At 47.1% G+C, this 144,179-nt stretch overlaps 1 pseudogene; it reads right to left on the reverse strand.

The window, feature by feature from the left end:
* The window catches only part of LOC141271489 (SKI family transcriptional corepressor 1 homolog-B-like), a 15,650-nt pseudogene extending 8,150 nt beyond the window's left edge, over positions 1–7,500 (reverse strand).
* Positions 7,501–144,179: the final 136,679 nt, after the last annotated feature.

The raw sequence follows: 144,179 nt of genomic DNA on the forward strand, positions 1-144,179 counted from the left end.
CACTTCACACAAGCAGAAACGGCTCCAGTGGGCCAAACATTACATGAAGACTGATTTTCAAACTGTTTTGTTCACGGATGAGTGCCGTGCAGCGCTCGATGGTCCAGATGAATGGAGTGGAGGATGGCTGGTTGATGGACACCCCACGCAAACACGGCTACAGCGCCAACAAGGAGGAGGTGGAGTAATGTTTTGGGCTGGAATCATGGGGAGAGAGATTGTCGGCCCCTTTAGGATCCCTGAAGGCGCTAAAGATGAACTCCATAATGTATGTGGATTTTCTCAAACAGCACTTCCTGCCATGGTTCAAGAAGAAGAACCGTGTATTTCACAGCAAGATCATTTTTCTGCATGATAATGCACCATCTCATGCTGCACATAAAACATCTGCATCTCTGGCTGATATGGGCATAAAAGGGGACAAACTTATGGTGTGACCCCCATGCTCCCCTGACCTCTACCCCATTCAGAACCTTTGGAGCATCATTAAAAGGAGTGTCTATGATGGCGGGAGGCAGTTCACATCTAAGCAACAGCTCTGGGAGGGTATTCTGTCCTCATGCAAAACAATTGAAGCAGAAACCATCCAAAACCTGACAAATTCAATGGACGAGAGAGTTCAGAAGCTCCTTTCGAACAAGGGGTCCTATGTGAAAATGTAACATCACCTAGAATAAAGTTTTGAGTTGAAAACTGTTTGATTTCAGTTTCTAACAACCTGCTAATGCTTATAATTTCAAAAATGACCATTTTTTTGGTCTTTATTAAAATGAAAAGGTTGATCGAAAAGTTTGGGGGATCTAAGAGTGTGGCAACCCAGTAGTCATGATTACTTCGAATTCTGACAATATGAGGGTCATGCTGCAGGTAGTGCAGCAAGAAGGCACTTATGTGTCTTGCGCATCTCGGAGCCCCAAAATTATTTTCCGGGCTAGATGCAGCTAAAAATTATTTTTAATTTTAAATCTGGTGAAGCTTATTATAGATGGCCTAATAGGATCAGTGCTGCACACTGCTACAAAGCCCAAATTATTTTCCAGTCAAGATACAGATAAACATGATTAGTAATTTGAAAGCTTAAAACGGTTGGTAGGGTGATTTTAACCAATCATCAAGCTTTTACTCTCCCCAGGATGACACAGGGGTAGAAAAGTCGTTTCGGATCCATGATTTGTTCATCTTTATGAACGTGAGTCTGTCTACATTATCAGTGGAGAGCCGCGTGCGCTTATCTGTCAGCACACCACCAGCAGCGCTGAACACACGTTCAGACAGAACGCTGGCTGCGGGGCATGACAAGATCTCCAAGGCGTAAGTGGCTAGCTCCGGCCATTTATCCAGATTGGAAGCCCAAAAAGAGCAAGGGTCCAGTGACACAGTCGTGGCTTCAATGTTTACTTGGAGATACTCCTGTACCATCGTCTCTAGGCGTTGACTATGTGTCAGACTTCTTGTCTCCTGTGGCCTTGCAAAGGATGGGCTAAAAAAGTGGTGAAATGATTCCGCAAAATTGATGTTACCAGCAGATACTGTGGTTCTGTTACGGTTTGAGTGCTGAACACTTGACGGTCCCACGGTTGGCAAGTTGGAACTGTGAGATTCACTACGTGCACCACTGGTATTTTGTGGAAAAGCACATGTAAGATTCTGCAACAGTCTCTGCTGATACTCCTGCATGCGTGCATCCCTTTCTATGGCAGGAATAATTTCTGCAAATTTACTTTTGTACCGGGGATCTAACAGTGTGGCAACCCAGTAGTCAGGATTATTTCTAATTCTCACAATTCGAGGGTCATGTTGCAGGTAGTGCAGCAAGAAGGCACTCATGTGTGTTGCGCATCCAGGAGCACCAAGTCCCTGTTGTGTTGGTGGCGAGGTAACAATCATGCTTCCTTCCTCTGTCCTCTCCCCCCAACCTCGCACAACAGAAATGTGATCAAGGTCTCCCTCATCTGATGAGTCTTCCATCAGTTCGTCCTCCACTTCTTCCTGGGCTCCTGCACCTTCCTCACTAGTTTGGCTGCTACCATGCGCCCTGGTAAAACCATCTCCCCCACCCTCACATGCCTGCCGCCTTGGTGCTGCCGACCGTCTGGACCTTGCAGATGTTAGCCCTTCCGCATACAACTCCTCCTCCTCTACTTCCTCCACCTCCTCTTGTGCCACCACCTGACTCTGAATTCTGTTTAACATGTGCTCCAGCATGTAAATCACCGGAATAGTCATGCTGATAATGGCATCGTCAGCACTAAACATCTTCGTCGCCATTTCAAAACTGTGCAGAAGGGTGCATAGGTCCCTGATCTGAGACCACTCCTCCAGCGTGATTTGCCCCACCTCTGAATCTCGTTGGCCCAGGCTATACGTCAGAACGTATTGCACCAGGGCTTGTCGGTGCTGCCACAGTCGCTGCAACATGTGCAGAGTTGAATTCCACCGGGTAGGCACATCGCATTTTAGCCGGTGAAGTGGCAGGCCCAACGACTTCTGTAGAGATGTAAGTCGCTGAGCTGCGGGATGCGAACGGCGGAAGTGAGCACACAGCGACCGTGCCCTCTGCAGAAGGCCATCTAGTCTGGGATAGTGGGCTAAAAATTGCTGGACAACCAGGTTCAACACGTGAGCCATACAAGGCACGTGTGTGACATTGCCCCGGCGAAGGGCCGCACCCAGGTTTGCAGCATTGTCGCACACGGCCTTCCCTGGTTTCAGGTCCAGTGGAGACAACCATTCATGAAATTGGTTCTCCAGAGCTGACCACAACTCCTCAGCTGTGTGACTCACATTTCCCAGACATTTCAATGTAAAAACCGCCTGATGACGTTGAGCCCTACTGCCAGCATAGTAAGGAGGTGTGCAGGATCCCTTCTGCGCAGTTAGAAAGCTTGTGGCATGACCAGACAGGCTTTGGGTGCAGGTGGAAGACCGAGAGGAGGTTGAGGAGGCAGAAGCAGTGGAGGAACTTTGACATAAAGAGGATTGACGCACAACTCGTGGGGACGGCAAGACTTGGACAGCAGCCCCTTGTCCTGCTGTCACCATAGTTACCCAGTGCCCAGTCAGCGACATGTAACGCCCCTGTCCATGCCTACTCGTCCAAGTGTCTGTGGTGAAATGCACCCTGTCACACACAGAGTTTCTCAAAGAAGCGGTGATGTTGTGTGCGACATGCTGGTGGAGCGCAGGCACACCTTTCTTTGAGAAGTAGTGCCGACTGGGCATCTGGTACTGGGGCACTGCGACGGACATAAGGTCTCGAAAATCCTCTGTGTCCACCAGGCGGAAAGGCAGCATTTCTGTAGCCAAGAGCTTGCAGATGGTGAAATTCAACCTCTTAGCTTTCTCATGGCTAGGAGGAAATGGTCTTTTACTTGTCCACATCTGAGGGACCGAGGGCTGGCTATTGTGCTTAGACGGGGTTGATAAGGGTGTCCCCGGCAAACTGCCGGTCTGTGAGGAAGATGCAGGCGGACATGTTAGGTTGCCTTGATCCAAAGGTGGTGCTATCGATGTCGGACAGCGCTCAACACCAGCTGGTGTTACCACCTCCAAAGAAAATGATGACCTGCCAATCACGCTGGCTGTTGCGGGTAAAGAGGTGGCAGGTCTGCGCCCCAAAACAGGTGTGACTGCTGTCCCCCCAGTCACAGAGGATGAAGAGGCCGCGGATGCACAAGATATGGCAGACGGTGATTGGCCCGGCCGGCTAGGCCGCATTGTAGCACACTGAGCTTCCCACTGCAACTTATGCTTCATGTCCATGTGCCGGTTCATGCATGAAGTACTCAAACTATGTATTTTTTGGCCTCTACTTAGCTTTTGCTGACAAATGTTACAGATAACACGAGTTGGGTCATCTTTATCGATCTGAAAAAATGCCCAGGCTATGCAAGGCTTAGCACCCATGCGACCTGAAGAGCCACCACGACTTGTGGTGAGAGGCAGAGTTGTGTTTGAGGATGCAGTTGTTGACGTGCTTCCAGTACTACGTCTCTGTCCAGGAAGGCGCAACCTGACCTCGTCGTCACTAGCATCTTCCTCCACCTCCTCTGCTGACCTCATCTCTTGGCTGACTGTGGGTTGACAGTAAGTGGGATCTCCGACCTCATCATCATCACCCTGTGCGTTATCACACCCGTCGTCCTCAGAGCCAACCTGTTCCTGCCCTGACAAAAAACTAAAGTTGTCGCTCCAATCAGGTATTTGAGTCTTATCATCGTCTTCCTCATTGTCTCCACCAACAGGAGTTACAGTTTGGGAATGAGGGTCTACATTATGGTCAGAACCTTCTGCGTCTGGTCCTGGATCCGACTCATAAAGATTCTGGGCATCAGTGCAGATCATTTCCTCGTCTGGATTCACAGAAGCGCTGGAGTCGACCTCTGATTCCCAGGCTATAGTATGAGTAAACAGCTCTGCAGACTCAACCATCTGTTCTACCTCATACTCAGACGGGCAGCTGGAGATTTGGGAGCTGTGAGGAAGCAAGTGCGATTTGGGTGACACCTTTGAGGACTGGAGTATTTGTGATGTTGAAGTTGATGTGGAGGAGAGCCCACTTAAAGGAGCACTTGATATCCGTTGAAGCACCTGCTGTTTTTGTGCCTCATCTGGAATTTGTAGCGATTGGCGTGGCCGTAAGAAAGGGATCTTATCACATTGTCCGCTAAAAGAAGTAGACATTTTAGTTTGGCTGGAAGATGGTCTTTCTTCTGCAGATGTTACTGTTGCTTTAACACCTACCCCACGGACACAACCTTTTTTCCCCTTCCCAACACGCCTATTCCCCTTTCCACCAGCAGCAGGCCTTTTTCCACTCATTTTGGTGGTTAACTAATTCACAACTCTGGAGTTGTTTGCACAAAAAAACAATGGATGGTAACCGAGCAGAGCTGAGTGGCCAAACTGTGGTATTAGGCCAAAACTATTGGCTGGGTTAGATGCAGAAAAAAATTATTTTGAATTTGCAACCTGATGGAGGTCAGTATAGATGGACTAATACAAATAGTCCCACACACAGCTAGAAGCCCAAATATTTTTTCAGAGGTACTGTAGATGCAGATAAAAATTAGTTTTAATTTGCAACCTGATGGAGGTCAGTATAGATGGACTAATAGAGAAAGTCCGACACACTGCTAGAAGGCCAAATATTTTTTCAGAAGTAGATGCAGAAAAAAATATATTCAGTTTGCAACCTGATGGAGGTCAGTATAGATGGACTAATACAAATAGTCCCACACACAGCTAGAAGCCCAAATATTTTTTCAGAGGTACTGTAGATGCAGATAAAAATTATTTTTAATTTGCAACCTGATGGAGGTCAGTATAGATGGACTAATAGACCAAGTCCCACACACTGCTAGAAGCCCAAATATTTTTTCAGAGCTAGATGCAGAAAAAAATTATTTTTAATTTGCAACCTGATGGAGGTCAGTATAGATGGACTAATAGACCAAGTCCCACACACTGCTAGAAGCCCAAATATTTTTTCAGAGCTAGATGCAGAAAAAAATTATTTTTAATTTGCAACCTGATGGAGGTCAGTATAGATGGACTAATAGACCAAGTCCCACACACTGCTAGAAGCCCAAATATTTTTTCAGAGCTAGATGCAGAAAAAAATTATTTTTAATTTGCAACCTGATGGAGGTCAGTATAGATGGACTAATAGACCAAGTCCCACACACTGCTAGAAGCCCAAATATTTTTTCAGAGCTAGATGCAGAAAAAAATTATTTTTAATTTGCAACCTGATGGAGGTCAGTATAGATGGACTAATAGACCAAGTCCCACACACCGCTAGAAGCCCAAATATTTTTTCAGAGCTAGATGCAGAAAAAAATTATTTTTAATTTGCAACCTGATGGAGGTCAGTATAGATGGACTAATAGACCAAGTCCCACACACTGCTAGAAGCCCAAATATTTTTTCAGAGCTAGATGCAGAAAAAAATTATTTTTAATTTGCAACCTGATGGAGGTCAGTATAGATGGACTAATAGACCAAGTCCCACACACCGCTAGAAGCCCAACTATTTTTTCAGAGCTAGATGCAGAAAAAAATTATATTCAATTTGCAACCTGCTGGAGGTCAGTATAGAAGGACTAATAGAACAAGTCCCACACACTGCTAGAAGCCCAAATATTTTTTCAGAGCTAAATGAAGAAAAAAATTATTTTTAATTTGCAACCTGATGGAGGTCAGTATAGATGGACTAATAGACCAAGTCCCACACACTGCTAGAAGCCCAAATATTTTTTCAGAGCTAGATGCAGAAAAAAATTATATTCAGTTTGCAACCTGATGGAGGTCAGTATAGATGGACTAATAGAATGATGCTATGCCCAAAAGATTTTACTTCACTAGGTGCAGTAAAAAAATTGGTATTCTATACACAGGTGTTATATCTTGCAACACAGATAGGCTACTCCACTGACTAACACACTCTGCAATAGGCCAAAAAGGATTAGCTTTGCTAGAGTCAGCCAAATGCTGTGAAAAAAACTTGCACAGCACTGGCACAGACCTGCCTGGCAAAAACTGATAGGAACTCATGTAACCTAGTCCTGAAAAGGACTCCAATTACAATTAGTCTTTACTCCCACAACCTATCTATTTAAGAGCACAGACCTCCCTGATAAAAGTCGTAGGAAAAGCTGTAACCTAGTCCTTAAAAGGACTGCAATCACAACTATTCCCTACTCCCAAGCTATCTGTATATTTGTGCGAAAATTGGCTTGAAATTAACAAGGTATAGCGCACACAGCAACAGCGGTGCCGTCTAACACGCAGCTGCAGCAGTGAGAAAATGGTGGCGACGGGGAAAATGGCTTGGTCTTATAGGGCAAGGACATGTGACATACACTGCCAATGACACATGCCCTTGCTTGTGTGAAAAAAAGCACTTCGCTCCGTGTGTGCGCTGCTGATAGGCTGACAGATTGCACCTCCCCACTGCAAATGCGGGAAAGAGAAAAAAAAATGGAGATCTTCATTGTTCCTGCAGAGATCCATCCCCTGCCCCTGCCCCCACCCCGCTGTACACTCAAACTGCGTATTAACATTAATTTTCATCATTACTGAGAAAAAATCCAGTTATGATTTTGGTGCACGAACAGTTATCGAACATAACCTCGAACAGCCGAATTTTTCTCAAATTGTTCGTGTTCGCCGTCCGGCTCGAACACCGCCCAAAACAGCTCGAATTTGAGATTGGCGAACAGTTCGAGTAGAACAACGCTCATCTCTAAAGTCAAGTGCAAGGGGCTGCTGTGTTCCCACAACCTAGCACCCTAAAATTATACAGTGTCCCAGTCTCTTAGTGTCATGCTGTGCACAATGCAATGTACTCACATTCAGGCCGCAGCCATCCACTGTCTCCATGATCCCGGATCCAGGAACAGCCACAAATAAATCAGGGGACACTTGATTCATAACAAACAATTCAACTTTACTTAGCAGTCCATGTTCAATCCATGATACAGCATAGTACGTTTCCATGTTCTCTGTATGTTCAGCCTGAGATATCCCTTGTCTTAATGGCTCCCTTCACCCCCAAGATACTCAATCTGGCTCCGCAGCTCTTATGAGTTATGTCCTGTCTCCCTGAAGCGTCTCCTCGTCCAGCTTCCATTTGTGAGAAGGGAATGAGGCACACTTTCCAGTGCTTAATTTTGACTGTAGGCCCGAACATTGCAGGATGTTCGCACAAAACAGTAGCTGATGTTCTCATGCTGCCAAAACAGTCCGCACTATTCGTGCCCTCTGGCCTAACACTCTTTCATTTACAATCTAATCTTCAACCATCTCTATCTGACAACTATCAGGAAGTGCTCCCCCCTAACTCTGGCCCTCCCATGTTGGGGCTGATCCTGAACATTTAACTGTATCCTGTAACTTAATCCCTCAGTCCTACGCTATGCTTATGTTCTATACTCAACCCAAGCCTTTCCCTATATGTTACACATAAATAACATTATACATTCATCACATTACAATACATTTACTGCACACATTAGTGCCTATAAGATTCAATGGAGTTTCACATTTTACATTACTCCTACAATACAATAAAACCATGTTCTAACATACAGTATATACACATACGTTGTCTTTAGGGGGAGAGGAATATGACAGCGAGAGAATAGGATCAGACATGACACTCGGCTCACATTGTGACAGAGTTTGATCTGAGTAACATTAGCATAATCGGCCCCATTCTCTTGCATGAGAGAATCGATGGTCGTGCGACCCCAACCTAAGGACTCTACTGAATCACATAGCCGAATTTGTGAGCTAAGCAGGCCCAGATGCCTTAGCCGGTCATGTGTGGCACCCCAGGGGTCTGGTTTCCACAGTAACAACAATGTTATGTCTGAGAGCAGGTGGGAGGTCTCTTGGTCAGGAATCCTATGCATGCCACACCTCCTGCCCAGTCCTGGGAGGGGAAGAACTTCCCCTGTATAAACCTGGGGCTGAGGCAGGGTTAGAGAGTTGAGAGGGAGAGTTCAGCCAGGAGGGCTGACAGGGAGCTGTGGCTCCGGCTGGGCCCAGCTCCTGGGCCATGCCAGAAGTAGAGAAGAGAAGCAGCATAGGAAGAAACAACAGGAGCTCTGTGGGAGCAGTGTTACAAAGAGTCAGGGGCTGGCAGCTGCAGAGCTCGCCCTGACTGAGAAGATTTCTTACCGGACCCGGAGTCCGAGGCTGTGGGGACTAACTCCTACCCAGCAGCAGAATCCGTCAGGCAGGGGATTTCAGGTCCTCTGGCCAAGAAACCCGAAGGCACGGTCACACGCATGGGACCAGCACCGCCGTCGTGGAGCGGAAGCTACTAGAAGGCTCCGAGTCACCGGCCATACGGGTGAGCACCACACGGTACACTCAGGGACGTGGGCTACTTATACTCGCTTCTAGCAAGGTAGCCAGAAGAGTATCGTTAGTTTGGGAGGCCTACAACTCCGCCTGGCCAGGGGAGATCCCATCTGCTCAAGGACTGACCAGGCCCCAACCGCTAGCCAGTACTCCGGGAGGGTCTATCTTTGTCACCAGTAAAGACCCTGAACTACACCGCATCGTCTCTGAGTGGTTCCTGCTACCCCCATCATCCACGTCGGCTGCCCTGAGGCCATACCCCTCCCGTTGGGGGTTATACTATCACGCTGCACAATCCTACCACCGGCCTCAGCGGTCTGCCCTGCAGCAGCAGCTCCTTAGCTGTACTCAACGGGTGGCGTAGTCGTCCAACATCTACCGCTAATACAGCGCCACTTAGTCTGACTCCCTGGGCACGGACCGGATCACCGCCACGAGACTACAACCCTCAAGAGATCCGGCTCCGGGTAAGCTCCCGCATGCGCAACGCAGCGCGACACAGGCCCAGGGGCGCGTCAACTTTTGGCGTAGCCGGCAGGATTTCGTGCCCGCAACCACCGGGTACTGCGTGCCTGAAAAAGACTGTTCAAACTTACCAGTGGTGAAGATTCCCGCCATCCGGCGCCATCTTCAGCCTTCTTCCCGCCATCGGTGAAGATTCCCGCCATCCGGCGCCATTTTCAGCCTTCTTCCCGCCTTCCGTGGAGTTTTCCCGCCGTTGGACACCATCTTGAAGACGCCGCGCGGGAAGAAGAGGGGCGTGGACTCCGAAAGCGCGCGAGAACTGAAGCCCCGCCTCACGTCCGGACGTTGCGTAAGGTCCTGGAAGGAGCCCAGCAGACGCCGACGTCACAGGAGCGCGACGGAAGGTCCTCAACCCTGACGATCCACTGCGGAGCCGCGGCCTACGGAAGAGGATCATCGCAAGGTAGGCCACGGTCCACTAGCGGGGAGAAGGATGCCGGATACGGAGGAGAGCTTCACCGCTTCAACCCCCGCCAGCGCCACCGCTGTTGCGGTCATGCCTTTCACCATGCCCTATATCCCGGGGGCAGCCTGGCTACCCCAGTACTCAGGGGAGTCACATACCCTGCATGACTTTAGAGAAAAGCTGGATAGCCTCTTCCAGGTGTACCCCCTCACAGAGGAGCAAAAAGTGAGCATCCTGGTGGCCCAATTAACCGGAGCAGCCCAAAGGGAGGTAAAGTCCTGGCCACCTGGGAGGAGGACTGTCGCAGAGATACTAACCCAGCTAACCGAGGAGGAGCTGCAGTACTACCAATACGAGGAAAGCCAAGAGGACCCGGACGGGTCTGAGGACTACCCTCAGGAGGGAGCACAAAGAGGACATAGCTACTGAAGGGAAGTAGCGTGAATAAAGAGCTGTAAATAGTTACCCGTAAGGGTACAAGGACTGCTGCTAATTAAAATATGGTCCCCGTTGGGATTAGTGAATTGTTCCCCGTGTGTCCCTATCCCTTACCAGGCTGAGGACTGTGAGCAGCCATCCCCTATCCCTTACCAGGCTGAGGACTGTGAGCAGCCAATCCTTATCCCCACTGGCCGAGGACTGAGAGCGGCCATATCCTGTAAATAATTATGTGTTTCTAGTAATTTATAGGAGTCCTTGGTGAATTTACCGGGAATCCTTTGTACAGTTAGTGGAGCGTAACCCAGGATGGACTAAAAGACTGTTAAGGACTCGGGGCAGGACAGACCCCTACCTGGTTACGTCTCCCTGTTTTGGTGAAATGGACACCTTTGTTTCCTTCAAAGACTGCACCCGGTTGCGGACATGCCGTAACCATCTTTATGTGTTTTTCTTATTGTATTATTATTGTTTATACCTTGATATGTTTTTCTAAAAATATGTTTAGTCCCGGAGTACTAAATTTCACTAGGGGGGAATGTGGCACCCCAGGGGTCTGGTTTCCACAGTAACAACAATGTTATGTCTGAGAGCAGGTGGGAGGTCTCTTGGTCAGGAATCCTATGCATGCCACACCTCCTGCCCAGTCCTGGGAGGGGAAGAACTTCCCCTGTATAAACCTGGGGCTGAGGCAGGGTTAGAGAGTTGAGAGGGAGAGTTCAGCCAGGAGGGCTGACAGGGAGCTGTGGCTCCGGCTGGGCCCAGCTCCTGGGCCATGCCAGAAGTAGAGAAGAGAAGCAGCATAGGAAGAAACAACAGGAGCTCTGTGGGAGCAGTGTTACAAAGAGTCAGGGGCTGGCAGCTGCAGAGCTCGCCCTGACTGAGAAGATTTCTTACCGGACCCGGAGTCCGAGGCTGTGGGGACTAACTCCTACCCAGCAGCAGAATCCGTCAGGCAGGGGATTTCAGGTCCTCTGGCCAAGAAACCCGAAGGCACGGTCACACGCATGGGACCAGCACCGCCGTCGTGGAGCGGAAGCTACTAGAAGGCCCCGAGTCACCGGCCATACGGGTGAGCACCACACGGTACACTCAGGGACGTGGGCTACTTATACTCGCTTCTAGCAAGGTAGCCAGAAGAGTATCGTTAGTTTGGGAGGCCTACAACTCCGCCTGGCCAGGGGAGATCCCATCTGCTCAAGGACTGACCAGGCCCCAACCGCTAGCCAGTACTCCGGGAGGGTCTATCTTTGTCACCAGTAAAGACCCTGAACTACACCGCATCGTCTCTGAGTGGTTCCTGCTACCCCCATCATCCACGTCGGCTGCCCTGAGGCCATACCCCTCCCGTTGGGGGTTATACTATCACGCTGCACAATCCTACCACCGGCCTCAGCGGTCTGCCCTGCAGCAGCAGCTCCTTAGCTGTACTCAACGGGTGGCGTAGTCGTCCAACATCTACCGCTAATACAGCGCCACTTAGTCTGACTCCCTGGGCACGGACCGGATCACCGCCACGAGACTACAACCCTCAAGAGATCCGGCTCCGGGTAAGCTCCCGCATGCGCAACGCAGCGCGACACAGGCCCAGGGGCGCGTCACATGCATGAGGCCTAGTGAATATTCACACATCAGATATACAGAAAACCAGCTTCATTCAACTGAAGGGTTGTTTCAGCCTAAGCACAAGGACTTCTGTAAGCCCCATTCATGAGTGATTCAGTTGTAGAACTTTCTGCATCAAAATTGCAGCATGGGAATATACCCTTAGGGTACGTTCAGACAAGCATATTTTCAGTCCTTGCGCAGTCCGTGTAAAAAACAGAGCGCACGTGATTGGTTCCCTGTGCCTGTCCGCATAGCCGACACGTGTAAGAGCTGTCAGTTATTCACATTCACTAGTCTAGGTCTGGGTCCAATGCACTTGGGCTACTTTTAGACCTCAAGTCAGTGTGAAAAAAAGTCACAGCCTGCTCTAGTCTGATCCAATTTGTGGACTAGACTAGTGTATGTGAATAACTGACAGCTTTTGCACCTGTCGGCTATGCAATCGCCCAAGTTTTACAAGCGGTCTCTGAACTTGGCCTTAGTATATTATTCCATGTACCAAATCCAAATGAAATTAGCAACCTCAAAAAAATATATTTAAGGGCAAAATCTCCACTGGATAACTAATTGTGCTGTAGGTTTCAAATTTGTAGCTCCCTTCAGCTCTGCAGATATTCTCTGCGGTGCACGCATGGGGTTTTATAAAATTCCATTCATAATTCTGCTACTGTAATATGCAGCAAATTTTTGGCTCACAATTCCGGTGTGGAAAATCTAGTATCTACGTTACTCATGGGAATATCCCCACGTTAACCAATTCCTGACATAGAACGCACTCATACACCTTATATACTAGTACGTCTGCACGTCCTACAGTATGTCAGGTTCAGGAGCTGAGCATGTTCCATACTGGGTAGGTACTTGCTGTGTTATACTGCTAGCATCTGCCGCTAACAGCAGCGAGCAATGTTAGCTCAGCTCGCTGTTGTTTAACCATTTAAATGCTGCTGTCAATTTTTGGCAGCGGGAATTTAAATAGTACTTACTAGTATTTTGGATTTTTTTTTCCTGCTATTCAGTACATTATACGGTAAGAAAATCGTGTCATTCAAAACTACAACTTGTCTCGCAAAAAATTACAAGTTTATGTGGGCGCAAAAAATAAAAAAGAGTTATGACTCCTGGAAGAAGGAAAAGAAAAAACGTAATCAAAAATAAAAAACAAAAATGTCTGTTCACAATGGGTTAATAATAATAATCACCGTTGCACCTAGGCTTTAGAGCTTCTCAATGTACTGCAGCTCCTATCACTATACCATTTATATCTGCAGGGAAAAAGTCTTTCTCCACATGACTCATCAAATGTGAAATATTAGCTGACAAAAGCTGAGTCACTAACTAGACGTGTGGCACCCCAGGGGTCTGGTTTCCACAGTAACGGCAATGTTATGTCTGAGAGCAGGTGGGAGGTCTCTTGGTCAGGGATCCTGTGCATGCCACACCTCCTGCCCAGTCCTGGGAGGGGAAGAACTTCCCCTATATAAACCTAGGGCTGAGGCAGGGTTAGTGAGTAGAGAAGAAGTAGAGACAGAGAAGAGAAGCAGATATAGGAAAGAACATCAGGAGCTCTGTGGGAGCAGTGCTACAAGGAGTCAGGGGCTGGCAGCTGCAGAGCTCGCCCTGACTGAGAAGTTATCACCGGACCCGGAGTCCGAGGCTGTGGGGACTAACTCCTATCCAGCAGCAGAAACCGACCGGCAGGGGATTGCAGGTCCTCTGGCCCAGAAACCCGAAGGCACGGTCACACGCGTGGGACCAGCACCGCCGTCGTGGAGCGGAAGCTACTAGAAGGCCCCGAGTCACCGGCCATACGGGTGAGCACCACACGGTACACTCAGGGACGTGGGCTACTTATACCCGCTTCTAGCAAGGTAGACAGAAGAGTATCGTTAGTTTGGGAGGCCTACAACTCCGCCTGGCCAGGGGAGATCCCATCTGCTCAAGGACTGACCAGGCCCCAATCGCTAGCCAGTACTCCGGGAGGGTCTATCGTTGTCACCAGTAAAGACCCTGAACTACACCGTACCGTCTCTGAGTGGTTCCTGCTACCCCCATCATCCACGTCGGCTGCCCTGAGGCCATACCCCTCCCGTTGGGGGTTATACTATCACGCTGCACAATCCTACCACCGGCCTCAGCGGTCTGCCCTGCAGCAGCAGCTCCTTAGCTGTACTCAACGGGTGGCGTAGTCGTCCAACATCTACCGCTAATACAGCGCCACTTAGTCTGACTCCCTGGGCACGGACCGGATCACCGCCATGAGACTACAACCCTCAAGAGATCCGGCTCCGGGTAAGCTCCCGCATGCGCAACGCAGCGCGACACAGGCCCAGGGGCGCGTCATCTTTTGGCGTAGTCGGCAGGATTTCGTGCCTGCAACCACCGGGTACTGCGTGCCTGAAAAAGACTGTTCAAACTTACCTGTGGTGAAGATTCCCGCCATCCGGCGCCATCTTCCGCTTCCTTCCCGCCATCGGTGGAGTTTTCCCGCCATCCGGCGCCATCTTCGGCCTTCTTCCCGCCATACGTGGAGTTTTCCCGCCATTGGACGCCATCTTGAGGACGCCGCGCGGGAAGAAGAGGGGCGTGGACTCCGAAAGCGCGCGAGAACTGAAGCCCCGCCTCACGTCCGGACGTTGCGTAAGGTCCTGGAAGGAGCCCAGCAGACGCCGACGTCACAGGAGCGCGACGGAAGGTCCTCAACCCTGACGATCCACTGCGGAGCCGCGGCCTACGGAAGAGGATCATCGCAAGGTAGGCCACGGTCCACTAGGGGGGAGAAGGATGTCGGATACGGAGGAGAGCTTCACCGCTTCAATCCCCGCCAGCGCCACCGCTGTTGCGGTCATGCCTTTCACCATGCCCTATATCCCGGGGGCAGCCTGGCTACCCCAGTACTCAGGGGAGTCACATACCCTGCATGACTTTAGAGAAAAGCTGGATAGCCTCTTCCAGGTGTACCCCCTCACAGAGGAGCAAAAAGTGAGCATCCTGGTGGCCCAATTAACCGGAGCAGCCCAAAGGGAGGTAAAGTCCTGGCCACCTGGGGGGAGGACTGTCGCAGGGATACTAACCCGGCTGAGGGACACCTTTGATACCCGCACCTCAGCCGAGATCAAGCTTAGATTCTACGGGTGCAAACAGCGGGCACATGAGAGTATAAGGGACTATGCCCTGAACCTACAAGAGGCCCTGAGAGCCATTAAGCAGACCGACCCTGACGGCGTGGGAGATGAGGACAGGCTGTTGACTGAACAATTTATAGAGGGTTTATATTGCAATGCCCACCGAACCCAGTTGCGGGCAATGGCCTTACAGGACCCTCATCTGGGATTTGCACAGTTCAAGGACAGAGCCATCCGGGTGCTTCGAGAACCGGCACCAGGTGGCGTTGTGACCCCCAGACGCCCCACTACCACTTACCACCAGGAGGCGGAGCCCTTGTCGGCAGGGCCTGTGGGAGCTGATGCGCAGGCTTTGAACAATGACCCGGCTCCAGACCTGCACCATCAGGTCCAAGAGCTAGCTAAAAGCGTTGCTGCGCTAACCCGAACTGTGCAGTCTTTACAGGTTTCCACTCCAGGGAAGATCCAGCTGGCATCCGGACCGGAGGACATCCCGTGGCGTCGACCAAGGAGGACCCCACCGGCCAGAGGAAGACCCAGCGACCGATACAACGAGGACGGACGACCCATCTGCCGCCGCTGCAATCAACCCGGACATATGGCAAGGTACTGTCCTTTAAACTGGCACAACCTGGGGTAGAGGGCCAACCCCCAGGAAAAAGATCACCAGGCCCATCGAACTGGCGCGACAAATATGTGGGAGGACGTCCAGTCTTACCCGTGGTACTGGATGGCATTCCTATGAGTGCCCTACTGGACACCGGGTCACAGGTCACCACCATCCCGTACGTGCTCTTCAAGCAGTACTGGAATGACTCGGATATCACCCGCTACCCTGACGGCGACTTGAGTATCATCGCCAGCAATGGTCAGCCCGTGCTACAGATTGGATTTAAAGAGGTGACCATTAAAATCGGTAGAGTCGAACTGGCAGCACAGGGACTGATCATTGTAGACATTGACAAACACGAGAGTCACCCAAAGATAACTCTAGGAACTAATGTAATTGAAAATTGTCTTGCAGAGGTGATTTTCCTTTTACAGCAGGTTGCCAAGAACGCCAGCTCCGGCCAGCAGCGAGTGCTCCAGAAAGAGATCCGGGCACTGATGCGACGGCAACAGCTAGAACTCTCCGGTGGTGAGATTGGTAGCGTGCGAATGTGTGACCCTTTCCCTATTGCCATGCCCCCGAAAAGTGAAATGATGATTTGGTGCCGGGCAGCTATTGGTCTGAGAGGTAGAGATTACCAGGCAATGGTAGAACCAGTTTACTCAGACAGTAGGCCCACCATTTTGACAGCACGGGGGGTGGTCAATGTACGCCATGGGAGGGTGCCCGTTCGCATAATAAATTTCGGGAAGAGGGAAGTGTACCTGCCCCGGTATGCCACGCTAGCCAAATTGTATACCATCAATCAAGATTCCATACAGTCCGTAGAACCCTTGCCTCCATCTTCCCCGGAGGAAGGTAACGGCTCTCAGAAAACAATGGAGGACTGGTGTCAGCAACTACATTTGGGTACTGACTCCACTCCCTCACACCAGAAACAGGGAGTCTATCGGGTGGTGCAAGAGTACGAGAGAGTGTTTAGTAAACACCCGTTAGACTTCGGGCGAGTCAAGGGGGTAGAACACCACATCCCCACGGAAGACCATCCTCCCATAAAAGAGAGGTATCGACCCGTACCCCCTGCACACTACCAACACGCCAAGGGGATGCTTAGAGACATGAAGGAGGCTGGGGTGATCAGGGATAGCTGTAGCCCCTGGGCAGCTCCACTAGTCTTAGTCAAAAAGAAAGACAACACCATGAGGATGTGTGTAGATTACCGGAAAATCAACCGTATCACACACAAGGATGCGTACCCCTTACCAAGGATAGAAGAGTCTTTGGCTGCTTTAAGATCTGCTAACTTCTTCTCTACCTTGGATCTCACTAGTGGGTACTGGCAGGTTCCTGTAGCAGAGGCGGACCGGGAGAAGACCGCATTCACCACCCCGATGGGACTTAGCGAGTTTACCTGCATGCCGTTCGGACTCTGCAATGCACCAGGAACCTTCCAACGATTAATGGAGTGTTGTCTGGGCCACAGAAACTTTGAGACGGTCCTGTTGTACCTGGACGATGTCATCGTATATTCCAAGACGTATGAGGACCACCTGAAACACCTGGCGGAAGTGTTCGAAGCTCTGGCAAGCTACGGCCTAAAGGTGAAACCCTCCAAGTGTCACCTCCTGAAACCAAAGGTGCAGTACCTGGGACACGTGGTGAGCGCTGATGGAGTGGCTCCCGACCCTGATAAGATCACCGCAATTAAGGAATGGCCAAGTCCCTCCAGTGTAAAGGAAGTACGGCAGTTCCTCGGGTTGGTAGGCTATTACCGCAGATTCATCCCCGGTTTCACCAAAAAGGCAGCTCCTATGCAGGACCTCCTGATAGGCCAGTCCCGGAAGGCCAAGAACCAGAAGCCACCCTTCAGATGGGAGAAGTTAGAAGAAGAGTCCTTCCGCCAGCTGAAGATGGCCCTCACGGGGGATGAAATCCTGGCGCACCCTGATTACAGCCAGCCCTTTATCCTCTACACCGACGCAAGTAACATCGGGCTAGGAGCCGTGCTGTCCCAGATCCAGCAGGGGAAAGAACGAGTAATCGCTTACGCCAGCCGAAAACTGCGACCCACCGAAAGAAACCCTGAGAATTATAGCTCATTTAAGCTAGAGTTCCTGGCAGTGGTGTGGGCAGTCACCGAACGCTTTAAGCACTACCTCGCTTCTTCCCGGTTCACCGTGTACACGGATAACAACCCGTTGACACACCTGGACACTGCAAGACTCGGTGCCCTAGAGCAGAGATGGATGGCCCGTCTGTCCAACTACGAGTTCACAATCAAATACCGGGCAGGACGCTCCAATACCAACGCGGACGCCCTGTCCAGGATGCCAAACCTACCGGACGTAGGAGAAGATCCAGAGGGACTGGAAGAAGTCGAACTCCCCGCGTTCCACCGTCATGGGACTATCCAGTATTCCCATCGGGTAAGGAGTAAGCAAGCTGCTACGTTTAACCCCTTGCCTCACTACAACTGGGAGGAAACGCAAGACAGTGACCCTGCCGTCCGGCTGGTGAAGGAGATGCTGACTCGGCCAGAGGCTCGCCTTGACCCAGACGCTCCAGAGGAAGCCAAGCAACTGTGGGCTGAGAAGAGTCGACTGTTCCTTTACAAGGGGAAGTTGTGCCGCAGAATGGTTAACTCCCGGACGCATGAACTAATCTGGCAAGTAGTGGTGCCACGGAGAGACGCAGCCATGGTGATGGAAGCATACCACGACGGGGCTGGACACTTCGGATGGAAGAAGCTGGAGTTCCTGCTGCGTGGGCGGTTCCACTGGGTAGGCATGAGGGGAACCATCGAGAGGTGGTGCAGAGACTGTGGCCCGTGCAACCTAAGAAGGAAGGACCGTGCCAGCCAGAAGACTCCCCTGCAGTCCATCGTCACCCGGCAGCCGTTGGAACTGGTAGCCTTGGATCATGTAAAACTGACCCCAAGCAGAAGTGGCTACGTCTACGCGTTAACCATTGTGGATCATTACTCCCGGTTCTTGGTTGTCGTCCCCGTTAAGGACTTAACGGCTCAAACAGCAGCTAGAGCCTTCCAGCAGCACTTCTGCCGTCCACACGGGTACCCGGACCAAGTGCTGACGGACCAGGGACCTGCCTTTGAAGCGGAGGTCTTCCGGGAATTCTGCAATCTGTATGGCTGCCGGAAGATAAGGACGACACCCTATCATCCGCAAACTAATGGACTTTGTGAGAAAATGAACCAGGTGGTAATGGATCTCCTGAAAACGTTGCCCCTGGAAGAACGCAGTCTGTGGCCTGAGAAGCTGCCCGATCTAGTAGACCTATACAACCACATCCTGGTAGGTTCCACCAACTGTACCCCGGCTTACCTAATGAGGGCGAGACCTGGTAAGTTACCTGTTGACCTGGAAATGGGAGTCCTGACACCCGAGGACACTTCACCAGAAGCAGACTGGGACACAGAGAGGCAGCAGCAGTACCGGAAAGTACAGGAGAGCGTGGAGCGAAGTCTCTGTCAGGCTAGGGAAAGACAAGAGAAAACTTACAACCAGTATGCTCCCGCTGTTCCCCTGGTACCCGGAGAGCAGGTCTTGAAGAGGAAAAGACGGCTCCACAAGTTGGACGACCAGTGGGAGAAGGACCCGTACACCGTACTGCCCTCAAGCCACGAGAACCCGAAAGTCTGTACCATCAGTAAAGACGGAGGGGAGACCATAGCCATTGTATCCCGGGATCACCTGAAGAAGTGTCCTGAACAGCTACGGAACCCTGAAGAGGAACAAGAAGACCATCGACCCGTAGAGGAAAGGGAAGATATGGTTAGTACTGTGCTCGGAGACTTCCCTCGGTCCTGGACTCAAGTCAATGGTGCAGTTGTGGTACCCGTCCTCACGTTCCTCCAACCAGCATCCCAAGTGCCTACGGAGCAACAGGTAGAGCTGGAAGAGCAGCCGGTCCAGGAGGCAGAAGACTCCACACAAGCAGAACAGGAGGATCAACCCTCTGCTTATAGTGAGCCTGCCGTACCCCTAGTGAGTCAAAGAGCCGGTAGACAGCTGCCCAGTTTACCCTTGACAGCTCCTACACCCTGTAGTTCAGGGCTAGACAGTCAGCTCCGTAGGTCCACTAGGGCCACTAGAGGCCAGTTACCCGCATGTTGGAGGATTTGAAGTGTATAAATTGTTTTATTTGTGTATAATTATGTGTTTCTAGTTATTTATAGGAGTCCTTGGTGGATTTACCGGGAATCCTTTGTGTATAGTTGGAGCGTAACCCAGGACGGACTAAAGACTGTTAAGGACTCGGGGCAGGACAGACCCCTACCTGGTTACATCTCCCTGTTTTGGTGAAATGGACACCTTGCTTTTCTTCAAAGACTGCACCCGGTTGCGAACTCGCCGTAACCATCTTTATGTGTTTTTCTTATTGTATTATTATTGTTTATACCTTGTTATGTTTTTCTAAAAATATGTTTAGTCCCGGAGTACTAAATTTCACTAGGGGGGAATGTGGCACCCCAGGGGTCTGGTTTCCACAGTAACGGCAATGTTATGTCTGAGAGCAGGTGGGAGGTCTCTTGGTCAGGGATCCTGTGCATGCCACACCTCCTGCCCAGTCCTGGGAGGGGAAGAACTTCCCCTATATAAACCTAGGGCTGAGGCAGGGTTAGTGAGTAGAGAAGAAGTAGAGACAGAGAAGAGAAGCAGATATAGGAAAGAACATCAGGAGCTCTGTGGGAGCAGTGCTACAAGGAGTCAGGGGCTGGCAGCTGCAGAGCTCGCCCTGACTGAGAAGTTATCACCGGACCCGGAGTCCGAGGCTGTGGGGACTAACTCCTATCCAGCAGCAGAAACCGACCGGCAGGGGATTGCAGGTCCTCTGGCCCAGAAACCCGAAGGCACGGTCACACGCATGGGACCAGCACCGCCGTCGTGGAGCGGAAGCTACTAGAAGGCCCCGAGTCACCGGCCATACGGGTGAGCACCACACGGTACACTCAGGGACGTGGGCTACTTATACCCGCTTCTAGCAAGGTAGCCAGAAGAGTATCGTTAGTTTGGGAGGCCTACAACTCCGCCTGGCCAGGGGAGATCCCATCTGCTCAAGGACTGACCAGGCCCCAATCGCTAGCCAGTACTCCGGGAGGGTCTATCGTTGTCACCAGTAAAGACCCTGAACTACACCGTACCGTCTCTGAGTGGTTCCTGCTACCCCCATCATCCACGTCGGCTGCCCTGAGGCCATACCCCTCCCGTTGGGGGTTATACTATCACGCTGCACAATCCTACCACCGGCCTCAGCGGTCTGCCCTGCAGCAGCAGCTCCTTAGCTGTACTCAACGGGTGGCGTAGTCGTCCAACATCTACCGCTAATACAGCGCCACTTAGTCTGACTCCCTGGGCACGGACCGGATCACCGCCACGAGACTACAACCCTCAAGAGATCCGGCTCCGGGTAAGCTCCCGCATGCGCAACGCAGCGCGACACAGGCCCAGGGGCGCGTCAGACGCACATAAAAAATACCTAAAAATAAGTCATATATTGAAGAGATTGTTCTTATGGCAGCAAGCATCTTTGCCAACAAGTCTGTGAAAATATCAACAAGGTTTACATACCTTCTACTATGGATTATTCACCCTTCTAACATTTGTTGAGTGCTTTATACTGTGCAAATCCCTTTCATATACTCTTGTCATGTATGGTGTGATCCCAGTTTAACAATCAGGTTATGTGCCCATCATGCAGAAATGCCCCAGATTTTTCCTGAACGTTTTGGCTTCTCCCTGGCAGAAAAAACGCATGCAGCAGGTGAGGAGTGAGGTGAGTATTTGATTTTCTTTTTTTTTAATTCATGGAGGCATGGGGCATTATAAGGGAGGGGGGTGACATCCATCATGGGGCATTATAAGGGAGGGGTGTGTGTGACATCCTGCATGGGGCATTATATGGGGGGGAGTGACATACTTCATGGGGCATTATAAGGGAGGGGTGTGTGTGACATCCTGCATGGGGCATTATATGGGGGGGGGAGTGACATACTTCATGGGGCATTATAAGGGGGGGAGTGACATCCTGCATGGGGCATTATAAGGGATGGGGGATGTGACATCCTGCATGGGGCGTTATAAGGGAGGGGAAGTGACATCCTGCATGGGGCATTATAAGGGGGGGTTACATCCTGCATGGGGCATTATAAGGGGGGGAAGTGACATCCTGCATCGGGCATTATAAGGGGGGGAGTGACATCCTGCATGGGGCATTATAAGGGTGGGAGGAGTGACATCTTGCACTGGGCATTATAAGGGGGGGAGTGACATCCTGCATGGGGCCTTATAAGGGGGGGAGTGCCATCCTGCATGGGGCGTTATAAGGGAGGGGAAGTGACATCCTGCATGGGGCATTATAAGGGGGGGTGACATCCTGCATGGGGCATTATAAGGGGTGTGAGATCATGCATGGGGCATTATAAGGGGGGAACAGCCTGCATGGGGCATTATAAGGGGGGAACAGCCTGCGTGGGGCATTATGTGGGGGGAACAGCCTGCATGAGGCATTGTGTGGGGGGAACAGCCTGCATGGAGTGTTATATGGAGGCCAGTATTCTGTATGGAGCATTATATGGGGGCCAGTATCCTGTATGAAGCATTATATGGGGGCCAGTATTCTGTATGGGGCGTTATATGGGGGCCAGTATGCTGTATGGAGCATTTTATGGGAGCCAGTATGCTGTATGGAGCATTTTATGGGGGCCAGTATCCTGTATGGAGCGTTTTAAGGGGGCCAGTATTCTGTATGGAACAATTAGCTGGTTTCTGAGCTATTGTAGAATTTACAATAGATATCGGTCATGTAATGTAAGAAGTGAAATCTTTGGCATTGTACTATATATATACTGTACATATATATATCTGCGGCATCAGTGCATCATGAATCGTGGTATGTTAAAGGGGCCCATTGAGACGCTTTCCCCAGGGCCCACAAAAACCTGGAGCCGGCGCTGGGGTAGGTAGATAGAATATATAATTAGTGCCGTGCGTGTGTATTTTACTGTACATGTATTTAGCAAATAATTAAATGAAAAAAATGATGTGGGGTCCCACTTATTTTTCAGAACCAGCCAAGGTAAAGCAGACAGTGGCGGGCTCATATTATCAGGTTGGGAAAGTCACTGGTTATTGGGCCCTTCACAGCCTAAGAATACCATTAGATACGCCACTTCTGGCGCTTTGCCCGGCTCTTCCTGATTGCCCTGGTGTGGTGGCACTCAGGGTAATGGTAGTTTGGGTTGATAACAGCTGTGATTTGTCAAAAATCGCAACTGTCATCAACCCCTCGGGTTAGTAATGGAGAGGTGTCCTTCAGACTTTTAGGATTGCTACTTCCTGTAGGTGGCACTAGAGTTCTGGTCTTCCTCTCTGAAGAGACAATTTGCATATTTCCCAGAGGAGCATTGCAGCTTTAAAAGTCTCCTCACCGTGACATGCTTAACCTGTCACTCTCCACAAGGAAAAATGTTACCCCTTAGATACCTGTCTGACGCCTCTCACCCAGCTAAACCAGAACTCACACTTTGCACTGAGGAGGGGCAGTACCCTGAAACATAGTGTTTGCAAATTGAGTTTCTGGTTCTGACTTATATCCTAAGGCATGTGATAAGGATCGTTAAAGGGTCCCTATTGACTTTTAGGATTGCTACTTCCTGTAGGTGGCACAAGAGTTCTGGTCCTCTTCCTCTCTGAAGAGACAATTTGCATATTTCCCAGAGGAGCATTGCTGCTTTAAAAGTCTCCTCACCGTGACATGCTTAACATGTCACTCTTGTCGAGGAGAAATGTTACCCCTTAGACACCTGTCTGACACCTCTCACCCAGCCAAACCAGAACTCACACTTTGCACTGATGAGGGGCAGTACCCAGAAACACAGTGTCTGCAAATTGAGTTTCTGGTTCTGGTTTATATCCTAAGTCATGTGATAAGGCTCGTTAAAGGATCACTATTAACTTTTAGGATTTCTACTTCCTCTAGGTGGCACTAGAGTTCTGGTCCTCTTCCTCTCTGAAGAGACAATTTGCATACTGTCTATGACGCGCCCCCTGGGCCATATTCTTTAGGGGAATACCCGGAGCCGGATCAGATGGGGGTTGTAGTCTCCGAGTGGCTGTGACCCGGTCCGTGCCCAGGGTGTCAAACTCAGTTGTATGTGGCAGTCCTACAGATGTTATTAAGTTCTTAATGTCGACTACGCCACCCGTTGTATTGCGGTCACTATGGCCGCCGCTGCAGCAGGGTCCGCTGAGGCTGATGGTGTTGGTGCAGCTTTTGGTGGTATAACCCCCAACGGGTGGGGTATAGCCTCAGGGGGTCAGGTGCAGAGGATGGGGGTTGTGGTGGTGCAGCATAGATGGTAATGAAGACAGAGTCGAGTTGTGCAGTTTAGGGTATTTACTCACTGCTGATGTTCCGGTCACTCCAGCTTCAAGTGACCACCCGAGCCGTGCTGCGTCCACCAGGTCCTGGATTCAGCAAACCCCCAAACAAGTCCGGAGCGTGGCCCTGAGCTCTCCTTCTGTCCTTTCCTCTGGCCGTCCCCACTAGTGATCCACCTAGGTCCAGCTCCCTCGGGCCTTCTGTTGGGAGACCCTTGGCCTTGGGTTCCCTGACCTTCCACGTGGTCTGCCTTCGGGGTGGATGTGGTGGGTGGCCGTGGCAGACGCTGCCCACGGCCTCCGGTCTCTGGCTAGGGTGTGCTTTTGCCCCCACCAGTTTGGGCTCCGGTACCCTATTGCCGACTCTTCACCCGGGGATCGAATTTGGGTTCTTAGAGTCCTTTCTTTTTACCCCCTCTGGGTCTCTCTTTCTTCTCCTCTCTCACTCTGGCTCAGGCCGCTCTGCTCCTCTGCTCTCTTTCACTCCTCTGCAAAGGCTGACTGACTGACTCTGACAGACTGACTGACCCTGATCTTTGATGGTGCCCACCTTAAATACTCCCTCTATGTGTGAGCTCAGGTGACCAGCACCCAATGAGCTCCTAACTTTACCCAGGCTGCTCCCCCTATCTGCCCCTACACTACTTGGGATGTACCACCCCCCTCCCACTCCAGCCAGGAACAGACTCGGTCGTACCTGCACATTTCTAAGTGGGAGTACCGTCAGTCTGCTCCTCGGAAATGGGATGTGTGTAGTGCATGCAGCCTACCGAGCTCAGTTCCACTCTCCATCCTTATCCGGGAGTGGAATATCACACCTCTGGGTTGAGGTGCAATACCCCTGTAGCAGCCGAATCCTCAGGGTGCTACATTCCCCCCTGGTAAATCACAGCACGTCCTCGGGCTGTAAGAACAAAACACCACAAAACATACAAATTTTTGCATAAACATATAAAACATCATACAAAACATTATATATATATATATCAATAAAACTTTTCATATAAAACATTCTTGTAGACTTTTCCTCGCTTCTTGCTCCTCCTCCGGTCACTGTGCAACGCGTGACCGGGTAAAGTGCGACAGTCTTTTCTTGAAAAATGGTTTTCCTATAAAACCGGTAGGGGGCGCTTTAGGACGCGCAACTATATACAGGGACTATGGCCGCTCTCAGTCCTCGGCCAGGTATTAGGGAGGAATGACCGCTCTCAGTCCTCGGTCAGTGGGATTTAAGGGTTAAACGGGTAAACAGTTCAATTCGCTGGTCCCAACGGGGACTATAATAGCAGCAACAGTTCACTGTGCCCCGACGGGCAACTATATACAGCTTCTGCTCCGCTGTACTTAACGACGACGTCCTCCTGCTCTTTCTTTGTGGTTTCCTCTAACTCTAGTTTCAGACCCGTCCGGGTCCTCTTGTTCTTCCTCCTCACACCGCAGCTCTTCCTCCGTCAGGCGATGCACATGGAGGGCGTAGGGTCCTTTGGCACACTTGTGCCGGGTGAAGGTGACCTCGTCCCCGATGTAAAGGTCACGACCTCTGTGTCCCTCCGGTAGGTGGGACTCTACGTCTCTCCTGGTCACGAAGACGTCACCTAGGGTGCGGTGGTCTCGGATGAAGCCCCACCCATGCTGCATGTTAAACTTAATCACAGTCCCGGTGGTGCGGGGACTATGCGCTGCACGGGGGTCTCTCCTGGCCCAGCTCTTCTGCTCCGCGCTCCTTACTTGAGCTTGCTGTTCCCGGACCCGCCTCTCTCTCCGCTCCCTCTCGAAGACCTCGAGCTGTTGGCGGCAGCACTCAGCACGCTCCGCTGCAGCTGCCCGAGTCTCTTGAGTGAACCCCATGAGATCTTCTCCGGTGGGGTCCCACTCAAACTGCGCTTCTGCTAGCGGGGGCGAGATCCTCTTGACGGGCCTTGGAGCCGGGATCAGGGGTTCATCCAGGGGTCTCTCTCTCCGGAGTCGGGGATGGTGAAACTCCGGTGGCCATATAAATGGCTGCCCATCCGGGCACGTATGCTGGGCGTACAGGTCCTCTCCCAGATGCGGCACTCTTGGTCTTATGGGCGCGGTGGTGTTAGCGCCCGGGTTGTCCGGGCCTTGCGGCCAGGCCTGGGGTATCTGGAAGGTGAAGGGCACCGTAAGGACGGTGGCGCCCTGGGCTACTTGGCCCTGCGACCAGGCCGGGGGCTCCGCGGAGGTAGGGGGCGCTGTTGGTATTGCGGCGCCCGGGGGTACTAGGCCTTGCGACCAGGCTGGTGGTACTTCCTGCTTGGTCACGCTCGGGGTCGGGGCGTGTGACGTCACAGGGGTCGCGGCTCCCGTTTGAGGCCTAGTCTGCGGCGGTGACGTTGCAGCGACGGGCACGGCAGGATAGACTTCGGGCTCTGCGACGGGGAGCTGGGGCAGGTACGCGGTTTCCCGGTTTGGGGTATAGACGTCCCCTTTACCTGCCTCCACTCGTTCGGCTCCCTTCTCGGCGCCGTCTCAGGCCTTCAGTCCTCCCGCGCCATCCTCAGAGGCGGTCTGTCTCCTCGTCTCGGGTGGCGTGCTCCGCTGACAGGTCTCGGTCTGCTGGGCCATCTCACGGCTCCACTCCGCCAACGTCTCTCGCTGCACCCGGGCCATCCTCCTTGCGAGGCCCTCCAGAGCGGTCTGTGCACACTCCCGGTCTCGGGGGAGCTGTGCTAGGACCTCCACTAGGCCTAGTGGGGTCGTTGTTTCCAGCAGGCTCCTGACCAACGGGTCGGTGCTGCTCTGCTCTCCCTCCGTTATCTCCAGCAGGCTCCTGGCCAGCGGGCCGGTGCTGCTCTGCTCTCCCTCCTTCGTTTCTAGCAGGCTCCTGGCCAACGGGCCGGTGCTGCTCTGCTTTCTCGCCATCTCCGGGTAAGCTCCTCCGATATTCTTCTCCAGGCTTCTTGTCTCCGGGTGCGCTCTCTCCAGACTGCTCCAGGCGACACCCATCTTTTCTCTCTTCTTTCGTCTCCTCCCCCCCCGAGGGCGGTCCCGGGGCCACTTGGTGATTGTCAGCTCCAGGGGCTGTTCTTTCACGCTGACAGACACCTCTAGCATCACAGTCTCTGTTGGTGGGGGCGGTTTCCACTTTTGGCGCCATTTTCGGTCCTGCCCACGATGGGAGGCGGCCTCTTGCCATCTTCTGGCACGCCCATAATGGCGTCCGCTCTTCCAAGGCGGGAAACCTTTGGAAATGGCGGGAACCGCTTCCCAGTGGCGGGAAACTCTGCAGATGGCGGGAAAAAGCTGTTAATGGCGGACAACCGGCGGGAATCGACCTGTGATGGAGTCCGATGGCGGGGACCCTCCGGAACCGGCAGGAGACTTCTTTTTGAGGTAAACTCGTTCTTTTCTTCAGGCACGCAGTACCCGGGTGTTGCGGGCACGGTATCCTGCCGACTACGCCAAAGTTGACGCGCCCCCTGGGCCATATTCTTTAGGGGAATACCCGGAGCCGGATCAGATGGGGGTTGTAGTCTCCGAGTGGCTGTGACCCGGTCCGTGCCCAGGGTGTCAAACTCAGTTGTATGTGGCAGTCCTACAGATGTTATTAAGTTCTTAATGTCGACTACGCCACCCGTTGTATTGCGGTCACTATGGCCGCCGCTGCAGCAGGGTCCGCTGAGGCTGATGGTGTTGGTGCAGCTTTTGGTGGTATAACCCCCAACGGGTGGGGTATAGCCTCAGGGGGTCAGGTGCAGAGGATGGGGGTTGTGGTGGTGCAGCATAGATGGTAATGAAGACAGAGTCGGGTTGTGCAGTTTAGGGTATTTACTCACTGCTGATGTTCCGGTCACTCCAGCTTCAAGTGACCACCCGAGCCGTGCTGCGTCCACCAGGTCCTGGATTCAGCAAACCCCCAAACAAGTCCGGAGCGTGGCCCTGAGCTCTCCTTCTGTCCTTTCCTCTGGCCGTCCCCACTAGTGATCCACCTAGGTCCAGCTCCCTCGGGCCTTCTGTTGGGAGACCCTTGGCCTTGGGTTCCCTGACCCTCCACGTGGTCTGCCTTCGGGGTGGATGTGGTGGGTGGCCGTGGCAGACGCTGCCCACGGCCTCCGGTCTCTGGCTAGGGTGTGCTTTTGCCCCCACCAGTTTGGGCTCCGGTACCCTATTGCCGACTCTTCACCCGGGGATCGAATTTGGGTTCTTAGAGTCCTTTCTTTTTACCCCCTCTGGGTCTCTCTTTCTTCTCCTCTCTCACTCTGGCTCAGGCCGCTCTGCTCCTCTGCTCTCTTTCACTCCTCTGCAAAGGCTGACTGACTGACTCTGACAGACTGACTGACCCTGATCTTTGATGGTGCCCACCTTAAATACTCCCTCTATGTGTGAGCTCAGGTGACCAGCACCCAATGAGCTCCTAACTTTACCCAGGCTGCTCCCCCTATCTGCCCCTACACTACTTGGGATGTACCACCCCCCTCCCACTCCAGCCAGGAACAGACTCGGTCGTACCTGCACATTTCTAAGTGGGAGTACCGTCGGTCTGCTCCTCGGAAATGGGATGTGTGTAGTGCATGCAGCCTACCGAGCTCAGTTCCACTCTCCATCCTTATCCGGGAGTGGAATATCACACCTCTGGGTTGAGGTGCAATACCCCTGTAGCAGCCGAATCCTCAGGGTGCTACATCTACTCACACATTCTTTCCTGCCCTTACTGTCTCCTCACACATTCCCCCTTGGCTATACTGTCTCCTCACACATTCCCCCCTGTCCATACTGTCTCCTCACACATCCATCCTGTCCATGCAGCTTCTGCACACATCCCCCCTGCCAAACTGTGTAAAAGCTAGGGAGCAAAAAAAACATAATAGGGTCTTACCCAGGATACATCAAAATAAAATAAAGGTTGTGCTAACCTGAAGGAGTTGGGATTTATTAAATTGTTTATGTAGTAATGTGGTTTATTCTATAAGATACACAAAATATCAAATATACATATTTTTTTGTAAAAATTGTTTATCACACCAAACTTAGAAATAATTATAGAACACAGACAACAATCATTGAACTTTGACTTGTCATGTGTCTTCTTAGCGCCTTTATTTGAACTCAACCCCTTTAAATCTGTTTGACCAGCGCATGTATGTCTATGTGGTTATGTCCTGAGGAAAAAGTGTGTGTACCTTGAAACGCATAGATTAAAAATTACTATTATACAAACTCCTGGCTTTGGATCTTTAATCTACTCATCAGCAATTATCCACCTTTGCTCTCCCAAGTCCAAACTTTCTCCTAACACATTCTCCCCTGCCCATATTGTCTCTTCATAGATTCCTCCCTCTCCATATTGTCTCCTCACACATGTCCCCTACCCATACTGTCTCCCCACACATTCCCCCCGCTCATACTGTCTCCTCCCACATGCCCCCCTCCTTGCAGATACTGTCATACTTACTTTGTTACCTATCATGTCCTTTGTGGTGTAGGACTAATATCAACACCATGATGAGCTAACCTGATCAAGCTGCTGACATTTCACTTACCAGCAGTCAGGGTTTCAATTTTAGTCACACGTGAACAATTGAATGCCGGGAGCCAGTGTTTTACATGTTACCACCGGCTCAGATAATGATCAAATCCCACTGCAGGAGGTGGCAAAAAGCAGCCGCTTGGTAGAAAGATTAGACCACTTCAAAAGCCAACCCCATAGTGCCCCCCTGTTGGCTGTGCCTAGGGTAAATACCCCACCTGCCCCCTCCTATATATGCCACTGTAAGAAATTTCATTTAATTGGCAATGAGAATTGTGAAATGTTGTCCTGAAAAAGCTTAAAGGGAATCTGTCACCAGGTTTTGGCTATCACATTTGAGAACAGCGTAATATAGGGACAGAGACCCTGATTCCAGTGATGCATCACTTACTTGGCTGATTGCTGTAGTTTTTATAAAATACTTGTTTTATCTGCTGCAGATCTACCAGTGCTCTATATAATTCCGCACACACCACTGATTGGCAGCTGTTTGCCCATGTACAGTGTACACAGAAAGCTGCCAATCCGTGGTGGGGACAGGGTTACACAGAGCTCATGAATATGAGGAACTACTTTATGACAAGTTTACCAAACAGTGATTTTATGAAAACTACAACAAGAAGCACAGTAAGTGACACATCACTGGAATCAAGGTCGCTATCTCTACATCATGATGCTCTCAGATTAGGTGTCAAAAATCTGGTGACAGATTCCCTTTAAATAGCAAAGCAGAGATACCTAAAAGTAAGTATAAGTATTTCAATTCAATCACCTTCTGAATGAGATCAGAGAGATGGTCTCCAATTTCTTTCTTAAAGGAACAGATAAAAGAGTTTTCTACCTTCAGATATTTTAATGTTTGATCATTCCGATCAAAAGCCACAACATTATCTAGAATGATCAAAAGCTTCTAAATTATGAAAGCAGATTTGTCAATTGTCATTTCCTTACAGTAAGAAAACAGAGCTGTGTCATCCCTAATGTTGAACATAAAAGCACAAATAATAAGGCGATCCATCCACCTGGTACTTTGGTACTTAGGTGTAGGAGCCACGGTTACTGTTTCTTAGTATATCTATTATTACATTCACACTGACTTATCCATGAGCAGAGAAGCATGGGGATAGAACATTAGTCATGAGTAGGGATGAGCAGACCCGAGGAAGATCTGGTTCTGGTAACCTGCCCAAACTTTTTTCCAAAGTTTGGTTCGGGTACCTGAACTGTACCCAAACTTGAACCAGAACCCGAACCCCATTGAACCTATGAGGACCCGATCCTTGGAACCAGAAAAATTTTCTCTCTCTCTCCCCCTCTCCCTTTCCACCTCCCTCTGCTATGGACTTCCCTCAGAACTTCGAACATTGCAATGGACTTCCGGGAGAAGTCCATGCTTGGCGTTTAGCACCAGACACTAACTGTCCGGTATGAACCCCAAACTTTTAAAATTCGGGTTCGTTCATCTCTAGTCATGAGCCCATTCACAACAGCATGTTTGTAAAGCACGAAAAAAGGCACATGATGAGAATAAAAGATCAGTCAACAGAAGTTTATTGACAGTTTTCATATATTTCATGTTTCCATGCTATAGCGCTACAGAGTGCTATTTTATTTGTTAGTTATATATGGAGATGGCTAATCCTAGTAAGCACCTGTACACACCTGAATTCTGTTTGGAAGTGATATTTTTATACATAGGCTTTCTGACTGAGCACTCCACTCCTCAGCCTCTGGCGGTTTTAATTATAGCAGAATCCTACCTTCCTATATAAATGTAGGCTTCAGCCAAAGAGAGGATTCACATTAGATAGGTTCCCAGCAGAGAGAATCGCCTTATCGTGGCTCATGGGTACACATGAATTGGCCAATTTATGCTCTAAGTATTCTCAATTTTTCGGAATTTTTTAAAGCAGTAATACAATTCAAATTTCATATATTTCATGTTTGCATGCTATAGCGTTACAGAGTGCAACTTTATTTGTTAGTTATATAGGGAGATGGCTACTCTTAGTTTGCACCTGTACACACCTGTTTTTTGTTTGGAAGTAACAGTGAGTCTTTTGATGTTTATTTATGCTTTTGTGAATGTCCATTAGGGTGCCACCAAAGCCTCATAAAAATGGCTTTCTGGGAGGTTTTGGGAGGCTTTAGAGATATTCTGAAAGCTTTGCCATCTGAAATAGGAATCTTGGAAGAGTTCCCTTTTCAGGGAGCCTCGCGGATATTCTGGTAGAGTTGGAAGTATTATATAGTGATTAGTGATGAGCAAACGTGCTCGCCACTGCTCGATACTCACTGTGCTCGACAAGCTCGGCGCTCAGTGAGTATTTCTGGGTTGCTCGGGTGGGAACTCGGGTCCCCTCCCTGCATATTTGGCTCTCTTTAGAGAGCCAATGAACATGCAGGGATTGCCTGCCATGCACTGTAATGCCGTAGCCATGTTGGTTGTGAGCATTACAGTGATTGGCTGGCCGCACAGCATCATCAGGTCTATATAAGACCTGGCGCCGCTATGCTCGTCACAGTTACTCCAGAATCAGGCAGAGTAGGGAGAGGTGCTGCTGTGTCAGGGAGAGATTTGCTTGTTTATAGTTAGTATAGGTATTATACAACATATATATATATATATATATCCAACTGAATTAACAGTCCTTCTGAGGACTAATCCAGCTGCATATATTCAGTGGTGATAGCAGGAGTTAGGCAGGCAGGGTATGTGGCAAACTGCAGTGCATGATATAGCACAAGAGGGTCTATTGAATGTCCGGTTAGTATAGGTATTCCACAACATATATATAGTATATATATCCATCTGAACTAACAGTCCTTCTGATGACTAATCCAGCTGCATATAATCAGTGCTAGGCAGGCAGTATATGTGGCAGACTGCAGTGTATGATACAGCACAAGAGGGTCCATTGAACGTCCTGTCTGCTGCTGCTGTAATAATTACAGATATTTGTAGACATAGCCCCAGATATAAGGGGCCAGGGCCAATTTTTTTTTTATCTCAATCCTGGTTATTTGCTTAAAAAGCAATCCAGAGTACACCATTTTTCTGCCCCATTTGCTTGTTCTCACTGCAGAATAAAGCCCGATCTGTTCAATATTTCAGCGATAAATATCCAGAAATTTGAACTGAACGTGAAAAATATTGACCTCCTTTTCCATTCTGTTGCAGTGTGTCTGTCAAGCTATTCACACTAGGTGTCTGTGAAGAATAGTATTAGTAAATTATAGGTCTGCTATTTAAAATCGTGGTTCTCTGTCAGACGTATCACATATAACTAAAAAAAACACAAAATTTGAGCTTGGTTTAAAATGGTATACATGCAGCACGTAAATGCATGTTTCACAATGGCCATGAATCAGAAAAACCTACAAGAAGCAAAATGAAAATAAACCCTGCTGTAAATCACCTTGTCACTGGTGGGATAGCTTTCATACTATTTTTGATCAAAAACAGTGTTACTAAGAACCCTATTTTATTTAAATGCACTTGCTTTTTACTTATTTACAGCAGGGTTTATTTTCATTTTGCTTCTTGTAGATTTTTCTGTATCACATATAACTGCGTTCCAAAATCAGCCATTTCTCGTGAACGTGGAAAATATTGTCCTCCATTAAAAATGGGCAAGGTGCCTGGCAAGGGACGGGAAAGTGGACGTGATGGTGATGGTGCATGCAGAGGCCGAGGATGTGGCCATGGACAAGCTGAAATTGTGCCACAATAAACACCCACATCTTGTCGCTCGACCTTTCTGGAACAATTACTAGGGGACTGCAGTACACCACTATTGAACGCAGAGCAGTGTCAAAAGGTTGTTGGTTGGATAGCAGATAATGCTTCCAGTCACTTTGCCACCGCCACCACCACCACCACCCTGTCTTCCACACGGTCAAGTCTCAGTAGCCGTGAGTCTGGACCGCATATTCCTCACCCTGATCCTCCTTCCTCCCACCATGCAGAGTGCCCGGAGACAACTGATCCCACACTTGGATACTCAGAAGAGCTATTCACTTTTCCATTTGCATGTAGCGATACCCAAATATTGGAGCAGCCACGGTCACATGAAGGCGACGGTGGAAAAGTGCAATTACTGTCGCAAGAGGTGGATGATGATGATGATGAGACACAATTGCCAGAAAGTCAGGATGAGGACCAGGTGCGGAAGTGGAAGACGAGGTGGTGGATGATATAGTAACTGACCGAACCTGGCAGGGGGACATACAGAGCGAGGACAGCAGCACACAGGGGGAGGGAGGCGTAGCACCACAACAGGCAGGAAGAAGCAGTGTGGTGGTCACAGACACAAGGCGGGAAAGTGTTCCTCGTAACGCCAACACAACGGAAGTTGCCAGTACAACTGTTAGGTCTTCCCAAGTCTGGTTATTTTTTAAAGACTCTGCAGATAACCCCTAAAAGGCCACTTGCACCACCAGCCAGGCCAGCATCAGCAGCGGTAGCAAAACTAGCAGTCTAACCACCACCTCCATGATCAGGCACATGGCAGCAAAGCACCCAACTAAGTGGGCCGCACCCCAGGGTCCAGCAACAGTGTCTGCGGGTGACACCACTGCTTGTTCCGCTGTTGTGCGTGCATGCCAATGCCCTGTCCATGGCGCATGCCAAGATGCCTCCCGCCCTGCACCTGTCATTGAACACTCTCAACTAGCACCATCAGCAAGCACGTCCACGTCCTTGTTCCAGCGCAGCGTTCAGTTGTCCCTACCCCAGTCCTTGTAACACAAGTGCAATACAAAGTCAGCGCCCCACAGACCACACTACTAAATTCACACATTTCATGAATGCTTGCACTCGAAATGTTGCCTTTTAGGCTCGGGGAGACGGAAGCTTTCCACTACTTGATAGTCGCGGCTGTCCCTCGGTACTCGGTCCCCAGCCGCCACTATTTCTCCTGGTGTGCTGTTCCCACATTACACGAGCACGTGTCCCACAACATTAGCCATGCCCTCAACAGCGCAGTTACTTGAAAGTCCACCTAACCACAGACACGTGGACAATTGATTGTGGGCAGGGACGGTACATCTCGCTGACGGCACACTGGGTTAATATAGTGGAAGCCGGGACCCAGTCGGACCTTGGAATGGAACATGTCCTCCCAACACCGAGTATTGCGGGCCCTGGGTCAATCAGGGTTGCCCCCACATTCTACAGCTCCTGCACCTCCTTCTCCTCGTCCTAATCTTCAGACTCCATCTCCGAAATGACCACATCAGTCGCAAGTAGGAAGCACGGCACCACTGCTTCGGCCAAGCGGCAACAGGCTGTGCTGAAGCTAATATGCTTAGGTGACAAACCGCACAACGCTAAAGAGTTGTGGACAGCTCTGAAAGAGCAGGCAGATGTGTGGCTGACACCGCTGACCTTACAGCAAGGCATGGTCGTGTGTGACAATGGCCGGAACCTGGTGGTGGCTCTGAGGCGAGGCAAGCTCACACATGTACCATGCTTGGCCCATGTTCTTAACCTCATAGTTCAGCGGTTTCTCAAAACCTACCCGGATCTGCCAGATCTGCTTGTCAAAGTACGCAGCCTGTGTGCCCATTTTAGAAAGTCAGCTACAGCTTCCGCCGCCCTTGCCATGCTTCAGCAGAATTGCAGCTTCCAGCTCACTGACTGATCTGCAATGTCACCATGCATTGGAACATTGCAGATGTTGGGAAGGATTTATGAGCAGAAGAGGGCAGTTGTTGACTACCAGCATCAACAAGGCCATCGTTATTTAGTTCAGACTCCACACATAAGACCTCAGGAGTGGACATGGATGTCAGACATATGTACCATCCTCCAAAACTTTGAAGAGTCCACCAAGATCATGAGCGGTAATAACACCATAATTAGCATCACCATCCCGCTTCTCTGTCTTCTGAAATGCTCTCTGCTCACAATTAAAGAGTATGCATTGCAGGTGGAGCACAATGAGATGGAGCAAGGAACCATACAGGGTGATTCCACACAGCCCAGCCTCATCTCATCCCATCGTGGATTGGGTGACAATGAGGAAGAGGAGGAGGAGGAAGAACAGGAGCTAGTTTCCTGCACTATAGATGGTACTACCTGCACAACTGTCATATCGTCTGTTCAGCATGGATGGCCTGAGGGCAGGGAGGAGGAGGAAGAGAAGGAGGAGGATGAGGAGGAGAGCATGGTCAGTCGTCCTCTTGGTGGGGACACAGAAGTCTTGCCTCTTTGTAGTCTGCCACACATGGCTGAGTTTTTTGTTACGCTGCCTTTCCCGTGACCCTCGCGTTGTCCAAATTTTGGGTGACAGTCATTACTGGTTGGTGACACTTCTTCACCCACGCTACAAGGAAAACTTTCGGTCTCTTATTCCCACGCTGGACAGGCCTAATAAAACGTGGCAGTACCAGAATGCCCTTGTTGACCTTGCTGAGGAATTATTAAAAAAATTCCCATCTGAAAAACGCTGGCGGCAGAGGTCACAGATCATTGGACAACCAAGGAGTACAGGCGAGAGAGACACAAATGCAATCCAGCAGAGGCAGGGGAACACTGTCAAAGTTCTGGGACAGTTTTCTCAGATCCTCCCATTGCACAGGCCCTGAGGCGCGGGGTACTCTTTCAAGCTGGACATGTCGCATGAACTGGCTCTCTACGCCTTGAAGGTCCTGGCCTGGCCTGCCGCTAGCGTTTTGTCAGAGCGGGTTTTTAGTGTCGCTGTTGGAATTATAACCGAAAGGCATATCTGCCTGTCAACTGGAAATGCTGACAGACTGACTCTTATAAAAATGAACAAGGGCTGGATTGGGCCAGACTTCTCAAAACCACCGAACGATAGCAGCATAATATAAACTCAAATACAGTGTCTTTTTTTTGCGAGGTCTAATTCTATTCCCATGCACCTCTGTCTTCACATCCAGACATGGGTATATGCTTCCTTATTTTGTCTATTTGTTCTTGTCCTCCTCTTTCTCCGCATCCTCATCCTTCACCACTATATCACAACCATATTTACCATATCAACATATCTACGTCTCTTGCAAGGAATATTGGAGTTCCTCCAAATTTTTGGCAGCCGTTGCTTCACTGCATAGGCAAGCAGTATGGGAGACCCACTTCCTAATAATGGGAACATTGTTTTCAGGAGGCCCTCTGACCTCTACGTCTCTTGCAAGGGGCATTGGAGTTCCTCCAAATTTTTGGCACCCGTCTCTTCACTGCATATGCAAACAGTATGGGAGACACACTTCCTAATAATGGGAACATTGTTTTCAGGAGGCTCTCCGACCTCTACGTCTCTTGCAAGGGGCATTGGAGTTCCTCCAAACTTTTGGCAGCCGTTGCTTCACTGCATAGGAAAACAGTATGTGAGGCCCTCTTCCTAATAAAGGGAACATTGTTTTCAGGAGGTCCTCTGACATCTACGTCTCTTGCAAGGGGCATTAGAGTGCCTCCAAATTTTTGACAGCCATTGCAGTCACTGCATAGGCAAACAGTATGGGATACCCTGTCCTTTCTAATGGGAATAAGTCATTACTGAGGCCTACCTCTATGTGTCTTTAAATTGTTAGTGGGGTTTTTCCTAAATTTTGGCAGCTGTTGGACTCACTGCATACACTATAACTGAATAGCAGACCCTCTCCTTTCTAATGGGAACATGTCATTACTGTGGCCCAGCTCTATGTGTCTTTAAATTGTTAGTAGGGTTTTTCCTAAATTTTGGCAGCCGTTGCACTCACTGCATACCCTATAACTGAATAGCAGGCCCTCTACTTTCTAATGGGAACATGTCATTACTGTGGCCCAGCTCTATGTGTCTTTAAATTGTTAGTAGGGTTTTTCCAAAATTTTGGCAGCCCTTGCATTACCAATCTTTTATAATGGGAACATTTTTTTTACTGAGACCCTCCTCTATGTCTCTTCAAAGGGGTATTGGGTTGCGTTCAAATTTTTGGCAGCCCTGGCAGTCACTGCATACGCAATAACAGTATAGGAGACCCACTCAATAATGGAAACAACAAAGCATAGCCGACTGATGGCTTTCTAACAATAGGGAGGGCCGACTTCTGGCCCTTTAAGAATAGTAAGGGCCTCCTGATGGCCCTATAAAAATAGGCTTTGTGACTTTCAGAGTCCCTCCATCATAAATGAAACAGGATGTGTCTGATGATGTGTCACACACCACATGGCCAGATAAGGTTGTAAAATGTTAAAATAAAATTTCCCGTTGAATGCATTTGTCTTGGTTGAAAGCAATGCAAAATGCTATGTGTGAACATAGACCAAGGTGTGGAGGAGCATTTTTGTTTTTGTATATTTATTTTGCCTTAAATACAAGTCACCCTGGAAAGGATGTTCCTTAAAATATTTCCCAGGAAAATCCATTTTGATTATGATTTTGTATGTTTTATTGTGAGTCCGTAAAAGTAGCATAGTATCTCTGACAACATTGTTGACAGCATTGACCTGGGAGTCAGAAATGCTTCCAGGGGTCTTTCCATGCTGTTCCCATGTCATTTGAGCACTGTTCCCATCGATTTGGGCAATTATTAGACCCTCTGCAGACCACCTGGGGGAGCTGCCTGAAAAATGCTCGAGTTTCCCATAGACTTAAATTGGGCTCATTACTCGGACCGAGCACTCGAGCATTCATTCCAATTTGCTCCACTCGAACAACGAGCACCTGAGCATTTTAGTGCTCGCTCATCACTAATAGTGATCTGAAAAGCAACATTTCAAAAAAGAGTAATGCACTCAAAGAGCCATGCCTAACTGGACCAGTCAGCAGAACATAAGCTACTGTAAGAAGCAGCATATGCTCAAGTTACAGAATGTTTGTAGTACATTGTGAGAATTTAAGCAGTCATCAAGAGAAAGCCAAGCAGGCATATTTTTCCACTAACATTGCTTTATGAAAATACTCCAATACTTAGTGGCAAGAAAATGAAGAAAAATCTAAATCTGGTCCTTCAGCCGTGGAGTTTTATTTCGAATAGATACTTTTGCATCATGGAGAGAATGCTGTACACGCATAGTCATCGAAGGCTAATAATGTGCTGCAGACGCACCCTCTGCATTTAAAATGCAGCTCTTGCATGCTCTGTTTCCTTGGTATTGCTGGACTCGTCTGTGCCGAGCACAACAGGAAAGAAAGTTGGTCGTGTTCACAGCATGGGTTTCTGCGCTCCTGTTATGTCTCACCGTCCGCTGTGATTTTATAGGGGGACAGTCACAAAGCAATAGAACCGTACTGCTGGAGGAGATTAGACTCAGTCAATAATCAGTCTCCAGTGAGCACCGCACACTTATACAATGCAGATGTTTGGCAAAACAAAATTGGATTGCAGGGAAAAAAACAGCAGAACTCGATGAGCAAAGAAAGAAAAATCAGCAGAGTGACTCAGGGAACACAAATGTGTATTGTAAAACATGAAGCTAAGAACAGCCAGCTGAGAATGTGAATCATACTAATGGAAGGAAACCATTGATTGGATACTAGGAATGCTCACATCTATTTTAATACAGTATACTATATGGAAGGGAAAAAAGTCAGAAACCAGAAATCCACTTTGTCTGCAAAATACACAGGTCTAATAGTGGAACGATCGGGGTCTGGTGGCTGAATTATTCCCACAAATGTACATAATACATGTCTGTTTTTCATGTACAGTACAGACCAAAAGTTTGGACACACCTTCTCATTTAAATTTTTTTCTTTATTTTCATGACTATGAAAATTGTACATTCACACTGAAAGCATCAAAACTATGAATTAACACATGTGGAATTATATACTTAACAAAAGAGTATGAAACAACTGAAAATATGTCTTATATTTTAGGTTCTTCAAAGTAGCCACCTTTTGCTTTGATGAATGCTTTGCACACTCTTGGCATTCTCTTGATGAGCTTCAAGAGGTAGTCACCGGAAATGGTCTTCCAACAATCTTGAAGGAGTTCCCAGAGATGCTTAGCACTTGTTGGTCCTTTTGCCTTCACTCTGCGGTCCAGCTCACCCCAAACCATCTCGATTGGGTTCAGGTCTGGTGACTGTGCAGGCCAGGTCATCTGGCGTAGCACCCCATCACTCTCCTTCTTAGTCAAATAGCCGTTACAAAGCCTGGAGGTGTGTTTGGGGTCATTGTCCTGTTGAAAAATAAATGATGGTCCAACTAAAGGCAAGCCGTATGGAATAGCATGCCGCTGCAAGATGCTGTGGTAGCCATGCTGGTTCAGTATGCCTTCAATTTTGAATAAATCCCTAACAGTGTCACCAGCAAAGCACCCCCACACTATCACACCTCCTCCTCCATGCTTCACAGTGGGAACCAGGCATGTAGAGTCCATCCGTTCACCTTTTCTGCGTCGCACAAAGACACGGTGGTTGGAACCAAAGATCTTAAATTTGGACTCATCAGACCAAAGCACAGATTTCCACTGGTCTAATGTCCATTCCTTGTGTTCTTTAGCCCAAACAAGTCTCTCCTGCTTGTTGCCTGTCCTTAGCAGTGGTTTCCTAGCAGCTATTTTACCATGAAGGCCTGCTGCGCAAAGTCTCCGCTTAACAGTTGTTGAAGAGATGTGTCTGCTGCTAGAACTCTGTGTGGCATTGACCTGGTCTCTAATCTGAGCTGCTGTTAACCTGCGATATCTGAGGCTGGTGACTCGGATAAACTTATCCTCAGAAGCAGAGGTGACTCTTGGTCTTCCTTTCCTGGGACGGTCCTCTTGTGAGCCAGTTTCTTTGTAGCGCTTGATGGTTTATGCAACTGTACTTGGGGACAGATTCAAAGTTTTCCCAATTTTTCGGACTGACTGACCTTCATTTCTTAAAGTAATGATGGCCACTTGTTTTTCTTTACTTAGCTGCTTTTTTCTTGCCATAATACAAATTCTAACAGTCTATTCAGTAGGACTATCAGCTGTGTATCCACCAGACTTCTGTACAACACAACTGATGGTGCCAACCCCATTTATAAGGCAAGAAATCCAACTTATTAAATCTGACAGGGCACACCTGTGAAGTGAAAACCATTTCCGGTGACTACCTCTTGAAGCTCATCAAGAGAATGCCAAGAGTGTGCAAAGCAGTCATCAAAGCAAAAGGTGGCTACTTTGAAGAACCTAGAATATAATACATATTTTCAGTTGTTTCACACTTTTTTGTTAAGTATATAATTCCACATGTGTTAATTCATAGTTTTGATGCCTTCAGTGTGAATGTACAATTTTTATAGTCATGAAAGTAAAGAAAAATGTTTAAATGAGAAGGTGTGTCCAAACTTTTGGTCTGTACTGTACATGTTCAAACTGTGTTTCGTTTGGAAAGAACATGAATCCATTATAGTCTGTGGGGCTGTTCATATGTCGCTGCTTTTTGCCAACCAAGAGGACATAAAATGAAAATGGAGACATGTCCGTTTTTGATCTGAGTCATGGATCAATCTCGTCCATTAAAATCAATGGGTATATGAAAAAAATACAGACTGCTCATGAATGACACATGTATGTCATCGTACGCTGTCCATTTTTTACTGTCTGATTGGTAGAAGAAAGTAGGAATTTTTTTTTTTGCATAAAAGAAAATCGGATCACACAATGAAAAATGGATAAACGGGCAAAAAATAGATGGAAAATCGAATCCAGTACAGTCTGTTTTTTCCTTTTCTGTATGAGGCCTTCGAATCATCTGTCTTCCTATTTCAGACACATAGCTCTGCACTCCTGTTTGCAAAATGGGAGATGTAACACGCAAGTTACAAGAAAGTGCTGATTTGAGTCCCTAACACGATGATTGACAGTATTAGTCACTACTTGTATTCACCATAATATAACAATTCTGGTGAACTTTTTCTTATGACTATGTGCTCCTCTGTTATTCCTGCTGTAAATAAACAGGAACAACTGGGTGTTACTATTTGGGGTCTGTCCCTCATGCTGTCACACTGCCCAATCAGAGCTGCCAGTGTCAGACTGTGTGAGGATGCATCATTTGACAGGGAGAATGGTAGCACCTAGTTGTCAATATATTAAAGGGGTTATCCACTACTAGGACAACCCCTTCTCAATCTGAATGTTTGCCCCCGTTAAAATAATAAAAAAAAATATCAACCACATACAGATGGATCTCACCCATGAAGGAGAATCCCTGTTAATCAGACTACAGATATAACGGCACAAGAAACCGCATCCCCCTGATGAATCGCAAAGAGGAAGCGCGTCGGGAGGTTCAGATGTTATGATACTCACCCTAAGCGGAGACCGATTAACAGAAATTCTCCTACATGGGTGAGATCCATCCGTTTTTTTCTGTTTTAAAACCTCCATTTGCTACTTTGGTTGGCTTGACAGCATGGGGACAGTGTTAAATGCTTTGACCAATCCCCCATTCATACAGTATATGCATTAATTGATTTATTTTGGGACTCTCCTTTGAAGAGCTTGCTTATTTGATTGGTCTGAGCACTATTTTTCAGCTGCATTACTGTGTCTACCATTTTGTTTCTCTCCTCATATGCAATGGACACCATTTTGTGATCAGTTAAATCTATTTAGATGTCTATTGTTAGAATCTAGTAGGCATATAAGTGTAGATGGTTGATATTTGTGGATGTACTGCACATATAGGTATATCTGTGCATACGCCTACTTGTGAGTGGATGTTTCATATGCTTCTTATATTCCATCCATGTATATGGAGAGGAACAATAGAGAGTGAATACGTCACTCTGACCTAATTGTTTGTTTTTATTCTATCTTCATTTATACTAGCACATGCACTTTGGTGTCTTTTACATGAGTTAAATAAAAGTTATATTTTAATTGATACATTGCTATTACCTAACAAGGAGATTGAACAGATTTCTATAGGTGAACAACTGGCTACATCAATGGTGCAGTCAGCAATGTTTTGGAGTGAATTACCTGTATGATGGACTCCATGCTAGACATGGGTTGCATCTTACGAAAACAGGAAAACACATATTTGGTAGACGCCCTGCTACACTCATCAGGAGAGCTTTAAACTAGAGCAGTATGGGATGAGAAATTTTCTGGCAGGAAAAAGTATACAGCTAATGAACCCTGCTGTTTAGAAGTAAAAAAGAAAATAGAAGAGCAAGAGAAACCGACTACCAAATAAAATGTGTGTTACGGAACCGGGTGGTGGAAACTCTGTGCTGCGGTGCAAGGAGGGACCAGAGGGGCGTAACTAGGTATCAACACGGACCGACCAAGGTCGTACGGCGGCTCAATCGACTCCGTGACCAGGGAAGGACCGAGCAGAGGGACCAGGTGCTACTCTGGGGACCGACCTTGTATGAGAGCAGGTGACTCCCATGGGTCAGAAGGCAGGGACTGACCGGTACAGCAGATGAGCACGGCAGGCAGGCTGACGGGTGATCCGGGCAGACGGACTGGCAGGCACGGCAGGTAACAAGTAGGAGCCTCCATGTAGGCTGGCTGGTAGGCACGGCAGGTAACAGGCAGGTGCTTCTAGGTAAGCGGGCTGGCAGGCACGGCAGGTAACAGGCAGGAGCCTCCAGGTAGGCTGGCTGGTAGGCACGGCAGGTAACAGGCAGGTGCTTCTAGGTAAGTGGGCGGACAGAGCCCATAGACAGACTGGCGGACTGGACTGTAGACAGACTGTCGGGCTGGAGGGTTGACAAGCAGGCGGACTGGACTTGTAGTCAAGCTGGTGGACTGGACTTGTAGTCAGGCTGGCGGACTGGACTTGTAGTCAGGCTGGTGGGCTGGACTTGTAGTCAGGCTGGCGGGCTGGACTTGTAGTCTGGCTGGCGGGCTGGACTGCTAGTCAGGCTAGTAGCGGGACCTGAGGGCTGAAGCAGAGTATAACACACAAAGCTACAACCTTGCACAGGCACCTCCATATTGGAGGAGGTGCCTTTTATAGGGGAAGTCCTCCAGCCATTGGCCGGGGCCTTTTTAGGACGGCGTGCGCGGCCCCTTTAAGAGGGAGGGAGCACGCGCGCGCACCCTAAGCACAGAGCCGGGGAATCTGCGTGCACCAGCAGCAGCTGCCGGCAGGCCAGAAGACACCGGAGCAGGACCGCGGCGGTAAGGGGGACGGCGTCTCTGCCGGGCAGGAGGCAGAGATGCCGATGCTACAGTACCCCCCCCTTTACGCCCCCTCTTTTTCAGGCCAGCAAGAAATTTTTTAAGGAGAAGAGGGGCGTGGATGTTCTCCCTTGGTTCCCAAGTTCTCTCCTCTGGGCCAAACCCCTTCCAATCCACCAGAAAAAAAGGTTTTTCCTCTTACCCTCTTGGTGGCCAGAATGTTCTCTACCTCATAGACGTCCTCAGCGGAGACCAGAGCTGGGGAGGTACCTGGATTGTCGGAAAAAGAATTAAGCACAACTGGTTTGAGGAGAGATACGTGGAAGGAGTTGGGAATCCGTAAGGTGGCTGGGAGTTTTAACTTGTAGGCTACTGGGTTGATTTGCTTGAGGACTTCAAATGGGCCGATGAACCGTGGACCCAACTTATAGGAGGGTATTTTGAGACAAACATGTTTTGGCGTTCCCTGAAGAAGGCTGACGAAACGCGCTTCGGAGTGGAGTGGTGGGTTGTCGGGCTTAACTATCTCCTCACTTACAAGGTAATGGACACCACGATTAACATTGTGTATGTAATTACATGCAGGTTTAGGTTATGTAGACCCATCTATGTGAGCTATTAATACCAACTCTATTTTAAAAATATAGATTGCTGTGCAGCTATTTTCATTGTTTGGGTTGTTTTAGCCACTGGGTCCAATATATAGACTTTAGTCCAACCTTTTTTTTTTTGTTATAGTGTCCTGGGTTTACAGGTATATGTGATATATTGCTATTTTGACAATACCCACTTTATGAAGTTACTGGTTTTATAACATGTTTTTATCATGTTGTGACTTTATTTAATAAAGGTTTAATTTTATGATCTAATTTACTCATCGTTTGCTTCTTTGGAGTAAAATCCTATATGAAAGCAGTTGTTACAATACTGTTAGAGTTGTTGTTGGTCAATATAAATATACAGTACAGACCAAAAGTTTGGACACACCTTCTCATTTAAAGATTTTTCTGTATTTTCATGACTATGGAAATTGTACATTCACACTGAAGGCATCAAAACTATGAATTAACACATGTGGAATTATATAGTTAACAAAAAAGTGTGAAACAACTGAAAATATGTCTTATATTCTAGGTTCTTCAAAGTAGCCACCTTTTGCTTTGATGACTGCTTTGCACACTCTTGGCATTCTCTTGATGAGCTTCAAGAGGTAGTCACCGGAAATGGTCTTCCAACAATCTTGAAGGAGTTCCCAGAGATGCTTAGCACTTGTTGGCCCTTTTGCCTTCACTCTGCAGTCCAGCTCACCCCAAACCATCTCGATTGGGTTCAGGTCTGGTGACTGTGGAGGCCAGGTCATCTGGCGTAGCACCCCATCACTCTCCTTCTTGGTCAAATAGCCCTTACACAGCCTGGAGGTGTGTTTGGGGTCATTGTCCTGTTGAAAAATAAATGATGGTCCAACTAAACGCAAACCGGATGGAATAGCATGCCGCTGCAAGATGCTGTGGTAGCCATGCTGGTTCAGTATGCCTTCAATTTTGAATAAATCCCCAACAGTGTCACCAGCAAAGCACCCCCAAACCATCACACCTCCTCCTCCATGCTTCACGGTGGGAACCAGGCATGTAGAGTCCATCCGTTCACCTTTTCTGCGTCGCACAAAGACACGGTGGTTGGAACCAAAGATCTCAAATTTGGACTCATTAGACCAAAGCACAGATTTCCACTGGTCTAATGTCCATTCCTTGTGTTCTTTAGCCCAAACAAGTCTCTTCTGCTTGTTGCCTGTCCTTAGCAGTGGTTTCCTAGCAGCTATTTTACCACGAAGACCTGCTGCACAAAGTCTCCTCTTAACAGTTGTTGTAGAGATGTGTCTGCTCCTAGAACTCTGTGTGGCATTGACCTGGTCTCTTATCTGAGCTGCTATTAACCTGAGATTTCTGAGGCTGGTGACTTGGATAAACTTATCCTCAGAAGCAGAGGTGACTCTTGGTCTTCCTTTCCTGGGGCGGTCCTCATGTGAGCCAGTTTCTTTGTAGCGCTTGATGGTTTTTGCAACTGCACTTGGGGACACTTTCAAAGTTTTCCCAATTTTTCGGACTGACTGACCTTCATTTCTTAAGGTAATGATGGCCACTCGTTTTTCTTTACTTAGAATTTGTATTATGGCAAGAAAAAAGCAGCTAACCGTCTATTCAGTAGGACTATCAGCTGTGTATCCACCAGACTTCTGCACAACACAACTGATGGTCCCAACCCCATTTATAAGGCAATAAATCCCACTTATTAAACCTGACAGGGCACACCTGTGAAGTGAAAACCATTTCCGGTGACTACCTCTTGAAGCTCAACAAGAGAATGCCAAGAGTGTGCAAAGCAGTCATCAAAGCAAAAGGTGGCTACTTTGAAGAACCTAGAATATAAGACATATTTTCAGTTGTTTCACACTTTTTTGTTAAGTATATAATTCCACATGTGTTAATTCATAGTTTTGATGCCTTCAGTGTGAATGTACAATTTTCATAGTCATGAAAATACAGAAAAATCTTTAAATGAGAAGGTGTGTCCAAACTTTTGGTCTGTACTGTATATGGGATACCATTGTGGGACTTTTTGAAAGTTAATGTTTGGAGGAGAGTAGGGTTGAGCGAGTATGTTCTGTCCGAGTATGCTCGGGCCGAGCTCCGAGTATTTACAGCTGCTCGGTGATAAGGTTAAATCGCTCCCGTGTGCATGATTTGCAACTGTTTGACAGATTTATTACATGTGAGGAATGTGTAAGAAATAGACATTCCTCACATGTAGTAAAACTGTCAAACAGTTGCAAATCATGCACACGGGAGCAATTTAACCTTATCACTGAGCAGCTGTAAATACTCGGAGCTCGGCCTGAGCATACTCGGCGAAAGGGTTAATAGAACATACTCGCTCAACACTAGAGGAGAGCCAAACCTTGTCTCCCGGACGGAATTGAGGTGGATCCAGATGTCTCTTATCAGCATGCTTCTTCATCCGCTCGGAGGATTGAAGAATTGCGGATCTAGTGTCCTCCCAAATAGTGGAAAATTCGCTGACCAGAGACTCCGTGGCCGGGTTGTGCACTGAAGCGGAAACGGGAAACAGAATCCGGGGATGTTGACCGTAGACCACAAAGAATGGGTACTTGGAAGAAGATTCGCTTTCATGGTTGCTGTAGGAGAACTCGGCCCATGGTAGGAGCTCCACCCAATCTGTATGGTGAGCTTTGACGAAGTGCCGGAGTTAGCTGGTAAGGATCTGGTTGATACGTTCCACTTGACCATTGGACTGCAGATGGTAAGCAGAGGAGAAATCCAGGGTGACATCCAGCAGCTTACACGTAGCTCTCCAGAAGCGCGAAGTGAACTGGACCCCTCGATCAGATACAATGTGGAGGGGTAGGCCGTGGAGACGAAAGATGTGATGGATGAAGTCCTTAGCCAGCACAGATGCAGACGGGAGAACAGGCAGAGGGATGAAGTGGGCCATTTTAGAAAAGCGGTCAGCGACCACCCAAGTGATCGTACAACCGGCAGAAACAGGGAGATTCGTAATAAAGTCCATAGCAATGTGTTGCCATGGGGCAGCAGGTACAGGAAGAGGCAGGAGACGGCCGGCAGGAAGATGTCTGGGAACCTTGTTGCGGGCACAGGACGAACAGGCCGTGACGAAGTCTACCACATCTTGGCGCAGGGTAGGCCACCAGTAATGCCGGGTAAGGAGCAGGAAGGTCTTCTTCTGGCCAGCATGGCCGGCTAGTTTGGATGAATGACCCCAGTGAAGAACCTTCTTATGATCCGGAACCGCTACAAACATCTTACCGGGTAGGAGACGAGACAGATCCAAGGGGGCCACATTCATCACTTTGGAGGGATCGATGATATGCATAGGCTCCTCCTCTTGATCGGAAGACAGGAAGGATCGGAACAAGGGGTCTGCTTTAACGTTCTTGTCCGCCGGGCAGTAATGTAGGGTAAAGTTGTAGCGGGCGAAGAACAAAGACCACCAGGCCTGACGCGGATTGGGTCTTTGGGCGTTCTGAAGATAAGCCAAGTTTTTGTGGTCAAAATAGATGACCACCGGGTGCAGAGTCCCCTCAAGCAGGTAACGCCACTGCTCCAGTGCCAATTTGATAGCTAGCAGTTCTCGGTCTCCTATGGAGTAGTTGTGCTCAGACGAGGAGAAGAGCTTGGAGAAGAAGCCGGATGGAGATTTCTGGGTGAGCACCGCTCCGGCTCCGGAAGAGGAAGCATCAACCTCCAGAAAGAACTGTTTGTTATCCGGACGGTGCAGCACAGGGGCAGAAGAGAAGGCTTGTTTTAAGGAGAGGAAGGCCTCCTCCGCTTCGGACAGCCATTCCTTAGGATTCGCTCCCTTTCGGGTGAGCGCAGAGATGGGAGCAGTCCGGGAAGAGAAATGTGGGATGAAGAGACGGTAATAGTTGGCGAAGCCCAGGAATCGCTGAATCGCCTTCAACCCCTCCGGACGGGGCCACTTTAAGACGGCAGAGACCTTCTCGGGGTCCATCCGTAGACCTGTCTTAGAGATAATATAGCCCAAGAACGGAAGAGAGGACTGCTAGAAGAGGCATTTCTCAGATTTTGCATATAGTTGATTCTGCCTGAGCCTAAGCAGGACCTGACGAACATCCCTCCGGTGTGAGGGAAGATCCGGAGAGAAGACCAAGATGTCGTCCAGGTACACAACCACGCAAGAATATAAGAGGTCACGGAAGATGTCATTAACTAATTCTTGGAAGACGGTGGGGGCATTACAGTGACCGAAGGGCATCACACGGTATTCATAGTGACCGTCCCGGGTATTGAATGCAGTCTTCCACTCGTCTCCTTGGTGGATCCGGACCAAGTTATACGCCCCGCGAAGATCGAGCTTGGTGAAGATCTTCGCGCCTTTAAGGCGGTCGAACAGCTCAGAGATGAGGGGCAGGGGGTATTTATTTTTGACAGTGATTTGGTTGAGTCCTCTATAATCGATACATGGACGTAGTGAACCATCTTTCTTTTTAACGAAGAAGAATTCGGCTCCAGCCGGGGAGGAAGATTTCCGGATGAATCCCCTAGCCAGATTTTCTTCGATGTACTCCGACATGGTCCGGGTTTCGGCCAACGACAACGGGTAAATATGCCCACGGGGTGGAGTGGCATCGGGTATCAGGTCGATAGGGCAGTCAGATGGCCTATGAGGTGGCAGTGTCTCTGCCTCCTTCTTGTCGAAGACATCAGCATAGGACCAGTAAGGTGCCCGTAGACTGGGTAAATTAGTTGGAGTAGATGGAGGTCGAGCCGGGCGAACCAGAACCAGGCAGGTCTCATGGCAATCCTGCCCCCAACAGAGCACCTCACCGGATTGCCAATTCAGAACGGGTTCATGTTTTTGTAGCCAGGGTAGACCTAGCAAAAGGGAGTGAGAGAGTCCGGAAAGCACATGGAAGGAAATCCTCTCTGAGTGCAGCATTCCCACTTGCAGGGTTACGGGCTCAGTGACGAGAAAGATGGTCACTGGAAGGAGTCTTCCATCCACGGAAGCGACTGCCAATGGTTCAGCCAGAGGTTTGGTAGGAATCTGATACTTCTTTACAAGGGACTGGGATATGAGATTACCAGTGGCTCCGGAATCCAGATGTGCGGTTTCAAAGAAGCGGTTCTCTCCACAGGAAATAGAGACGGATAAAGTCAAGAACGGAGAGGATTTACTTTTGCCTAGGGCGACCTCTCCGAGCGGTCCTAGACACTGGAGTTTCCCGGCTTCACCGAGCAGGAACGAATCAGGTGCTCCTTACTACCACAGTAGAAACAGCTCCCCTCGGCTCGGCGTGTCTCTTGGTGAGATCTGCATAGGTTCGGGTGAGCATGCCAGAGGAGTTGCAGGTTGGGAAGCAGGTTTCTGGAAAACAGGAGCGAGACGAGGAAATCTCTCTCGGGTAGACTCCTTAGCACGTTCTAGGAAACGGATGTCAATCCGGGTAGCTAGTGACACCAGGTCATCCAGGGTGGTAGGAATGTCCTGGCCGGCTAACTTGCCCTTAATCCGACCGGAAAGACCCTCCCAGGAGGTGAACACCAGGGCCTCGTTGCCCCAAGCAAGCTCTAAAGAGAGGGTACGGAACTGTATGGCATACTGGCCCACGGTGAGACTCCCTTTGCGGAGACGGAGCAATGAGGAGGCTGTGGAAATCCTTTGTCCGGGCTCGTCGAAGACCCTCTGGAAAGTAGTAAGGAAAGCCGGAAGATTGGACACCATGGGATCCCCTCTCTCCCATAAGGGGTTTAGCCATGCCAATGCTTCTCCGGAGAGGTGAGACATGATGAATGCCACCTTGGCCTGGTCAGAGGGAAACTGATGTGCCAGAAGTTCAAAGTGCAGCGTGCACTGATTCAGAAAGCCTCGACATAGGACGGGGTCACCTCCAAAGCGAGGATGTGCAGAAAGCCGGGGTCCTAGGCTGGATGCCGTGGTATTGGTAGGCATCGGCGCTGCCGGAGCGGGTGTCGCTCGACTTGAGGCGGACACAGGTGGAACAGACAGCATGTCCAGGCGAGAGTTGACAGACCGCAGGTAGGTCAGGATGGTTTCCTTTTGGGTTCTCTGACGAGTAACCTCCTGGTACAGGTCAGCAAGCGAAGGGGCCTGGAGGCCACCGGGTTCCATGGCCCGTGCAAACTGTTACGGATCGGGTAGTGGAACCTCTGTGCTGCGGTGCAAGGAGGGACCAGAGGGGCGTAACTAGGTATCAACGCGGACCGACCAAGGTTGTACGGCGGCTCAATCGACTCCGTGACCAGGGAAGGACCGAGCAGAGGGACCAGGTGCTACTCTGGAGACCGACCTTGTATGAGAGCAGGTGACTCCCATGGGTCAGAAGGCAGGGACTGACCGGTACAGCAGATGAGCACGGCAGGCAGGCTGACGGGTGATCCGGGCAGATGGACTGGCAGGCACGGCAGGTAACAAGCAGGAGCCTCCAGGTAGGCTGGCTGGTAGGCACGGCAGGTAACAGGCAGGTGCTTCTAGGTAAGCGGGCTGGCAGGCGCAGAAGGTAACAGGCAGGAGCCTCCAGGTAGGCTGACTGGTAGGCACGGCAGGTAACAGGCAGGTGCTTCTAGGTAAGCGGGCGGACAGAGCCCATAGACAGACTGGCGGACTGGACTGTAGACAGACTGTCGGGCTGGAGGGTAGACAAGCAGGCGGACTGGACTTGTAGACAGGCTGGCGGACTGGACTTGTAGTCAGTCTAGCGGACTGGACTTGTAGTCAGGCTGGGGGACTAGACTTGTAGTCAGGCTTGCGGACTGGACTTGTAGTCAGGCTGGCGGGCTGGACTTGTAGTCTGGCTGGCGGGCTGGACTGCTAGTCAGGCTAGCAGCGGAACCTGAGGGCTGAAGCAGAGTATAACACACAAAGCTACAACCTTGCACGGGCACCTCCATATTGGAGGAGGTGCCTTTTATAGGGGAAGTCCTCCGGCCATTGGCCGGGGACTTTTTAGGACGGCACGCGCGGCCCCTTTAAGAGGGAGGGAGCGCACGTGCCCTAAGCTCAGAACCGGGGAAGCTGCATGCACCAGCAGCAGCTGCAGGGAGGCCAGAAGACGCCAGAGCAGGACCGCGACGGTAAGGGGACGGCGTATCTGCCGAGCAGGAGGCAGAGACGCCGATGCTACAATGTGTTTATACAAATGCACAGAGCATGGGAAACAAAGAAGGAGAATTGAAGCTGCTAACGCAGGAAGAGAGATATGATGTCATAGGCATCACTGAAACTTGCTAGGATGATGCACTTTATTGGAATACAAACCTTGAAGGCTACAACTTATTTATAAGAAACAGGCTTAACAAGAGGTGAGAAGTGTATATCTCCACAGAGATCCAAGCTTCAGAGAATGGTAGCTTTGTAGAAACTGTTTGGGTAAGAATACAAGGAGAGAAGAACAGAAGTGACACTATGGTAGGTGTTTACTATAGGCCACCTGGACAGACTGAAGATATGAATGAACTCTTTTTACATCAGATGTGTTTGTTCACAAAAAAGTATAACATAGTGATCATGGGAGATTTTAACCCCTTAAAAGCCCAGGTCATACTAATACGTACCTGCGCCCTGGGCTTTAAGAGCCAGGTACGTATTAGTACAGTTAGGTCCATATATATTTGGACAGAGACAACATTTTTCTAATTTTGGTTCTAGACATTACAAAATGAATTTTAAATAAAACAATTCAGATGCAGTTGAAGTTCAGACTTTCAGCTTTCATTTGAGGGTATCCACATTAAAATTGGATGAAGGGTTTAGGAGTTTCAGCTCCTTAACATGTGCCACCCTGTTTTTAAAGGGACCAAAAGTAATTGGACAATTAACTCCAATGCTATTTCATGGACAGTTGTAGGCAATCCGTTCGTTATGTCATTCTCAATTAAGCAGATAAAAGGCCTGGAGTTGATTTGAGGTGTGGTGCTGGCATTTGGAAGGTTTTGCTGTGAAGTAAACATGCGGTCAAAGGAGCTCTCCATGCAGGTGAAACAAGCCATCCTTAAGCTGCAAAAACAGAAAAAACCCATCCGAGAAATTGCTACAATATTAGGAGTGGCAAAATCTACAGTTTGGTACATCCTGAGAAAGAAAGAAAACACTGGTGAACTCATCAATGCAAAAAGACCTGGGCGCCCACGGAAGACAACAGTGGTGGATGATCGCAGAATAATCTCCATGGTGAAGAGAAACCCCTTCACAACAGCCAACCAAGTGAACAACACTCTCCAGGAGGTAGGCGTATCAATATCCAAATCTACCATAAAGAGAAGACTGCATGAAAGTAAATACAGAGGGTTTACTGCATGGTGCAAGCCAATCATAAGCATCAAGAATAAAAAGGCTAGACTGGACTTTGCTAAAAAAACATCTAAAAAAGCCAGCACAGTTCTGGAAGATCATTCTTTGGACTGATGAAACCAAGATCAACCTCTCCCAGAATGATGGAAAGAGAAAAGTATGGCGAAGGCCTGGTACAGCTCATGATCCAAAGCATACCACATCATCTGTAAAACATGGCAGAGGCAGTGTGATGGCTTGGACATGCATGGCTGCCAGTGGCACTGGGTCACTAGTGTTTATTGATGATGTGACACAGGACAGAAGCAGCCGAATGAATTCTGATGTATTCAGAGCCATACTGTGAGCTCAGATCTAGCCAAACTGATTGGTCGTCGTTTCATACTACAGATGGACAATGACCCAAAACATAAAGCCAAAGCAACCCAGTTTATTAAAGCAAAGAAGTGGAATATTCTTGAATGGCCAAGTCAGTCACCTGATCTCGACCCAATTGAGCATGCATTTCACTTGTTAAAGACTAAACTTCAGACAGAAAGGCCCACAAACAAACAGCAACTGAAAACCACCGCAGTGAAGGCCTGGCAGAGCATCAAAAAGGAGGAAACACAGTGTCTGGTGATGTTCATGAGTTCAAGACTTCAGGCAGTCATTGCCAACAAAAGGTTTTCAACCAAGTACTAGAAATGAACATTTTATTTACAATTATTTAATGTGTCCAATTACTTTTGGTCCCTTTAAAAACAGGGTGGCACATGTTAAGGAGCTGAAACTCCTAAATCCTTCATCCAATTTTAATGTGGATACCCTTAAATAAAAGCTGAAAGACAGAACTTCAACTGCATCTGAATTGTTTTGTTTAAAATTCATTGTGGTAATGTCTAGAACCAAAATTAGAAAAATGTTGTCTCTGTCCAAATATATATGGACCTAACTGTATGTCCTGTTGATTTCACCCCAATACAGGCTGTGGGTGCGCGATCGCCGCCGGGTGTCAGCTGATTGTCACAGCTGACACCCGGTGCTACGTGCTGGGAGTGGTCCTGCACCGCTCTCGGCACATTAACCCCTGCAATGCTGCGATCGAAGTTGATCGCAGCATTGCGGGGGCAAGTGGAGGTGATCGCAATACTCACCTCTCCGGGCGGCATCCAACGCTGTCTGCCGCGGCTTCCCGTATGTTGTCGTCATGACAACATCCGGGTCAACAGACAGCAGGAACATACTTTGGTCATGCGCAGTGCATGACCAAAGTATTTTCTGCATCTGCAGCACTGACAGCCTGTATAGCACAAGGATGGTGCTCCATCTCTATGCTATACAGGCGATCAGAGTAAAAAAAGTGAAAGTCCCATAGTGGGACAAAGTATAAAAGTAAAAAAAAGTGTTAAAAAATGAAAAAAAAAAAATTAATTTGTAAAAATATAAAAAAAATCAAAAAAATAATCCACCAAAAATAAAAATATAATGTACCCATCAATAAATATTATTCTGAAAAAAACAAAACAATAAAAGTACACATATTTGGTATCGCCGCGTCCGTAACGACCTGACCTATAAAACTGTCCCACTAGTTAACCCCTTTAGCGAGCACGGTAAAAAAAAAGAAAAAAAAAAAAACTAAGCAAAAAACAATGCTTTATCATCATACTGCCAAACAAAAAATGGAATAACACGCGATCAAAAATACGAATATAAATAAAAATGGAACCGCTGAAAATGTCATCTTTTCCCGCAAAAACGAACCGCCATACAGCTTCATCAGCCGAAAAATAAAAAAGTTATAGCTTTCAGAATAAAGCGATGCAAAAATTTTTTTTTTATATAAAAGAGCTTTTATTGTGTAAAAGCGCCAAACATATAAAAACTATATAAATTTGGTACTGCTGTAAACGTACTGACATACTGTAAAGCTACCTTATCAATTTTACCACATGCGGAACAGCATAAAAAAACAACAAAAAAAAAACAATTCCTGAATTGTTGTTTTTTGTTTATTCTGCCTTTTAAAAATCTGAATACAAAGCGATCAAAAAATGTCACGTGCCTGAAAATGGTACCAATAAAAACGTCAACTTATCCCGCAAAAAAACAAGCCATCACATGACTCTGTCGGCCAAAATATGGAAAAATTACAGCTCTCAAAATATGGCGATGCAAAAACTAGATTTTGCAAAAAAATGCGTCTTTTAGTGTGTGACAGCTGTCAATCATAAAAACCCCATATGATTCTGGTATCGCTGTAATCGCACCGACCCAAAGAATAAAGTCATCTAATTGCTGATACCGCACGAGGAACGGCGTAAAAAATAAACTCTAGGGTAAGGGTTAGGGTTGTGCTAGGGTTAGGCTTAGGGTTGGGGTTAGGGTTGGGCTAGGGTTAGGGTTAGGGTTGGGTTAGGGTTGGGCTAGGGTTGGGGTTAGGGTTAGGGTTGGGCTAGGGTTAGGGTTGGGCTTGGGGTTAGGGTTAGGGTTGGGCTTGGGGTTAGGGTTAGGGTTAGGGTTGGGATTTTTTTTTAAAAAAAAAAAGATGACGATATGGAGACTAGTGTTGAGTGCAAGTGCTTGCTCTCTTGAGTTTGCATTGAGTGCTCGGGTATGCACTGAGCATCGCGGGTGCTCGAGTCTCCGCCCCATATGCTTCGCGGCCCAAAAAAACTTGCGGGGATTGCCTGCCATGCACAAGCGATCCCCGCATGTTTTTTTTTGGGTGTCCAATAACCGTGAAACATGCGGGCGGGGACTTGAGCATGTCACTCGAGCACACGCAATACATGGTGCATACTCGAGTACCAGATGCAAACTCAAGTAGCAAGCACTTACGCTCAAGACTAATGACAACTTATTCAATATGATGACCTAATGTTATCAAATTCTGTGTCGTACCTCTGGGTTCAAAATGTTCACTATACCCCTTGATAAAATCCTTGAGGGGTGTAGTTTCCAAAATGGGGTCACTTGTGGAAGGTTTCCACTACTTAGGCACATCAGAGGCTCTCTAAACGCGACATGGTGTCCGCTCTCAATTCCAGCCAATTTTGCGTTCAAAAAGTCACACAGTGCTCCTTCCCTTCTGAACTCGGCCGTGCCCCCAAACACTGTATTTTCCCCACATATGGGGTATTGGCGTACTCAGGATAAATTGCACAAAAGTTTTTGGGGTCCATTTTCTCCTCTTACCCTTGTGAAAATAAAAAAATTGGGGCTAAAACATCATTTTTGTGGAAAAAGTTAGATTTTTTTATTTTCACGGCTCCATGTTATAAACTTCTGTAAAGCACTTGGGGGTTCAGGGTGCTCACCACACATCTAGATAAGTTCCCTGAGGGGTCTAGTTTCCAAGATGGATGGTTTTCCACTGTTTAGGCACATCAGAGGCACATTCGCTAATTATTCAAGCAAATTTTACATTCAAAAAGCCAAATTGAATGTATGCCCTGCCGTATGCCCAAGCAGTGGTTTTCCCCCACATATGGGGTATCGGCTTACTCAGGAAAGATTGCACAAGAAGTTGCATGGTGCAATTTCTCCTGTTACCCTTATGAAAATGCAAAACTGGAGGCTGAAAAACATTTTTGTGGGAAAAATGCAAAAATTTTATTTTCACGGCTCCATGTTATAAACTTCTGTGAAGCTCTTGGGGGTTCAAGGTGCTCACCACACATCTAGATAAGTTCCCTGAGGGGTCTAGTTTCCAAAAAGGTGTCACATGTGGGGGGTTTCCACTGTTTAGACACATCAGGGGCTCTCCAAACGCAACATGGCGTCCGCTAATTTTTCAAGCAAATTTTACATTCAAAAAGTCAAATGGTGCTCCTTTCCTTCCGAGCCCTGCCGTGTGCCCAAACAGTGGTTTTTCCCCACATATGGGGTGTCAGCGTTCTCAGGAGGACTTGCACAACAAACTGCATGGTGCAATTTCTCCTGTTACCCTCATGAAAATGCAAAATTGGAGGCTGAAAAAGATTTTTGTTGCAAAAATGTGAAAATTTTATTTTTACGGCTCAATGTTCTAAACTTCTGTGAAGCACCTGGGGGTTCACGGTGCTCACCACACATCTAGATAAGTTCCCTGAGGGGTCTAGTTTCCAAAATCGTGTCACTTGTGGGGGGTTTCCAATGTTTAGGCACATCAGGGGCTCCCCAAACGCAACATGGAGTCCGCTAATTATTCAAGCAAATTTTACATTCAAAAAGTCAAATGGCGCTCCTTCCCTTCCGAACACTGCTGTGCGCCCAAACAGTGTTTCTTTTCCCACATATCGGATATCTACATGCTCAGGGGAAATTGTAAAACAAATTTTGGGGTCCATTTTTTCCTGTTACCATTGCAAAAATAAAAAATTGGGTCTAAAGTAACATTTTTGTGAAAAAAGTTAAATGTTAATTTTTTTCTTCCACATTCCAAAAATTCCTGTGAAGCACCTGAAGGGTTAATAAAGTTCTTGAATGTGGTTTTGAGCACCTGGAGGGGTGCAGTTTTTAGAATGGTGTCACTTTTGGGCAAAGTGACTTCAAATGTGATGTGGTCGCTAAAAAAATGGTTTTGTAAATTTTGTTGGAAAAATGAGAAATCGCTGGTCAACCTTTAACCCTTATAGCTCCCTAATAAAAAAAAATTTTGGTTCGAAGATTGTGCTGATGTAAAGTAGACATGTGGGAAATGTTATTTATTAACTATTTTGTGTGACATATCTCTCTGATTTAAGGGCATAAAAATTCAAATTTTGAAAATTGCTAAATTTTCAAAATTTTCACCAAATTTCTGTTTTTTCACAAATAAACACAAGCGATATCGAAAAATTTTTTACCACTATCATGAAAAGCCTACAAGAAGCAAAATGAACATAAACCCTGCTGTAAATAAATAAAAAGCAAGTGCATTTAAATAAAATAGGGTTCTCAAAAATAGTATAAAAGCTATCCCACCACGACAAGGTGAACACATTCGGGATAGTCCTACTCTGACTAATATTAAAAACCTTACCATGTGTCAAAGTTGACCTCTGTGTGAATAAGGGCAGACAAAGGACCGGGTCCCGAACTGTGGACTCCAGCCAAGGGAAGCTTTTTAAATGTATTATCCAGCTCTAGGAAGGGAGGCCACACCTTTATATGCACTTCTACACACTAAAAAAAATAAAATAAATAAAAGACATGAACTGGAATATAAACTGGTGTGCATGCAGCATGTAAGAGCATGTTCACACATGGCCACTAAACAGAAAAATACTTAAACATAATACGTAAATAACCTGCAATAAATAAATAAGCAGCAATAGTGCATTCCCAAACCCAAATAGGGTCACCGTGACGAGGTGGGATGGCTTTTGCATTATTTTGATCAAAATTATGTTAACTAAGTACCACATATTATTTTCATGCACTATTGCCGTTTATTTATTTATTGCAGGGTATTTGTGAATTATGTTTTTGTCTTTGTTTTTTTTCTGTTTAGTGGCCATGTGTGAACATACTCTTACATCTCTTACATGCTGCTGCATGCACACCGGTTCATGTTCCAGTTCATGTCTTCAGGTTCATACATATATATGTGTGACAAATATGCAAAATAATAAGAAATCAGGAAGGGGGCAAAAACTTTTTCACACCACTGTATATGTGTGTGAGCCCCACTTTTAAATTTTTCCCAGGTCCCCACTTTGTCTAAAACCAGCAGTGCGTAGGGCCAGATACAAGCCCTGCACAGGGGCCCTTTACTTTCAGTGTCCGCCACTGCCTGCACTCACATCTTATATGTATTAAGATATTAGCCTAAATATCTTGTGATTTTGTGCCATGTTATAAGAAAAATGTGAAGCTTACTCAGAAATATTGTTCAGATTTTGCAGTTGCCTTTTTTTTTGTTTTGCTATGTAGGATCAATATAATTTTATATACGACAAACAAGATACATTTCTTGACTGTGAAGAAAAAAATTGTTTTTATCAATTCTCAGACATCTTGGCATCTGCCCAATGTAGCTGGTCACATGTAGTAAAAGGATCTGAACTGTCAAAAGAAGCTGGCTCTGATATGTGAACCCTGGACACAGGCTCTGTAATTATTTTTGCAGCCAAAGTCTGTTCCTGATGAGCCAGGATAATAGTCTCTTACTGGCTATGACTTGTGCTCGCTGTAATCAGCAGTCGCTAAAGCTTAGCATAAAGACAATGTGCTTGTTTTACAGAGGCTATGTAATTTATGTCTCATAAAGTTGCACTATATATGCCCAAGTTTAACTCCTTAATGACCAAGCATGAAAGAGACGTTTTTTTTTACTGACATGGCTGGATGAGGCTTTGTTTTATGTGGGGCAAATTACATTATTTTTTAGCATTGTTTTGGGCTACAAATCTATTAATTACTGTGTAACTGATATAATTTTATTTCGCAATGCTAATATAGAAAAAAAGCCAATTTTGGTTTAGTTTTTTTTCTGCATGTCATACTGGTCATAATTCACAACAAATAACCTGTTGAATTCATTCTCAAGGTTAGTATGGTCATGGAGATACAGGTGCTTCTCACTAAATTAGAATATCATCAAAAAGTTAATTTATTTCAGCTCTTCAATACAAAAAGTGAAACTCATATATATTATATAGAGTAATTACAAACAGAGTGATCTATTTCAAGTGTTTATTTCTATTAATGTTGATGATTATGACTTACAGCCAATGAAAACACAAAAGTCATTATCTCAGTAAATTAGAATACTTTGTAACAACAGCTTGAATTTTTTTTTCAAATCCGAAATGTTGGCCTACTGAAATGTATGTTCAGTAAATGCACTCAATACTTGGTCGGGGCTCATTTTGCATCAGTTACTGCATCAATGTGGCGTGGCATGGAGGCGATCAGCCTGTGGCACTGCTGAGGGGTTATGGAAGCCCAGGTTGCTTTGATAGCCTTCAGCTCGTCTGCATTGTTGGGTCTGGTGTCTCTCATCTTCCTCTTGACAATACCCCAAAGATTCTCTACGGGGTCAAGGTCAGGCGAGTTTGCTGGCCAATCAAGCACAGTGATACTGTTGTTTTTAAACCAGGTATTGGTACTTTTGGCAGTGTGGACAGGTGCCAAGTCCTGCTGGAGAATGAAATTTCCATCTCCAAAAAGCTTGTCGGCAGAGGGAAGCATGAAGTGCTCTAAAATTTCCTGGTAGACGGCTGCGCTGACTTTGGTCTTGATAAAACACAGTGGACCTACACCAGCAGATGACATGGCTTCCCAAACCATCACTGATTGTGGAAACTTCACACTAGACCTCAAGAAGCTTGGATTGTGGCCTTTCCACTCTTCCTCCAGACTCTGGGACCTTGATTTCCAAATGAAATGCAAAATTTACTTTCATCTGAAAACAACACCTTGGACCACTGAGCAACAGTCCAGGTCTTTCTCTCCTTGGCCCAGGTAAGACGCCTCTGGCGTTGTCTATTGGTCATGAGTGGCTTGACACTTGTAGCCCGTGTCCTGGATACGTCTGTGTGTGGTGGCTCTTGAAGCAATGACTCCAGCAGTAGTCCACTCTATGTGAATCTCCCCCCAAATTTTTGAATGACCTTTTCTTAACATAGTAACGTAGGTTGAATAAAGACCTAGGTCCATCCAGTTCAACGTTTTGTGTTTTCATTGGCTGTAAGCCATAATCATCAACATTAACATAAATAAACACTCGAAATTAGTGTTGAGCGAGTATGTTCTATTAACCCTTTCGGCGAGTATGCTCGGGCCGAGCTCCGAGTATTTACAGCTGCTCGTTGATGCGTTTGAATCGCTCCCGTGTGCATGATTTGCAACTGTTTGACAGCTTTATTACATGGGAGGAATGTCTATTTCTTACACATTCCTCACATGTAATAAAGCTGTCAAATAGTTGCAAATCATGCACACGGGAGCGATTCAACCATATCACCGAGCAGCTATAAATACTCGGAGCTCGGCCAGAGCATACTCGGACAGAACATACTCGCTCAACCCTACTCGAAATAGATCACTCTGTTTGTAATGACTCTATATAATATATGAGTTTCACTTTTTGTATTGAAAAACTGAAATAAATTAACTTTTTCATGATATTCTAATTTAGTAACAAGCACTTGTATCTAATATGTGAAGATTTTTCTTTTTTTCTTACATATACTGTACAGACCAAAAGTTTGGACACACCTTCTCATTTAAAGATTTTTCTGTATTTTCATGACTATGAAAATTGTACATTCACACTGAACGCATCAAAACTATGAATTAACACATTTTGAATTATATACTTAAAAAAAAGTGTGAAACATCTGAAAATATGTCTTATATTCTAGGTTCTTCAAAGTAGCCACCTTTTGCTTTGATGACTGCTTTGCACACTCTTGGCATTCTCTTAATGAGCTTCAAGAGGTAGTCACCGGAAATAGTTTTCACTTCACAGGTGTGCCCTGTCAGGTTTAATAAGTGGGATTTCTTGCCTTATAAATGGGGTTGGGACCATCAGTTGTGTTGTGCAGAAGTCTGGTGGATACACAGCTGATAGTCCTACTGAATAGACTGTTAGAATTTGTATTATGGCAAGAAAAAAACAGCTAAGTAAAGAAAAACGAGTGGCCATCATTACTTTAAGAAATGAAGGTCAGTCAGTCTGAAAAATTGGAAAAATTTGAAAATGTCCCCAAGTGCAGTTGCAAAAACCATCAAGCGCTACAAAGAAACTGGCTCACATGAGGACCGCCCCAGGAAAGGAAGACCAAGAGTCACCTCTGCTTCTGAGCATAAGTTTATCCGAGTCACCAGCCTCAGAAATCACAGGTTAACAGCAGCTCAGATTAGAGACCAGGTCAATGCCACACAGAGTTCTAGCAGCAGACACATCTCTTCAACAACTGTTAAGAGGAGACTTTGTGCAGCAGGCCTTCATGGTAAAATAGCTGCTAGGAAACCACTGCTAAGGACAGGCAACAAGCAGAAGAGACTTATTTGGGCTAAAGAACACAAGGAATGGACATTAGACCAGTGGAAATCTGTGCTTTGGTCTGATGTCTGATGAGTCCAAATTTGAGATCTTTGGTTCCAACCACCGTGTCTTTGTGCGACACAGAAAAGGTGAACGGATGGACTCTACATGCCTGGTTCCCACCGTGAAACATGGAGGAGGAGGTGTGATGGTGTGGGGGTGCTTTGCTGGTGACACTGTTGGGGATTTATTCAAAATTGAAGGCATACTGAACCAGCATGGCTACCACAGCATCTTGCAGCGGCATGCTATTCCATCCAGTTTGCCTTTAGTTGGACCATCATTTATTTTTCAACAGGACAATGACTCCTATCACACCTCCAGGCTGTGTAAGGGCTATTTGACCAAGAAGGAGAGTGATGGGTAGCTACGCCAGATGACCTGGCCTCCACAGTCACCAGACCTGAACCCAATCGAGATGGTTTGGGGTGAGCTGGACCGCAGAGTTGAAGGTAAAAGGGCCAACAAGTGCTAAGCATCTCTGGGAACTCCTTCAAGATTGTTGGAAGACCATTTCCGGTGACTACCTCTTGAAGCTCATCAATAGAATACCAAGAGTGTGCAAAGCAGTCATCAAAGCAAAAGGTGGCTACTTTGAAGAACCTAGAATATAAGACATATTTTCAGTTGTTTCACACTTTTTTGTTAAGTATATAATTCCACATGTGTTAATTCATAGCTTTGATGCCTTCAGTGTGAATGTACAATTTTCATAGTCATGAAAATACAGAAAAATCTTTAAATGAGAAGGTGTGTCCAAACTTTTGGTCTGTACTGTATGTAATAATAAAGTGTATTTGATATAAAAAAAAATCTTTTTTAATTCAGATCTTTTTGGGGTTGGGACTTGTGGGCCCATTCTATTAGTTGGCACCTTTGTGTTGTACATATGTTTTATTTGTATGTTGTCTATTCTGATGCGTATTGATACATTTTGGAAAGATATTCTGGAGAATACATTGGTTAATGAGCCACTATCTTTCTTTTTTGGTGTATGTGGTTCTGTTTTGAGAAGTGGAGTTTACTGTCATCACCTACATTGATGACTGTGCTGCGCTCCACACTTTTTTAGTGCTGCAATATAAGAGATTTATTTTATTCTTCTTAGGGCTCGCTCACACTGGTTTATAATGAGAAGGAGTGCAATGCTAGAAAACCTCGCATTGCACTCTGACCAATGTTATTAAATGAGTCAATGCTCATGTGTGAGTTTTCCCTCAGCTCTAATCGGACTGAACAAAAAAATCTCAGCATACTGCGATCGACTGCGTGTGTCGGTCTGGACTCGCTAATGTGTCTATGGGTGTGAGAAAAAAATCTCACGGCACATAGACCATGTGTGTGCCACCTAATGTTTAGCCACACCTCTCAATGGAAACCCGAAATTTCATCAGCCAAGCACAGTAAATTCACAGCCTGAACCATCAGAATAGAATAGATAGATAAAATAGCTAGATGTACTGTAGATATTTAATTTCAGAAGCCCTCTACATATACCATAATACACTTGCACCCTTTAGTGCCTTTCATGTGGCACTAAAGGGCTTTAGCCTTATTTAACCTACAACGCTCATCAGAGCCGCCGGGTGTTGCTGCGCTCAGCGAGACCCGGTGACGATGATGAGCGTTGACGTAAGTACGCGGTGCTTGTGAATAGGAGGAATAGAATTACTATTCACAGACGCCAGAGCCGGATGCGAGCAACATGGACTACATCGGAGCTTTGTGGGAACATTTTTACAAATAAAGTGGTGAACGATGGACTGTCTTTTGTGTTTATTTCTGTCTTTTTATGCTTTTCAGGTATCCATTTCTGGACTACGTGGGATTCGTTGGATTATGGTGGACCTGCATGGGATTTTTTTTTCAATAAAGTGGTGAACCAGGGATAACTTTATTTATTTAAATAAAGTGTTTTTTTTCTGTGTGTTTTTATTTTTTATTACCAGCCCCAACTACCTTTAACCCGATTGCCACCATTCCAGGGCAATCACGAAGAGCTGGGCAAACAGCCAGAATTGGCACATCTACTGTGATGTGCCAATTTGGGGTGGCTGCAGGCTTATATTTTTAGGTTCGAAAGGGCCCAATAACCAGAGACCTTCCCAGCCTGATAATATAAGCCCACAGCTGTCTGCTTTACCTTGGCTGGTTATGAAAAATAGGGGGGACTGAAAGTCATTTTTTTAAATTATTTATTTATTAGGTTAAACAAGGCTAAACATTTGGAACTAAAGGGTGACAATTTTCCACTACTATCCCCGGGATTTTGTATCAGCCACAGTTATTTTTTGCCACTCAAGGGCTGTTCTCCGTCCTATTTTTTTTTACAATGTGCTTAAGAGTTAACAGACAGGTAGTTTTTTATGCCCGATGCCGATTTTATGCAGGATAGTGCAGTCTGTATCCACTATACAGGAGCCATTTATTTATATGCCTTTAGAATAGAAGCAGGTAATTTTTGCCTTCTTGAGCCCCTGGTTAAGTTTTCAAGCTAACACAAGATAATATGTTGACATGTAAAACAACCTAACTTACTTATTTAATCATTTTTTTTACATGGTCCGCACATTTTCATAACCAGCTAACACAAAGCCAATGTGGCACCCTGCTATTACAGGTACCACAGGACCCAAAAGGGTGCATGGACTTTTCCACAAGAGGCCCTTACTACACACAGACACCTCCACCCTTCCACCTAATACCACCAGAGGGAGTCCTGTTAGGGATATATATACTGGAGGGTGGAGTTAGGTAGGGAGAGTGTGCTGACACTTTAGAGCAGTGAAGGAGCACGTCTGCTGCTGTGTTGAGGGCCCCGAGTGTGGCCGAGGCAAGGAGAGAGGAGTTTAGGGGGCAGAGGAGCATCTGAAGCTCACCACAGAACACAAGCTGGACACCGGGTCCGCGCCTACAGGGTCCTCTACACCCAGTAGGGACAACCGGCATACCAGGAGGATTCCAGACCCCTGGTTCACCTGAAGCCGCCATCATTTTACAGAACTAGGAACCACGAAGGCCCCAGCGTCAAGGTTTAGTGGTAGCCAAAGAAAATTTCTACTACAAGCAGACAGGTGAGAGAGGAAACAGCATAAAAGCTAGGCCTAGTTCCAGGCTCTCCAGAAGCTTTAGAGAAAGGAAGAAACGGATCAGGAGGCCTTATACCCGCTCACTGGGGAGAGTCCAGAAGTGCACCCTTCCTATCATGTGCCCTGGACTGTACCTGCCGTCAACACCAGTAAAGGTACTGAAGCGAACCCCCTGTGTGCGTGTCCGTCATTCCCCCTGACCCGACCGGGCCACCTCTCACCTGCATCCCTTCCATCAATTCTGCCCCGGGGGCCCGCTCCGCCTGTGGGGAGCAGAAACATCCCAGCTGCCATTCCATCACCCTGGAGGTCTGCAGCAGCGCCGGTACTCATTACTGGGAACCACAGGTGGCGTCACGAGACAAAACTGTTAACAAAACCCCTTTTAAAGAGTGACCCCAGGGTATGGGCCCGGGAGCCGCCTGCCGTGACATCCCACAGAAGGTCAAGGCCTGGGTACCGAGTCTCCCCCAAATCCCCCTGGGTGAGTCACCAACACCAGAAAACTGATCCTCTCGGGATGGGAAGGTTCTTAGATGCTGGCTACTTCCTAATCTAAAAATAATCGCTTATGTGGCACCCCAGGGGGTCTGGTTGCCACAGTGGTAGCAATACCATGTCTGGGAGCAAGCAGAAGTTTCCTGGTCAGGAGTGCTTTACATGCATCATCCCCTGCCCCAGGCCAGGAAGGGGAAGCTCCTGCCCTTTATAAACTGGATCTGGGGCGGGGTTAGAGGAGTAGTTCCAGAGACAGGGACAGAGCAGCAAGCAAGGAGCCCTGTAGGCAAGACAGGAGCAGAGGGCCAGGGGCTGGAGCTGGTAAAGCTTGTCCTGGCCAGAGACACAGGAGACTGGACACCGGAGTCCGAGGCTGTGGGGATTATACACCCAGCTGCAGAAACCACACGGCAGGGGATTTCAGGTCCTCTGGCCATAGGAAGCCCAGAGGCTCAGCCACACGAAGGGGACCGGTACCGCCACAGAGGAGCGAGGAATACCAAGGGCCCAAGTCGCCAGCCATACGGGTGAGCACCATACGGTACACTCAGGGACGTGGGCTACCACACGACTACAGCGGGATAGCCAGAAAGAGTGCAGTCAGAACAGCAGGCCTACAACTCCACCTGGCCAGCGGAACTCTTAGTTTTCTCTCAGACCAGCCGGGCCTTCATTGCTAGCCAGTACTCCCTCCTGTGGGGAGTCACATCACCTAGCTGCGCACACCAGCTTCAGCGGTCTGTTCCGCAGCGGCGGTTCCTAATAACCGCAATCCACAGGTGGCGTAGTCGGACATTAACTCAATAAATAGACTGCCACTGGTTTGACCACCCTGGGCCACGGACCGGGTCGACGCCACGGTGACTACAACCCCCAGCATCTACTACAGGGGCCCAGCTCCGGGTATCCCCACGGCCCAGGGGGCACGTCACTTACAGCAGTGCCCGGCACAAACTATCACATTTCTGGGAGTAGCTAACTCTTTTCCAGATCACATTGTGCATTAGGCAGTGAATTAATAGTGAGGGGGGTCAATTTATGAGGCACAAAACAGCTAAGCCCCAGTGAGAATAATTTAGAGGTGTCTGTCAGATATCTCCATTACTAATGCTATAATAAAGAGTTACAAAAAACAACAATACTTTATTAAAAAAAAACACTACCCTACATCATCCCACTTTGATCATTTTATTAACCAACTAGATCCCATGTTGATTCAACATAGTTCCATCAAATCCAATGTAGGCCATATAATCATAAGAAAAATGAAAGATCTCTGATATTTAGTTTCACGCGCTTTATCTCAATGTACACAGCTCTGTCCTCCTTTTTGTTGCAGACTTTGACCTTTCTTACTTATATAGTAAATGGATGGTGGGCCCCAAGAATGATGTTCTCTGGTGGGCCCTGTGTTCTCCAGACTGACGCTGAGCATGAATGAGGAGGCCTCAGTATATAGAGAAGGTATTTTATTATTGATTTCAAGAAAACATTTTACAAGCCAAATGAATCGTAATAGTTAGAAATGCTCAATTTCTTGTCTCCTGCTCCCTCTCTGGGGATGTTTATGCACCTATATTTTATGTAGTTTTAAGATTGTTGGCCTAGGAAATATATAAGAAATCTAAGGCATTAACTCCTAATCAGACATTCTGCCTCCCAGGGGCTGGCTAGCTAAGTTTATTACATAAGCAGCTAATGCAGAGGCAAAGAATGGCTGGTTTAGCTCATGAACTGAGATAAACATCCAGTCCTCTTCAAAAAAGCCACTAGTCTCTTGCCGATGTAGGGATGGGGACAGAAATTTCATGCATGTGCTGTAGTGAATGTAGAAGATGATGTCCCATGTGTGTTCAATGGTAGATAAGTCTGGAGATGCTGCAGGCCATGGAAGCACATTTAGGCCCCCAGGCTGCTCAAAGTAGCACCAACAACATTGTCATGCTGAAAAATGGCTCCTGGGACATTTTGGAGAAATGAGTGCACCACTGGTTTCATGATTCATCCATTCAGCATATCAAGTGAAACTGGACTTCACATACCAAGCCTAAGGCGTCAAACAGTGTCTACACAAAATATCAGAGCTACAAACGTACAGCTACAGATACTCCATTCCAGTGCTCTTTAAAGTTGTCATGGTCCTTCTCAGCGATGAATCTGGATTTTTTTCCTGGACACAATGAGAGCCAGAGGTTTGGTCTTGAGGCCATGAAGCTCTCTTCATGAGGGAAAGTCACATTGGCCCTAATTTTCTGATTAGCTCGTCATTACATTGATTTGGTGATGGAATCAGTAGTACAGCCATTTCTCCAAAGTATCCCAGGAGTTGTTTGTCAACACAAAACCAGGCTGAATGTTGCCCGTGCTACAAATGGAGCTGCCAACGGCAGATCTTGATGATTTACGTGCCTGTATGCATTTAATGTGACAGAACATTTGTCACACAACCCTTAATCTCATTGATAATCTCATTGATACCATGCCAAGGTGTGTAAGTGCAGGGATTTCTATGGCTGCTGCTCATTCAATACTGAATAAATTGAGATTGAAATTTGTTTCCATTCCTTCATCATTTGCATATCATTAACATGTCTATCCATCCTGTGATTTCCATAACTGGACAACTTTTCTATTTTGCTGCAATTTCAATGTTGAGGAGTGTACATTAAAGTACTGTACAGTCATGTCTGAGATTATCGGACCAATATTTATAGGGCTTTGTGCAAGAGGTAAGTACAAGCTCAGAGATTACTGTGTAGAGGGTTTTTTTCTGTCTATTTGCTCAAACTTTCATGTGGGTTTACCAGCATTGTCCAAATTATGAAGTTAGACTTCTTCACTTACAAGAAAAGACAAGCCATCCTTACATTATACATGACACTGAGATTAATACTCTTTGTGCACTGCGGATCCATTTAGTAATAAGAAAACACTACTTTATTATATTCCTTTCACAATAAAAAATATTACCTGGCATCCTGAGACAAGCAGAATTTAAGTGTAATTGTTACACCAGTGCTGTCATTCTTGCCTTTCAATAGGCCATATAGACATGACAGATCCCCAGCGCTAAGCATTTTTATCCAATTTCAAAATGTTGCAGCCTTGAAAATTTGTAATGCATGAAAATTATTAGCTTTACCTGCAAAACTTAATGATGACAGAAGACCTCTGGGAGGCATGCCACGGAGCGACAGATGTAAGGATTGTACTGCCGCAGATGAACATCTTCTATATTCCAGATTTCTGGCAGGCTATATGCCAGTAAGAGATTTGCTAAGTAAGTGGTAACCATTGACAGTGAACTTACAAAACTAATGTTACTCTTGCGCGTGGATCGTGGACCCATGGTCCGGGGAGAGCATGAAGGGGCATAACTAAGCGACAATCTGGTTCTTCACTAGAGCACCTGATGGTGTGGTTAGACTTGAACTCAGGTGGATGCCAGGTGCTACTCCAGGACAGACCCCGGAGCGGCAGCTGCTGACCCCAGATGGATAGGGAAGCAGGACCGGAGCCGGAGTAACCAGCCGGACAGAAACTGGTTAACTGGAGGAATAGATGTTGTATCACGCACGGAAAGAATAGGTTCAGGAGCACAGGTGTTGGTTCTGACTGGACAGGCATGGGTAGCAGTACAGGAGCGAACCAGGATCAGAACTAGGTATAAGCAGGACAGGTTCAGGAACAGGTACGGCAGAACGGATAGGACTAAGTTCAAACAGGATGGACAGGAACAGATGCAGAGAGAACTAGGGTCATTGGCAGGAGAGGTACAAGACTATAGATGCTGACAGACAGGGAACCGCAGGTGCGGACAGATAAGGAACAGCAGGTGCGGAGAGACAGGGAACGGAACTGCAGTTGTGGACAGGCACGGAACCACATGTGCGGACAGGTACAGAACCGAAGGTGCGGACAGGAATGGAACCTCATGTTCAGACAGGACAGACAGGGTCAGGTTCACACAGGACAGAAAGGGTCAGGTTCACACAGGATAGAAAGGGTCAGGTTCACACAGGACAGAAAGGGTCAGGTTCACACAGGATAGAAAGGGTCATGTTCACACAGGATAGAAAGGGTCAGGTTCAGACTGGACAGACAGGATCAGATTAAAATAGGATAGATACATGGACCTTACAATGAAGTAATAAGTGCACACACTGATCACTAATGCGCCGTATTCTGCGGGACAGTCCCGATTTCAGGGCTCAGTCCCGCTTCCCGTCACGGCTCAGCTGTAGTGTTGAGCCACCCCCGTAGTGTTCGAGTTCGGTTCGGTTCGTCGAACACCCGTGTGTTCGCCGAACTGTTCGTCGAACTGTTCGTCGAACACCTTCGAACACCGTTAAAACCAATGGCAGGCAAACAAAAACACATAGAAACACATAGAAAACACCTTCAAAGGTGTCCAAAACCTGACAAACTGCTCAGAAGACACAACTAACACATGGAAAAGTGGCAAGTACATATAGTCATGCGAAAAGAAAAGAGGTGGAGGAGTAAAAGGAGGGGGAAACACAGATATAGGCATGCCATGCCCTTCTAAAAGCAAAGAAGTGCGAAGCCGACACGGCCAGTCCGTTCCGGCCCGTGCCACCTCCGTGTTGCCGGGTTAGTGCCAGAGCCGCGGTGGACCCTGACGGCCAGCCCCCCTCTGCCAATACTGGTGCCTGTCCGCTGGTGGGTCGAGCGAGCCCCCCTGTGGTGGAGGCAGCTCTAAGCTTTTTAATTTAAATTTTCTCACTAATTTGAATGAATACACTTTAAATCCTTTTACAAGGATCTATTGGAGGGCAAGTCTCATGCCAGCAGCCGCATAATTCCAGCTCCAGTAGCGTCCACTAAAGCTGCTGCAGTTAAAAAGCTTTTATAAGGATCGAGCTCGGCGGTCCACCGCCAGGCGTCCTACCGCCAGTCCCAGCCCCTATGCCTTGGGGTGCCTCCTGATGCTCTTCACTGAGTATCCCGGGGTCCCGAAACATTTCCTTTGAAAAGATTGTGTCCAAACTACAGGTGGTGTAGCTTGCTTAACAGCTGGATAATCCGCTGACTAGCAGACACTGCTACTAGGCACAAAGTATTTCCTGGGCTATATGCAGTTAAAAATTTGTAATTAGATACTCTCGTTGGATGCTGAGAAAGCATTCCATAGAGTCTCCTGGCACACCATATATTATTCTCTTAAAAAGCTTGGGGTAGGGGTCTAGGGGACACTTTTATAGCCAAAATCACGGCCCTGTATTGCAATACGTCACCTAGGCTGAAGATAAATGGAACTGTAGCACCCCGAGGGCTCTGTTGCTACAGAGGTATTGCACCTCACCCAGAGGTGTGATATCTCACTCTCAGGTAAGGATGGAGTGTGGATCAGGACCCCGACACCTGCATGCATTACACCACATTGCTGTGGCGCAGGGCGACCAATATGCCCCTGAGATGGGCACGACAGTCCCTGTCCCTGGCTGGAGTGGGGGGAGGGAACACTGAGGAAGGGGAACCCTGTAGTGCAGGAGCAGCGAGGAAGCAGTTCCTGGGTGCATTGAGTAAGGAGTATAAAAGGTGGGCACCATCTTAGTTCAGTGCAGAGAAGTCTGAGCAGAAGTGACAGGGAGCAGGGGCTCTGCATGAGCTCTGCTCCGGAGGCGGGCCTAGTAACAGAGACCCAGGCCTGGAAGAGGGAGAAGGAAGGAAGAGGAGCGGAGAAGGCTCCAGGAACGAGGAACGAAGGGATCCCAGGGGTGCGGACGGGTGAGTCGCCACCACACGCCCGAATCCACCTGCGTGGAGGGGTCAGGCCAAAGGGGGAGACCGGTCCCCGAAACTAGTGGAGGCGGGAAATGACCCTCAGCTAGAAACCGGAGGCTGTGACATTTTATGTGGCGCAGCCCCTCGCTACACCTGCTAGGAAGGCACCACATAGGGTCAGGGAAACTGGCGCCAAGTTTACCAAGAGGAGGCCCGAGGCAGTCGGACAGAAGCGTTGGTAAGAAAGGCCAGACAAAGGACACACAAAGGGGGTCCTGTGAAGTGCTCCAAAGTTATCTGGGAGTTTTCTGAGCCCCTCACCTGGTGAGCACTGTACGACGTGGGCAGCCGTTACCTGCAAAAGTGGTCTGGATAATAAGAACTGTGAGTAAAGGCCCTGGACTGCATCACTGACTCCGTGTCGTTACTGCTGCTGCCCTGCACCATCACCCCCATCCTCCGCATACACTGCCCTGAGGCTATACTCCTACCGTGGGGAGCTATACTACGCTCTGCTGCACCCACACCAGCCCTGCAGCGGCGGTTCACTCTGACCGCAATCCACGGGTGGTGTAGTCGGACATTTAAACATCAAAACCACATAAATAGTTCCGCCACTGGTTTGACCGCCCTGAGCCACGGAACCGGGTCGCCGCCACGGAGACTACAACCACCAGCATCCACCAAAAAGGGTCCGGCTCCGGGTGTCCCAAGGCCCAGGGGGCGCGTCAGAACATTTTCATCACCTTTCATAATCACCAATGGGACAAGGCAGGGATGTCCTCTGTCCCCTCTCTTAAACATCCTAGTGACGGAGCACCTGCTCTCATCAATTCGCCATAACCCCAATATTAGGTGGATTGAGGTGGGCGGCACCGAGTACAAGTGCTCTCTATTTGCTGATGATGTCCTAGTATATATCACTCAATCACATATATCCATCCCTGCTGTTAAGGCTGAAATAGATCACTTTGTTAAATGGTCAAATTTTAAAATCAATGCAGCGAAGTCTGAGGCCCTCGATGTCTCCCTCCCCAATCCATACAGGATTCCATCCAGTCCAACTTTCCCTTTGCCTGGCCCTCACAGGGTATCAAATACTTAGGAATTCCTATTCATAGAGACCTCTCCCATCTATGTTATCTTAATTTTGGGCCCTTTATTGAACAACTCCATACAGACCACGGTTGGCAAGTTAGAACTGTAAGATTCACTACGTGAACCACTGGTGTTTTGTGGAAAAGCACATGTACACTGTGTTCCAAATTGTTATGCAAAAAGTGTTTAGGAGTGATAAGGGAAGAATTTGTTTGTTTGTCAGTTAAACTCATTAATGGTGATGTGTGTCAGGGCTCTTTATATCACTGTAAGCAATTGCAGACACCTGTGCTAATTAGTTTGGCAGGTGTGTCCAATGAAAGACAAGACTACTTAAGAAGGCTGTCCCACATTATTAAGCAGCCTACATTTTCTGCCAAAATGGGAAAGAAAAAGGATGTGTCGGCTGCTGAGAAGCAGCAAATTGTGGAGTGTTTAGGTCAAGGCATGACTACAATCAACATTGTGCGATGATCAGAATGAAGTGCCTTGGCAATCAAGAAGTATGTAGCTGATTCACAGTACACACATGTGCGTGCTGATGAGGGCAAATTGAGGACTCTTTCCTGCAGGCAATTACGTCAGGTTAAAAGAGCAGCGGCAAAAAAGCCTTGTCATAGCAGCAGACAAGTTTTTATAGCTGCTGGTGCCTCCAACTTCCCCCAAACAACAAGATGCAGGGTCCTTCAGAGGTTTGCAGCTGTGCGTAAGCCATCCTGTCGACCTCCTCTATCCACTGCACACAAGCAGAAACGGCTCCAGTGTGCCCAACAATACATGAAGACTGACTTCAAAACTGTTTTGTTCACGGACGAGTGCCGTGCAACGCTCGATGGTCCAGATGGATGGAGTGGAGGATGGCTGGTTCATGGACACCCCACGCAAACACGGCTACAGCGCCAACAAGGAGGAGGTGGAGTAATGTTTTGGGCTGGAATCATGGGGAGAGAGATTGTCGGCCCCTTTAGGATCCCTGAAGGGGTAAAGATGAACTCCATAATGTATGTTGAGTTTCTCAAACAGCACTTCCTGCCATGGTTCAAGAAGAAGAACCGTGTATTCCACAGCAAGATCATTTTCATGCATGTTAATGCACCGTCTCATGCTGTTCATAACACATCTGCATCTCTGGCTGATATGGGCATAAAAGGGGACAAACTTATGGTGTGACCCCCATGCTCCCCTGACCTCAACCCCATTCAGAACCTCTGGAGCATCATCAAAAGGAGTGTCTATGATGGCGGGAGGCAGTTCACATCTAAGCAACAGCTCTGGGAGGGTATTCTGTCCTCATACAAAACAATTGAAGCAGAAATCATCCAAAACCTGACAAATTCAATGGACGAGAGAGTTCAGAAGCTCCTTTTTAACAAGGGGTCCTATGTGCAAATGTAACATCACCTAGAATAAAGTTTTGAGTTGAAAACTGTTTGATTTCAGTTTCTAATAACCTGCTAATGCTTATAATTTCAAAAATGACCATTTTTTTGTTCTTTATTAACCACTTCGCACCAGAGCCTGTTTTTGCCTTCGTGACCGGGCCAATTTTTTCAATTCTGACCACTGTCACTTTATGAAGCAATTACTCTGGAACGCTTCAACGGATCCCCCTGATTCTGAGATTGTTTTTTCGGGACATATTGTACTTCATGATAGTGGTAAAATTTCTTTGATATCACATGCGTTTATTTGTGAAAAAATCGGAAATTTGGCGAAAATTTAGAAAACTTTGCAATTTTCAAACTTTGAATTTTCATGCCCTTAAATCAGAGAGATATGTCACACAAAATGCTTAATAAATAACATTTCCCACATGTCTACTTTACATCAGCACAATTTTGGAACCAAAATTTTTTTTTGTTAGGGAGCTATAAGGGTTAAAAGTTGACCAGCGATTTCTCATTTTTCCAACAAAATTTACAAAAACAGAAAATACCCAAAAGTGACACCGTTCTAAAAACTGCACCCCTCAAGGTGCTCAAAACCACATTGAACAACTTTATTAACCCTTCAGGTGCTTCACAGGAATTTTTGGAATGTGGAAGAAAAAAATTAACATTTAACTTTTTTCACAAAAATGTTACTTTAGACCCAATTTTTTTTATTTTCACAGGGGTAACAGGAAAAAATGGACCCCAAAATTTTTTGTGCAATTTCTCTTGAGCGTGCTGATACCCCATATGTGAGGGAAAACCACTGTTTGGGCGCACGGCAGGGCTCGGAAAGGAAGGAGCGCCATTAGACTTTTTGAATGTAAAATTTGTCTGAATAATTAGCAGACACCATGTTGCGTTTGGAGAGCTCCTGATGTGACTAAACAGTGGAAACCCCCCACAAGTGACACCATTTTGGAAACTAGACCCCTTAGGGAACATATCTAGATGTGTGGTGAGCACCTTGAACCCCAAGGTGCTTCACAGAAGTTTATAATATTGAGCTGTAAAAATAAAATTTTCACATTTTTCTCACAAAAACGTTTTTCATCCCTTCTTTTTCCATTATCATAATGGTAATAGGATAAATTGCACCATGAAATTTGTTGTGCAATTTCTCCTGAACACGCCGATACCCCATATGTGGGGGAAAACCACTGTTTGGGCGCACGGCAGGGTTTGGAAGGGAAGGAGCGCCATTTGACTTTTTGAATGTAAAATTTGTCTGAATAATTAGCAGACGCCATGTTGCGTTTGGAGAGCCCCTGATGTTCCTAAACAGTGGAAACCCCCCACAAGTGACACCATTTTGGAAACTAGACCCCTTAGGGAACTTATCTAGATGTGTGGTGAGCACCTTGAACCCCAACGTGCTTCACAGAAGTTTATAATAATCAGCTGTAAAAATAAAATTTTCACATTTTTCCCGCAAAAACGTTTTTCATCCCTTAATTTTGCATTATCATAAGGGTAATAGGATAAATTGCACCATGAAATTTGTTGTGCAATTTCTCCTGAACACGCCGATACCCCATATGTGGAGGCAAACCACTGTTTGGGCGCACGGCAGGGCTCGGAAGGGAAGGAGCGCCATTTGACTTTTTGAATGTAAAATTTGTTTGAATAATTAGCGGACGCCATGTTGCATTTGGGGAGCCCCTGATGTGCCTAAACAGTGGAAACCCCCCACAAGTGACACCATTTTGGAAACTAGACCCCTTAGGGAACTTATCTAGATATGTGGTGAGCACCTTGCACCCCCAGCTGCTTCACAGAAGTTTATAATATTGAGCCATAAAAATAAAATTTTCACATTTTTCCCACAAAAAATGTTTTCCTTTCCCTAATTTTGTACTATCATAAGGGTAACATGTGGGGGAAAACCACTGCTTTGGTGTACGGCAGCATTCGGAAGAGAAAGGAGCGCTATGTTGGCTGGGATAGGCTGCAGACACCATGTCGCATTTGAAGAGTCGCTGACATGCCGAAACAGCAGAAACCCCCACAAGTGACCCCATTTTGTAAACTACACCTCTCAAGGAATTCATCTAGGGAAGTAGTGAGTATTTTTTAATTTTTAAATTTATACCACTGGGCAGTGAAAAAAGCATAATTATATTTTTACCACAAAAAAATGTTTTACCCTCAGATTTTACATTTTCACACAGGGCAATGGGGAAAAATGGTGCCGAAATGTGTCACACAATTTCTTCTAAAAGTGGCAATACCCCATATGTGGCTGTATTGTACCCCTCAGCCATATGGCGAGATCTGGGGGGGACGGAGTGCTATTTGACAATTGGAGAACAAATTATTGTAGAATAGGCATTTGGATTTGGGAGCACAAAATTTTTTGAATTTCTTTTGGGGGGCAAGGGCCATTTCGCTTTTCCAGAGCCTTTATGCTACCAGCAACTTGGAAGTCCCTTATATTTTTAACAGATGACGGACCTGAGTGGGGACTAGCTTTTTTTGAGGACTGAGTTGAAGCTTTTATTGGGAACATTTTACGTAACATTTATCCGGCGCTCTAGGCTGAGCACTTACATCGGGGTTTCCATCTAAATTTCCAAGTGATGTAATTCAGATGAAACCCCTGCGGGATCCATTCACTGTAATGAGGCAGAAGAGTTACTCTGGACTCCGTCTGGCCTCTGTTTAGCGGTGTCCTTTTTTTCAGAAGTGCACAAAACTGTGGCCAACCGCACTTTTATGCACGCCTAAAACAAATGACACAGTGGGATCACAGGCCAGACGGCATCCACAGTGGCCTATATCTGCCTCATTACAGGGAATCTTCCGTCATGGGTTCCGGCTGAATCACATATTTCAGAGATTTACATGGAAACTCTGGCGTAAGTGCTCAGCGCAGAGCGCAGGATAAATGTGTGCCGAGCCATACTGCGATCTTTGGGAGATATAATAAACAAATCAGTAGCAGGTGAAGAATTGGTTTTATTTATTGTTTACGCCGTTCCTAGTGTGATATAACTGATTAGATTACTTTATTCTTCGGGTCGGTGCGATTACAGAGATACCAGATTTATATCGGGTTTTTATGACTGACAGCTGTCACACACTAAGAGACGCTTTTTTTTGCAAAATCTAGTTTTTGCATCGCCATATTTTGAGAGCTATAATTTTTCCATATTTCGGCCGACAGAGTCATGTGATGGCTTGTTTTTTGCGGGACGAGTTGACATTTTTATTGGTACCATTTGTGGGTACGTGACATTTTTTGATCGCTTTCTATTCCGTTTTTTGGGAGGTAAAATTAACAAAAACCAACAATTCAGGAATTGTTTTTTGAGGTTTTTTTTTATGCCGTTCTGCGTGTGGTAAAAGTGATCAGGCAGCGTTATTCTTCGGGTCAGTACATTTACAGCGATACTACACTTACTGTATATTTTTTTATGTTTTGGCGCTTTTACACAATAAAACAATTTTATAGAAAAAATATTTTTTTTGCATTGCTTTATTCTGAGAGGTATAACTTTTTTATTTTTTGGCTGATGGAGCTGTATAGCGGCTTGATTTTTGCGGAACAAGATGACGTTTTCAGCGGTACCATTTCTATTTCCATTTTGCTTTTTGATCGCATTTTTTTCCACTTTTTGTTTGGCGATATGAGGAAAAAGCATAGTTTTTTGCTCAGTTTTTTATTTATTTTTATTACGGTGTACACATAAGGAGTTAATTAGTGTGACAGTTTTATAGCTCGGGTTGTTTCGGACGCGGCAATACCAAATATGTGTACTTTTTTTATTTTTGCATAAATATATGGATTTATCGGTTTAATATTTTATTTATTTATTTTTATTTATTTTGTATTTTTTTTTAACAGTTTCAAAACATTTTTTTTTTCTTTTTTTTACATTTTTACTTAGTCCCTGTATGGGACATTAATTTTTATTTTTCTGATCCCTGATCTCATGTAATGTAATAGACATGTATTACATTATATGAGATCTTCACTGACTGTTTCACAGTCTCCTGTCTGGCATCAGCTACAGGCTGAAGCCAGACAGGAAGGACACCATATATGGCAGAGCTGGAGGCGGTCATGTGACCTCCAGCTGCCATAGCAACGCCAGGTCCTGAAAGCAATCAAGGGGTCGTCGGAGAGGTAAGTGGACGACCCCCTCTCCTCCTGCTGTCTTCTATATGCCGCGATCACTATAGATCGCGGCATATAGAAGACAGCAAAGGGTTAACATCACTGGGACCTGATATAATCAGGTCCCGATGATGTTCCCTGTCAGAGCTAACGCTCTGCACCGCTCTCACAGCACTTGCAGGACCATGGGGGTCCTGAGCACTGCGAGACCACCCACCGTTTTTAAACGTCCGCGCTGCACAGAGCCCAGGCAGCGCGGACATTTATCTACAGTGGGCGGTCGGGAAGCAATTAAAATGAAAAGGTTGATCGAAGAGTGTGGGGGATCTAAGAGTGTGGCAACCCAGTAGTCAGGATTACTTCGAATTCTGACAATCTGAGGGTCATGTTGCAGGTAGTGCAGCAAGAAGGCACTCATGTGTCTTGCGCATCTAGGAGCCCCAAAATTATTTTCCGGGCTAGATGCAGCTAAAAATTATTATTAATTTTAAATCTGGTGGAGCTTAGTATAGATGGCCTAATAGAATCATTACTGCACACTGCTACAAAGCCCAAATAATTTTCCAGCCAAGATACAGATAAACATGATTAGTAATTTTAAATCTGGTGGAGCTTAGTATAGATGGCCTAATAGAATCATTACTGCACACTGCTACAAAGCCCAAATAATTTTCCAGCCAAGACACAGATAAACATGATTAGTAATTTTAAATCTGGTGGAGCTTAGTATAGATGGCCTAATAGAATCATTACTGCACACTGCTACAAAGCCCAAATAATTTTCCAGCCAAGATACAGATAAACATGATTAGTAATTTTAAATCTGGTGGAGCTTAGTATAGATGGCCTAATAGAATCAGTACTGCACACTGCTACAAAGCCCAAATAATTTTCCAGCCAAGATACAGATAAACATGATTAGTAATTTGAAAGCTTAAAACGGTTGGTGAGGTGATTTTAACCAATCATCAAGCTTTTACTCTCCCCAGGATGACACAGGGGTAGAAAAGTCGTTTCGGATGCATGATTTGTTCATCTTTATGAACGTGAGTCTGTCTACATTATCAGTGGAGAGCCGCGTGCGCTTATCTGTCAGCACACCACCAGCAGCGCTGAACACACGTTCAGACAGAACGCTGGCTGCGGGGCATGACAAGATCTCCAAGGCGTAAGTGGCGAGCTCCGGCCATTTATCCAGATTGGAAGCCCAAAAAGAGCAAGGGTCCAGTGACACAGTCATGGCTTCAATGTTTACTTGGAGATACTCCTGTACCATCGTCTCTAGGCGTTGACTATGTGTCAGACTTCTTGTCTCCTGTGGCCTTGCAAAGGATGGGCTAAAAAAGTGGTGAAATGATTCTGCAAAATTGATGTTACCAGCAGATACTGTGTTTCTGTTACGGTTTGAGTGCTGAACACTCGGCGGTCCCACGGTTGGCAAGTTGGAACTGTGAGATTCACTACGTGCACCACTGGTGTTTTGTGGAAAAGCACATGTAAGATTCTGCAACAGTCTCTGCTGATACTCCTGCATGAGTGCATCCCTTTCTATGGCAGGAATAATTTCGGCAAATTTACTTTTGTACCGGGGATCTAACAGTGTGGCAACCCAGTAGTCAGGATTATTTCTAATTCTCACAATTCGAGGGTCATGTTGCAGGTAGTGCAGCAAGAAGGCACTCATGTGTCTTGCGCATCCAGGAGCACCAAGTCCCTGTTGTGTTGGTGGCGAGGTAACAATCATGCTTCCTTCCTCTGTCCTCTCCCCCCAACCTCGCACAACAGAAATGTGATCAAGGTCTCCCTCATCTGATGAGTTTTCCATCAGTTTGTCCTCCACCTCTTCCTGGGCTCCTGCACCTTCCTCACTAGTTTGGCTGCTACCATGCGCCCTGGTAAAACCATCTCCCCCACCCTCACATGCCTGCCGCGTTGGTGCTGCCGACCGTCTGGACCTTGCAGATGTTAGCCCTTCCGCATACAACTCCTCCTCCTCTACTTCCTCCACCTCCTCTTGTGCCACCACCTGACTCCGAATTCTGTTTAACATGTGCTCCAGCATGTAAATCACCGGAATAGTCATGCTGATAATGGCATCTTCAGCACTAAACATCTTCGTCGCCATTTCAAAACTGTGCAGAAGGGTGCATAGGTCCCTGATCTGAGACCACTCCTCCAGCGTGATTTGCCCCACCTCTGGATCTCGTTGGCCCAGGCTATACGTCAGAACGTATTGCACCAGGGCTTATCGGTGCTGCCACAGTCGCTGCAACATGTGCAGAGTTGAATTCCACCGGGTAGGCACATCGCATTTTAGCCGGTGAAGTGGCAGGCCCAACGACCTCTGTAGACATGTAAGTCGCTGAGCTGCGGGATGCGAACGGAGGAAGTGAGCACACAGCGACCGTGCCCTCTGCAAAAGGCCATCTAGTCCGGGATAGTGGGCTAAAAATTGCTGGACAACCAGGTTCAACACGTGAGCCATACAAGGCACGTGTGTGACATTGCCCCGGCGAAGGGCCGCACCCAGGTTTGCAGCATTGTCGCACACGGCCTTCCCTGGTTTCAGGTCCAGTGGAGACAACCATTCATGAAATTGGTTCTCCAGAGCTGACCACAACTCCTCAGCTGTGTGACTCACATTTCCCAGACATTTCAAAGTAAAAACTGCCTGATGACGTTGAGCCCTACTGCCAGCATAGTAAGGAGGTGTGCAGGATCCCTTCTGTGCAGTTAGAAAGCTTGTGGCATGACCAGACAGGCTTTGGGTGCAGGTGGAGGACCGAGAGGAGGTTGAGGAGGCAGAAGCAGTGGAGGAACTTTGAGATAAAGAGGATTGATGCACAACTCGTGGGGACGGCAAGACTTGGACAGCAGCCCCTTGTCCTGCTGTCACCAGAGTTACCCAGTGTCCAGTCAGCGACATGTAACGCCCCTGTCCATGCCTACTCATCCAAGTGTCTGTGGTGAAATGCACCCTGTCACACACAGAGTTTCTCAAAGAAGCGGTGATGTTGTGTGCGACATGCTGGTGGAGCGCAGGCACACCTTTCTTTGAGAAGTAGTGCCGACTGGGCATCTGGTACTGGGGCACTGCGACGGACATAAGGTCTCAAAAATCCTCTGTGTCCACCAGGCGGAAAGGCAGCATTTCTGTAGCCAAGAGCTTGCAAATGGTGAAATTCAACCTCTTAGCTTTCTCATGGCTAGGAGGAAATGGTCTTTACTTGTCCACATCTGAGGGACCGAGGGCTGGCTGTTGTGCTTAGACGGGGTTGATAAGGGTGTCCCCAGCAAACTGACGGTCTGTGAGGAAGATGCAGGCGGACATGTTAGGTTGCCTTGATCCAAAGGTGGTGCTATCGATGTTGGACAGCGCTCAACACCAGCTGGTGTTACCACCTCCAAAGAAAATGATGACCTGCCAATCACGCTGGCTGTTGCGGGTAAAGAGGTGGCAGGTCTGCGTCCCAAAACAGGTGTGACTGCTGTCCCCCCAGTCACAGAGGATGAAGAGGCCGCAGATGCACAAGATGTGGCAGACGGTGGTTGGGCCGGCCGGCTAGGCCGCATTGTAGCACAGTGAGCTTCCCACTGCAACTTATGCTTCATGTCCATGTGCCGGTTCATGCATGAAGTACTCAAACTATGTATTTTTTGGCCTCTACTTAGCTTTTGCTCACAAATGTTACAGATAACACGAGTTGGGTCATCTTTATCGATCTGAAAAAATGCCCAGGCTATGCAAGCCTTAGCACCCATGTGACCTGAAGAGCCACCACGACTTGTGGTCAGAGGCAGAGTTGTGTTTGAGGATGCAGTTGTTGACGTGCTTCCAGTACTACATCTCTGTCCAGGAAGGCGCAACCTGACCTCGTCGTCACTAGCATCCTCCTCCACCTCCTCTGCTGACCTCATCTCTTGGCTGACTGTGGGTTGACAGTAAGTGGGATCTCCAACCTCATCATCATCACCCTGTGTGTTATCACACTCGTCGTCCTCAGAGCCAACCTGTTCCTGCCCTGACAAAAAACTAAAGTTGTCGCTCCAATCAGGTATTTGAGTCTCATCATCGTCTTCCTCATTGTCTCCACCAAAAGGAGTTACAGTTTGGGAATGAGGGTCTACATTATGGTCAGAACCTTCTGCGTATGGTCCTGGATCCGCCTCATAAAGATTCTGGGCATCAGTGCAGATCATTTCCTCGTCTGGATTCACAGAAGCTCTGGAGCCGACCTCTGATTCCCAGGCTATAGTATGAGTAAACAGCTCTGCAGACTCAACCATCTGTTCTACCCCATACTCAGATGGGCAGCTGGAGATTTGGGAGCTGTGAGGAAGCAAATGCGATTGGGGTGACACCTCTGAGGACTGGAGTATTTGTGATGTTGAAGTTGAGGTGGAGCAGAGCCCACTTAAAGGAGCACTTGATATCCGTTGAAGCACCTGCTGTTTTTGTGCCTCATCTGGAATTTGTAGCGATTGGCATGGCCGTAAGAAAGGGATCTTATCACATTGTCCGCTAAAAGAAGTAGACATCTTAGTTTGGCAGGAAGATGGTCTTTCTTCTGCAGATGTTACTGTTGCTTTAACACCTACCCCACGGACACAACCTTTTTTCCCCTTCCCAACACGCCTATTCCCCTTTCCACCAGCAGCAGGCCTTTTTCCACTCATTTTGGTGGTTAACTAATTCACAACTCTGGAGTTGTTTACACAAAAAAACAATGGATGGGAACTGAGCAGAGCTGAGTGGCCAAACTGTGGTATTAGGCCAAAAGTATTGGCTTGGTTAGATGGAGATAAAAATTATATTGAATTTGCAACCTGATGGAGGTCAGTATAGATGGACTAATAGAACAAGTTCCACACACTGCTAGAAGCCCAAATATTTTTTCAGAGCTAGATGCAGAAAAAAATGATATTGAATTTGCAACCTGATGGAGGTCAGTATAGATGGACTAATAGACCAAGTCCCACACACTGCTAGAAGCCCAAATATTTTTTCAGAGCTAGATGCAGAAAAAAATTATATTCAATTTGCAACCTGATGGAGGTCAGTATAGATGGACTAATAGAACAAGTCCCACACACTGCTAGAAGCCCAAAATTTTTTCAGAGCTAGATGCAGAAAAAAATTATATTCAATTTGCAACCTGATGGAGGTCAGTATAGATGGACTAATAGAACATGTCCCACACACTGCTAGAAGCCCAAATATTTTTTCAGAGCTAGATGCAGAAAAAAATTATTTTTAATTTGCAACCTGATGGAGGTCAGTATAGATGGACTAATAGACCAAGTCCCACACACTGCTAGAAGCCCATTTTTTTTTTCAGAGCTAGATGCAGAAAAAAATTATATTCAATTTGCAACCTGATGGAGGTCAGTATAGATGGACTAATAGAACAAGTCCCACACACTGCTAGAAGCGCAAATATTTTTTCAGAGCTAGATGCAGAAAAAAAATATTTTTAATTTGCAACCTGATGGAGGTCAGTATAGATGGACTAATAGACCAAGTCCCACGCACTGCTAGAAGCCCAAATATTTTTTCAGAGCTAGATGCAGAAAAAAATTATATTCAATTTGCAACCTGATGGAGGTCAGTATAGATGGACTAATAGAATGATGCTATGCCCAAAAGGTTTTACTTCACTAGGTGCAGTAAAAAAATTGGTATTCTATACACAGGTGGTGTAGCTTGCAACACAGATAGGCTACTCCACTGACTAACACACTCTGCAATAGGCCAAAAAGGATTAGCTTTGCTAGATTCAGCCAAATGCTGTGAAAAAAACTTGCACAGCACTGGCACAGACCTGCCTGGCAAAAACTGATAGGAACTGATGTAACTTAGTCCTGAAAAGGACTGCAATTACAATTAGTCTTTACTCCCACAACCTACCTATTTAAGAGCACAGACCTGCCTGATAAAAGTCGTAGGAAATGCTGTAACCTAGTCCTTAAAAGGACTGCAATCACAACTATTCCCTACTCCCAAGCTATCTGTAGATTTGTGCGAAAATTGGCTTGAAATTAACAAGGTATAGCGCACACAGCAACAGCGGTGCCGTCTAACACGCAGCTGCAGCAGTGAGAAAATGGTGGCGACGGGGAAAATGGCTTGGTCTTATAGGGCAAGGACATGTGACATACACTGCCAATGACACATGCCCTTGCTTGTGTGAAAAAAAGCACTTCGCTCCGTGTGTGCGCTGCTGATAGGCTGACAGATTGCACCTCCCCACTGTAAATGCGGGAAAGAGAAAAAAAAATGGAGATCTTCATTATTCCTGCAGAGATCCATCCCCTGCCCCTCCCCCCACCCCGCTGTACACTCAAACTGCGTATTAACATTAATTTTCATCATTACTGAGAAAAAATCCAGTTATGATTTTGGTGCACAAACAGTTATCGAACATAACCTCGAACAGCCGAATTTTTCTCAAATTGTTCGTGTTCGCCGAACGGCTCGAACACCGCCCAAAACAGCTCGAATTTGAGATTGGCGAACAGTTCGAGTCAAACAACGCTCATCTCTACTCAGCTGTTCTCCCGGCTTTTATTTATAGAAGCTCTCCAATGTCGGGGTGTAGCTCCTCCTACAACTCTCAAAGCTGAACATAGGAGGATTTAGTTAACTTGACTCTACAATGCAGTCAATGAATCCAGAAGCAGCTCATACAAGTCCATAGAAATACATTGTGTATAGCAATGTATTTTTATAGTACCTGTATACTGTATTTTTATAGTACCTGTATACTGAGCAGAAGAAAATGATTTTTTGGCCCTATAAATAAAAGTAGTAAATTTTTGAGCAATTACAAAAATGTACTTTTTTTTCTGTGAGTCCCTGGTCTTCAACCCACAACCTTAAACCATGACTGATACAGACACTTATCCTGCTGAGCCACCAGCTCTAAAGAAATCGTAGCTAAAATTCTGTCTACTTCATCTGTACTGCAGGCTCTGCCTAGGCTAATAGAAATACACAGCTGTGTACAATGAATGTATTTTCATACATATATTGTACACAGCAGAATAAAAGATTTTTTGCAGCCTATAAAATTGCTGAAAGATAATAAAGAAAAACATTTCATAATGAAAAAAATATTGTCATTCTTAATGCGTTTTTTTAAAAATAATGAGCATCACAAATCAGCACATAACATAGACATATTTGGTGTCCCTGTAATCGTAACGACCCGCAGAACACAGCGATCAGATTATTTACGGGGATCGGTAAATGGCGTAACAAAATTACTTAATTGATACTTTTTCTCTATTAAACCAATAAAAAAATTTAATAAAACTGTAATGCTGAGGCCGTGTTCACACGTAGCGTAAATGCTGCCTTCTTTCTGCTGCTTTTTCTGCAGGTGTTCGCACCACATGACACAGTAACAATCTTCTCTGATTATTGATGTTTGCTTCATTTCTTTCATGCGTTTTCCGGCTGATTTGATGCGATTTTGGGGCAGATATGAAGCTGAGTTTTTAACGCTTTTTAATAGTACAGAAAAACTTTGATTCTGCACTTAAAAATGCAGCGTCGTTTTTTTTTCTTCATGCGTTTTTTTCAGTACAAGCCTATAGAGAGAAATGCTCCAAAACCGCAGAGTAGTGATGAGTGAGCGTGTATTGTTAACCCATTCAGCAAGCATGTTCGGGTGCTCGCAGAGTATTTTTGGTGTGCTCAGCATCTACGTTTGAGCCGCAGCGGCTGCATGTGTCGCGGCTATTAGACAGCTGTGACACATGCAGCCGCGGGGGCACTAACATACATGCCGAGCATGCCGAAAATACTTGGCGAGCACCCGAGCGTGATCGCCGAAAGGGTTAACAATACACGCTCGCTCATCAAACCGCAGGTTTCAGCTGCATCTTCAGACGCTTCTATGTGGAGCCTAAAAAAAGCACAGATACTTCATTAAATGCAAAATCAAAGCTTTTCTGTACTATAACAAGAACCTTTAAAAACGCGGCTTCACATCTGCACCAAAACGCATCAAATAAACGGGAGAAGATTGTTCTTGTGTAGTTTGGTGTGAACATCTGCAGGATGCATAGATAACGTCGCGTTGCCCCGGAAGATAAGAGAATTGCGGCCTCCGTCCAGCCATCAGGTAGCACTGATCTGGACGCTGGACTGGAGAGCCGTGAATCCATCCGCTCATCACTAGTCCCAACTGTCCCGGATACAGCGGACAGTCCTGGATTTGGGTCTGCGCCCTGCAGTCTCGGGCGTCTGCTGAATTTTCCTCACTACCAGCACCCCTCTGACAACTCCTCCTGCCGGGGGAGAAAGATAATGGTAAATAGGCGTGGATTGGGGTGTGGCCAAAATTTGGTGCGGCTTGGTGCACTCTTTCTGTTCTTCAAAAGTTGGGAGGTATGCTAATGTTGCTCAGATGTAATAGTGGGGAAGGACGTAGCCTTCCTTTTGGCACTGAAGTAGTTAAAGGGAGTGTTCCCGTAGTTAAACCTCTCAGAACTGTTGGTAGGCCAAGCTAAGAGGTTAGCATCAGTTGTGCAGTCAGTAGAGTAGAGGGGGAACTTAGTGCCCTGACCAAGCCTTGAGTGTTATAGAGCTTGGTCCTGGCATAATGCCTTGTGGGCTGCATTACCTGTAATCAGCCACAAGATGCCACTGTCCTGGGTGCAGATGTTAGGTTGAGTCTGCTAGCAGTATAACAGACAGTGATGGGGTTAATGCTGTGTGATGACAGTCCACAGAGGGTGGGCACATTAGGAAAGTTTCCAGAAGCAGGAAGTGATGAGTAGTAAGAGATAGGACAGTGAACTGTACGGGCAGCCTGACTATATGGTGGCTGCTAGGGTAGACGGGAGCTCCATACCCTCAGACAGTGGGATCACCAGTGCAAAGGTCTCCCTGCGCAAGAGTCCTGTTAGCCGGCCGGAGAAACTCAACGGAGATATTGAGGACACGGGGCACTTCTAGTCTGCAGGTAGCAGAGGAAGATAAATAGGACTCCAGGCTAAGACGTGGGGGAGATATCAGATCCGGAACACTGTTGGTATTGAAGAGGAGTCTCTTGGGCCAGAGATTAGAGTCACAGAGATGCTTCACTTAAAGAGGGAACCAGGGCTGAAGATGTTGCCAGCGCCTGTGAGGGAGATAATAACCTGTCGGGCCTTATCCATTATATCTTCCTGTAAATATTGTACATATTCCTCTTCCCCAAGTAAAGTCCAAGTTCTGGTTAAGAACCTCGTGTCCTCTGAATTTATTGCTGCCCTGGTCCCAGAAGAGAAATGCCTGGAGACAGCCGCGATCGGATGGTTTGAAGTAAGTGGAGAGTACCACATACACAGCCACACATCAGAGAGAGGACATGTATTGTCTGTAGGGTGCCAGAGCGAGCAGGGGCTACAGCTCGCCCACAACTACCTCGCTGGGGCACCTTACACATACACAACAAGTTTAGAGAAAGGTACTGATTCAGACATAGCAGGTTTAGGAAAACATACTGCTTCTGACACAGCTGGTTTGGAGGTAACGACTGGTCCAGACACAGCAGGTTTTAAGAAAGGTACTGCTTCTGACACAGCAGTTTTAGAGGTAGGGACTGATTCAGACACTGATAGATTCAGAGATAGGTCCAGATTAAGACATAGCAGGTTCAGGAATAAATCCAGGTTCAGGACACAAACAGATTCAGATACAGCAGGTTCAGGAGTCAGGCTGAAGTCAGACAGGCCAAGGGAGGGGTTCTAACAGGACAAGATCAGATAAAAAGTACAGGTTCAGAGTTCAGGTCCAGAAAGGGGTTCGGGTATAGATACCTAAGGTCCTGCAATGCCTGCACATGAGGAAAGAGACATAGTGAATCTGAAAAACTATACTACATTTCTAATTGGAGATATTTGCTAATATTATTATTATTACACCTACTACATTTTGGGATAGTATCTTGGAGATGGGAATGCCCCTTTAACTCCTCTGACAATCAATAGTCCAAGGCCCCCATACAGATTAGACTGTTGGCCAAACCCTTCCTTGTCAGTGATTTTGGCCAACAGTAGTCTATAGTGTAGGGGAGCTTTAATTTACACAGTCTAATATTTTTGGAAATTTGCTCCATTAGCTAAAATAGAAAGAAAAACAGCACAAAATGGATATTTTGCAAATAGGAGCTTATTCCTGGGGCCTAGATCCAAAGATAACACAAAGTAAAAAACAGAAAAACAGCAGCTGTCCAAATGTTGATCCCAAAAGTACACTGCTCAAAAAAATAAAGGGAACACTCAAGTAACACATCCTAGATCTGAGTGAATGAAATATTCTCATTGAATACTTTGTTCTGTACAAAGTTGAATGTGCTGACAACAAAATCACACAAAAATCATCAATGGAAATCAAATGTATTAACCAATGGAGGCCTGGATTTGGAGTCACCCCCAAAATTAAAGTGGAAAACACACTACAGGCTGATCCAACTTTGATGTTATGTCCTTAAAACAAGTCAAAATGACTCTCAGTATTGTGTGTGGCCTCCACGTGCCTGTATGACCTCCCTACAACGCCTGGGCATGCTCCTGATGAGGTTGCGGATGGTCTCCTGTGGGATCTCCTCCCAGACCTGGACTGAAGCATCCGCCAACTCCTGGACAGTCTGTGGTGCAACGTGACGTTGGTGGATGGAGCGAGACATGATGTCCCAGATGTGCTCAATCGGATTCAGGTCTGGGGAACGGGCGGGCCAGTCCATAGCTTCAATGCCTTCATCTTGCAGGAACTGCTGACACACTCCAGCCACATGAGGTCTGGCATTGTCCTGCATTAGGAGGAACCCAGGTTCGGTACCTAATGGCAGTCAGGCTACCTCTGGTGAGCACATGATGGGCTGTGCGGCCCTCCAAAGAAATGCCACCACACACCATTACTGACCCACTGCCAAAACGGTCATGTTGAAGGATGTTGCAGGCAGCAGATCGCTCTCCACAGCGTCTCCAGACTCTGTCACGTCTGTCACATGTGCTCAGTGTGAACCTGCTTTCATCTGTGAAGAGCACTTGGCGCCAGTGGCGACTTTGCCAATCCTGGTGTTCTGTGGCAAATGCCAAGCGTCCTGCACGGTGTTGGGCTGAGAGCACAACCCCCATCTGTGGACGTCGGGCTCTCATACCACCCTCATGGAGTCGATTTCTAACCGTTTGTGCAGAAACATGCACATTTGTGGCCTGCTGGAGGTCATTATGCAGTGCTCTGGCAGTTCTCATCCTGTTCCTCCTTGCACAAAGGCGGAGGTAGCGGTCCTGCTGCTGGGTTGTTGCCCTCCTACGGCCACTTCCACGTCTCCTGGTGTACTGGCCTGTCTCCTGGTAGCACCTCCAGCCTCTGGACACCACGCTGACAGACACAGCAAACCTTCTTGCCACAGCTCACATTGATGTGCCATCCTGGATGAGCTGCACTACCTGAGCAACTTCTGTGGGTTGTAGAGTCTGTCTCATGCTACCACGAGTGTGAAAGCACAACCAACATTCAAAAGTGACCAAACCATCAGCCAGAAAGCATTGGTACTGAGATGTGGTCTGTTGTGACCACCTGCAGAACCACTCCTTTATTGAGGGTGTCTTGATAATTGCCAATAATTTCCATCCATTGTCTATTCCATTTGGATAACAACATGTGAAATTGATTGTCAATCAGTGTTGCTTCCTAAGTGGACAGTTTGATTTCACAGAAATTTGATTTACTTGGAGTTATATTGTGTTGTTTAAGTGTTACCTTTATTTTTTTGAGCAGTGTATATTAGTGTACAATAATTTAGTCTATGCAGTGGGTCTTATATACAAGTATGCGCTTAATCTTCTGACAGAACCCACAGCTTCTCCTCACTGCGCCAACAAAGTATGTGTTACACCAGGGGTCTCAAACTCGGCTGGGTATATGGGCCGCACATGGAAAAAATTTGAATTTGGGGGGCCACATTCTTTGCAGGTCAAAGTTACATTTTTAGTGATACATTTTTTTGTATAAACCTTTTCAACATTTTTGCCGTGTTTATTTTATTTTTTTATAGCTTGGGTCATGGATGTGCCGATAATAAACATGCACTTTTTTGTGTTTACTTTAGTTTATATACTGTATAAAACAGCATTTTTAGTGCCAAAATATTTTTCATGCTTTATTTTAAATTTTTTTTTTAACTTTGCAATTTTGTTTCCCCTAATTGGCCAGATACATTAATATCGTCTTACAATTAGCAATATAGTAATTCTGGCAAATATCTTTCAGTAATGTTCTCCATCCTGGTCCTCATTTTGTAGTAATGTGCCCCATCCTGGTCCTCATCTTGTAGTAATGTTCCATCCTGGTCCTCATCTTGTAGTAGTGTCCCATACTGGTCCTCATCTTGTAGTAATGTCCCATACTGGTCCTCATCTTGCAGTAATGCTCCGGATCCTGGTCCTCATTTTGTAGTAATGTGTCCCATCCTGGTCCTAATCTTGTAGTAATGTGCCCCATCCTGATCCTAATCTTGTAGTAATGTTCCCCATCCTTGTCCCCACCTTGTAGTAATGTGCCCCTTCCTGGTCCTAATCTTGTAGTAATGTGCCCATCCTGTTCCTCATCTTGTAGTAATGTGCTCATACTGGTCCCCATCTTGGAGTAATGCCTCATCCTGGTCCCCATCATGGAGTAATGTTCCCATCCTGTAGTAATGTCCCCCATCCAGGTCCCCATATTGTGGCTATGTTCACATCTAGGTCCCCATATTGTGGCTATGTCCCCATCCAGGTCCCCATATTGTGGCTATGTCCCCAAGCAGGTCCTCATCCTGTGGCCATGGCCCCATCAAGGTGCCCATATTGTGGCTATGTCCCCATCCAGGTCCCCATATTGTGGGTATGTTCCCATCCAGGTCCCCATATTGTAGGTATGTCCCCATGTTGTAGATATGCCACCATCCAGGTTCTCATATTGTAGATATGTCACCATCCAAATCCCCATATTGTGGCTATGTCCCCATCCAGGTCTCCATATTGTAGATATGTCCCCATATTGAAGATATGTCACCATTCAGGTCCCCATGCTGTGGCTGTGTCGCCATCGAGGTCCCCTTGTTGTGGCTATGTTCCCATCAATGTTCCCACCATGTTGTGGCTGTGTCCCCCTCAATGTCCCCATGTTATGGCTGTGTCCATATCGATGTCCCCATGGTGTGGCTATGTCCCCATCAATGTCCCCATGCTGTGGCTATGTCCCCATCGATGTCCCCATGCTGTGGCTATGTACCCATCAATGTCCCCATTCTGTGGCTATGTCCCCATCAATGTCCCGATGCTGTGGCTCTGTTCCCATCCAGGTCCCCATGTTGTGGCTATGTCCCCTATTGTGCTGTTCTTCACACACATAAAAGAGAAAAAAAAAAAGATTATTCTCACCTGTCCTTCGTTCCCTCTGCGTCCTTTCTGCACATATGGCCAGCAGGCACCACAGAGTCAGACCCCTTGACGATCCCGACCTGGTTCAGGAGGAGCCGCCGACAGCAGCGCTGCATTGCTGCGCAGAGACAGTCTACCAGCACAGCATCACCAATGGCAGCCGCCGGCCAATCAGAGGCCAGCAGATGACATCTGCGCATGGCAGTGACATCATACGTCGCTGCGCCAATGTCAGCTGCTGGCCTCTGATTGGCCAGGGGCTGGCATTGCTAATGTTGTGCTGGTAGACTGCCTCTGCGCAGTGTGCGGCAATACAGCGATGCTGTCGGCGGCTCCTCCTGGGCAAGATTGGGATCATTAAGGGGTCTGACTCTGTGGTGCCTGCGGGCCGCATAAAGCAGCCTCAGGGGTCCCATGCGGCCCTCGGGCAGCGTGTTTGAGACCTCTGTGTTACACGCACACCGCCTAAGTTCAGATAGGAGCGAGACCGGTTACATGAATTCGTTGGAATCCTGGGGGACTATAGGTTGCAGCTTCTCTCAGGCACATGATAGATTCAGTTGCTGACCAGACACATCTGACAAGAGTCTTCATAAACGGTAGAACAGTAACATTTAATGAGGCATGGCCAGTGAAATGCAAATGTCTCTTTGAGCAACAGGCTCCAGTAATAACAGTACAGGCTTCTTTGCAGCACAGCAGTACACAGTCTATTATCTGGTAGCACAGTACAGCACAGTTTTAATGCATACACAACCACAGGCTTTTCCTTCACAAGGAATCAATAGTACACAGCATTCTTTATCCTGCATGGAGATGGAGGGGGGAGGGTGTGATGAGGGAGATGATCTCTATGACAGGCTTCCTTCCAGTCCTTATCTTCCTGGCCAATAATACTCCACACTGTTAGCTCAGGGAGTCTAACTGACCTTTGTTTAGCTTCCCTCCTGACCTGAATTCTGTTCCCTTGACTTCTGAGAGATACAGATCATACACCACCTTTCGGTTGGCTCTGGCCAGACAGTAAACAACTTCCCCACAATCCCCCTGGGGCTCTGCTAAAACACTCCCCTTCTCCTGTGACTGTGTTAACCCCTCTAGTTGCTGGATGCTTCTGGATGTCACACTCTGAAACAGCACTACTTCTGCATGTCACACTCTTCCCTCCAATTTGAATGTCGTCCTCGACATTCGTCTTAATTGGTCAATCTGATCAATTCTGAGACAGTGGTGAAAGTTGGATAACTTCATACACAAATTGGCATTGTGAAATTGGTATAACGTTCATAAACATTGATAACAACCTAATCTTACCACCTTTTTCTTGTAGGATGCCTGTAAGAAATAAACAACACAATTAAAACAATCAGCATCTCTTCAGCTGGAGCTTTTCGTAAGTCTTCAACCAGCTCTCTCTCTCTCTATGCTTTAACAGTTCTTTGTTTCTAAACAGTTCTAAAGTCTTTTAAGGAAAATCAAAGCATGAAAACAAGTCTTTCCAGTATGCAATATCTTCCATACTGTCTATCAGTGGTGAATACCACTCAAGTGGGCTTACCTGGTCCACAGGCAGAGATACCGGTTTCCAGTCGATAGTCCTTGGCACTTGACTTGGTTTACCAAGTGTCTCATATGTCAGCATCACGGGTCTCCTCACTTCTCGAGTCGACATCCTCCTGGTGGGTTGTTCCTCAGAGATCACAGGTTCTTCGGTCACAGAAGTTTCTTCCACCACATTAATTTCCCGTGTTTCTTCAGATGCTCTTGGAGCTACCTCTGTAAGTTCCTGTACTTCTCCTGAGTCGCTTGTTTCCATATGGTCTGGTAATTCCGCTCCTCCTGAGTGTCGATTGGTCTCCTCAGGGGCTGGTGTTCGATCATCAGATCTGAATTGGACTTCATCTGTACTCCTTGGTACGAACTCTGGAGCCTCAGGACTTAGTTCACTCTCCTAAGGATGGTACATCCCTCTCCTTGCCGGTCCGAGAAATACAACGGTGTGTTCTTCTTCATCGGAACTTTCAAGGTCACTATCCACCTCTGGAGCTTCAGTCTGTGGTGGTCCCTTAGTCAATCTCGGATGATGTCGGTCTACTTCTGGGAAGTCTTGTTGTGGTGGGAGATAATCACAGGGTAGGAGTAAATTCCGATGGACTATTCTGGTTTTCTTGTCTCCCATTTCCAATTGGATTTCATACACTGGGCTGTCATCAGCTTTCCTCCTTACGACTACATACACCTTGTCTTCCCAGTACGAACAAAGTTTTCCTGGACCGCCTTTCTCATGTACGTTCTTGACTAGCACCCGGCTTCCCGGTGCCAATTCTGCTTCATAACATTTTCAATCATAGTACTCCTTACTCTTGCTCTGTCCTTGCGTAACCACTTTGGACGCTATGTTGTATGCCTCTGCCATCCGTTCCTTCCATTTCCCAACGTACTCCGGATACGTTCTGTAAGTCTCTGACACCGGAGTATCGAACATGATGTTGATTGGCAGTCTTGGCGATCATCCATACAATAGGAAAAAGGGTGAGTAACCCGTTGCATTGCTCTTTGTACAGTTATAGGCATGTACCACTTTTGACAGGGACCTCTTTCAGTCTTTCTTCTCATCAGCTGTTAAAGTATGCAACAACGACAATAATGTCCGGTTAAAACGTTCCACTTGTCCATTACCCTCTGGGTGATAGGGCGTTGTGTGGGATCTCTGAATTCTACAGCACTTTCCTAGGTTGGCAAAGAGCTGGTTCTCAAATTCTCTTCCTTGGTCGTGGTGTAACCTCGTAGGGAACCCAAACCTCAAAGCAAAATCATTGAAGATCTTCTCTGCTGCTGTTCTACTCGATTTATTGGTGGTGGCATATGCTTGAGCAAATCGAGTGAAATGGTTCATCACCACCAAGATATATACGTAACCACCCTTGCACATCTCGAGATGTAGAAAGTCTATTGAGACCATCTCAAACGGATACGTAGTTTGGATGTTGCCCATAGATGCCCGGGTTGATGTGTTGAGACGTTTATCTTTCAGGCACCCACACTCCCTGGGCACATACTTCTCAATATCTCTCTGCATGTACGGTCAGAAGAAACGTTCACTGATCAAATTTGTTGTCCTTTCCACTCCCAGGTGTCCCATGTTTTCATGGAGTTCTTTGAAGACCAACCTATAGAATACTCCTGGTAGTACCAACTGCCAGTTTTGTCTTCTTTACGATACAGGATATCATCTTCACTGAGGTAGAGCTTTGTCCATTCTTTAATTAAAACAGATACTTCTGGTGACTCATTGTTTTTCTCTCATTTACTTGGAAATCGATTTTGATCCACATAAAGTAGTATTCTACCAATTATCTGATCTTCCCGTTGCGCTCTACGGTTTTTCCCTTTGGGTAGTTGTTGAATAGACTGGTGGTGATCTTGTTCTCTCGCTTTTATGGTGGTTTCCACCGTCAACGGACACCACAATGGTGTGTCTTCCTCCTGATAAGTTTGACAATCCGTCAGCATCTGTATTGCAATTTCCTGGCCTGTACTTGATGCTGAAATTGAAGTCAGCGAGTTCAGCGACCCATCTCTGACCCGTTGCATTCAGTTTGGCTGTAGTAAGGACATAGGTCAAAGGGTTGTTGTCTGTGTATACCTCAAACTCTTTGCTGTAGTAGAGATAATCTCTGAATAGTTCACAGATAGCCCATTTCAATGCCAGGAACTCCAATTTTCCGTAATGTAGATGGCAATTCTTCTCGGCGTCTGTCAATGTTCTAGAACCGTAACTGATGACCTTCAATTTTCCATCTTGATGCTGATACAGGGCAGCATCCAGTCCAACTTGAGAAGCGTTACAATGAAGAATAAATGGTAAATTGAAATCAGGATATCCCAAGATGGGTGGTTTTACAAGGTAGTCTACTAGTTCTTCCAATACTTCCTGGTGGTCTGCTGTCCAGAGAATGGGCTGTTGGAACGAAACAGCGTTGTTTCTTTTAAGCCCTGTCCTACCCGCATTCTTCCAAGAGGAGGAATAGTGTGGCTGCAATCCTGGAAAAGTTCCGAACGTAAGTACGATAGTAGGAGAGGAATCCTAATATCTGCCTCAACTCCTCGACAGTAGAGGGCCGCTTGTCTTTTAAGGCCAGTACCGGAGCGATTTCTGCTGGGTCCATGGTATATCCTTCTCCAGACACAATTTTCCCTAGAATTCGAACTTGTCTTTTGAACAGTTCACACTTCTTTGGGGTCAACTTAACTCCGTGTTGTTGATACCGCTGTAATACGGTCCTGACGGTTTCAACATGTTCCCGGAAGGTTTTGCTGTGTACCACATTGTCATCCAAATACGGCTGGCAGATATCGTCACTCAATCCTTCTAAACATGTCTCCATGCTCCTCTGGTGTTCTGCTGGAGCTGAACTGAGCCCAAACGGTATGCGGATCCACTCATATAATCCCCACGGTGTGATGAATGCTGTCAAAGGTCTACTGGACTCTTCAACAAACCCTTGATGGTATGCTTTACCTTGATTGAGGACAGAGAACCAGGTACTTCCTGATAGGCTATCCAGCATATTATCTTGGATCTTTGGTATCGGGTGGCGATCAGGTACTGACTTTCGGTTTTGTTCCCGGTAATCACAGCAGAGTCTTGACGTTCCGTCTTTCTTCCTAACACAAACAATAGGAGAGGAATACGACGACTTCGACTTTTGGACCCAACCTCTGTTGATTAGATCTTGTAAATACTCTTTCACTTCACGGTGTAATGGTTTCGGCACAGACATGTAACTTCTGGTTACTGGGGTTGTGTCTTTCAAATTGATTTTAAACTGCAACGATGGGATACAGCCTATATCAGAGTCATATTTGGAGAATGCATGACACTCTTCTCTCAGCATCTGTTTTTCTCCCGCTCGATTTTCAGCACACAACTGGGGAATCCCAGGCCTCCTAGGTGGGTCGTTCAAATTCTTCCCCTGGGCAACTGCTGTTCCTTGGTGGGGAGACTGAATTTACTGTAGACCCCTGGGCGGGTCTCACACTGGCTGGATATACCGTTTTAACGGTTTTGATGTGACCTATCACAGTCTTTGGATCCAGTCTAATTTCGTGTCTCGTAGCATTCATCACCAGTACTGTCACTCGAGCAAACCCACCAGTAGGAAACGTAAACGAAGTCTCACCTTGAACTAGGCCTTCCGGATGTTCTGAGGAGTCTTTTGGCATGAACAGTCTTTTTTGAACTTTTCTTCCCGGTTCTACCCAGACTCCACATATCACCCCCACCATTTGGTTTGCAGGGATGATAGTTGGGCGCCAGCCTACCTTGACTTCTTTTAGTTCCATTGTATTCTGTGTTTTTTTACTCTATGAATCACATTTTCCTCCACGGCATTACGTATGGCGAGCAATGTGGCAATTGCATCCACCACCAGCGCCCCTGCCTTGTGTTTCGTGATGACCTCACTGATTACATTGTAACCCAGGATAGGATCCTCTGCCATGTTATGATCACTGGTCACGAGAAAAAGGACCAAAAGCTTGATTGTGTTGCTGTTCTTTGTGGCCCTGAGTTGGAAAGTCACTTCCACCCAGCCTATGAAAGGGATTTTGGCCTGGTTGGCGGCTTTGCCGTGGAGTTCCACTGGTCCCAAGAGTTCTTTTAGTGACTGAAGGCAAGTGTGTGGCAGGTAGCACCTTCTCCATTCTTCATTTAAAAGGCTCGCTTGGGCTCCTGTGTCCCACAGTGCTTTTACTAGGAGTCCATATATCTGGCACTGTATAAAGCACTTTTCACCGATTAGGCAGATGAGGCTATCTTTACTGACCGAGGAATCCTCCTCCCAGGAGTACATCGTTTGACCTCCGCACTGGGCATTAAGTAACTGATGCCCCTGTCTCCCTTGCAACTGTTGTAGATGGGAACACACTTGGAAATAGTACTAACGCAGCCGTTTTACCTCATGCACCGTTCTGGGGTTTGGTGAGATTTGGATTTGCTTCTGGGGTCTCCTCCGTGTCGCGATTACCAGTCGCCCCACACTGGTAACCTCCTGTCTTTTAACCCAAACGACCGTGACCATTGGCATTCCTTGGCATAATGTCCTTCTTCACCACATCTTAGACAGTGGACACACACCGTACTCTGATTTGATGTACGTCACGCTTCACAAGCCAGGTATCTTCTGTTTTGAAACCCACTCCTGGGTCTGAGGGACACCGGTTCTGGCCTGGAACGAATCAACTTTTTCACCTCTATCAACTCGGCTCGCAGTTCTCCTATTACTTCCTCCCAGTCAACGCTTGCGGTTCTCTCTTTTGTTGGTGATTTAAGGTTCCCTCTCGAAGGTGGCACTGGAGGATCTCTATGATGATCTTCGGACTGGCCACCGGGGGTTTCCAACTTCAGCTAACTCATTTTGGTGATTTTAGGAGCAGAGCCTTTCTTTAACTTCTGTTCACTATCTGACTCCAAACTAGCGGCCTCATTAATTTTTTCAATTGGTCCAAGATGCCAGGATCTTCTAGGTACTGTTTCAGCTGCAACTTGATATCTTTGCTGATTAATCCCGTTCATAATGATCTCAAGAACTTCTTCTGGACTAGTCCAGCATCAAACTTTTCTTCCGCTTCTACATCTCTGGATGCAAACAACAGCTTATCCTTCAGTTCAGTTGCTCTGAACAAGAAACTTTGGGGTGATTCATTGTTTTTCTGTGAGAGGTTAATGAGTCGGTGGAACAATTCTGAAGTACTCTCTTCTTTATAGTGCCCTTTTAAAATCATCTTCAGCTGTTGGAAGGTCAATTGACTTTTCATTTCTATCATACCATGGAGGTTCAGTCCTGGGCTGATCGCTTTCACCACCCCCTCAACGATCTCGTCTGACTGGTAGCCTTTCTGTAAACCTGCATATAAGATAGTTTCTCTTTCTGTTCACACTCTCCAATATGTCCCAGGATCTTAAATTCTTTCCTTATGGTGATTTGTGGTGTTAGAGAGGACTGTCTCCCTGATTTATCTAACCCAAGCAGGTTAAAGGTCCAGTCTGAGTCTATCATCCATTCAGAGGTTTTGGTTGATTCCTGCAGGGCTGTTGTTAGGGCTTTGAATTGTTCTTTCAATTCCTGTAATTCAGTCTGTGGACTGGGTGCTGCCCCTCCATCCTCCAACTTCAACCTGGTTAGAAACTGTGTTAGTTCCTGGAGGAATATCCCCATGACGTCTTCAGCTTCTTTCTCCCCCAGCTCATCATTTTTTGCATTAATGGCAGCTAACAGTTGCCTGCGGTTGTGTGCTTTAGAAATCTGTTCTTCTGACATCTTTATATGTTCTGCTACTGCTCTCAATTCTTCACAGGTTAACTGAAGAAGCAGCTCACTAATTCTGTCCATTTGTATTTCCACATCCATTGCAGTTAGTGAGTTTTCTTTAGGGCAGGTCCCCTTTAACTGGTGTAGCTGAGTTGAGTTGACGTGCTGTGCTGCTGTGTTTTTCCAGACACTTTTCCTCTTCTCCCTCTACACGCTAATTCCTGCTCAGGACTCCCTGTATGGGCCACCAATGTTACACGAACACTGCCTAAGTTCAGATAGGGGCGAGACTGGTTACATGAATTCGTTGGAATCCTGGGGAAACCATTACTCAGGGCGACCATAGGCTGCAGCTTCTCTCAGGCACACGATAGATTCAGTTGCTGACCAGACACATCTGACAAGAGTCTTCACAAATGGTAGAACAGTAACATTTAATGAGGCACAGCCAGAGCAATGCAAATGTCTCTTTGAGCAACAGGCTCCAGTAATAACAATAGAGTCTCCTTTGCAGCACATCAGTACACAGTCTATTATCCGGTAGCACAGTACAGCACAGTTTTAATGCATACACAACCACAGGCTTTTCCTTCACAAGGAATCAATAGTACACAGCATTCTTTATCCTGCATGGATATGGAGGGGGGGGGTGATGAGGGAGATGATGTCTATGACAGGCTTCCTTCCAGTCCTCATCTTCCTGGCCAATAATACTCCACACTGTTAGCTCAAGGAGTCTAACTGACCTTTGTTTAGCTTTCCTCCTGACCTGAATTCTGTTCTCTTGACTTCTGTGAGATACAGATCATACACCACCTTTCTCTTTGGCTCTGGCCAGACAGTAAACAACTTCCCCACATTCCCCTGGGGCTCTGCTAAAACACTCCCCTTCTCCTGTGACTGTGTTAACCCCCCTAGTTGCTGGATGCTCTTGGAGCACAACACTTCCTGTGCTTGTGTTACTTCTAATAGTTGCTAAATGCTTTTAAAGCTACAGCACTACTTCCTGATGTCACACTCTGCAACAGCACTACTTCTGCATGTCACATATGGATATATGTTTCCACATTTAAATGGGTAATTCGGCTATGCTCCCTTCCAAATCAGGAGGCGAGCATGGACGGAGATTTCACTTCTACAGATATCTGCCAGCTAATGTATATAAGCAGCAGATATTGTACACCTCTCCTAGCTAATGACAACTACAGGTCTAGAAGAGAGTGCATCTGGATTACTCCTTCAAGCTTTAAAAAAAAATTGTATTCTACAATACCTGTCATACTGAATATAGTATATTCCCCCACTACAGTGCACAGATCAAAGATGCAAAACTAAGCGCGGCATCTGTTTTACATATCTCCAGGTTGTACTAGCTCGAGTGCCCGCTTTGTATAGTGCCCTTTACTGTATATAGGGTTTCGTTTTATAGCAGTACATACAAGTCATGCACATTCTACCTCAACCAATCTATAATCCAGACTTTGTATTACACCAAATCCAAGCAATGTTCTGTACTTGTATTAGCCCTAAGGTGAAATTGACTTCTTCTTGTACTATTTACTATATTACATTTTGACTCCCAGAGGTTTTGCTCACCTGGGTGTTAAAGGTCAGAAGTTGTTTTTGTGGTAATGTAAAGATAGATTAAACTTATCGAATCCGTTTGTCAAAGGCTTGTCAGCAAAAACGTCTTCTCTATCTAAAGAAAAGACAACACGACAAGAAAAATAAGCTCGCTGAGGTTGGATTCGCACAGAATGTTTTTCTTAAAAAAAAATTCAGGGCGTTTTTAACAGCATTTTTGCAACAAGACATTACTTTAAAAACATAAAATCACTATAAACCACTATTTTGTGTCTCTTTTACCATTTTTTAGGTGCTAAACAGGCCTCATCATGATAAAGTTGCAGAAGATTTGAATAAAACATGTACCATATTTTTCGGATTATAAGACACAATTTTTCCCCCAAATTTGGGAGGAAAAAGGGGGTGTATCTTATAATGCGAAGGTACGGTATCTTACCTGGGGGCGGCGTCAGTGGAGCGGGGTCACAGATACAGGAGGTTGGCAGCGGCAGAAGTCGGGCGATGCTGCGGGCCTCGTCCTCTCAGAAGGGTCACTGATTCAGGATGACTTGGGTGGTCGTGGCGGCAGGAGTGGGGCAATATTACGGGCCCCATCTCTCGAGATCTCAATCTGCGCATGCTCCGGCAGCCATTTTCCTTAAGCCCACAGCAGTGCTTTGTAAGGGAGAGGGAACCTCCGCTCACCGCCGACTTCTTCTGAGGATGGGGCCCACAGCATCGCCCCACTCCCGCCACCACAACCGCCCAAGTCATCCTGAATCAGCGACCCTTCTGAGAGGACGGGGCCCGCAGCATTGCCCGACTCCTGCTGCAGCCGCCACCAACCTCCTGGATCTGTGACCCTGGCTCCTGTGACCCCTGCTCCACTACTGCCGCCCCCAGGTAAAACAGATTAGAAAGCGCACCATTTTATTTAAAAAAACATTTTTTCCTATTTTGCATGCATTTATATTCTGGTGCGTCTTATAATCTGCAAAATACAGATTATTTTTTTTTATTTCTCAACTTCATTGTGGATATATTGTTTGTAAAGATTAAGTGCTAATTTCCACTATCACCAATGGGGTGTTAACAGAGATTCTTCCCTTGGGGCATTTACTTTTTCCCCTGCATAATGTTGGCCAATCATAAGCAGGAGGCAGGATAATAAATAGAAAATGCCAAGAGAAGCTTAGGACTGGCTTTCTCTTTGTAATATGGTAAGACTCAAGTCTAATCAGGTGACATAGATCTAACTGCCAAAAATTACTGTGCAGGGAAAGGAGATCAGAGGTGTGTGTCATTACATTGTGTATCTCATACTGAGTATATTGCACCGGAACCTAGAATACATGCAGAATGATGTATATAATGACATGCTGCAGTTCTCATCTCATAGCACTCGCAATGTGAGGAAGGAAAGCCGAGCTGTTTGTCAATACATACACTGGTCTGCATCTATCCCAAACATACAGCTTTGCTTTCTGCCTGACACTTTTAACGGGAATCTGTGAGCAGGATTTCACCCCAAAACCAGTGTTTAAATTGATCTGAAAATTAAGCTGCCGCCCTGAAGCCTCTGTCACTCCAGCTCTATCCTCTGCCCAGACCCACCCCTTCTCCTGCTTGACTGACAGCTCCTCTGCCTACATTCACACAGCATGGAGGCTGTCAGTCATGCATGAGAAGGCAGTGCTGGGCGTGGAATAGAAATGGAGTGACTTGGGCTTCAGATCATCATTTGCATATCAATTCAAATACTGATTTATCAGTAATGGAGGAACGGACTGGCAATATGTCTTGTTTTGAAAGATTTACATGCAAATATAAACAGTTCGGGTGTGAAATCCCGATAACAGATTCCCTATCATCACAACAGGTACCAGCATTGAGATCTATGTGACCATGGGAGCACAGCAAAGCTGAATGTCATTACATACACCATTCTACTTTATTCATGATTACAAATGCCAGGAGGAAAGCTCAGCTGTGTGTCTGTAATAGATGCAAAGCAGTTTTTGTAATGACACACAGCTCCTCTCTCCTTCTCTCCCTCCTTACTGTCAGTGCTGTGAGATGAGAGCTGCAGCATGATATTACATACATCTTTCCACTTCTATTAGTGGTACCAAAGCATTATTTCCTGCCTGCTTATGATTGGATAATGTTATGCAGGAAAAAAAGCATTGGCAGCAGCACAGTAAGTAAAACCCGCCAGAGAAGAATCTCTGCTAATGTCCCTTAGTTATAATTGAAATTAGCATATCAACTTTACAAGCAAATATCTCTGCAATGGAGATGAGAAATTAAGACTGGCCTTATGAAACCCGGTATTAATGATCAGGATCTCTGGAGTGAGATGCACTTAAAGGGGTTGTCCACTACTAGGACAACCCCTTATCAACCAGCGCTGGCGTCACTGTCCCCACATTTGGACATTTTTAGCATGAAGAGGAAGTCCTGGCTGCAGTTGATCTCTGACTTCCTCTTTATGCCCAATTTCGTACAAAGTGAAGTCAGCACTGATTGGGTGCCGAGCACCATGTGTCATTCCACCACACCAGAGCTCCGGGACCATAAGTGCAGACAGTGCTGGAACGGCACAGGAGGTGAGTATAAGTTTTTTTATTTTATCGGTGCCAAACATTTAGTTAAAGAAGGGGTTGTCCTAGTAGTGGACAACCCCTTTAAGTGCATCTCACTCCATCGATCCTGATCATTAATACCGGGTTTCAGAAGGCCAGTCTTAATTTCTCATCTCCATTGCAGCACTGATTGGGTGCCGAGCACCATGTATCATTCCACCACACCAGAGCTCCAGGACCATGAGTGCCAACACTGCTGGAATAGCGCCGGCATGGGAGGTGAGTATAGTTTTTTTATTTTATATTGGCCAAACCTTTAGGACAAGAAGGGGTTGTCCTAGTAGTGGACAACCCCTTTAATTCATCAATAGACGCACGCCACTTACACATCTTACAACTGGCATGCACCACTGCCATAAATTTTACATTTCTGACAGAATACAGAATTAAAATTGTAATGAATTAGATGGGAGTGCAGAGCCATGCCTTGTCAAACCAAAACACAAAAAATCGCAAGGTTTTGTAACAACTTAGACTCCGATTCATAAAAATCGGCGTTTTTCACATCTGTCTTGATGTGGGGGCAGAGTAAAATGCATTAAGGGATGCCACAGCCTCTTAATGAACCATGAACATCTGACAAGTGGCATTCGCCTTATTGTGTACCTAGCCACAAATCTTATTCCAGGCATGAACTAGAGTAAGATTTCTGTCATAAAATATGCCAAAGCTTGTCATGAATTAGAAGAAAAAATGTGCAATTTTTTAAGCGACTTAAACTAGAAGTTTTGTTTTATGTAGATCTTTAGCCACTTTATCATGATATGGAAAGTTTAGCATTTGTGCTGAGCGAGCATGCTCGACACTGCTCGTTACTCACCCGAGCATCACGCTACTCCGGATGTTCGGCGAGCACCGAGCATTTCCGGGTTATTCGGGCGGGAGCTCGGGTCTCCGCCCTGCACGTTTGGCGCTCTTTACAGAGCCAATGAACATGCAGGGATTGCCAGCCAATCACTGTAATGCCGCAGCCATGTTGTTTGTGGGCATTACAGTGATTGGCTGGCCACACAGCGTCACCTCGAGTATTTAAAACCGGGCGGCGCCATCTTGGACACATTCGCTCCGGATCAGCCAGTGTAGGGTCAGTGCTGCTGAGTTAGAGAGAGATATATAATGCAAAAAAGGTAGTGTAGGGTCTCTAAAGGCTGCCAAATCAAATAAACAGTCCTTCTCAGGACTAATATCCATCCCAGATATCAGGCAGGCTGTATAGGAGACGCAGTAGTTATACCAGTAAACGCTGCATTACAGTCCTGTGTGCTCCTGTTGGTCAAATTGCTAGACTTATTCCCCGGTCTCAGGGGCCAGGAAAAAAAAAAAAATTTTTCATCTAAATCCTGTATTTTTTTTTTCCTCAGTCAGACTGTACAAATACGCATCTTATTAACCTTTTGGTATTCCCCCCCCCCCCCACCAAAAAAAAAAATTGAGTGTGTCTGTGACTGTTCAGACACCAATATATCTGTTTAAAAGAGTTTGGTGTAGACCAGAAAAATAGAACTGTGGTTTTGCAGTTCCACGGGTCAAATCTCTGAATTATCCTGTTTTTGGAATTTTTTGCCGTAAAAAAAAACTGTAATAGTGTCTCACTGACTGGTTAGACACCAATATATCTGTTTAAAAGAATCTGGTGTATGCCACATAACTATAACTGTGGTTTTGCAGTTCCACGGTTCAAATCTCGGTATTATCCTGTTTTTGACATCTTTTGCCGTAAAAAAAAACTGTTATAGGGTCTCCCTGACTGGTCAGACACCAATATATCTGTTTAAAAGAGTCTGGTGTACGCCACATAACTATAACTGTGGTTTTGCAGTTCCACGGGTCAAATCTCTGTATTATCCTGCTTTTGGCATTTTTTGCCATAAAAAAAAACAGTAATAGTGTCTCCCTGACTGTTCAGACACCAATATATCTGTTTAAAAGAGTCTGGTGTAGGCCAGAAAAATAGAACTGTGGTTTTACAGCTCTTGGGTCAAATCTCTGAATTATCCTGTTTTTGGCATTTTTTGCCCTAAAAAAACTGTAATAGTGTGTCCCTGACTGGTCAGACACCAATATATCTGTTTAAAAGAGTCTGGTGTACGCCACATAACTATAACTGTGGTTTTGCAGTTCCACCGGTCAAATCTCTGTATTATCCTGTTTTTGGCATTTTTTGCCGTAAAAAAAACAAAACAGTAATAGCGTCTCCCTGACTGGTCAGACACCAATATATCTGTTTAAAAGAGTCTGGTGTAGGCCAGAAAAATAGAACTGTGGTTTTGCAATTCCACTGGTCAAATCTCTGTATTATCCACTTTTGGGTCTTTTTTACATAAAAAAAAACAGTTTGCGTGTGTCGCTGACTGTTCAGCCCCAAATATATCTATTTAAAAAAAGTCTGGTATACGCCAGTAAATTAGAACTGTGTTTTTGCAATTCCACGGTTCAAATCTCTGTGTTATCCAGCTTTTGGCCTGTTTTACGTAAATAAAAACAGTAATAGTGTCTCCCTGTCTGTTCAGTCACAAATATATCTGTTTAAAAGATTCTGGTGTTGGCCAGAGAAATAGAACTGTGGTTTTCCTCTTCCACGGCTCTAATCTCCTTTTTATTACCCTTTTTCCATTGATAGTGCGACTGTAAGCTATTTTACTTAATTTACAATGGGCAAGGCGCGTGACAAGGGACGTGGAACTGGACGTTCTGGTGATGGTGAGTGTAGATGACGTGGCCGTGGCCAAGGTGAAAATGTGCCACAACCAACAGCCACATCTTCTCGCTCCCACTTCTTGACCGAATTACTAGAGAAGCACACTACAACACCAGTATTGCGAACTGATCAGTGTGAACAGGTTATTAATTGGATAGCAGATAATACTTCCAGTTACCTGGGCACCACCACCTCCGGTCTGTCTTCCACACGGTCAAGTTTTAGTAGCCGTGAGTCTCGACCGCATACTCCTCCTCACCTTGATGCTCCTTCCTCCCACCATGCCGAGTGTCGTCAGACAGCAACTGATCCCACACTTGGACACTTTGAAGAGCTGTTCACTGGTCGATTTCCATATTTGTGCCCCTCGCCTGCTCCGTTTGAAGTGGTGGAAGAGGAGATCCCATGTAGCGATGCCCAAATATTTGAACAGCCACGGCCACAGGAAGTCGACGCTGGCAATTTGTCACAAGAGGTGGACGATGACGAGACACAATTGCCACGAAGTGAGGAGGAGGATCGTGGTGCGCAAGTGGAAGAGGTGGTGGATGATCTAGTAACTGACCCAACGTGGAAGGAGGACATGCAGAGTGAGGCCAGCAGCACACAGGGGGGAGGGAGGCAGAGTACCCCAACAGGCAGGAAGAAGCAGTGTGGTGGCCGCACACAGAAGGCGGGCAACAGTTCCCCGTAACACCAACACGAGGGACGTTGCCAGTACAACCGGTAGGTCTTCCAGAGTCTGGAATTTTTTAAAAGACTCTGCTAATAACCCCAAAAAGGCCCTTTGTACCACTTGCCATGCCAGCATCAGCAGGGGTGACAAAACTACCAGCCTGACCACCACCAGGCACATGGCAGCAAAGCACCCGACTTTGTGGGGCGAACCCCAGGGTCCACGACCAGTGTCAGCGTGTGTCACCACTGCTTCTTCCACTGTTGTGCATGTAATAGAACCCCCTGTTGTGCGTGCAAGGCAATCCCCTGTCCATACTGCATGCAAAGATGCCCCCTCCTCTCAGTCTTCACTTGTTATGGCAGTTTCTCAAGAAATTGTTCAATTGTCCATATCCCAGAGCTTTGAATGAAAGCGCAAATTCGCAGCCAACGCCCCACAGGCCACAGTCCTAAATTCGCACATTTCACGACTGCTTGCGTTGGAAATGCTGCCTTTTAGGCTGGTGGAGATGGAATCCTTCCGCAACCTTATGGCGGTGGCCATCCCTCGGTACTCAGTCCCCAGCCGACACTATTTTGCCCCGCACTACACAAGCACGTGTCCCAAAGCAACGCAGTTACTGGGAGAGTCCACCTGACAACAGACACGTGGACAAGTGCTTGTGACCAGGGACGGTACATCTCCCTGACGGCACACTGGTAAACATAGTGGAAGCCGGGACACAATCGGACCTTGGGACGGAACACATCCTCCCCACACCGAGGATTGCGGGCCCTATGTCAGTCAGAGTTGCCCCCACAGTGTACAGCTCCTGCACCTCCTCCTCCTCCTCATGTTCAGCCTCCATCTCAGATATCACCACATCAGTTACAAGCTGGAAGCACTGCAGTACTGCCTCAGCCAAGCGGCAACAGGCTGTGCTGAAACTCATAAGCTTAGGTGATAAACCTCACACTGCCTGTGAGTTGTGGACAGCTGTGAAAGAGCAGGCAGATCTGTGGCTGAGACCGCTGAACCTACATCCAGGCATGGTCGTGTGTGACAATGAACGTAACCTGGTGGCGGCTCTGAGGCGAGGCAAGATCACACACGTATCATGCCTGGCTCATGTGCTTAACCTCATGGTTCAGCGGTTTCTTAAATCGTACCCCGAGTTGCCAGATCTGCTCGTCAAAGTACGCCGCCTGTCAGCTCATTTTTGCAAATCAGCTACAGCTTCCGCCGCCCTTGCTGTGTTGCAGCAGCGTTTGCAGCTTCTGGCACACCGACTGGTGTGTGATGTCCCCACAGGTTGGAACTCTACCCTCCACATGCTGCAAAGGATTTGTGAGCAGAAGAGAGCAGTTGTGGAGTACCAGCTGCAACAAGGCCGTCGATATTCAGGTCAGACTCCACGCATAAGACCTCAGGAGTGGACCTGGATGTCTGACATATGTACCATCCTGACAAACTTTGAGGAGTGCACCAAGATGGTGAGTGGCGATGACGCCATCATTAGCGTCAGCATCCCACTTGTCTGTCTTTTGCAACATTCTCTGCAGAGGATTAAAGAGGAGGCATTGCAGCCAGAGTATGATGAGATGGATCAAGAAGCCGTAGTGGGCGATTACACACAGCCCAGCCTCATCTCATCCCAGCATGCATTGGGGAACAATGAGGGAGAGGAGGAGGAGGAGGAAGAACAGGAGCTGGTATCATGCACTGTAGACGGTAGTACCTGTACAACTGTCATACTGTCGGTTCAGCGTGGGTGGCCTGAGGACAGGGGGGAGGAGGAGGAGGAGGAGAGCATGGTCAGTCATCATCTTGGTGAGGACATGGAAGTCTTGCCCATTACCAGTCTGGCACGCATGGCTGACTTTATGTTACGCTGCCTTAACCGGGACCCTCGGGTTGTAAAAATGTTGGGGGACAGTCATTACGGGTTGGTGACACTTTTAGACCCCCACTCCAAGGAGAACTTTCACTCTCTTATTCCTGAGGTGGAGAGGTCTACAAAAATGGGACAGTACCAGAAGGCCCTTGCTGCAGAACTGTTAAAAAAATTCCCATCTGAACACACTAATGGCAGAGGTCACAGTTCATTGACCAACCAAGGCGTACAGGCGAGAGAGACGCAACTCCAATCCAGCAGAGGCAGGGGAACACTGTCAACATCTGGGACAGTTTTCTGAGACCCACCCAGCTTACAGGCCCTGAAGCGCGGGGTACTCTCACAAGGAGTGGAAAGTTTCAAAAGATGGTGAGGGAGTACCTTGCTGACCGTACCAGCGTCCTCCGTGATTCCTCTGTGCCTTTTAATTATTGGGTATCCAAGCTGGACACTTGGAATGAACTCGCTCTGTACGCCTTGGAGGTCCTGGCCTGCCCTGCCACTAGCGTGTTATTGGAGCGTGTTTTTAATGCCGCTGGGGGAATTATAACTGATAAGCACACTCGCCTGTCAACTGACAATGCTGACAAGCTGACCCTTATCAAAATGAACAAGGGCTGGATTGGGCCAGACTTCTCATCACCACCAAATGACAGCAGAGTAACATAAAGTCAAATCCACTGTGTTATTTTGGGAGGTGTATTCCCATGCACCGCTTCACACCCACACATGGGTATACACTTCCTCATTTCGGCTGTATTTTGCTCTTCTCTTTATCCTCAGCCTCCACCATCACTATACCACCAGGGTGACCTTGATCCGTGTTGCCAGCATTGCAAGTTCCTCCCTCCTAATTTTTGGCTGCTTTTGCTTGGAAGGCATAGGAAAAGACTATGGGAGACCCACTCCCCAATAATGGGAATAATGTTTTTAATGTGCAGTACTCTGCATGGCTCTTCCAAGTGGCATTAAAACCTTCTTGTTAAGCTACTGCGACCTCCACCATTCTTCCAAGGGGCATTAAAACCGTCTTGTTAAGCTCCTGCGACCTCCACCACTCTTCCAAGGGGCATTAAAACCGTCTTGTTAAGCTACTGCGACCTCCACCACTTCTCCAAGGGGCATTAAAACCATCTTGTTAAGCTACTGCGACCTCCATCACTTCTCCAAGGGACATTAAAACTGTCTTGTTAAGCTACTGCGACCTCCACCATTCTTACAGGGGGCATTAAAACCATCTTGTTAAGCTACTGCGACCTCCACCACTTTTCCCAGGGGCATTAAAACCATCTTGTTAAGCTACTGTGACCTCCACCACATTTTCAAGGGGCATTGATATTGTCTTATTATTCCACTGCGACCTCCACGTCTCTTCCAAGGGGCATTTAAACTGTCTTTTTAAGCTACTGCAACCTCCACCGCTCTTCCAAGGGGCATTAAAACCGTCTTTTTAAACAACTGCGACCTCCACCATTCTTCCAAGGGGCATTAAAACCGTCTTGTTAAGCTACTGCAACCTCCACCACATTTTCAAGGGGCATTGATATTGTCTTTTTATTCCACTGTGACCTCCACGTCTCTTACAATGGGCATTTAAACCGTCTTTTTAAGCTACTGCGACCTCCACCGCCCTTCCAAGGGGCATTAAAACCGTCTTGTTAAGCTACTGCGACCTCCACCACTTTTCCCAGGGGCATTAAAACTGTCTTGTTAAGCTACTGCGACCTCCACCGCATTTTCAAGGGGCATTGATATTGTCTCTTTATTCAACTGTGACCTCCACGTCTCTTCCAAGGGGCATTAAATCCGTCTTTTTAAGCTACTGCGACCTCCACCGCTCTTCCAAAGGGCATTAAAACCATCTTGTTAAGCTACTGCGACCTCCACCATTCTTCCAAGGGGCATTAAAACCGTCTTGTTAAGCTACTGCGACCTCCACCACTTCTCCAAGGGGCATTAAAACCATCTTGTTAAGCTACTGCAACCTCCACCACTTTTCCCAGGGGCATTAAAATCATCTTGTTAAGCTACTGCGACCTCCACCACTTCTCCAAGGGGCATTAAAACCGTCTTGTTAAGCTACTGCGACCTCCACCATTCTTCCAAGGGGCATTAAAACCGTCTTGTTAAGTTACTGCATCCTCCACCACTTCTCCAAGGGGCATTAAAACCATCTTGTTAAGCTACTGCAACCTTCTCCACTTTTCCCAGGGGCATTAAAACCATCTTGTTAAGCTACTGCGACCTCCACCACTTCTCCAAGGGGCATTAAAACCGTCTTGTTAAGCTTCTGGGACCTCCACCACATTTTCAAGGGGCATTGATATTGTCTTTTTATTCCACTGTGACCTCCACGTCTCTTCCAAGGGACATTAAAACCATCTTGTTAAGTTACTGCGACCTCCACCACTTTTCCCAGGGGCATTAAAACCATCTTGTTAAGCTACTGCGACCTCCACCACATTTTCAAGGGGCATTGATATTGTCTTTTTATTCCTCTTTGACCTCCACGTCCCTTCCAAGGGGCATTTAAACCGTCTTTTTAAGCTACTGCGACCTCCACCGATCTTCCAAGGGGCATTAAAACCGTTTTGTTAAGCTACTGCGACCTCCACCACTCTTCCAAGGGGCATTGCATTTCCTCCTAATTTTAGTCAGCTTTTGCTTTTCAATGCATAGGCGAACACTAAGGGAGACCCACTCCCCAATAATGGGTAGAAGGTTTTTAGTATGCTGTAATCCACGTCTGTTTCAAGGGGCATTGCAGTTCCTCATAATTTTTGGAAAGCCTTCCATTCACTGTTTAGGCCAACAGTGCCTTATAGACCCAGTTGCTATAAATGGAAAAAACGGTTTAGTTAAGGCCCTCTGACCTCCATGTCACTTCCAAGGGGCATTGGAGTGCCTCGAAATTTTTGGTAGGCATTGCACTCACTGGATGCCCTTTAACTGTGTAGCCGAACCACTCCCTTTGGTACAGAAACATATCCTGCAAGACATGTGTAGTGGTCTGGCCTGATATTGATGTGAATGGTCCCTGTTCCTCCTGCTCTTTCTCCTTTGCCACCACCTCATCCATCATTCATCACCTGAAGTTTTGTTTTAACTGGAGTCATAGAACTGGGATAGTAGCAGGAAAACATCCAGCAATCCTCGGAGGAGGTAGGATATGCGTCAAAATGCTGGCCACCTCAGGCCTAGCCGCTACTACATACATGCGCTTGCATTCCAAGAAAACAAAGCAGACGCTAACTTCTATCATCATCATCATGCTCCTCACCTTGGCACTCTCAACTCCCCTGATGGAGAAGCCAGGGCCCACCGGAGGAGTCTGGTTCTCTGGTGGGCTCCTTCCAATGCTGCCCTAAAGCGGGACGGGCTAAGAAAAGTGTGTGGGAGGATGTTCCAAGGAGAAATGGGGGCGGCTGGGGACCGTTTATGGACACCCGGCCGCCCCCAGGCGACTGGAGATCGTGTGTGGACACTTGGCCGCGGGGCGGCTGGGCACCGAGTGCGGACACCCGGCCACCCCCGGCGGCTGGAGACCGAGCGTGGACACCCAACCGCCATGCGGCTGGGGACTGAGTATGGATACCTTGCTGCCAAAGCAGCCATGAGGTAGTGGCCAGCTTCGGCCTCCTCCAAACTAAAAGGCCCCATTTCAAGTGCAAGCTAGCAGTATGGGATTGCAGCCTGGGGGTGGGTGGGTGTTTGGTTGCACACTTACGCTTGCATTCCAAGAAAACAAAGCAGATGATAACTTCTATCATCATCATCATGCTCCTCACCTTGGCACTCTCAACTCCTCTGATGGAGAAGCCAGGGCCCACCGGAGGAGTCTGGTTCTCTGGTGGGCTCGTCCAATGCTGTCCTAAAGCTTGCCGGGCTAAGAAAAGTGTGTGGGGAATGTTCCAAGGAGAAATTGGGGCAGCTGGGGACCGTTTATGGACACCCGACCGCCCCCAGGCGGCGGGGGACCGTGTGTGGGCACCCGGCCGCGGGGCGGCTGGGGACCGAGTATGGACACCCGGCCACCCCCTGGCGGCTGGGGACCGAGCTTGGACACCTGGGCGCCCAAGGCAGCTGGGGACCGTGCGTGGACACCCGGCCGCCAGGCGGCTGGAGACTGAGTATAGACACCCAGCCGCCCCCTGGCATCTGGGGACCGAGCTTGGACACCCGGGCGCCGGGCGGCTGGGGACTGAGTATGGATATCTCACTGCCGAAGCAGCCATGAGGTAGTGACCAGCTTCGGCCTCCTCCAAACTAAAAGGCCCCATTTCAAGTGCAAGCAAGCTAGCAGTATGGTATTGCAGCCTGGGGGTGGGTGGGTGGCAGGCTGCATACTTGCGCTTGCATTGCAAGGAATGAGGGAGGTACAATTGAACACTGCCCTGGGACAAGGACTTGCACGGGGATAGTTGCAAGTCTGCATCTTCTGATACGGAAGAATCACTTCTGATGGGTACACTTTTAGGCAGTGACCTGGGTGTCAGAGATGCTTCCAGGGGTCTTCCCCATGCTGTTCCCATGTCTTTTCAGCACTGTATGCATGTGTCACACAGCACATGGCCAGATAAGATGGTAAAATGTTAAAATGACATTTCCCGGTGAATGCATTTGTCACGGTTGAAAGCAATAAAAAAAGTGCAAAAACGCATAAAAAATGTTACTTGTGAACATAGCCCAAGGTGTGGAGGAGTATTTTTGTTTTTGGTTATTTATTTTACCTTATACACAAGTCTTTACCCTGGAAAGGAAGTTCCTTAACATATTTCACAGGAAAACCGTTTCAGTTTCGTTTTTGAACGTTTTATTATGAGCCCGTAAAAGTGGCTTAATACCTCTGACCACGTTGTTGACAGCAGTGACCTGGGGTCAGAAATGCTTTCTGGGGCGATGCCCATGCTGTCCCCATGTCTTTTGAGCACTGTCACTATCGTTTTGGGCACTTTTTAGGCTTTCTACAGACTGCCAGGAGTGCCGCCGCAAAAATGCTCGGGTCTCCCATAGACTAACATTGGGCTCGTTGCTCGGGTCGAGCACCCGAGTATCACGGCGAGCTCAGCCCGAGCTTCAAGCACCCAAGCATTTTAGTGCTCGCTCAACACTAGTTATTGTCTAAAGATGATTTATGGGAAGTAATCACTACAGATATACCTGATGAGGATAATCAGACATGGGATAAGAAAAATAGACAAGCAAGAGCTACCATCAGCTTATTAGTGGATGATGCTCAATTAATTCACATAAGGAATGAGGATACAGCAAAGGAAATGTGGGAAGCACTAAGAAAGCTACATGAAAGACCCAGCTTAAATCACAAGTTATTTCTGCTAAGAAAGCTTTACAGTATGAGACTAAGTGCAGACAATGACATGCAGAAGCATATATTCTCTATTATGGAAGTGATATCACCAGCAATTGGTGAAGATATTAAGGAAAGCCATGTAGCAGCAATATTATTGTGCAGTTTACCGGATTCATATACTGCTTTGATAAATGCACTAGAGACAAGACCTGAAACAGACATTACAGTAGTGTTTGTGAAGACCAGACTCATACATGAATATCAAAGAAGGAAAGAACAAACAAATGATTCTTCTACTGAAAAAGATAATGGAAATGCTCTTAAAGATACAGAATCAAAAAGACCCTATAATAAAGAGACTAGAGAATATTTCAGATGTAAGAAAAAGGACATTTAAAGAAAGACTGTACTATATGGAAAGCAGAACAACAGAAATTACATCATAAAGAGAATACACAGAAGGTGAAAAACACAATTTCTGATTCATGTGAAAATAATTGGAATAGCACATTTAAAGTGACTGATAAGAAATCATTGTTGGGCTGGTTTATTGACTCAGGAGCAACAAGTCACATGACAAATAATAAAAATTTCTTTACTGAACTTAATTTAAATAAGAAGGAAGCCATTTATCTTGCAGATGGAAGCAAAATAACTGCAGAAAGTGTTGGACAAGGAATGTTAAACTGTCCGAACAAGTTTGGGCATGATTCAAAAATACTTGTACAGGATGTGTTATATGTTCCAGGATTAGAAGGAGGATTGTTATCTGTAAAACGTATAACAGCTAAAGGACTAATGTGGCGCCCCTGCGGGTTCAGTTGCCACAGAGGTACTGCATCTCACCCAGAGGTGTAGTATCCCACTCTCAGGTAAGGATGGAGTACTGCCCGGGACCCAAACACCTGCATCCAACACTACACTACTCCAGACCAGCAGGAGGGGCAAGATGCACTGCTGCGCTGCTGAGCCCTGTCCCTGGCTGGAGTGGGGGGAACCAAGAGAGGGGGAACCATGTAGTGGGTGTGGGTGGAGGATGCAGATCAAAGGGAGAACTTGAGAAGGAGGATATAAAAAGGGGAAGCCATCTTGTGTGTGTGTTCAGTGTGATCAGTCAGAGGAGGACAGTGAAAGGAGCAGGAGATCTGCAGGAGCTCTGCTCGGGAGGAGTGGGCCTGAGTGAGAGAGGCCAAGAAAGAGAGACTTAAGGGAAGAGAAGAGCAGGGAGAAAGGCTCCAGAAGGAAAGAGTGGATCCTAGGGGTACGGGAAGTGCTGGATGCCATCCGTATGCCCGAATCTACCAGGAGTGGAAGGATCAGGCCGCACAGGGGACCGGCCCCTAACTAGTGGGAATTGCAATATTCAGCTAGAAACCGGAGGCTTCTACATTTCCAGGATGTAGTTGCCACAGCCGCAATTAATCGCCAAAAAGGTAGCCACACAGGATCCAGGGAACTCCAGGTTGCCCGCCAAGATCTGAGGTTACTGGCTTGGGACACTGTTTGCGAGGCACAGAGCAGGAGGGTGAGAGCCAGCGCAGGAAGACGACCAGGAGACGCACACGGAAAGGGGTCCCGCTAAGTACTCTTGAATTACCTGAGGGTTTGCTGAACCCCTCCCTGAGTAAACACCGGATGACGTGGGTGGTTATGATCTGCAGTTGTAACCAGGAGCAACGTGATAATCGTGAGTAAACCCTGAAGACTGCACCCCACTGTCTCTATGAATTATTACTGCGCCATCATCCCCTGCACCACACTGCACAACAACATCTACTTAATTTATAATCACCACAGCAATGTCCTGGAGATTAGCTCTACCTGTGGAGAGCTGAACCAACTCTGCTGCATCACCAACAGCTCCAGATGACCTGCTCCGCAGCGGCGGCTCCCTTTAGCCGCATACCACAGGTGGCGTCACGAACCTTAAACATAAAGACTATAATCCTTTTCTTTAAAACCCCTTTTATTGACCACCCTGGGTCACGGACCGGGTCACTGCCACTGTGACATTCCTCGCACTGACCGGCCCGTCACCGAGTACCCCACGGCCCAGGGGGCACGTCACTTACTGTAAAATTCAAAGATGAACAAAGGTGTACAATCATAGCAGGAAACAAGGTAATAACCAATGTCAAGGCAGACGAACAATTATATCATCTAGACACATTAAAGGAACAGTTGAAGTTGTGTACACATGATCACAAGAAATGTATTCCTGGCATGCTCCACAAAGGAATCATATCATCATGTGCTTTTAGAACGAATTGGCCAGCCATCCCTACTGGCAACTTTATTTTACTTGTGCTTTTACAAACAACTATTTATTGAGCCTTTTAATCACTTAATAAAATAATTTAATTTTATTTCATTTCGTGCACAGCCCTTTTTATTAGTACCTACAGCCTACCAGGACCAGCACAGATACTTTATACTTTTATTTTTTCAATAAACTAGTAGACTAGGTGACAGAGTCGAATAACAAATTTCAGAGGAAGCCAATTGTCATTAGAAGTGATAATGGAGGTGAATTCACAGGACACCAAATAGAAAATTAAGAAAAAATGGTATAGAGCATTAAAAGACTGTTCCATATACACCTGAACAAAATGGAGTAGCAGAAAGGAAAAACAGAACTCTGACTGAAATGATAAGGTGTATGCTGACAAATTCCAAACTATCAGAGAAATATTGGGGTGAAGCAGCAATGACAGCTACATATCTACAGAACCGACTTTTTTCTAGAAAACTGAAAAAAAAAACATATGAACTGTGGCAAGTTATGAAACCACGTATAAATCATTTAAGAGTTTTTGGTTGTAAAGTTTTTGTATTCATCCCAACAGAAAAATGTTCCAAACTTCAGAATAGGTTCATGGAAGGAATATTTGTTGGATATAGTGAAAATTGCAAAGGATATAGAATCATAGATCCCAAAACAGACAGAGTTATGGTGAGTAACAGTGTGATATTCATTGAGGATCTAAATGAAGACACTATGATTTCACTGGAAACAAAAAATGAGAAAAACAGCAATGATATAGCTGAAGGAATATCTGATGAAAAAGAAGTTGAAATTAATAAAAAACAGAATACTGAAAGTGAAGAGATACAACTACAAACAATCACAGAACCAAGACGTTAAATAAGAGAAAACAAAAGAAAACCAACAATACGCCATTCATACAAGGCAAGTACAAGTAAAATTTATGAGCCTACCTCTTGGGAAGACATATCTCGACTTCCTGAAGAAGAAGCCAATAAATGGATAGAGGCAACAGAAATAGAAATAAAATCCATGCATGACTCAAAAACGTGGACACTAACAGAATTACCAGAAGGAAGAAAAGCTATAAAATGTAAATGGGTTTTTAAAGTAAAGTACCGAACAGATGGCACAACTGAACGATACCGAGCATGACTCGTAGCTAAAGGTTATTCTCAAAAATATGGAGAAGACTATGATGAAACATTTGCTCCAGTTGATAAACAAACTACAAGAAGAACTTTGTTTGCAATTGCAGCAATGAAACAAATGGAACTGAAACATCTGGATGTAAAGACAGCATTTTTGAATGGAAGTTTAGCAGAAGATACAGTGGTGGCCAAAAGTATTGGCACCCCTGCAATTCTGTCAGATAAAACTCAGTTTCTTCCTGAAAATGATTGCAATCACAAATTCTTTGGTATTATTATCTTCATTTAATTTGCTTGCAAGGAAAAAACACAAAAGAGAATGAAGCAAAAATCAAATCATTGATCATTTCACACAAAACTCCAAAAATGGGCCAGACAAAAGTATTGGCACCCTCAGCATAATACTTGGTTGCACAACCTTTTGCCAAAATAAGCACGGGTTGACACTGTTGTACCCTCGGACTGCAGGGCAGCTTGAACTTGTTTGGATGTTAGTCGAGGTTCTTTATCCACCATCTGCACAATCTTGCGTTGAAATCTCTCATCAATTTTTCTTTTCCGTCCACATCTAGGGAGGTTAGCCACAGTGCCATGGGCTTTAAACTTCTTGATGACACTGCGCACGGAAGACACAGGAACATTCAGGTCTTTGGAGATGGACTTGTAGCCTTGAGATTGCTCATGCTTCCTCACAATTTGGTTTCTCAAGTCCTCAGACAGTTCTTTGGTCTTCTTTCTTTTCTCCATGCTCAATGTGGTACACACAAGGACACAGGACAGAGGTTGAGTAAACTTTAATCCATGTTAACTGGCTGCAAGTGTGATTTAGTTATTGCCAACACCTGTTAGGTGCCACAGGTAAGTTACAGGTGCTGTTAATTACCCGAATTAGAGAAGCATCACATGATTTTTCAAACAGTGCCAATAGTTTTGTCCACCCCCTTTTTTAGGTTTGGTGTGGAATTGTATCCAATTTGGCTTTAGGATAATTCTTTTTGTGTTTTTTCATTGAAGACAAATTAAATGAAGATAATAATACCAAAGAATTTGTGATTGAAATCATTTTCAGGAAGAAACTGAGTATTATCTGACAGAATTGCCGGGGTGCCAATACTTTTGGCCACTGTATGTACATGGAGCAACCTCCAGGATTCAAAGATGAAAGTAACCCAAACATGGTTTGCAAATTACAGAAAAGTATATACGGTTTAAAACAAGCTGCTAAAGCGTGGAATGATAAAATCACGGAGGTGCTCACAAATGAAAAATTTAAAAGAAGCAAAGCTGATCGTTGCCTGTACACAAAAAGACTAATAGACAGATGGATCTATGTACTCATATACAGTACAGACCAAAAGTTTGGACACACCTTCTTATTTAAAGATTTTTCTGTATTTTCATGACTATGAAAATTGTACATTCACACTGAAGGCATCAAAACTATGAATTAACACATGTGGAATTGTATACTTAACAAAAATAGTGTGAAACAACCGAAAATATGTCTTATATTCTAGGTTCTTTAAAGTAGCCACCTTTTGCTTTGATGACTGCTTTGCACACTCTTGGCATTCTCTTGATGTGAAATGGTTTTCACTTCACAGGTGTGCCCTGTCAGGTTTAATAAGTGGGATTTCTTGCCTTATAAATGGGGTTGGGACCATCAGCTGTGTTGTGCAGAAATCTGATGGATACACAGTTGATAGTCCTACTGAATAGACTGTTAGAATTTGTATTATGGCAAGAAAAAAGCAGCTAAGTAAAGAAAAATGAGTGGCCATCATTACTTTAAGAAATGAAGGTCAGTCAGTCTTAAAAATTGGGAAAACTTTGAAAGTGTCCCCAAGTGCAGTTGCAAAATCCATTAAGCGCTACAAAGAAACTGGCTCACATGAGGAACGCCCCAGGAAAGGAAGACCAAGAGTCACCTCTGCTCCTGCGGATAAGTTTATCTGAGTCACCAGCCTCAGAAATCGCAGGTTAACAGCAGCTCAGATTAGAGACCAGGTCAATGCCACACAGAGTTCTAGCAGCCGACACATCTCTTCAACAACTGTTAAGAGGAGACTTTGTGCAGCAGGCCTTCATGGTAAAATAGCTGCTAGGAAACCACTGCTAAGGACAGGCAACAAGTAGGAGAGACTTGTTTGGGCTAAAGAACACAAAGAATAGACATTAGACCAGTGGATATCTGTGCTTTGGTCTGATGAGTCCAAATTTGAGATCTTTGGTTCCAACCACCGTGTCTTTGTGCAACGCAGAAAAGGTGAACGGATGGACTCTACATGCCTGATTCCCACCGTGAAGCATGGAGGAGGAGGTGTGATGGTGTGGGGGTGCTTTGCTGATGACACTGTTGGGGATTTATTCAAAATTGAAGGCATACTGAACCAGCATGGCTACCACAGCATCTTGCAGCGGCATGCTATTCCATCCGGTTTGCGTTTAGTTGGACCATCATTTATTTTTCAACAGGACAATGACCCCAAACACACCTCCAGGCTGTGTAAGGGCTATTTGACCAAGAGGGAGAGTGATGGGGTGCTACGCCAGATGACCTGGCCTCCACAGTCACCAGACCTGAACCCAATCGAGATGATTTGGGGTGAGCTGGACCGCAGAGTGAAGGCAAAAGGGCCAACAAGTGCTAAGCATCTCTGAGAACTCCTTCAAGATTGTTGGAAGACCATTTCCGGTGACTACCTCTTGAAGTTCATCAAGAGAATGCCAAGAGTGTGCAAAGCAGTCATCAAAGCAAAAGGTGGCTACTTTGAAGAACCTAGAATATAAGACATATTTTCAGTTGTTTCACACTTGTTTGTTAAGTATATAATTCTACATGTGTTAATTCATAGTGTTGATGCCTTCAGTGTGAATGTACAATTTTCATAGTCAAGAAAATACAGAAAAATCTTTAAATGAGAAGGTGTGTCCAAACTTTTGGTCTGTACTGTGTGTTGATGACATTTTAGTTTGTTTTGAAAAAGAAAGGGATAAAGAAGACATACTAAAAATCCTGAACCAACATTTTGAGATCAAAGACTTGGAAAATGTGAAGCAGTACTTAGGAATACAGATAGAAAGATAAGAAGATGGAAGTTTCCTACTTAATCAAAATCACATGATTCAAGACATAACCAAAACATTTGGATTGAAGGATGCAAAACCAGCAAAGTCTCCAATGGAAACTAATTATCTTAAAGAGATGAGTAGTGAGAATAATGTGTTACCAAATAATGAAGAGTACAGAATGGCGAAAGGAAAATTACTGTATCTAGCGACTGTTACAAGGCCAGACATTGCAGCAGCAGTATGAATTCTAAGTAGAAAAGTGTCTAAGCCAAATAAAGCGGATTGGAATGCTGTGAAGAGAGTAATATGTTATTTTTGTAAGGAACCAGCAATGTTAAACTGTAACTGCCTACAAATAATAGATGCATTTTAACTGGATACGTTGATGCAGATTGGGCTGGAGATACAACTGACAGAAAATCTACCAGTGGCTATCTTTTCTTTCTCTCAGGTGGACCAATTAGTTGGACTAGTAAAAAACAATCAATAGTAATGCTGTCGTCAAAAGAAGCAGAATATCTTGCAGCAGCACATGCGAGTCAAGAAGTTCTATGGTTAAGACAATTGCTAACAGACCTAGGACAAGCACAGTTGGAATCAACAAAAATAAATGAGGACAATCAGGGATGTCGTGTTCTTGCTCAGATGGAAAGAGTTAACCCAAGAACACAAGCACATTGATGTGAAGTATCATTTCTTGAGGGACCATCAGGAACAAGGAATCCTGAAATTAGAATATTGTCCAACTGAAGATATGACAGCAGACATTTTCACAAAGATATTGAATGCTGAAAAACATCAGAGACTAATGAAGAAATTAGGTTTGACTGAATAAGTCCTTACTGTTGAGAAAGGGTGTTGGTATATGCAACAGTTGTAGACTTCTTTGTTTGTGTGAAGGAGGACTTTATGCTGATCTGACAGTAGATGGCGATGTTGTGTAAAGTTTCCTTGTTTACTGTATTGTAAAAGAAAAAAGTCTCTCTTGTACTTTCTGTTTTGTTCTTACTTCCTGGTGCAGTACTGTGTGACTGTGCGTTTTTTCCTTTACCTCAAGTTCTGAGACGTAAAAGCTTGTTATCCCATGTAATCTGCTCTGTGAATTTTCTACCGCAATTGTGGGCATCCAGAAGCTGTGCAACATGCTTAGGGTCATTTTCTTGTGGGAAGGTGAACCTTCGGCCAAGTCTGAGGTCCAGAGCACTCTGGAAGAGGATTTCATCCAGGATATCTCTGTACTTGGCCACATTCATGTTTCCTTCAATTGCAACCAGTCGTCCTGCCCTTGTAGCTGAAAAACACCCCAATAGCATGTTGGGATTCTATTGGGCAGGTGATGAGCAGTGCCTGGTTTTCTCCACACATACCACTTAGAATTATCACCAAAAAGTTCTATCTACGTCTCATCAGACCAAAGAATCTTATTTCTCATAGTCTGGGAGTCCTTCATGTGTTTTTGAGCAAACTCTATGCGGGCTTTCATATGCCTTGCACTGAGGAGAGGCTTCCGTCGGGCCACTCTGCCATAAAGGCCCGACTGGTGGAGGGCTGCAGTGATAGTTGACTTTGTGTAACTTTCTTCCATCTCCCTACTGCATCTCTGGAGCTCAGCCACAGTGATCTTGGGGTTCTTCTTTACCTCTCTCAACAAGGCTCTTCTCCCACGATTGCTTGGTTTGGCTGGACGACCAGGTCTAGGAAGACTTCTGGTGGTCCCAAACTTCTTCCATTTAAGGATTATGGAGGCCACTGTGGTCTTAGGAACCTTGAGTACTGCAGAAATTCTTTTGTAACCGTGGCCAGATCTGTGCCTTGCCACAATTCTGTATCTGAGCTCCTTGGGCAGTTCCTTTGAGCTCATGATTCTCATTTGGTCTGACATGCACTGTGAACTGTAAGGTCTTATATAGACAGGTGTGTGCCTTTCCAAATTAAGTCCTATCAGTTTAATTAAACACAGCTGGACTTCAATGAAGGAGTAGAACCATCTCGAGGAGGATCATAAGGAAATGGACAGCATGTGACTTAAATATGAGTGTCTGAGCAAAGGGTCTGAATACTTATGACCATGTGATATTTCAGTTTTTCTTTTTTAATAAATTTGCAAAAAATTCTACATTTCTGTTTATTTTTCAGTCAAGATGGGGTGCAGAGTGTACTTTAATGAGAAAAAAAATGAACTTTTTAAAATTTACCAAATGGCTGCAATGAAACAAAGAGTGAAAAATTTAAACAGGTCTGAATACTTTCCATACCCACTGTACATCCAGGTATTTTATAGATTACATCTTCTCTGATTAGAGTCATTTTCTTTCTTTTCGCCTCCATCTTGTCCAGACACCAAGATGATTTTTCATATCCACAGATCATCTCTGCAGAGTTCCCTCTTCTCCGGTCTTCAGATCCCAACAAGGTGTCCTTAAAATTAGCATCATGTTTATGCACAAAATATGACACACACACTATCCCTCTTAAGGTACATGCTCTCCACACTGTCCTCTCCTTTGTATACTGGGCCCCCTCTTCAGATTGTCCTTTCACCCCGTGTCCCCCTATACTGTTCAGTCTCTATACTGTGCCCCTTATCACACTCTCCTTCCTCAGCATGCTGTTCCCTCCTTGCTGTACTCTCACACTGTCCCGCATGCTACCCCCTTATTATTCCGCCCCCCTACACTACCCAGTCTCTGTTTTGTGCCCCCTCACACTTTTCTCCCTCCATTCTGTCTCTCCACACCATTCTCCTCAATAGTCTCCTCAAACATCCATCCACCACTCTCCATTCTGTCTCTCCATAAATCCCCCTTCCCCCCTCGCCTCACTCACCATACTGTTTCTTCACACATTCCCCCCATAATGTCTCCTCAAATTTCTCCCCTGCTGCTCCCCAAATTGAAAAAAATCTTCGTATGAGCAATCAGACACACATGCATGCAGATATGCACAAAGACACGCACACACACACAGATATGCACATGCAGATATGCACCCACAAGAAGACATGCACACATAGGCATATGCAGATATGCACATTGTAAGATAGCTCACAGACATATAGTCGATGGGAGGTATGTATCACAGAGATGGTTATCCTCTGTGATGTAATCCTGGTGTGTTTCTCTAGTGCACATAGCACTAAGAGGATTAATAACTGCATCGGAGGCCAGGTTTTATGAGCAACTTGAGAAATGGGAGGGTATTGTTGCCCACATACCTCATCTCTGGGTGTGGTTGAAAAGTTAAAATGGAGGCCATTGTTTGGCACATGTTCTGTGTTTAGTAGAGATGAGCGTTGTTCTACTCGAACTGTTCGCCAATCTCAAATTCGAGCTGTTTTGGGCGGTGTTCGAGCCGTTCGGCGAACACGAATGATTTGAGAAAAATTCGGCTGTTCGAGGTTATGTTCGATAACTGGATTTTTTCTCAGTAATGATGAAAATTAATGTTAATATGCAGTTTGAGTGTACAGCGGGGTGGGGGGAGGGGCAGGGGATGGATCTCTGCAGGAATAATGAAGATCTCCATTTTTTTTCTCTTTCCCGCATTTGCAGTGGGGAGGTGCAGTCTGTCAGCCTATCAGCAGCGCACACACGGAGCGAACTGCTGTTTTTCACACAAGCAAGGGCATGTGTCATTGGCAGTATATGTCACAAGTCCTTGCCCTATAAGACCAAGCCATTTTCCCCGTTGCCACCATTTTCTCACTGCTGCAGCTGCGTGTTAGATGGCACCGCTGTTGCTGTGTGCGCTATACCTTGTTAATTTCAAGCCAATTTTCGCACAAATCTACAGATAGCTTGGGAGTAGGGAATAGTTGTGATTGCAGTCCTTTTAAGGACTAGGTTACAGCATTTCCTACGACTTTTATCAGGCAGGTCTGTGCTCTTAAATAGATAGATTGTGGGAGTAAAGACTAATTGTAATTGCAGTCCTTTTCAGGACTAGGTTACATCAGTTCCTATCAGTTTTTGCCAGGCAGGTCTGTGCCAGTGCTGTGCAAGTTTTTTTCACAGCATTTGGCTGAATCTAGCAAAGCTAATCCTTTTTGGCCTATTGCAGAGTGTGTTAGTCAGTGGAGTAGCCTATCTGTGTTGCAAGATATACCACCTGTGTATATAATACCAATTTTTTTACTGCACCTAGTGAAGTAAAATCTTTTGGGCATAGCATCATTCTATTAGTCCATCTATACTGACCTCCATCAGGTTGCAAATTGAATATATTTTTTTTCTGCATCTACCTCTGAAAAAATATTGGGCTTCTAGCTGTGTGTGGGACTTGTTCTATTAATCCATCTATACAGACCTCCATCAGGTTGCAAACTGAATATAATTTTTTTCTGCATCTAGCTCTGAAAAAATAGTTGGCCTTCTAGCAGTGTGTGGGACTTTCTCTATTAGTCCATCTATACTGACCTCCATCAGGTTGCAAATTAAAATAATTTTTATCTGCATCTAGCTCTGAAAAAATATTTGGCCTTCTAGCAGTGTGTGGGACTTTCTCTATTAGTCCATCTATACTGACCTCCATCAGGTTGCAAATTAAAAATAATTTTTATCTGTATCTACCTCTGAAAAACTATTTGGGCTTCTAGCTGTGTGTGGGACTTGTTCTATTAGTCAATCTATACTGACCTCCATCAGGTTGCAAAACTGAATATAATTTTTTTCTGCATCTAGCTCTGAAAAAATATTTGGCCTTCTAGTAGTGTGTGGGACTTTCTCTATTAGTCCATCTATACTGACCTCCATCAGGTTGCAAATTAAAAATAATTTTTATCTGCATCTAGCTCTGAAAAAATATTTGGCCTTCTAGCAGTGTGTGGGACTTTCTCTATTAGTCCATCTATACTGACCTCCATCAGGTTGCAAATTAAAAATAATTTTTATCTGCATCTACCGCTGAAAAAATATTTGGGCTTCTAGCTGTGTGTGGGACTTGTTCTATTAGTCCATCTATACTGACCTCCATCAGGTTGCAAACTGAATATAATTTTTTTCTGCATCTAGCTCTGAAAAAATATTTGGCCTTCTAGCAGTGTGTGGGACTTTCTCTATTAGTCCATCTATACTGACCTCCATCAGGTTGCAAATTAAAAATAATTTTTATCTGCATCTAGCTCTGAAAAAATATTTGGCCTTCTAGCAGTGTGTGGGACTTTCTCTATTAGTCCATCTATACTGACCTCCATCAGGTTGCAAATTAAAAATAATTTTTATCAGCATCTAGCTCTGAAAAAATATTTGGCCTTCTAGCAGTGTGTGGGACTTTCTCTATTAGTCCATCTATACTGACCTCCATCAGGTTGCAAATTAAAAATAATTTTTATCTGCATCTACCTCTGAAAAAATATTTGGGCTTCTAGCTGTGTGTGGGACTTGTTCTATTAGTCCATCTATACTGACCTCCATCAGGTTGCAAACTGAATATAATTTTTTTCTGCATCTAGCTCTGAAAAAATATTTGGCCTTCTAGCAGTGTGTGGGACTTTCTCTATTAGTCCATCTATACTGACCTCCATCAGGTTGCAAATTAAAAATAATTTTTTTTCTGCATCTACCTCTGAAAAAATATTGGGCTTCTAGCTGTGTGTGGGACTTGTTCTATTAATCCATCTATACAGACCTCCATCAGGTTGCAAATTGAATATAATTTTTTTCTGCATCTACCTCTGAAAAAATATTTGGGCTTCTAGCTGTGTGTGGGACTTGTTCTATTAGTCCATCTATACTGACCTCCATCAGGTTGCAAACTGAATATAATTTTTTTCTGCATCTAGCTCTGAAAAAATATTTGGCCTTCTAGCAGTGTGTGGGACTTGTTCTATTAGTCCACCTATACTGACCTCCATCAGGTTGCAAATTCAAAATAATTTTTTGTCTGCATCTAGCTCTGAAAAAATATTTGGCCTTCTAGCAGTGTGTGGGACTTTCTCTATTAGTCCATCTATACTGACCTCCATCAGGTTGCAAACTGAATATATTTTTTTTCTGCATCTACCTCTGAAAAAATATTTGGGCTTCTAGCTGTGTGTGGGACTTGTTCTATTAGTCCATCTATACTGACCTCCATCAGGTTGCAAATCGAATATAATTTTTTTCTCCATCTAACCCAGCCAATAGTTTTGGCCTAATACCACAGTTTGGCCACTCAGCTCTGCTCGGTTCCCATCCATTGTTTTTTTGTGCAAACAACTCCAGAGTTGTGAATTAGTTAACCACCAAAATGAGTGGAAAAAGGCCTGCTGCTGGGGGAAAGGGGAATAGGCGTGTTGGGAAGGGGAAAAAAGGTTGTGTCCGTGGGGTAGGTGTTAAAGCAACAGTAACATCTGCAGAAGAAAGACCATCTTCCAGCCAAACTAAAATGTCTACTTCTTTTAGCCGACAATGTGATAAGATCCCTTTCTTACGGCCACGCCAATCGCTACAAATTCCAGATGAGGCACAAAAACAGCAGGTGCTTCAACGGATATCAAGTGCTCCTTTAAGTGGGCTCTCCTCCACATCAACTTCAACATCACAAATACTCCAGTCCTCAAAGGTGTCACCCCAATCGCACTAGCTTCCTCACAGCTCCCAAATCTCCAGCTGCCCATCTGAGTATGAGGTAGAACAGATGGTTGAGTCTGCAGAGCTGTTTACTCATACTATAGCCTGGGAATCAGAGGTCGACTCCAGCGCTTCTGTGAATCCAGACGAGGAAATGATCTGCACTGATGCCCAGAATCTTTATGAGTCGGATCCAAGACCAGACGCAGAAGGTTCTGACCATAATGTAGACCCTCATTCCCAAACTGTAACTCCTGTTGGTGGAGACAATGAGGAAGACGATGATGAGACTCAAATACCTGATTGGAGCGACAACTTTAGTTTTTTGTCAGGCCAGGAACAGGTTGGCTCTGAGGACGACGGGTGTGATAACGCACAGGGTGATGATGATGAGGTTGGAGATCCCACTTACTGTCAACCCACAGTCAGCCAAGAGATGAGGTCAGCAGAGGAGGTGGAGGAAGATGCTAGTGACGACAAGGTCAGGTTGCGCCTTCCTGGACAGAGACGTAGTACTGGAAGCAAGTCAACAACTGCATCCTCAAACACAACTCTGCCTCTCACCACAAGTCGTGGTGGCTCTTCAGGTCGCATGGGTGCTAAGCCTTGCATAGCCTGGGCATTTTTTCAGATCGATAAAGATGACCCAACTCGTGTTATCTGTAACATTTGTCAGCAAAAGCTGAGTAGAGGCCAAAAAATACATAGTTTGAGTACTTCATGCATGAACCGGCACATGGACATGAAGCATAAGTTGCAGTGGGAAGCTCAGTGTGCTACAATGCGGCCTAGCCGGCCGGGCCAACCACCGTCTGCCATATCTTGTGCATCCGCGGCCTCTTCATCCTCTGTGACTGGGGGGACAGCAGTCACACCTGTTTTGGGGCGCAGACCTGCCACCTCTTTACCCGCAACAGCCAGCGTGATTGGCAGGTCATCATTTTCTTTGGAGGTGGTAACACCAGCTGGTGTTGAGCGCTGTCCGACATCGATAGCACCACCTTTGGATCAAGGCAACCTAACATGTCCGCCTGCATCTTCCTCACAGACCGGCAGTTTGCCGGGGACACCCTTATCAACCCCGTCTAAGCACAATAGCCAGCCCTCGGTCCCTCAGATGTGGACAAGTTAAAGACCATTTCCTCCTAGCCATGAGAAAGCTAAGAGGTTGAATTTCACTATCTGCAAGCTCTTGGCTACAGAAATGCTGCCTTTCCGCCTGGTGGACACAGAGGATTTTCGAGACATTATGTCTGTCGCAGTGCCCCAGTACCAGATGCCCAGTCGGCACTACTTCTCAAAGAAAGGTGTGCCTGTGCTCCACCAGCATGTCGCATACAACATCACCGCTTCTTTGAGAAACTCTGTGTGTGACAGGGTGCATTTCACCACAGACACTTGGACGAGTAGGCATGGACAGGGGCGTTACATGTCGCTGACTGGGCACTGGGTAACTATGGTGACAGCAGGACAAGGGGCTGCTGTCCAAGTCTTGCCGTCCCCACGAGTTGTGCGTCAATCCTCTTTATGTCAAAGTTCCTCCACTGCTTCTGCCTCCTCAACCTCCTCTCGGTCTTCCACCTGCACCCAAAGCCTGTCTGGTCATGCCACAAGCTTTCTAACTGCGCAGAAGGGATCCTGCACACCTCCTTACTATGCTGGCAGTAGGGCTCAACGTCATCAGGCGGTTTTTACTTTGAAATGTCTGGGAAATGTGAGTCACACAGCTGAGGAGTTGTGGTCAGCTCTGGAGAACCAATTTCATGAATGGTTGTCTCCACTGGACCTGAAACCAGGGAAGGCCGTGTGCGACAATGCTGCAAACCTGGGTGCGGCCCTTCGCTGGGGCAATGTCACACACGTGCCTTGTATGGCTCACGTGTTGAACCTGGTTGTCCAGCAATTTTTAGCCCACTATCCCAGACTAGATGGCCTTCTGCAGAGGGCACGGTCGCTGTGTGCTCGCTTCCGCCGTTCGCATCCCGCAGCTCAGCGACTTACATCTCTACAGAAGTCGTTGGGCCTGCCACTTCACCGGCTAAAATGCGATGTGCCTACCCAGTGGAATTCAACTCTGCACATGTTGCAGCGACTGTGGCAGCACCGACAAGCCCTGGTGCAATACGTTCTGACGTATAGCCTGGGCCAACGAGATCCAGAGGTGGGGCAAATCACGCTGGAGGAGTGGTCTCAGATCAGGGACCTATGCACCCTTCTGCACAGTTTTGAAATGGCGACGAAGATGTTTAGTGCTGACGATGCCATTATCAGCATGACTATTCCGGTGATTTACATGCTGGAGCACATGTTAAACAGAATTCGGAGTCAGGTGGTGGCACAAGAGGAGGTGGAGGAAGTAGAGGAGGAGGAGTTGTATGCGGAAGGGCTAACATCTGCAAGGTCCAGACGGTCGGCAGCACCAAGGCGGCAGGCATGTGAGGGTGGGGGAGGTGATTTTACCAGGGCACATGGTAGCAGCCAAACTAGTGAGGAAGGTGCAGGAGCCCAGGAAGAAGTGGAGGACGAACTGATGGAAGACTCATCAGATGAGGGAGACCTTGATCACATTTCTGTTGTGCGAGGTTGGGGGGAGAGGACAGAGGAAGGAAGCATGATTGTTACCTCGCCACCAACACAACAGGGACTTGGTGCTCCTGGATGCGCAACACACATGAGTGCCTTCTTGCTGCACTACCTGCAACATGACCCTCGAATTGTGAGAATTAGAAATAATCCTGACTACTGGGTTGCCACACTGTTAGATCCCCGGTACAAAAGTAAATTTGCCGAAATTATTCCTGCCATAGAAAGGGATGCACGCATGCAGGAGTATCAGCAGAGACTGTTGCAGAATCTTACATGTGCTTTTCCACAAAACACCAGTGGTGCACGTAGTGAATCTCACAGTTCCAACTTGCCAACCGTGGGACCGTCAAGTGTTCAGCACTCAAACCGTAACAGAACCACAGTATCTGCTGGTAACATCAATTTTGCGGAATCATTTCACCACTTTTTTAGCCCATCCTTTGCAAGGCCACAGGAGACAAGAAGTCTGACACATAGTCAACGCCTAGAGACGATGGTACAGGAGTATCTCCAAGTAAACATTGAAGCCATGACTGTGTCACTGGACCCTTGCTCTTTTTGGGCTTCCAATCTGGATAAATGGCCGGAGCTAGCCACTTACGCCTTGGAGATCTTGTCATGCCCCGCAGCCAGCGTTCTGTCTGAACGTGTGTTCAGCGCTGCTGGTGGTGTGCTGACAGATAAGCTCACGCGGCTCTCCACTGATAATGTAGACAGACTCACGTTCATAAAGATGAACAAATCATGGATCCGAAACGACTTTTCTACCCCTGTGTCATCCTGGGGAGAGTAAAAGCTTGATGATTGGTTAAAATCACCCTACCAACCGTTTTAAGCTTTCAAATTACTAATCATGTTTATCTGTATCTTGGCTGGAAAATAATTTGGGCTTTGTAGCAGTGTGCAGCACTGATTCTATTAGGCCATCTATAATAAGCTCCACCAGATTTAAAATTACTAATCATGTTTATCTGTATCTTGGCTGTAAAATAATTTGGGCTTTGTAGCAGTGTGCAGCACTGATCCTATTAGGCCATCTATACTAAGCTCCACCAGATTTAAAATTAATAATAATTTTTAGCTGCATCTAGCCCGGAAAATAATTTTGGGGCTCCGAGATGCGCAAGACACATAAGTGCTTTCTTGCTGCACTACCTGCAACATGACCCTCATATTGTCAGAATTCGAAGTAATCATGACTACTGGGTTGCCACACTCTTAGATCCCCCAAACTTTTCGATCAACCTTTTCATTTTAATAAAGACCAAAAAAATGGTCATTTTTGAAATTATAAGCATTAGCAGGTTATTAGAAACTGAAATCAAACAGTTTTCAACTCAAAACTTTATTCTAGGTGATGTTACATTTTCACATAGGACCCCTTGTTCGAAAGGAGCTTCTGAACTCTCTCGTCCATTGAATTTGTCAGGTTTTGGATGGTTTCTGCTTCAATTGTTTTGCATGAGGACAGAATACCCTCCCAGAGGTGTTGTTTAGATGTGAACTGCCTCCCGCCATCATAGACACTCCTTTTGATGATGCTCCAGAGGTTCTGAATGGGGTAGAGGTCAGGGGAGCATGGGGGTCACACCATAAGTTTGTCCCCTTTTATGCCCATATCAGCCAGAGATGCAGATGTTTTATGTGCAGCATGAGATGGTGCATTATCATGCAAAAAAATGATCTTGCTGTGAAATACACGGTTCTTCTTCTTGAACCATGGCAGGAAGTGCTGTTTGAGAAAATCCACATACATTATGGAGTTCATCTTTAGCGCCTTCAGGGATCCTAAAGGGGCCGACAATCTCTCTCCCCATGATTCCAGCCCAAAACATTACTCCATCTCCTCCTTGTTGGCGCTGTAGCCGTGTTTGCGTGGGGTGTCCATCAACCAGCCATCCTCCACTCCATCCATCTGGACCATCGAGCGCTGCACGGCACTCATCCGTGAACAAAACAGTTTTGAAATCAGTCTTCATGTAATGTTTAGCCCACTGGAGCCGTTTCTGCTTGTGTGAAGTGGATAGAGGAGGTCGACAGGATGGCGTATGCACAGCTGCAAACCTCTGAAGGACCCTGCATCTTATTGTTCGGGGGACATTGGAGGCACCAGCAGCTTCAAAAACTTGTCTGCTGCTATGACAAGGCTTTTTTGCCGCTGCTCTTTTAACCTGACGTAATTGCCTGTAGGAAAGAGTCCTCAATTTGCCCTTATCAGCACGCACACGTGTGTACTGTGAATCAGCTACATACTTCTTGATTGCCAAGACACTTCATCCTGATCATCGCACAATGTTGATTGTAGTCATGCCTTGACCTAAACACTCCACAATTTTTTGCTTCTCAGCAGCCGACACATCCTTTTTCTTTCCCATTTTGGCAGAAAATGTAGGCTGCTTAATAATGTGAGACAGCCTTCTTAAGTAGTCTTGCCTTTCATTGGACACACCTGCCAAACTAATTAGCACAGGTGTCTGCAATTGCTTACAGTGATATAAAGAGCCCTGACACACATCACCATCAATGAGTTTAACTGACAAACAAACAAATTCTTCCCTTATCACTCCTAAACACTTTTTGCATAATAATTTGGAACACAGTGTACATGTGCTTTTCCACAAAACACCAGTGGTTCACGTAGTGAATCTTACAGTTCTAACTTGCCAACCGTGGTCTGTATGGAGTTGTTCAATAAAGGGCCCAAAATTAAGATAACATAGATGGGAGAGGTCTCTATGAATAGGAATTCCTAAGTATTTGATACCCTGTGAGGGCCAGGCAAAGGGAAAGTTGGACTGGATGGAATTCTATATGGATTTGGGGAGGGAGACATCGAGGGCCTCAGACTTCGCTGCATTGATTTTAAAATTTGACCATGTAACAAAGTGATCTATTTCAGCCATAACAGCATGGATGGATATATGTGATTGAGTGATATATACTAGGACATCATCAGCAAATAGAGAGCACTTGTACTCGGTGCCTCCCACCTCAATCCACCTAATATTGGGGTTATGGCGAATTGATGAGAGCAGCTGATCCGTCACTAGGATGTATAAGAGAGGGGACAGAGGACATCCCTGCCTTGTCCCATTGGTGATTGTGAAAGGTGATGAAAATGTTCTGATGCACCCCCTGGGCCTTGGGACACCTGGAGCCGGACCCTTTTTGGTGGATGCTGGTGGTTGTAGTCTTCGTGGCGGCGACCCGGTTCCGTGGCTCAGGGTGGTCAAACCAGTGGCGGAACTATTTATGTGGTTTTGATGTTTAAATGTCCAACTACGCCACCCGTGGATTGCGGTCAGAGTGAACCGCCGCTGCAGGGCAGACAGCTGAGGCTGGTGTTGTGAGTGCAGCAGAGCGTAGCATAACTCCCCACGGGAGGAGTATAGCCTCAGGGCAGTGTATGCGGAGGATGGGGGTGATGGTGCAGGGCAGCAGCAGTAACGACACGGAATCAGTGATGCAGTCCAGGGCCTTTACTCACAGTTCTTATTATCCAGACCACGTCTGCAGGTAACGGCTGCCCACGTCGTACTGTGCTCACCAGGTGAAGGGCTCAGACAACTCACAGATAACTTTGGAGCGCTTCACAGGACCCCCTTTGTGTGTCCTTTGTCTGGCCTTTCTTACCAACCCTTCTGTCCGGCTGCCTCAGGCCTCCTCTTGGTAAACTTGGCGCCAGTTTCCCTGACCCTATGTGGTGCCTTCCTAGCGGGTGTAGCGAGGGGCTGCGCCACATAAAATGTCAGAGCCTCCGGTTTCTAGCTGAGGGTCGTTTCCTGCCTCCACTTGTTTCGGGGACCGGTCTCCCTCTTTGGCCTGACCCCTCCACGCAGGTGGATTCGGGCGTGCGGTGGCGACTCGCCCGTCCGCACCCCTGGGATCCCTTCATTCCTCGTTCCTGGAGCCTTCTCCACTCATCTTCCTTCCTTCTCCCTCTTCCATGCCTGGGCCTCTGTTACTAGGCCCGCCTCCGGAGCAGAGCTCATGCAGAGCCCCTGCTCCCTGCCACTTCTGTCAGACTTCTCTGCACTGAACTAAGATGGTGCCCACCTTTTATACTCCCTTCTCAATGCACCTAGGAACTGCTTCCTCCCTGCTCCTGCACTACAGGGTTCCCCTTCCTCAGTGTTCCCTCCCCCCACTCCAGCCAGGGACAGGGACTGTCGTGCCCATCTCAGAGGCATATTGGTCGTCCTGCCCCACGGCAATGTGGTGTAATGCATGCAGGTGTCGGGTCCTGATCCACACTCCATCCTTACCTGAGAGTGAGATATCACACCTCTGGGTGAGGTGCAATACCTCTGTAGCAACCGAGCCCTCAGGGTGCTACAGTTCCATTTATCTTCAGCCTAGGTGACGTATTGTGATACAGGCCCGTGATTTTGGCTATAAAAGAGTCCCCTAGACCCCTACCCCAAGCTTTTTAAGAGAATCATATATGGCGTGCCAGGAGACTCTATGGAATGCTTTCTCAGCATCCAACGAGAGTATCTAATTACAAATTTTTAACTGCATCTAGCCCAGGAAATACTTTGTGCCTAGTAGCAGTGTCTGCTAGTCAGCGGATTATCCCGGCTGTTAAGCAAGCTACACCACCTGTAGTTTGGACACTTAATTTTTTCAAAGGAAATGCTTCGGGACCACGGGATACTCAGTGAAGAGCATCAGGAGGCACCCCAAGGCATAGGGGCTGGGACTGGCAGTAGGATGCCTTGCGGTGGACAGCCGAGCTCGATCCTTATAAAAGCTTTTTAACTGCAGCAGCTTTAGTGGACGGTACTGGAGCTGGAATTACGCGGCTGCTGGCATGAGACTTGCCCTCCAATAGATCCTTGTAAATGGATTTAAAGTGTATTCATTCAAATTAGAGAGACAATTTAAATTAAAAAGCTTAGCGCTGCCTCCACCACAGGGGGGCTCGCTCGACCCACCAGCGGACAGGCACCAGTATTGTGAGAGGGGGGCTGGCCGTCAGGGTTCACCGCGGCTCTGGCACAAACCCGGCGACACGGAGGTGGCACGGGCAGGAGCGGACTGAACGTGTCGGCTTCTCACTTTTTGGATTTTAGAAGGGCATGACATGCCTATATTTGTGTCTCCCCCTCCTTTTACTCCTCCACCTCTTTTCTTTTCGCATGACTATATGTACTTGTCACTTTTCCATGTGTTAGTTGTGTCTTCTGAGCAGTTTGTCAGCTTTTGGACACCTTTGAAGGTGTTTTCTATGTGTTTCTATGTGTTTTTGTTTGCCTGCCATTGGTTTTAACGGTGTTCGAAGGTGTTCGACGAACAGTTCGACGAACAGTTCGGCGAACACACGGGTGTTCGACGAACCGAACCGAACTCGAACACTACGGGGGTGGCTCAACACTAGTGTTTAGAAGAAGGCGTCCTATGTGTTGTTGTCTCCAGACTGAGCCCGTGTACTGGATGCTATCCAGTCTGTGTGCCCACAGGACAGGCTACCTGAAGTCTTTGCCTAAAGGACTATTTAATTTGTTTTGCCTGCACTAAAGGCTGTTTGTTTTCCTTTTTCTTTTGTTTGGTTTATGAAGAAATAAACCGATATGGACATTTCAATGAAAACACTGTTTGCCTCCCGATGCACCCAAGTGAGTAAAAACCCCACAACATACACAAACGGAAATGCAGACATGCAGACAGACACACAGAAATGTACACTCAGACATGCACACACATGCATTCATGCACACACAGAAATACACACATTGACACACACACGCAGTCATGCATACACGCACACACAGAAATATACACATAGACACACACATGCAGACAAGCACACACACAGAAATGCATGCGTAGACACACACGCAGACATGCACACACATGCACAGAAATGCACACGCAAACACATACACACACACGGACACACTGTCACAGGTGAGTCAGAGGTGACAGACAGTTATCCTGCAGTGGTTTGCAGGAGATCTCCACGTTTGGCAATGCAGACAACTGCCTAGATAGGAGGCTGTGTTTAGAACCCAGCGACTACCTCCCTTTAGTCTAGGTGTATATATACCTGGTGTGTCTAGATGGGCGTCGCCGGTTATACTCATTTCTACTTGGAACTTGGCTGAAGCAGCATCACGTCTTTTTTGGAGTCTTGAGGCCGTATGCCCTGTTGGAGTTCTTCTAAAGCCCCTGTTACCCTGTGTTGCCTTCCCCTTTTGTCTTTAGAGTGCTAGCGGAGGTTGACTAGTGCTCATCTCCTTCCACCCCTTACGCCAGAGATAGTAGGGCGAGGCATGTGATCGGCGACAGCTGCGGAGGTTGTATAGAGACGTTAGGGGGAGACAGGGTGATGCTAGTCCAGATTAGGAGGTCACCTCGTCCCCCTTTCCCTAGTGTCTGGGCTCCCTTTCCCTTTCCCCTCTATGTTGCACTCACACCTGGCGTGACACACATACAGAAATGCAAACGCAGACACACACAAACATATACACAAACACATGCACAGAGATATATACATGCAGACATATTTGAAGATATATACAAAATACATATAAACAAACATATAAATATACACATTTCTTAGGGGTGTATTTACGCAGCTGAACTCACCCGGCCTTGTCTTCAGTCTGGCCTGCATGTTTCATTAATGCTCCTCTCTAGTGGGAAGCGGTGCAGGGCGCGCTGTGTGACGTCACTGTTTACAAACACGCCCGGCCGATGAATACACAGACGGCCCTGAGCTGCTGCTGTGCCCCTATGCGCCCCCTGGCCAAGCTCGCCCTTGTCCAGGGGGAAAATGTATGGAAATTACCACTCTTCCAGAAGGAAGAATTCTCACAACAAAAACAGGCACCTTTCTACAGACAACTGTTTTTGGATTTTTGCACCTCATCAGTACAGAGAAGACTACTGCAGAGCTGACTTAGATGCCAGTTGATTTACAGGCCACGGCTCCACTATCAGTATTTGGTCAGTATTCAGTCAGTATTTTTTCTCAGGAGTGGGAGTCAAAACCAGGAGTGGGTGATAAATGCAGAATTGGTGCACTTGTTTCTATTATACCTTTTCTCTGATAGTGTGGCCGTGGCCAAAGGCTTCGTATCTAAACTGTATGCAGATGGGTGCCTGGTTTCTGAGTTTTCATCCTTCTGGAGGAGAGCTACTATAATGATAGTAGAAATTACAATTGAGAAATATTTGCCTTTGCAAAACTGTGCCAGGCCGTGTGCCAACTATGCGATTTTTAAGCGTTTCTGCAGCGGCAATTCCGCGGTTAAAAAACGCATGGTAGAAGGTCTGCCATGTTCCCCAATGATAATCCGCATGTGCTGTGCACATGCTGCGGAAAGTTCCGCTGCGGATTATCATTGCGGAAAAATCCGCAGCACTACCAATTATTTTGCGGAATCGTGGCGATTTCGCCGCCATTGACTTGCATTGAATCGCATAATATCCGCATCACCACATGTGCACATGCGGATATCATGCGGTTCAATGTGCATATGGTACCCGGGTTTGGAGAAGAGGAGACTCTTTTCCAGACCCAGGTACCATGGTATCTGTAAAAAAAAAGAATAAAATAAAAAATATACATTATACTTACTTTCTGATGGCCCCCGGTTTCCATAGCGATCCGTCCTGGCTTGCCGGCAGCTCACGATGTTCTAAAAGGACCCGTCATGACGTCAGTTAGTCATGTGATGGGTCACGTGACCGCTGACCCGTCACATGACTAAATGACTTCATGGCAGGTCCTTTTACACAACCACGAGACACCGGGGACACCGGACGGATCGGATAAGGACACCGGGGGCCATCAGAAGGTAAGTATAATATTTATTTTTTATTTTTTACCATTTTTTTACGGTCACACTATATAAATCCATGCCGGTTGCATGGATTTATATAGTGTGACCAAGTTGCAAGCACTTTCCAAGTGATGCTAAAATCGCTTGGAAAGCTCTTGACAACCCGCATGTGAAGAATGCTTCACTTCCGCTTGTCCCTGGCAGGAAAAAAGCTTGTACAATCCGCATGTACAATCCGCATGTACAATCCGCATGCGTTTTTTCTGCCAGGGTGATGCAGAAATGCTCACGAAAAGATCCGGAACATTTCTGCATTGTGGGCACTTAGCCTCAATGCATCTTTCATAGTATCTGTTTGTGATCCAGAACTGCTGTTCCTTATAGTCATGTACTATAGTCAGTCATTTTGGACATTATGGAGAACTGACTTCTGGCACTCAGTCAAGTACCTACTTAGAACACGTAATCTCTTCCCTATTCTTTCTTCCCTACTTCTGATGCACCTGACAAATACTCCTTTTTGAGATTTAAACACCATGTACCATTCAAATTAATAAGAAAAGTGATGTTGGGCTGACCCCACTGACCCCACTGACTTCTGCACATTATTCCTGATACTCATAGCAGCCTTGTGAACCACCGCTATTTGGAAAGCAAAGCTGAGCACAAAACAGTAATAGTAATAATAGGGTAATAAATAATGAAATTGGCATCCTAAGAGACTATAAAAAAATTTTACCGAAAAAAAATTCCTCCTTTAGCTCTGCTATAGCTGTACTCCAGACGGTACCCAATTCAGTACAGTCTGGTTTCTGAAATGGTTATTATATCCAGAGTTGCTGAAGTTGGTGTTAAGCACTCCTCCGTACCCAAAGCACCTGCTTTAGCTTCTTTGTGGGTAAATGCAATCCTGCATGTCCCATATATTAATATGTAACAAGAGAGATAAGAAAAATATGCCCTTCTGGAAGACAAGTCTAGCACAAAATGTCAGGTATTTCTGAATCCTGAAATGGTAAATTCACGGTGACAGGTCCGCATTAAAATTACTGGGATATGCTTATTATAGAAGTTATTACAGTGAAGTCATAATTTTTTATTCTGAGTACTTCTTGTTATGTTCCAGGCTGCAAAATGTCGTCTGAGGACAAGAATTGTGATTAAGAATGACCCTGAACCGCTATATAGAAATATTTGTTACAGGAGTTTCAAGTCTTCCCTGAAAACTCAGCATTGTGTAAGCTTATATTAGTTTACTTTTTAGTATTAAACAAGGCAAAGGCTGAATGTATCCAGTATGCAGAGGGGTACAGTATGGCTTATCGATGCAGAGGTGGACAGTATACAGAGGTGGTAACGATTTCCAAGGGGATACAGAGTGCAGATGAGGTACAGTATGCAGTGGGGGTACAGTATGGAGAGGAGTACAGAGGGCAGAGTGGAAAATTATGCAGAGGGGGCACATAGTACATAGTGAGTACAATATGGAGAAGCGGGACAGAGTGCAAAGGTGGACTGTATGTAGAGGCAGGGTCGGATTGGCCTGGCGGACTAGCGGGAAAATTCCCGGTGGGCCCCGATGAGAGAGTGAGAGAATTGGTAGCGGGGCCCTTTAAAATTCCGGGCCCTTTAAAAGCGCAGCCAAAGGAAATGTAGCGTTACGTGCGGTGCTCATACTATTCAGTGGTGACAGCGGGTGACGCGCATACTCACATGACAGGAGGACGTGTTCTTGGTGGGCGGTGACACGCACCGGGCTCTACTTTCCTGCTGGTGGCTGGCAGTGGTGTGGTGTCAGGTGACACGCTGACACCGCGCTCTGCTCTCCAGTCCCGGCTCCTGCTCCCTTGAAATTGGCCTTGTAACACCGGCGCCCGTCCGGGTATGTAACACCGCACCAGCACCGTGCACCGCCCTCTCCTCTCCTGCTCTCTTGGCCTTTTAACGCCGGCTCCTGGGAAGAGTATGTGGTGACCTGCACTCTGCTCTCTCACCGTCACCCTGGAAACAAGGCTGCAGGCCTACAGCTCTCCCTGCTTCAACTTCAAGTCAAGTGCAATATCCACGTTTTTCTAGGTGAGTATTCCCAGCATTGGCCATCATGCATATATGGGGGGGTCAGGCTGGACACATGGGGGTGAGGGGGAAGGGGCAGGCTGAACATATGGAGACCTGGATGGACACATAGGGGTGAGGGGGACAGGTTGGACACATGGGGACCTGGATAGATACATGGGGGTGAGAGGGGGCAGGATGGACACATGGGGACCTGGATAGATACATGGGGGGTGAGGGGGCAGGCTGGACACATGGGGACCTGGATGGATACATGGGGGTGTGAGGGGGCAGGCTGGACACATGGGGACCTGGATGGATACATGGGGGTGAGAGGGGGCTGGCTGGACACATGGGAACCTGGATGGATACATGGGGCTGAGAGGGGGCAGGCTGGACACATGGGGACCTGGATAGATACATGGGGGTGAGGGGGGCAGGCTGGACACATGGGGACCTGGATGGACACATGGAGGTGTGAGGGGGCAGGCTGGACACATGGGGACCTGGATGGATACTTGGGGGTGAGAGGGGGCAGGCTGGACACATGGGGACCTGGATGGATACTTGGGGGTGAGAGGGGGCAGGCTGGACACATGGGGACCTGGATGGATATGATGCACCCCTGGGCCTGTGTCGCGCAGCGTTGCGCACGCGGGAGCTTACCCGGAGCCGGATCTGTTGAGGGTTGTAGTCTCGTGGCGGTGACCCGGTCCGTGCCCAGGGAGTCAGACTAAGTGGCGCTGTATTAGCGGTAGATGTTGTACGACTACGCCACCCGTTGAATGCAGCTTTGGAGCTGCCGCTGCAGGGCAGACCGCTGAGGCCGGTGGAAGGATGGTGCAGCGGGGATGGTATAACCCCCAACGGGAGGGGTATGGCCTCAGGGCAGCCGACGTGGATGATGGGGGTAGCAGGAACCACTCGGAGACGGTACGGTGTAGTTCAGGGTCTTTACTGGTGACAAAGATAGACCCTCCCGGAGTACTGGCTAGCAATTGGGGCCTGGTCAGTCCTTGAGCAGATGGGATCTCCCCTGGCCAGGCGGAGTTGTAGGCCTCCCAAACTAACTGTACTCTTCTGGCTACCTTGCTAGAGGCGGGTATAAGTAGCCCACGTCCCTGAGTGTACCGTGTGGTGCTCACCCGTATGGCCGGTGACTCGGGGCCTTCTAGTAGCTTCCGCTCCACGACGGCGGTGCTGGTCCCATGCGTGTGACCGTGCCTTCGGGTTTCTTGGCCAGAGGACCTGAAATCCCCTGCCTGACGGATTCTGCTGCTGGGTAGGAGTTAGTCCCCACAGCCTCGGACTCCGGGTCCGGTAAGAAATCTTCTCAGTCAGGGCGAGCTCTGCAGCTGCCAGCCCCTGACTCCTTGTAACACTGCTCCCACAGAGCTCCTGTTGTTTCTTCCCATAGCTGCTTCTCTTCTCTGTCTCTACTTCTGGCATGGCCCAGGAGCTGGGCCCAGCCGGAGCCACAGCTCCCTGTCAGCCCTCCTGGCTGCACTCTCCCTCTGAACTCTCTAACCCTGCCTCAGCCCCAGGTTTATATAGGGGAAGTTCTCCCCCTCCCAGGACTGGGCAGGAGGTGTGGCATGCATAGGATCCCTGACCAAGAGACCTCCCACCTGCTCTCAGACATAACATTGCTGTTACTGTGGAAACCAGACCCCTGGGGTGCCACAGATACATGGGGCTGAGAGGGGGCAGGCTGGACACATGGGGACCTGGATGGATACATGGGGGTGAGAGGGGACAGGCTTGACACATAATGACCTGGATGGATACATGGGGGTGTGAGGGGGCAGGCTGGACACATGGGGACCTGGATGGATACATGGGGGTGAGAGGGGGCAGGCTGGACACATGGGAACTTGGATGGATACATGGGGGTGAGAGGGGGCAGGCTGGACACATGGGGACCTGGATGGATACATAGGGCTGAGAGGGGGCAGGCTGGACACATGGGGACCTGGATAGATGCATGGGGGTGAAGGGGGCAGGCTGGACACATGGGGACCTGGATGGATACATGGGGCTGAGAGGGGGCAGGCTGGACACATGGGGACCTGGATAGATACATGGGGGTGAGGGGGGCAGGCTGGACACATGGGGACCTGGATGGACACATGGAGGTGTGAGGGGGCAGGCTGGACACATGGGGACCTGGATGGATACTTGGGGGTGAGAGGGGGCAGGCTGGACACATGGGGACCTGGATGGATACTTGGGGGTGAGAGGGGGCAGGCTGGACACATGGGGACCTGGATGGATATGATGCACCCCTGGGCCTGTGTCGCGCAGCGTTGCGCACGCGGGAGCTTACCCGGAGCCGGATCTGTTGAGGGTTGTAGTCTCGTGGCGGTGACCCGGTCCGTGCCCAGGGAGTCAGACTAAGTGGCGCTGTATTAGCGGTAGATGTTGTACGACTACGCCACCCGTTGAATGCAGCTTTGGAGCTGCCGCTGCAGGGCAGACCGCTGAGGCCGGTGGAAGGATGGTGCAGCGGGGATGGTATAACCCCCAACGGGAGGGGTATGGCCTCAGGGCAGCCGACGTGGATGATGGGGGTAGCAGGAACCACTCGGAGACGGTACGGTGTAGTTCAGGGTCTTTACTGGTGACAAAGATAGACCCTCCCGGAGTACTGGCTAGCAATTGGGGCCTGGTCAGTCCTTGAGCAGATGGGATCTCCCCTGGCCAGGCGGAGTTGTAGGCCTCCCAAACTAACTGTACTCTTCTGGCTACCTTGCTAGAGGCGGGTATAAGTAGCCCACGTCCCTGAGTGTACCGTGTGGTGCTCACCCGTATGGCCGGTGACTCGGGGCCTTCTAGTAGCTTCCGCTCCACGACGGCGGTGCTGGTCCCATGCGTGTGACCGTGCCTTCGGGTTTCTTGGCCAGAGGACCTGAAATCCCCTGCCTGACGGATTCTGCTGCTGGGTAGGAGTTAGTCCCCACAGCCTCGGACTCCGGGTCCGGTAAGAAATCTTCTCAGTCAGGGCGAGCTCTGCAGCTGCCAGCCCCTGACTCCTTGTAACACTGCTCCCACAGAGCTCCTGTTGTTTCTTCCCATAGCTGCTTCTCTTCTCTGTCTCTACTTCTGGCATGGCCCAGGAGCTGGGCCCAGCCGGAGCCACAGCTCCCTGTCAGCCCTCCTGGCTGCACTCTCCCTCTGAACTCTCTAACCCTGCCTCAGCCCCAGGTTTATATAGGGGAAGTTCTCCCCCTCCCAGGACTGGGCAGGAGGTGTGGCATGCATAGGATCCCTGACCAAGAGACCTCCCACCTGCTCTCAGACATAACATTGCTGTTACTGTGGAAACCAGACCCCTGGGGTGCCACAGATACATGGGGCTGAGAGGGGGCAGGCTGGACACATGGGGACCTGGATGGATACATGGGGGTGAGAGGGGACAGGCTTGACACATAATGACCTGGATGGATACATGGGGGTGTGAGGGGGCAGGCTGGACACATGGGGACCTGGATGGATACATGGGGGTGAGAGGGGGCAGGCTGGACACATGGGAACTTGGATGGATACATGGGGGTGAGAGGGGGCAGGCTGGACACATGGGGACCTGGATGGATACATAGGGCTGAGAGGGGGCAGGCTGGACACATGGGGACCTGGATAGATGCATGGGGGTGAAGGGGGCAGGCTGGACACATGGGGACCTGGATGGATACATGGGGCTGAGAGGGGGCAGGCTGGACACATGGGGACCTGGATAGATACATGGGGGTGAGGGGGGCAGGCTGGACACATGGGGACCTGGATGGACACATGGAAGTGTGAGGGGACAGGCTGGACACATGGGGACCTGGATGAATACATGGGGGTGAGGGGGCAGGCTGGACACATGTGGACCTGGATGGATACATGGCGCTGAGAGGGGGCAGGCTGGACACATGGGGACCTGGATGGATACATGGGGGTGAGAGGGGACAGGCTGGACACATAGGGACCTGGATGGACACATGGGGTTGAGGGGGGCAGGTTGGACACATGGGGACCTGGATGGATACATGAGGGTGAGGGGGGCAGGCTGGACACATGGGGCATAGACTGGATACATGAGGGTGAGGGGGGCAGGCTGGATACATGGGGACCTGGATGGATACATGGTGGTGAGGGGGGCAGATTGGTTGGACACATGAGGACCTGGATGGACACATGGGGTTGGTGAGGGGGGCAGGTTGGACACATGGGGACCTAGATGGACACATGGGGGTGGTGAGGGGGGCAGGTTGGACACATGGGGACCTGGATGGACACATGGGGATGATGGGGGACAGGATGGACACATGGGGACCTGGACGGACACATGGAGTGGGGTGAGGGAGGGCAGGCTGGACACATGGGGACCTGGATGGACACATGGGGGTGAGGGGGGGCAGGCTGGACACATGGGGACCTGGATGGACACATGGGGGTGAGGGGGGGCAGGCTGGACACATGGTGACATGGATGGACACATGGGGGTGAGGGGGGGCAGGCTGGACACATGGGGACATGGAGGGACACATGGGAGTGAGGGGGGGCAGGCTGGACACATGGGGACCTGGATGGACACATGGGGGTGAGGGGGGGCAGGCTGGACACATGGGGACCTGGATGGACACATGGGGGTGAGGGGGGGCAGGCTGGACACATGGGGACCTGGATGGACACATGGGGGTGAGGGAGAGCAGGCTGGACACATGGGAACCTGGATGGACACATGGGGGTGAGGGGGGCAGGCTGGACACATGGGGACATGGATGGACACATGGGGGTGAGGGGGGGCAGGCTGGACACATGGGGACCTGGATGGACACATGGGGGTGAGGGGGGGCAGGCTGGACACATGGGGACCTGGATGGACACATGCGGGTGAGAGGGGGCAGGCTGGACTCATGGGGACCTGGATGGACACATGGGGGTGAGGGGGGGCAGGCTGGACACATGGGGACCTGGATGGACACATGGTAGTGAGGGGGGCAGGCTGGACACATGGGTACCTGGATGGACACAAGAGGGTGAGAGGGGGCAGGCTGGACACATGGGGACCTGGATGGACACATGGGGGTGAGGGGGGGCAGGCTGGACACATGGGTACCTGGATGGACACATGGGGGTGAGGGGGGCAGGCTGGAGACATGGGTACCTGGATGGACACATGGGGGTGTGGTGGCAGGCTGGACACATGGGGACCTGGATGGACACATGGGGTGAAGGGGGGCATGCTGGACACATGGGGATCTGGATGGATACATGGGGGTAAGGGGGGCAGGCTGGACACATGGGGGACTGGATAGATGTATGGGGTGGGGCAGGATGGATATATGGGGGGGCTAGAATTGATATATGGGGGTGGACAGGTTGGACTCATGGGGGCTAGGATGGATATATGGGTGGGGCAGGCTGGACACATGGGGGACTGGATAGATATATGGGGTGGGGCAGGATGGATATAAGGGGGGGCTAGGATGGATATATGGGGGTGGGCAGGTTGGACACATGGGGGCTAGGATGGATATATGGGGTGGGGCAGGCTGGACACATGGGGGACTGGATAGATATATGGGGTGGGGCAGGATGGATATATGGGGGTGGGCAGGTTGGAAACATGGGGGCTAGGATGGATATATGGGTGGGGCAGGCTGGACACATGGGGGCTAGGATGGATATATGGGGTGGGGCAGGCTGGACACATGGAGGACTGGATAGATATATGGGGTGGGGCAGGATGGATATATGGGGGAGGCTAGGATGGATATATGGGGGTGGGCAGGTTGGACTCATGGGGGCTAGGATGGATATATGGGGTGTGGCAGGC

The sequence above is a fragment of the Phyllobates terribilis genome, unplaced genomic scaffold (genome assembly GCF_046119375.1).
Source record: "Phyllobates terribilis strain yellow unplaced genomic scaffold, ASM4611937v1 Scaffold_5__5_contigs__length_657084704, whole genome shotgun sequence".
Classification (NCBI taxonomy): Eukaryota; Metazoa; Chordata; class Amphibia; order Anura; family Dendrobatidae; genus Phyllobates; species Phyllobates terribilis.